The 141,984-nt window shown below is 37.8% G+C and overlaps 6 protein-coding genes across 7 annotated transcripts; 2 read left to right on the forward strand and 4 right to left on the reverse strand.

Moving 5' to 3' along the window:
* Positions 1-2,065: 2,065 nt before the first annotated feature.
* Positions 2,066-3,082, forward strand: LOC146735437 (uncharacterized). The gene has a single exon (XM_085506304.1). The coding sequence runs from the start codon at positions 2,066-2,068 to the stop codon at positions 3,080-3,082; it is 1,017 nt and encodes a 338-aa protein (XP_085362430.1).
* Positions 3,083-8,604: 5,522 nt separating this feature from the next.
* LOC144344187 (uncharacterized) lies at positions 8,605-34,907 on the reverse strand. 2 transcript variants are annotated; one of them, XM_078006262.2, is made up of 2 exons: positions 34,717-34,907; positions 8,605-11,983 (listed from the first exon to the last, which is right to left on the reverse strand). In XM_078006262.2, the coding sequence occupies exon 2, from the start codon at positions 11,547-11,549 to the stop codon at positions 10,416-10,418; it is 1,134 nt and encodes a 377-aa protein (XP_077862388.1). In that variant the 5' UTR covers positions 11,550-11,983; positions 34,717-34,907; the 3' UTR covers positions 8,605-10,415. The 2 variants fall into 2 exon arrangements, with proteins under 2 accessions (XP_077862388.1, XP_085362483.1); XM_085506357.1 differs by lacking the exon at positions 34,717-34,907 and adding an exon at positions 19,264-19,489.
* Positions 34,908-46,460: 11,553 nt separating this feature from the next.
* On the forward strand, positions 46,461-53,087 carry LOC146735438 (uncharacterized). The gene is made up of 2 exons (XM_085506358.1): positions 46,461-46,730; positions 48,390-53,087. The coding sequence occupies exon 2, from the start codon at positions 48,784-48,786 to the stop codon at positions 49,501-49,503; it is 720 nt and encodes a 239-aa protein (XP_085362484.1). The 5' UTR covers positions 46,461-46,730; positions 48,390-48,783; the 3' UTR covers positions 49,504-53,087.
* A 4,194-nt stretch (positions 53,088-57,281) lies between these two features.
* Positions 57,282-62,951, reverse strand: LOC144344186 (uncharacterized). Its single transcript, XM_078006261.2, has 2 exons — positions 62,838-62,951; positions 57,282-58,334 (listed from the first exon to the last, which is right to left on the reverse strand). The coding sequence occupies exon 2, from the start codon at positions 58,252-58,254 to the stop codon at positions 57,415-57,417; it is 840 nt and encodes a 279-aa protein (XP_077862387.1). The 5' UTR covers positions 58,255-58,334; positions 62,838-62,951; the 3' UTR covers positions 57,282-57,414.
* Positions 62,952-65,027: 2,076 nt separating this feature from the next.
* On the reverse strand, positions 65,028-65,570 carry LOC144344182 (uncharacterized). The gene has a single exon (XM_078006257.2). The coding sequence runs from the start codon at positions 65,568-65,570 to the stop codon at positions 65,028-65,030; it is 543 nt and encodes a 180-aa protein (XP_077862383.2).
* Positions 65,571-73,531: 7,961 nt separating this feature from the next.
* Positions 73,532-90,816, reverse strand: LOC102807309 (uncharacterized). The gene is made up of 2 exons (XM_006825663.3): positions 90,455-90,816; positions 73,532-78,097 (listed from the first exon to the last, which is right to left on the reverse strand). Exon 2 carries the CDS (start codon positions 78,060-78,062, stop codon positions 77,136-77,138), a length of 927 nt encoding a protein of 308 aa, XP_006825726.1. The 5' UTR covers positions 78,063-78,097; positions 90,455-90,816; the 3' UTR covers positions 73,532-77,135.
* Between the last annotated feature and the right edge of the window lie 51,168 nt (positions 90,817-141,984).

Genomic DNA, 141,984 nt, shown 5'->3' on the forward strand with positions numbered 1-141,984 from the left:
ATTTGTGTTTGTGACTTCTGAATGCCGCACTCCGACGTTAGGATCAGCAAATATTCACCGTGTACGACAGAGATCATTCACAAACTTGTCATATATATTTCAATTGTGACTATGCTGGAAATTAAATTACGTATTATAAAAACTACGATTGGTGATAAGTACCATCTACCCGGTAATTGCCGTCCCATTAATGTGGAGGTCAATGAAAGACACAGAAAGCAGTCAATGACCTGGGGTCTGAATACGGCGTTAGAACCAGGTCAGTCTCAGTAATCTCCGTGGCGTTATTTCTTAATTTACCCTCTCAATGGAGATGTGAATCTGGCACTCAGTACCTTTGTTTATTTACTATAACCGTTGATGGCGCTAGTCCAATTAATATCACTGAGATTTGAACGACTTTTTGGCATTAACTGGAAAAGAAACACCAGTTGTTGGGAAGCCGCACACAAAACGTTGCCTTAGGGGGCGTTATTTCAACATATAGTAGTAATCTATTATTTAGATGCATAGATTGGGACATCGCTTTAAATATACTTATATATTTATCATGTACTAGAGTTAAGCAAACATATCACATACGTTTTAAGGGCTGTTAATACGAGTTCCTTTTCATAAAACTTGCTGCAATTGAAACTGTCTGTAATTTTCTAAAATCGCTAGTTAGTATTTTCAGTTGCTTAACATTGAGCGGATAAAAGCTTCAAATCATACAATTATTTTGTTCGTATCCTCAAACGTTGTATTGTGCTCTCAATATTGTGGTAAAGTGTTGATCATATTCCTGAAAAATCAGAGTAACTTGGCCTTAGTAAACTGAAAGTTAGATTCGAACACGTTTACTACTCAGCAGTCGCGTTAGGGTTGACGTCGTGCACTGTTTTTGATATTTCACCTCGATATTACCTATTATGCGACTTGGAAATTCTACCACCATCTTAACGATATCGCAATTTTTCAAGGCAAAGAAATGATAACAGTTTTTTTATGACATTCGACAGATTTCTGTAAAGCACATCGCCCTCTAACAGGACTGTTTTGTCAGGATTCTGAGTCAAAATATAATCCCTAAATTCAAGTTGGGGTTGTTGCATGTGACAGTATAGGTAACTTGAGGCACGAATACGTTTCTAAACTTATTTTGTTTATAAAATGTGAATTTTATTTTACCAAATTTTAAATTTCATAACTAGATCCCAATAACGTGCCAGTGAATTACAAACATTAATTGCAATTCTGTGTACGTCACTAGCGCGTCATACCGACTTAGAGGGCACACTGTACCGGTCGCTTGCGACATATATAATGAAGTAAAACATTGCTTGTTTACACGAAATTCGAAGGCACCCTAAAAATATTTTACCGATCGATGATGGTGATTTTTGCCGTGCTTACATTTACAACTCCCCAATCACGAAAATGAATCACATCGAGTTTTACCCTACTAAAGTTGAAATAATTACCGAACTACGATTAATATTATTAAAATCACACTCACTTATAGATGAGCCCAATCTTAAAACACATCTGAGTTGCCATTGCATGTTTCACCATAGAACACCATTTTTTTTTCTTTACTCATTCGGACTTGTATAAAATGACATACATAACATAATATTAGCATAACACAGCTGGGAGGAGGACAGCAGGACACGAGGCTCTCTATTTACGCTGGATTAGGTGAGATTCAGATTATTTCATAACGTTTAGTCGGATGTGGATGCTCCATGAACACGCCAGGACGATTATTGTGGTGCAAAAAACGATTTCTATGATAAGCTGAACTGAGAAATAGCATTTGTTTTTGTAAACTTCTACTGGCAAAACATCGTCCAAAACATTACGTAATATGCAGCTGTTAGTTTCGTAACTGGAAGTTATCATCATGAATACCCTTAGATGTGAAGACTGTAGAGTGGTATCTGCGTCTGTCACCTGTTGCCAGGGTGACATTCTGTTATGTCATAGCTGCAATGGAAAACGTTTTGGAAGTGAAAGTGGTGATAAGAATACTGATGAATCATTGAGAATATCTAACACAGCTAGTGGCGTGATAATTAATTAGATGCTGTGCTTCATTGTAAATAAAATTGACATCCTTACGACCGATGTCATCGTCAAGCTTTGTACTGATTACTTTGTGGACGAAGAGGTTGAATCGTCCAAGAAAACCTTGTTCGAGTTATGTGGAAATGATCGCGCGCGATATATTAAACGACAAGGTCCAAATAAACGATCTAACAATATTCTAGATGTAGTAAAGTTGGTCCATGAGACGGATTTCGAGGATCTCCCTAGTTTTGTTGCGAAAGACTTATCGAAATTACCACCAATCGACATAACGCATGTAGATATCTCGGCAGTTATGAAGGAAATGACAGCCCTAAGGCGAGACATGACGGAACTGAAAGATCAAGGAATGTTCCGGTCGGCTTCAAGCTGTGAAATACTGCAAGATGTACAGAATTTGCGTCAAGAGATTGACGACCTTAAAAATGGACTTAAAGAGTCTCGCATGGAGTTGAACTGTATGACTGATACTGCAAATGCAGTTCCCATGGCTACTGATTGTTTACCATCGCCATCTGGTCATAAAACTAGTAAAGTAAGTTGCAATGCTGAACCTACTCTGCAACATTCCTCTCCATCGGTTACTTATGCAGGTATAGTTTCGTCGCATACGTCTCATGAAATGAATGAAAGAAAACCTGCCCATGGAAAATTTAATATGAAATTACGTGACAAAAACAGTGATGGTTTTACCACCGTGAACCGTAAACGTAAAAATCAACGAGGCCCCAGAGTGGGCACTGCTGATCCAGACAGAGACTGTGCCATTAAAGTTGTTCATTACAATCCACCATTTAGGGCGTTTATTACCAGGCTTTCACCTTTGACATCAACGGAAGATATTCAAAGCTTTGTTAAAAAGTCGCTTAACGTGCAAGTTAACTGCGAAAAACTCAAAACTAAGTTCGACACATACTCTTCATTTCTTATTGAAACCACGCGAGAGTTCTCTGGGCAGATTATGGACCCCACTGTTTGGCCAACTGGAATTCTTATTCGCAAGTATTACTAATAACAATGTCTGTACGAATAGTTTCATTCAACTGTCGTGGAGCAAAATCCTCTATTAACGATATTCACGCTCTCTGTGACTCTCATGACATAGTGTTAATCCAAGAGCACTGGCTTAGTAACTCCGAATTAACACTTCTAGGGAGTATACATAATGGCTTTAATGCATGTGGAGTTTCGGCAATGGATGAAGAGACGGGAATCCGCGTGGGACGGCCGTACGGAGGCGTTGCCATCTTGTGGCGCAAATCTCTTGGCAATAAAATTAAAATACGATATTTAAATGATAACAGACTTATTGGCGTGGAACTGCGTACTGAACATAGTCATATACTCATACTGTGTGCATATTTGCCCACTTGTTCAGATGATAATTTTGATGATTTTCTTAGCTATTTGGCTAAAATTTATTGTATTGTTCAGGATTGCAATGCTACGAATGCTATTATTCTAGGTGATTTTAATGCAAATCTTGGATCGCTATTTGGGCGCGAACTTGAACATTTTTGCTCAGAAAATAATATATATGTTTCGGATATATGTTTCCTTGGTCGTTCCACTGTAAACTTTACATATTACAGCGAGGCTCATGGTAGTACTGGGTGGTTAGATCACTGCCTTAGTACACCCTCTGCTCACAACGCAATTAAGAAAATACGTATTATGAATGATTTTATGTCGTCGGATCACTTTCCTCTCAGCGTTGAGATAGAGTGTGCGGATCTGACACAATTTGAGCGCCAGCATCGATTTGGAAATTACCATAGAATTGTGCCGAAATGGTCTAATGTGACCCAACATCAAATAAGAAGGTACCAATCTAGGACTGCTCAGCTTCTGTGTACCATTAATACACCAAATAACGTACTGAGTTGTCGTGATCCTAATTGTAAAAATCAAGACCATATGATCGCTCTTAACAGTTATTATGCTGACATTGTTCAATCATTGCGGATAGCGGCTGAGGATACTATACCAACTGTCAAACCTAAACGACATCATGAAATTCCAGGATGGAATGAACAAGTTCGTGACTTTCATAACATTGCTAGGGATGCATTCATGGTATGGGTAAGTAATGGAAGACCTCGTACTGGACCAATATATGAATTGATGCGTAAAACGCGGGCAAAATTTAAGCTAATGATTCGAATGTGTAGACGAAACGATGAACAAGCGAGAGCTGATGCGTTAGCTTATAAGTTATCACAGGGGAAATCTCGAGACTTTTGGAATTCAGTTAATAATATGACTAACAATGTTGGCCCTATACCATCTACTATAGAGGGTTGTGATGGGCAAACAAGCATTTGCAATATGTGGAAAAAACATTATGAATCGCTTCTTCAGTCTGTAACAAATTGTCAAAACAAAAATCATGTGATATCTGCTGTGAATGTCATGAATTACCACGAAGATATGATGGTCACCTGTAATGAAATCAATGTAGCCATTAATAAATTGGAAAAGGGAAAATGTATTGGAAAAGACAGACTGTGCTCGGAACATATCATATTTGCGGATCAAATACTGTGTGTTCTACTAGCCTTGTGCTTTACTGTATTCTTTGTTCATGGACACCTGCCAGACTATTTTATGGATACAATGATTGTCCCAATTGTTAAAGATAAGACTAAAGATATCACAAGAGTGAATAACTATAGACCTGTTGCTATAGTAACCGTTTTATCGAAATTATTTGAGTTGTGCATCTTAAATCGAATTGAAAAATTTATCGAGACTAGTGATTTTCAGTTTGGGTTTAAACGCAAGCATTCAACAGAAATGTGTATCTTCGTAGTGAAAAGGAAAAACTCGCCCGTTTTTGCTTGTTTTATGGACGCAACAAAAGCGTTTGACAGGGTAAACCATTGGAAGTTATTCAAAAAATTACTTGATAGGGGAATGCCTGTATTCATTGTGCGTTGTCTATTGCATTGGTATCGAGGTCAAACTTTTTGTATCCGATGGGCTTCAGAAATATCTGCGTCCTTTAGAGTGACCAATGGAGTTCGACAAGGAAGCATTCTTTCGCCGACGTTATTTTCAATTTATATTGATGATCTCAGTACTAGGCTGCAACAAGCGGGTGTTGGATGTCATTTAGCTGGTAAAATAATGAATCATCTTTTTTATGCTGACGATATTTTGTTAGCTTCACCTTCTGTCAAATCATTGAAAAAGCTCGCTGAGATCTGCGAGTGTTATGGTGAGGAGTTTGACATTCTTTTCCACAATACTAAGACAGAATGCATGTCATTTTTTCCAAAAACGTGGGGACAAACAAGGGTCCCAAGCGTGTACTTGTATGGTAAACCTCTGGTTTTCGTCTCAGTGAAAAAGTACCTGGGTTATATGGTGTCATCAGATGGCAAGGATGAAGCTGATATGAAGCGACAATTGCGGTGTATTTATGCTAGGGCAAATTTTATTTTACGAAAATTTATAAAAAGTTCAGAGTACGTTAAGTGTTTGTTATTTAGAACGTATTTATACAGTATATATTGTTTGAATGTTTGGTGTGATTATCGTACACAAATTGTGAATACTGTGCGAGTGGCTTATAATAACGCTATAAGATTGGTCTTTAGCCTTAAACGGGCTAGCAGCGCCAGTGGTAATTGCGTGAGTAGAAATATTTTCAACTTTGAATCTCTTCAGCGCAAGGCATTATATAACTTCAGTCAGCGTCTACTTACGAGCGATAATGCTTTAATTCGTACTTGTGTCAACTCTGACAGTTTTTTCTTATCCAAATTTTGGACTAATCTTAGACGTTGTATTTATTAGTGTTCGTGTTTGTTATGTATTTAATATGGGACTTTTTTGGCCTGAAATAAAGGATTAATAATAATAATAATATGTATTTTTTGGCTCACGTTTGTGTCACTCTTGAAATAAAAAAAACAACAAGAGTTTACGGTTTCGCGGTTTCAGCGTGAAATCCCATTTTCTATCCGTATATAGCGAATAAGGATAACGCGCCGTGAAATTTTTCTTTGATCTTGTGGAAAGTTTTTCTTCAGTTATTCCTCGTTATTATCATACCTTACTTCAATATATCACAGTTGCGCACATTTTGGACCTAACGCCAACAGCCAAGAGATATAATCAACAAAGACAAGACGGGCTCGGATGACATCTGTAAAGTGTCTACCTACCTTAATTTAAATTCAAATAACACGAAACGAACGAAACATTAATTATTTTTACCACACAAAATGTAATTTCACAGACTCGTGCATTGATTTGACGCCATGAATGTGTTGAAAGTGCAAACGAGTGTACCGGTGTTGATGGCGCCCTCACCGACACGAACGGAAAGTTATTATTATTTATTATTATTTAAGATTATTATTTATAGATTTGAGCACATTTTAACCTTTATTCTGTTGATGGGAATACATATACTTACACAATCATATCCATCATCAAATAGAATGTACATAATTTGGAAAATTCAGTCTATTTGTGGTCTTGTCGCGGCCGTGTATTATTTCAACACGTATCCACACCACCAGGAGTAAATTTGATTTAAAGTAGGACATGATTTAGAGACAAATATATTGAGCCCTGGAGAAAAAGTACGTAACGTTACTAAAAGCGCACAATAGACCTATCCTATGTTTCACGCCCTCTAGTGACGGAATGTCTTTGTAAGATAAATGAGTGACATTATGTTTTTAGAGATTTTACTAAATGGAGAAACGACTACACGGCAAAACAGATTAGACGATTTGGCATTGTTTTACGCATATACTTCATTCTGACGTCACAGAATCACCTCACCACTAGAGGCGAAAGGTGAAGTCATTTTATGTGGCCCAATGACAATTAAATGTAATTTTACTTCAGAAAAACTTGAATCGATCGCTACAATCGCTTGTTGACAGAACGTCAGAATCAATGTCTCTCAGTTTCACTATTTTATCTTTCTTCTACGCCCATTAATCGTTAATTTAATGTTCTTTTTACACTCAGAAAACATTTATCTAATCATTACTAGATTAAAAATGAAAAAGGCAAATGACTCACCAGAAACAAGGTTTTTTGTTGAGATGAAGTGCACATTTCAGGCCAATTAAAACCAAAACCAAAATGACACTATATGAATATCGTTACGTCAAATGACCATCTGGAAACAGATTGAGCCATGAATATGGTGTTTCAAATCACATGTACAAGTATTGCCGCTAGACTAGTAACTTAATCGATTCTCCCTGTACGCATTATTTGGTTGTTCAAGTCGAGAATAGGCGTCTTTACGCACAGTGACTTAAATAGTGATTCATTCAAGGATTCCTGGAATTCTAGAGGCTTGTTATTAAAATTATACTCGCCCGATGGTTTTCGAACGAAAAACTTGCCTACACGTCTTGAAGAAAGGCATTGAAAATGGCAAAAGTGTGAAATAATGGAATGGTAAAAAAAAACAAAAAAATATTCTGATTCTGTTAGCCAATCAGGAACTATATTTCCATGATAACATTTAACAGAAAGAAAACTTTTGGTCGGCTTCGTTATCATTATTATGTTCAACTTTCAGGGATTTGTTGTTTAGCATTGGAAATACTATGCTTAGTACACAAAACTACATCAGTGACGGGTTCTTGTCCAGTTAATCAGATCTACTGTTGAGTATTTATGTTACTAGTATGTCAGTATTTCGACATTCCCCATGCATGACTATATATGTGTATATTAATGGGTAATAAAAAAGTGATGTATTATTTGATCCGACTCTAAGGTGAAATAACCACCACTAAAAGGAATACTAGTAATTATTCAAATCATGTTCAGCATAATTGTTCACTACACAGTAGTGGTTATCAGTTTTATACAATTTTCAAATCAGCTTTGACTGAATAATTTATAAGCTTTACAAATCTTTTGATTGGTCATGGTCTATATCTTCTCGACTTTTGTTATTCGTCAATGCGTCTCGCGTTGATTCACATCATAATTATCTAACTGCTATGGGTTACATTTGGAACTTTCATCATCGTTTGTTGTCGACAGCTGTAACGTTTTTATCATATCTTGAATACATACGTTGGATAATTTTACTCAAAATAGAAAATAACTAGAATTTGTTCAAATTCATTATGCTGTAGTATAGACTCTATTATGTAGGGTGTGTGGTTGTACACAAAGTCCATGAAAGGTCTTGGCGTTGGGGAAATTTTACAAGAAAATGTTGGTTATACACGCAGCAATGGTGACCAAATTGTCAGTGTCAGATCCTTGTTATCATTCGGGTAAACGGTTACCACGGTGACTCCCACAACTCATTTTATTGAGTGGCGACATCAGAGTGTGCAACAATATATCGTGACAGAGTTCTTATTGTTGTCTTAGACTATATAACGTGTTATCGTAAACAAAGTAATTTACTTGCATAATGACACTATTGATGAAAATAGGCTTTTTGAGAACAAAACGAGCATAGTAGAATAAAACATCAACCTGTCTCAATCCAGTGTCATCTCCGATTCAATGAGTAATTAATATCTGAACAAAAAGTGCTTGAAATAAAATTTTATTTATAGTAACTCTCGGTGCCAAATAACGTTACACGTTGTTACAAAAAACATGGACGGAATACAATTTATGTTCAATGTGGCAATATTTTTTTTTTATAAACATGAAATGAAGGTAGTATTTATGTGAACAAAAATAGTTTACAGTGACAGTAATCCAGATAATTTACACTAGTATAACCTTTAATTTACTGACAATTGTGCAACTACTTAACGTATAGGGCGGACAGATATATACACGAGTTTGGGTGCTACTTACACAGAGCCGCCTTCCCTCAAACATCGTACATCAATATACTTTCGCCAGTACATAAACAGCTGCCCGGTTCATAAGAAATTTCATGGAAGTATTCGTCACTTCACAAATTATAAATAACTGTGGTTAGATGATTTCGTGGCGAACATTTAAAGCTCTTTCAATGCAATACCATAACAGAGGAAGACTGTTACCGGGCGGCTTTAGTGCGTCGTCACGTGACTTGATATCAACGACTACGCGGTTTATTTATTCCTGTAGTACAACCAATGATAACAGTTCAAAATTGTACGCGTGTACAAACATGTGTAGCGCCCCCATATTTATACTAGGTGGCCGGAATAGAATTAATGGCTATCAAACTTTTCATCAAATAATAACTGGTGATACAAATTATGCTACATAGCATACACCAAACGAACTAGCGTCAACCATCTTGATAATGACACCCGTACCTTTTCTTGCAAAAAAGACGACATACGCGACCATCGTGGACTATCCAACAAACAAAAGACCATTAAATTAACGATTAATGGGCGTAGAAGAAAGATAAAATAGTGAAACTGAAGGACAAATCATGATATTGATTCTGACGTTCTGTCAACAATCGATTGTAGCGATCGATTCACTTTTGATAAAATACAGATGTTTGCACTACAGGCTGCGAAATTTTCAAAAAATACTTTCACGGATCACGAATCATAAATTCATGACTTTTTTCGCTTTACATTCACGTGACTACGAAAATGCCCAAAAGAAACCAATATACAGCAGGTTGGGGGGCATATGTCATAAAAGTGTAAACAAACAAACCCAGAACGGTTTTCAGTAACACTTGTCTCGTATGATTGCAAACATCGTGCAGTTATTTGAGAAGAGACGCAACACAGGCTCTGAAAACGAGTTCACAAACAAAGAAATTCGACCACAAAATTCGTATCGTAAACAAGTTACTCAATGCAGCGGTTGTAGTTGTTCTTTTAATTATCATAAATTGGACTGTCGCCATTGTAGTTGACCTTTTAAATATCATGAATTTGAATGTCGCCTATAAAAAATTGTGCGGCCCACTCGACTAACGGGCAGAACAAAAGGTCGTAAAATTAATCCAGTTCAATAGAAGCGATCGATACACTAGGACATCGCAAAAAGTGTAGCTATAAATGTGATAAAGACTTTAACAAAAAAACTGATACCGCGATAAGAAAGAAATTTACACATCCATCATCTGCAGATGTAAAAATACATATTTTCTAATTTCCACGTCATTTTACAACTTGTTCAACTAATATTATAATAAAAAAATGGGTTGTATCATCTCTGTATGTGTGTTACAAAATATATCAGAATTCGAGATATATAACTTAATTCAACCTAAACTTGAAGACAGAAAAACTAATTGTCAGAACCAATGGTAAATTAACAAGCTCCTGGTATTGGAGCGAAAGAGTCAATCTGACATCGTCAATTCAAAGTGGAAAACTTGCTTTCCTTTCGACATAGCTGTCGTCTGTTTTGGTCCCATTACATCATCATTTTCAGACAGAGAATTTGACCTTTCTGGCTTTCTTCGTCTCCTCGTCAGAGCTTTGGGGAGAATGTGCGTGCTTGCTTCCACCTGCATCTGCTTTATCTGACTGGGCCCCGCTATTCCGGAGTTTCTCCGGCTGGAGAGCAACTTTAAAACAACAGTCACAGTCTGGTGGGCATATCCGCCTGGCGGGCGAGATCCAAGCTGAGCTGTCCTGTGGCCTCAAAAACATACCTCGCAGGCCGGGAGATTTCCGCACAATCCGAGACTGTGGTCTTTCCATGTATGGGTTAGTGATGCCTTCGGATTCCCACTGTTGATGTAGCGACTGGGCCGACCTGGGTTTACTTTGTTTTCTCACCGAATAAGGCCGCTTATGTGTACTATTCAGTTCGTCCGCTGTGCCAAGTTTCTTTTTCAGCGCTTTCAACATTTCTCCTTTAGAACGGAACCCGCCATCCACTGGGTTCTTCTTATCTCTACTTTTCAACATTGCGGGTTCAGCGCTTGTACTCCTCGTGGCGTTGCTGCTGCTCGTGGACAATTCGCCAAATGGCTGGGGCGCTAACTGTGAGATGTTCAAACCGGGAAGCGACGAGTGACTACCCGAGCGAGCGAGGTAAGTGTTCGACTTGACTCGTGTGTAGGTATGTCTTTCACTCTGGGCTGAAAAATGTGGTCTACCGCTCACATTCGGCAGCATACTCCTAGGGCTCGACGTGGCGTCATTATCATCGACGGCGTCATTTCTAACACTTTCTCCCTTAAGATGAATATTGTCCGATTTGTCCGGAGGTTGGTCAGCAATTGTCGCATCAACGATACCGTTTGGCAGACTTCGATGGCTAACACGACTCAAACTACTACTTCTCGTGCCTACAGTTTTTCGCACGCCTCGATGCCCACCTGTGTTATTTCTCGACCGACATGCTGGATCAAATTGCGGGGACTGCTTGACACCGACATATCCATTCCCCTGTGATTTCACGCGCCGTGGAAAATCCGCCTGACATGGCAACGACGGAGATGATGATACAACAGAATTACTGGACGGACGCGACGTGATGAAGGTAGATTTTAAGCTGGATTCCCAGTGAGGAACCCCTGGGCGCCCCATTCTTGTCACTTCAAAGGCTGCCATAACAGTTTCATACGTGCGATCAGCAGAACCCGTAATATGAACCTACTGAATGTTAACTTCCATGTAATGTAACAACTAACAAAATAACCCGATTTTCACAAAACCTTTTGTACAACAATACAACATCGACCGGTCTAATGTTACCGTAGTGCCAACCCGGGAATCCATGTTGGCACACAGTAGAAGTAAAACACTCGCTAGACACGCTTCACTGCGCACGCTGAATGCGCACCTTGGCGATGGAGCGATAATGTGTGGTTTCTTTTGTTTGCTTCGATTGTCAGCCGAGTAGAGAAGACATCTCTCAGCTGGTCAACCAGAAATGATCGCTACAGTGTTTATGGTGTCACCTATTCGCCTAGCTGCCTTTCTTCAATGGTCTCCTACAAAGAGAATCAATTCCCGGTGTTGAGTGGAATTAACTCAGATGATCACTGAAACGAAAAGAAGATAAAACGTCAATAATCAATACAAATCAGCCGTATGATGATGACATGTCCATGGACTGTCCATGGTGTTGTTGTCTACAATTGTCAAGCCACTGGTCGGTGACTTCTCTCAAAATATCGTGCATGGTGAACCAGACTAATTACCCTACTACACGATAACGCAAAGTGTGAAAAAAATTGCCAAGTAGATTGGAATATAATTCTAATTATATGTCGCCGTTGGTTGCAAAGAAAGGTTACCTGGCCAACCAAATTAGTGATTTAGATTGGAAATGTTTAGCTTTGAACTCGTTGTAGTCTGTAACGATTCACAAATCTACGTGAATTTAGAGATATTGTATGAATGTCTTGGTATTATTATGTCAAACCATAGAGGTATATGGTCAAACAGAGAGTCACGTGTACTATGGGGCTCACGTACACATGTGCAGTGTGATGTGACTACATACGCACAATCATCACGTGATTTCACCGGGAACACGGCAGTAAATCATGTTCTATGATGTGAATTTCGTCATACATGATCGCACGAATAAATTAGTTTGTTATGACCATTCCGTGTTGTGATAACATTTTATTATGAGAGGACATCCGAATTACGTGAAGCACTATACTGTAAAATGACTAATTTTCACTGGGTTTAAATTTCGATGATTTACCATTTCCGGCATATTAAGTGGGTTTTAAATTCACGGTTTTATCATTTAAATAATGTGTTCTATGCTAAATATTACATATTCACTGTGAATGATTAACCCCTTCACAGTATATGGTATAAACACCCTTACAATTACATTAAAATGCTGTACAAAGTACGGCAATTGCAATTCAATATCCAACACTGTGTTAAAATACACGTTGTGTATATTTTCGTAGTTCAAACGTTCAAGTTCAATGGCGAATGTTCTGAGAAAGGTTTTTCTCGAGTTTCTGATGTATGCATTTAGAATTTTGTTTACTGAATGAATTGAATACTTTGAATGATATGAGCAATATATGGTAAAATGAAGTCGCCGTATTGATATGGCTAATATGACGTCACCGTTTTGATATGGCCAATATGAAGTCACCGTATTTATATGGCTTATATAAAGTAACCGTCACGTTATTGATATGGCTAATATGAAGTCGCCATATTGATATGTCCAATATGACGTCACCGTTTTGATATGGCCATTATGATGTCATCGTATTTATATGGATAATATGGCGTCACCGTATTTATATGGCAAATATGAAGTTTCTGATGTATGCATTTAGAATTTTGTTTACTGAATGAATTGAATACTTTGAATGATATGAGCAATATATGGTAAAATGAAGTCCCCATATTGATATGGCTAATATGACATCACCGTTTTGATATGACCAATATGAAGTTGCAGTATTGATAAGGGAAATATGACGTCATCATATTGATATGGCTAATATGACGTCACTGTAATAATATGGCTAATATGACGTTACCGTATTGATATGGCTAATATGACATCACCGTATTGATATGGCCAATATGACATCACCGTATTGATATGGCCAATATGACATCACCGTATTGATATGGCTAATATGACATCACCATATTGATATGGCTTATATGATGTTACCGTATTGATATGGCTAATATGACGTTACGTATTGATATGGCTAATATGACGTCACCGTAGTGGTATGGCCAATATGTCATCACCGTATTGATATGGCCAATATGACATCACCGTATTAATATGGCCAATATGACATCATCGTATTGATATGGCCAATATGACATCATCATATTGATATGGCCAATATGACATCACCGTATTGATATGGCTAATATGATGTCACCGTATTGATATGGCCAATATGACATCATCGTATTGATATGGCTAATATGACATCACCGTATTGATATGGCTAATATGACGTCACCGTATTGATATGGCCAATATGACATCATCGTATTGATATGGCTAATATGACGTCACCGTATTGATATGGCTAATATGACGTCACCGTATTGATATGGCCAATATGACATCATCGTATTGATATGGCTAATATGACGCCACCGTATTGATATGGCCAATATGACATCACCATATTGATATGGCCAATATGACATCATCGTATTGATATGGCTAATTCGACATCACCGTATTGATATGGCTAATATGACGTCACCGTATTGATATGGCCAATATGACATCATCGTATTGATATGGCTAATATGACGTCACCGTATTGATATGGCTAATATGACGTCACCGTATTGATATGGCCAATATGACATCATCGTATTGATATGGCTAATATGACGCCACCGTATTGATATGGCCAATATGACATCACCATATTGATATGGCCAATATGACATCACCATATTGATATGGCTAATTCGACGTCATCATATTGATATGGCTAATATGACGTCACCATATTGATATGGCCAATATGACATCACCGTATTGATAAGGCTAATTCGACATCACCGTATTGATATGGCTAATATGACGTCACCGTATTGATATGGCCAATATGACATCACCGTATTGATATGGCTAATTCGACGTCATCATATTGATATGGCTAATATGACGTCACCATATTGATATGGCTAATATGACATCACCGTATTGATAAGGCTAATTCGACATCACCGTATTGATATGGCTAATATGACGTCACCATATTGATATGGCCAATATGACATCACCGTATTGATATGGCTTATATGACGTCACTGTAATAATATGGCTAATATGACGTTACCGTATTGATATGGCTAATATGACACCACCGTATTGATATGGCCAATATAACATCACCGTATTGATATGGCCAATATGACGTCACCGTATTGATATGGCCAATATGACATCACCGTATTGACATGGCTATTATGACATCACCATATTGATATGGCTTATATGACGTTACCGTATTGATATGGCTAATATGACGTCACCGTATTGATATGGCCAATATGACATCACCATCTTGATATGGCTAATATGTCATCACCGTATTGATATGGCCAATATGACATCACCGTATTAATATGGCCAATATGACATCATTGTATTGATATGGCTAATATGACGTCACCATATTGATATGGCTAATATGACGTTACTGTATTGATATGGCTAATATGACGTCACTGTATTGATATGGCTAATATGACGTCACCGTATTGATATGGCCAATATGACATCACCGTATTGATATGGCTAATATGACGTCACCGTATTGATATGGCTAATATGACGTCACAGTATTGATATGGCCAATATGACATCACCGTATTGATAAGGCTAATTCGACGTCACCGTATTGATATGGCTAATATGACGTCACTGTAATAATATGGCTAATATGACATTACCGTATTGATATGGCTAATATGACGTCACCGTATTGATATGGCTAATATGACATCACCGTATTGATATGGCTAATATGACACCACCGTATTGATATGGCCAATATAACAACACCGTATTGATATGGCCAATATGACATCACCATCTTGATATGGCTAATATGTCATCACCGTATTGATATGGCCAATATGACATCACCGTATTAATATGGCCAATATGACATCATTGTATTGATATGGCTAATATGACGTCACCATATTGATATGGCTAATATGACGTCACCGTATTGATATGGCTAATATGACGTCACCGTATTGATATGGCTAATATGACGTCACCATATTGATATGGCTAATATGACGTCACTGTATTGATATGGCCAATATAACATCACCGTATTGATATGGCCAATATGACGTCACTGTATTGGTATGGCCAATATGTCATCATCGTATTGATATGGCCAATATGACATCACCGTATTAATATGGCCAATATGACGTTACCGTATTGATATGGCTAATATGACATCACCGTATTGATATGGCTAATATGACGTTACCGTATTTATATTGCTAATATGACGCCACCGTATTGATATGGCCAATATGACATCACCGTATTGATAAGGCTAATTCGACGTCACCGTATTGATATGGCTAATATGACGTTACCGTATTGATATGGCTAATATGACGTTACCGTATTGATATGGCTAATATGATGTCACCGTATTGGTATGGCTAATATGACGTCACCGTATTGATATGGCTAATATGACGTCACTGTATTGATATGGCCAATATAACATCACTGTATTGATATGGCCAATATGACATCACTGTATTGGTATGGCTAATATGACGTCGCCGTATTGATATGGCTAATATGACGTCACCGTATTGATATGGCTAATATGACGTCACTGTAATAATATGGCTAATATGATGCCACCGTATTGATATGGCCAATATAACATCACCGTATTGATAAGGCTAATTCGACATCACCGTATTGATATGGCTAATATGACGTCACCGTATTGATATGGCTAATATGACGTTACCGTATTGATATAGCTAATATGACGTTACCGTATTGATATGGCTAATATGACGTTACCGTATTGATATGGCTAATATGATGTCACCGTATTGGTATGGCTAATATGACGTCACCGTATTGATATGGCTAATATGACGTCACTGTATTGATATGGCCAATATAACATCACTGTATTGATATGGCCAATATGACGTCACTGTATTGGTATGGCTAATATGACTTCGCCGTATTGATATGGCTAATATGACGTCACCGTATTGATATGGCTAATATGACGTCACTGTAATAATATGGCTAATATGACGCCACCGTATTGATATGGCCAATATAACATCACCGTATTGATAAGGCTAATTCGACATCACCGTATTGATATGGCTAATATGACGTCACCGTATTGATATGGCTAATATGACGTTACCGTATTGATATGGCTAATATGACGTCACCGTATTGGTATGGCTAATATGACGTACCCAAGCCACCTGTTAGAAGAGGCATACGAAGCAAGCTTGTACATGAATTAATTTGTAGTATAAATGTTTGAGAGTTCAAAGGTCAATATAAAAACAATCACAGGGATTAGGAGCAGATAGTCAAGTGTATACATAATTGCTATCGTCGCCTAAACTGGTGAGAGAGATTATTTTACTGTAAACAAAATAGTGTTTTTTTCCTATTATGGCATTTTCTTTTGTAGGTAGTTTGGCACGTACGACACTTTCCGAGACTCACTGATAAAAATAAGTATAAATTATTATCGGAGACATCTTTGAATGAACGAATAAAATGTATTTGATTAAAAGGAACATCATCTACGAGTTGTGTCCCGCTAACGAAGGTTGTGTATTGTCTTGTTTTATGAGTATATCATGCCCACCCAGGGAACAATTCTGGTCAGCCCCTGAAAACACGAAATTCTCAAAAGATAAAGTAGAGAATAAATAAACAGGTAAAGACCATAATTAATCAGGAACTAAATGTTAATGTCAAGAACTGGCATTTAGAGTAGGGATTGCGACGAATGTAAGATGAGAAAATATCGTGATAGCATTATCAGAGATACGTAGAGGGACGGACGGTCACGACGGACATGGAGAAAAAAGTACAGTGCATGTTTAATGTTGACTCTAATAACACATTCTCTGGACAAAATGGACGGAGAGGATCAACTACAAGCAAAACTAAAAATAGTGTTGTCACTAATTTTGAAATTTGAGTTGCACTTCAGTAAACTCATTTGGCGTTTATATGAATCGATATTATTTAATCAATTTTTATTGTACGCGAATGTATTTTGCCGGGGAAAAAATCCACCTCGAAGCTGAAAAAAAAATGTATGGCAAAGTTAAATTTCCTGTTTCAATGTGAATTAAATGTATATTATCGGTTCATATAAATAATAAAATAAACATCCTATTCTGAACATGGAATAATTTTCCGAAAATAGTCTGGACGTCGTTTGAAGTCTTTTTTTTATCAGCGATTCACCGTCGTCATGATCGTTGACTTACAACCACACAATTAACACGACAAGTACCTTGAATTAATCAAAATTCCAAAGGAGAATTTTGCGAGGTGTTAACCATTTATTCTTAATTAGTATCTAAGTCACGTTCTTTATTTAATAGTTCGTCAGACGCGTGCGTCATGACGACGTCTCGATTACATGACAGGTTCACAGCTTCGTTTGACATGCACGTTCACGGCCTGCATGGGACCACGTACTCTACCTGAAACCACATTCACAGGTAAAAAATAACCAAACAATTAGTTGTAAAGCGTGTTTGCCTGTACGTGGTACATGTACCACGCTAGGTATGTATTTTATATACTGACTCGGATTAATGCACGCCTCGTTTGATTCAATTATGGTAATAATTATTACACGTTTTCAAAATGGAATCAATATATAATTATGTTCATCATCGTAGGTTAACTGACAACTAACTTATTCATCAAGTTTTTTTCACCCCTCCACGCAAAACGATCATTACAAAGATCGTCTGCCAGCGTCTACTCAACAGATTACCAATCACTACATGAAAGCCCCTTAAGTTATTTGTAATTGACCAACAACCAGCACCGCGTGTAGTACAGCGCTGTGTGGAACCATACAACTTAGTTGAGACAGCCTTTGCATGTACACTGTACGTCCCTACTCTATGGCATTTAGTAGGTATTGTCATAAGATTGCTCTGTACAGGACAGTTATAATAGGTGCCACGTGACTAAACTACAACATCTATACATCAATGCTTAACCAATAATACAGAATCAAGTGACAAGCATCTCTCGATTTGACGAACGTAAACTGGCTACGTGTGTTTAAGTACGTCGTTTTACGTTGATGTATGCCACCAGATAACGTACAGAACATTACTCGACTCTATGGAAGATATATACACACCACACCACTGACCTGGGAAATAATTTGGCGGACTACAGGTCGATGCATCTTTATTATATACCCATAGGTTTGACAATAATGCTTCTAGACCACGCACGGTGTCACGTTTACCATGTGTCCTTTAAACTAGGTGTTTCACAAACCAAATTAAGAATAAAATGAATGTTTTCTTTTCTTCTAAACACCGCGAGATTTCAGGAAGGGTAATACCTTATTTAAATCACGTTCCACTGCCAGCATTCCAATTCGATAATGAATGATTTAACGAATGGTGTTGGACAGATTACAACGAAATTAGCATAGCATATGCCCTAAAAGTTTCGCTTTAACAACAGCGATGCTAAATCTGATACATTGCTAAATAGATAATGTTTAGTGTTGCGACACGACATATTTCTCGTTAGTACTTAGACTGTCCCTACCTTGGTGTCGGCTGATATTCGGGCGAAGGGGATCGCCGTACGGTTTGGTTGTCACAGCACTCTCCTTCGAAGCCACGGCCCGAGAGTTTATAATCCGTACGTCTAGGTGTTTAGCACCACTTCGCGATATTTCTAGTCGGCGTGCTGAGAGTTTAGTGGCGTATGCTATTGCATTTACGTTGGCTGACACGATTAAATAGCAACAGTCGACGGGAACTGTCATTCATGGGTCATTGAGAATAAACATTACTTTGTTGTCAAGAGAAATAAACAAACCACGCATGAAATGATGGACAGGAAGCTGCCTAACACATTGTTGAGTGTGGTTTCGCAGAGATCCACCACCGTTTTTATGATCGTATGCAGGCAAATTTAAATATGTAGGTATCTTTTAGTTGCAAATCCTGGCACTACATTTCACGAGGAGGTAGTGAAAATGTTTGCATGGAGGATGATTTGTTGTCCCGCGCTACCAAACTATGGTCTGAATCAAGTAGCATGCCACTCTTATAGTCAGCGTTGCCCAGATATGGACGTGACTCAAGTGTCTTTTTTTCAGATAAATAGAGTATCTACAAAATTGTCAATAATGAACTGTACTACTGACAACAAAACAGTTCATAAAGGTTGGCCCTGTGAGGCCAAACGACCGCACCTGTGGAGAAGTCTGACAGTAAAAGCCTTCAATTTATTGCCGTTACTTGTCCTTTAAAATATTATTGTTCGGTCGTTTTGTGCAGCGACCTTGTTATTGGGTCTATTATAATGGAGTACATTTGTCAGGGTGAGAAGTGCCAAGGAATCATCCGACATGTTTAAGGGAGGGGTTGTTTTCAAAAAGTCAAATGATCATTAGAAAACGTACGTATTTATTAAAGAAACATAAAAACGCAAATCTATGCAGTTCCGGACAAATAATAAATAGAAATTTTCGGATTGCAGAATACGCCTGTTGTTCGAGTCAGAATAGTGTGCAGCGTTGTGGAATTAATCGTCAATGCCAATGATTGTTACTCGGTAACAGCATTATTACAGATTTAGCGACAGAGTGTAATTTGTTCATTTACTTCGTGTCAATTATTGACACCTATAGCGGCGTCAGTCTCGCAGTCACGTGTCATGGTCACTTGGGATGGTCACATGGGCTGACAAGCTTCCGGCAAGCATGGAAGGTACTAACACATTTCACTGTATGTTTTGAGAGAGAAACATAGATAACAATCTAACAATTGGTAGGATGCATTCTGGGTAATAAGCGACAAATTTAAATTTACATTGGTACTCGAGTACACCCGGGTCGCTGAGCATGAAGATCAACGTCCGTATAGATATCAAGAACTACATATTGGAAATTGGAATTGAATAGCAAGTGTGATACCATGGCAACACTCATATTGGATACGCGTAAATTAGCGGCATAGTTATTGTATGGTTGTTGGCAATGGCAACGGTTATTTATGTAAGAAATCTATTTACAGACCGGAAGCTGACAGTTTGTGCAAAGTTACCATTCCGCAAATTTTGCGACAACACGTGATATTTGAGCTTTTGCAGTTTAGGAGAATTCGCATGAAAACAGTGCTTACAGGAAATTCTGTGTGATAACCGCGTCCATCCACATAACTCGCTGTTTGATTGGTGTCACTCCGCCTGTCGTGATCGCAATGCACTATGGGTAATACCATGATGTTAATCTGTTTTTATGAAGTACTGCCCTACAGTGGCATAAAGCATACTCCAAAAACCTCCTCTAACTCAATGAATAGAGTGCCAATCGATATGTTGCAAATATTGGCTTCCAGACTGCGTTTTAAAGACGTCGGTTATAGGACTTTTTTTGCGAAGGCTTCATAAACGGATAGTTTACAATCACCCTTAAATAACTCATTATTATGATAACTAAATTAGCATATAATTTAATTAATTAATTAATTAGATACACAGGCAATTAAGAGATGCGTTCGATTCTTGACAATCTTTTACTGAAATTTACTGCTTCATGATCAATTACAAAATCAATGTACAACTTCATATTTCATTTACTGATATTACGGCATTTATCTTTGTTCTAATTCTGACATCAACAATGATCTCTTATGAGTTGATCTAAAACAAATGGTTTAAATTCGGAACCAATAAAACTAAGACGTTCCTCTAGTATTGGGATTCTTCTGTGACGTTTATTTTCGTATTTTAAAGTAACATTAGATCCGTGCAGAAACTATTGAAATGCGACGTGTGTTTTAAAGAAATCAAAACATAAAACATAATGTCGTACGAGGTTGGGATTTGGATTGAACAAGTTGAAATAAGTTGGATATTCGACAAAATAAGCTAAATATGGCAAACGGATTTTCGGATGATCCTGTACTGACATTTCGCAGTGCTTGTACGGTGAATCCATTGCCAGGGTCAGCCATGTAATTGTGATGGGGGTGGGGGCGTCGTAGGGGCGATGAAATATATAAATCACGGAGTGAAGAAATGATAAATTGTTGTCCTAGTCAACATTTTTCTTATCTCATTTTGATTACAGAAACTAATTCAATTTGTCGTTATATAAAACAAAACGTGTTAACCTTTCACTGACAAGAATTTGAAGAATACAATGTTTGACATGGCAAGCTGTTTTCCCCGTCAACGCGTATCCTTAAAATGATGACAGGAAATGAATACTTGGCTGAAAACCTGAGCAATTCCAGTCGAATAACAGTCCTAGATGAATGCATCTGAATACCGTGAATGCACGTATTTAGTATAGCATTATAAATCAACTGTCACACGTGACCACGACTAACAGTGTACTCAGACGTCATCTAAGACAGCGCCCTCCTTCGCCATACACGGACATTTTACGAGTGCACACTGCGTTTAAATATAGCCAAACAAACGTTGAATCACCTTGTTCATGGAACGCTAGGCAATCAGCAGTTTGTTGACTAGTAATCACAATCAAAATAAAAGCGATAAACGACCATTAAAATGACGAATGTCGAACAGCATGACCTACTACTACAAATAATAAAAACCACGTATTATCATTATTCTTTCACGCTCTTCAGACCAAATAAATTTGCGGACTTTCTTTGCTAGTTTTCCCTCAGGATATATTGACTGGTCTGGTTAAATTGAAACTGACAACAACTACGCATTGAAAAGAATTCTGAATAGATATTGAATAATAGAAGACTAAGTGTAAAAACAAACATAGCGTGACTTTACTATTCGTGTTTTCTACTAATCAGGTGGCGTCATACGTGCTCAGTAGCGCTAGAACGATTCGAAATTTTCACGAAAATACGTTCAAACTATTATTTTACAGATCGATGCAGGATTCTTAGTTGGGATACACTTACAATGACGTCATTATCACAATATATTACGGTTGGTGCGTGTATAAGTAATAAATTATTTGGGGAGGGTTTGGCCCGGTCACCCCTAAACACGTCCAGCCAAAAGAAGCGATATGTTGTTCCACTTTTGGTTCCCGAGCCATCCGTTATTTGCTTTTATTGCGTCGACTTTATTAAGCTCGTCTCCGTGTTATTGAATTTAAATGATTGTTACTGGGTAATAAATCAGACAGTAATATTATAAACGACAGGAAATTACAGAACCGTTTCATTCAAATCAATTGCGTGTTGGCTCTGACTCACTGCTATGTAACAGCTGTGTGTTAATGGCGGCGAGGTGAATGAGTTCAAGCTCGACTAGATACAAAAAGCTGCATTTTGATGACGGCGAAATTGTATATTTCTCCGCAAAACAACCATACGCAGTGTTGTCCATGCATGCCTGGGATTTGTGTTTACGTCATGATAGTTTATGATGAATTTAATTCACACGAGATTGATCAAAATCTCGCGTTGCCGGGAAACCAAACAGTCGAAAACTGATGATAATGATATGGGTATATCGACGTTTCACTTCAAGACATTTGTCTAAGTCTATTTGCAATATTCGTTTTTCATACGTGTTAATTACTCACAATATAATTAAAACGTTTCAGTTTGAAAAATGTTAATATGAATGACTTTATTTTTTTTACAAAATACATACAAAAAAATAAAAATAAATATTTATTTTTTTCCAAATAAAATAAACGCATCAAGCAAAAACACGCACAAAAAAATAAAACTGAAAAATCGTGAGAGACCCTCAGAAAAATATTTCTGTCGGACTAAATATTAAAAAAAGATTTTCTAGATGGAATATATAAATTAAATTAACAATCAGCATACAACAACTTAATTAATAATAAAAAAATAAATTATAATATACTTGTGAATAAAAACCCCCCAAAAAGTAAAAATATTGTCATTTTCTTTATTTTTATATGATCATATTTAACAATACAAGGAGAAATTATATAAAAATTTGGTGTCACCGTATTCAGTTGGAAGCAAATTAATCCTCTGCTAAAATGGCATTTTAAGCGTATTATTTTTTGATAGTGAACCAAAACTATCACATATTGTTGGCTAAAACGAATAAACGCTCAAATATGCGCAAATGTCAAAAACACTTTAATTTAGTTCGAAAACTATGAGAGAAAAGGTCGCGTGAAAAATGGTCGTAAAAATACGTAAAATACGTCAATGTTTATCTAAAATGAGAGGAAATCGATTAAGGACCTGTTAGAAGCGTTAACTTTTTCTCATAATTGCCTGTTTGCTCAGATCGAGCGCAACGACGGAAATGGAACAGCTTTGTATTTTCTCAGGGGATGTTTCGCTTGATAATGGGCTTGTTATCGCGCACACATATGCTGGGGTTGTTATCGCACAGACATAGGCTGTGGTTGTTATCGCACACACATAGGCTGGGGTTGTTATCGTGCACACATAGGCTGGGGTTGTTATCGCACATACATAGGCTGTGGTTGTTATCGTGCACACAAAGGCTGGGGTTGTTATCGTGCACACATAGGCTGGGGTTGTGATCGTGCACACATAGGCTGGGGTTGTTATCGCACACATAGGCTGTGGTTGTTATCGCGCACACATAGGCTGGGGTTGTTATCGTGCACACATAGGCTATGGTTGTTATCGCACACACATAGGCTGTGGTTGTTATCGTGCATACATAGGCTGGGGTTGTTATCGCACACATAGGCTGTGGTTGTTATCGTGCACACATAGGCTGGGGTTGTTATCGTGCACACATAGGCTGGGGTTGTTATCGTGCACACATAGGCTGTGGTTGTTATCGTGCACACATAGGCTGTGGTTGTTATCGTGCACACATAGGCTGGGGTTGTTATCGCACACATAGGCTGTGGTTGTTATCGCGCACAAATAGGCTGGGGTTGTTATCGCGCACACATAAGCTGGGGTTGTTATCGTGCACACATAGGCTGGGGTTGTTATCGCGCACACGTAGGCTGTGGCTGTTATCGCACACACATAGGCTAGGGTTGTTATCGCGCACGAATAGACTGGGGTTGTTATCGTGCACACATAGGCCGTGGTTGTTATCGCACACACATAGGCTGGGGTTCTTATCGCGCACACATAGGCTGGGGTTGTTATCGTGCACACATAGGCTGGGGTTGTTATCGTGCACACATAGGCTGTGGTTGTTATCGCACACGCATAGGCTGGGGTTGTTATCGTGCACACATAGACTGCGGTTGTTATCGCACACACATAGGCTGCGATTGTTATCATGCACACATAGGCTGGGGTTGTTATCGCACACACATAGGCTGTGGTTGTTCTCGTGCACACATAGACTGTGGTTGTTATCGCACACACATAGGCTGCGATTGTTATCATGCACACATAGGCTGGGGTTGTTATCGCACACACATAGGCTGGGGTTGTTATCGTGCACATATAGGCTGTGGTTGTTATCGTGCACACATAGGCTGGGGTTGTTATTGTGCACACATAGGCTGTGGTTGTTATCGCACACACATAGGCTGGGGTTGTTATCGTGCACACATAGGCTGTGGTTGTTATCGCACACACATAGGCTGTGGTTGTCATCGCACACACATAGGCCGGGGTTGTTATCGCGCACACATAGGCTGGGGTTGTTATCATGCACACATAGGCTGTGGTTGTTATCGCACACACATAGGCTGTGGTTGTTATCGTGCACACATAGGCTGGGGTTGTTATCGCACACACATAGGCTGTGGTTGTTATCGCACACACAGGCTGTGGTTGTTATTGTGCACACATAGGCTGGGGTTGTTATCGCACACATAGACTGTGGTTGTTATCGCACACACATAGGCTGCGATTGTTATCATGCACACATAGGCTGGGGTTGTTATCGCACACACATAGACTATGGTTGTTCTCGTGCACACATAGACTGTGGTTGTTATCGCACACACATAGGCTGCGATTGTTATCATGCACACATAGGCTGGGGTTGTTATCGCACACACATAGGCTGGGGTTGTTATCGTGCACATATAGGCTGTGGTTGTTATCGTGCACACATAGGCTGGGGTTGTTATTGTGCACACATAGGCTGTGGTTGTTATCGCACACACATAGGCTGGGGTTGTTATCGTGCACACATAGGCTGTGGTTGTTATCGCACACACATAGGCTGTGGTTGTTATCGCACACACCAAGGCTGGGGTTGTTATCGCGCACACATAGGCTGGGGTTGTTATCGAGCACACATAGGCTGGGATTGTTATCGCACACACATAGACTGTGGTTGTTATCGTGCACACATAGGCTGGGGTTGTTTACGTGCACACATAGGCTGGGGTTGTTATCGTGCACACATAGGCTGGGGTTGTTATCGTGCACACATAGGCTGGGGTTGTTATCACACACATAGGCTGTGGTTGTTATCGCGCACACGTAGGCTGTGGTTGTTATCGCACACACATAGGCCGTGGTTGTTATCGCACACACATAGGCTGGGGTTGTTATCGCGCACACATAGGCTGGGGTTGTTATCGAGCACACATAGGCTGGGGTTGTTATCGTGCACACATAGGCTGTGGTTGTTATCGCACACACATAGGCTAGGGTTGTTATCGCGCACTCATAGGCTGGGGTTGTTATCGTGCACACATAGGCTGTGGTTGTTATCGCACACACACATAGGCCGTGGTTGTTATCGCGCACACATAGGCTGGGGTTCTTATCGCGCACACATAGGCTGGGGTTGTTATCGTGCACACATAGGCTGTGGTTGTTATTGCACACGCATAGGCTGGGGTTGTTATCGTGCACACATAGGCTGTGGTTGTTATCGCACACACATAGGCTGGGGTTGTTATCGTGCACACATAGGCTGTGGTTGTTATCGCACACACATAGGCTGGGGTTGTTATCGTGCACACATAGGCTGTGGTTGTTATCGCACACACATAGGCTAGGGTTGTTATCGCGCACTCATAGGCTGGGGTTGTTATCGTGCACACATAGGCTGTGGTTGTTATCGTGCACACATAGGCTGTGGTTGTTATCGTGCATACATAGGCTGGGGTTGTTATCGTGCACACATAGGCTGTGGTTGTTATCGCACACACATAGGCTGGGGTTGTTATCGTGCACACATAGGCTGTGGTTGTTATCGCACACACATAGGCCGTGGTTGTTATCGCGCACTCATAGGCTAGGGTTGTTATCGCGCACTCATAGGCTGTGGTTGTTATCGCACACACATAGGCTGGGGTTGTTATCGTGCACACATAGACTGTGGTTGTTATCGCGCACACATAGTCTGCGATTGTTATCATGCACACATAGGCTGTGGTTGTTATCGCACACACATAGGCTGTGGTTGTTATCGTGCACACATAGGCTGGGGTTGTTATCGCACACACATAGGCTGTGGTTGTTATCGCACACACAGGCTGTGGTTGTTATTGTGCACACATAGGCTGGGGTTGTTATCGCACACACATAGACTGTGGTTGTTATCGCACACACATAGGCTGCGATTGTTATCATGCACACATAGGCTGGGGTTGTTATCGCACACACATAGGCTGTGGTTGTTATCGTGCACACATAGACTGTGGTTGTTATCGCACACACATAGGCTACGATTGTTTTCATGCACACATAGGCTGGGGTTGTTATCGCACACACATAGGCTGGGGTTGTTATCGTGCACACATAGGCTGTGGTTGTTATCGCACACGCATAGGCTGGGATTGTTATCGTGCACACATAGGCTGTGGTTGTTATCGCACACACATAGGCTGTGGTTGTTATCGTGCACACATAGACTGTGGTTGTTATCGCGCACACATAGTCTGCGATTGTTATCATGCACACATAGGCTGTGGTTGTTATCGCACACACATAGGCTGTGGTTGTTATCGTGCACACATAGGCTGGGGTTGTTATCGCACACACATAGGCTGTGGTTGTTATCGCACACACAGGCTGTGGTTGTTATTGTGCACACATAGGCTGGGGTTGTTATCGCACACACATAGACTGTGGTTGTTATCGCACACACATAGGCTGCGATTGTTATCATGCACACATAGGCTGGGGTTGTTATCGCACACACATAGGCTGTGGTTGTTATCGTGCACACATAGACTGTGGTTGTTATCGCACACACATTGGCTACGATTGTTATCATGCACACATAGGCTGGGGTTGTTATCGCACACACATAGGCTGGGGTTGTTATCGTGCACATATAGGCTGTGGTTGTTATCGTGCACACATAGGCTGGGGTTGTTATTGTGCACACATAGGCTGTGGTTGTTATCGCACACACATAGGCTGGGGTTGTTATCGTGCACACATAGGCTGTGGTTGTTATCGCACACACATAGGCTGTGGTTGTTATCGCACACACATAGGCCGGGGTTGTTATCGCGCACACATAGGCTGGGGTTGTTATCGTGCACACATAGGCTGGGGTTGTTATCGCACACACATAGGCTGGGGTTGTTATCGTGCACACATAGGCTGTGGTTGTTATCGCACACACATAGGCTAGGGTTGTTATCGCGCACTCATAGGCTGGGGTTGTTATCGTGCACACATAGGCTGTGGTTGTTATCGCACACACATAGGCCGTGGTTGTTATCGCGCACACATAGGCTGGGGTTCTTATCGCGCACACATATGCTGGGGTTGTTATCGTGCACACATAGGCTGTGGTTGTTATCGCACACGCATAGGCTGGGATTGTTATCGTGCACACATAGGCTGTGGTTGTTATCGCACACACATAGGCTGTGGTTGTTATCGTGCACACATAGACTGTGGTTGTTATCGCGCACACATAGTCTGCGATTGTTATCATGCACACATAGGCTGTGGTTGTTATCGCACACACATAGGCTGTGGTTGTTATCGTGCACACATAGGCTGGGGTTGTTATCACACACACATAGGCTGTGGTTGTTATCGCACACACAGGCTGTGGTTGTTATTGTGCACACATAGGCTGGGGTTGTTATCGCACACACATAGACTGTGGTTGTTATCGCACACACATAGGCTGCGATTGTTATCATGCACACATAGGCTGGGGTTGTTATCGCACACACATAGGCTGTGGTTGTTATCGTGCACACATAGACTGTGGTTGTTATCGCACACACATAGGCTACGATTGTTATCATGCACACATAGGCTGGGGTTGTTATCGCACACACATAGGCTGGGGTTGTTATCGTGCACATATAGGCTGTGGTTGTTATCGTGCACACATAGGCTGGGGTTGTTATTGTGCACACATAGGCTGTGGTTGTTATCGCACACACATAGGCTGGGGTTGTTATCGTGCACACATAGGCTGTGGTTGTTATCGCACACACATAGGCTGTGGTTGTTATCGCACACACATAGGCCGGGGTTGTTATCGCGCACACATAGGCTGGGGTTGTTATCGAGCACACATAGGCTGGGGTTGTTATCGCACACACATAGACTGTGGTTGTTATCGTGCACACATAGGCTGGTGTTGTTATCGTGCACACATAGGCTGGGGTTGTTATCGTGCACACATAGGCTGTGGTTGTTATCGCACACATAGGCTGTGGTTGTTATCGCGCACACATAGGCTGGGGTTGTTATCGTGCACACATAGGCTGTGGTTGTTATCGCACACACATAGGCTGGGGTTGTTATCGTGCACACATAGGCTGTTGTTGTTATCGTGCACACATAGGCTGTGGTTGTTATCGTGCACACATAGGCTGGGGTTGTTATCGCACACACATAGGCCGGGGTTGTTATCGCGCACACATAGGCTGGGGTTGTTATCGAGCACACATAGGCTGGGGTTGTTATCACACACACATAGACTGTGGTTGTTATCGTGCACACATAGGCTGGTGTTGTTATCGTGCACACATAGGCTGGGGTTGTTATCGTGCACACATAGGCTGTGGTTGTTATCGCACACATAGGCTGTGGTTGTTATCGCGCACACATAGGCTGGGGTTGTTATCGTGCACACATAGGCTGTGGTTGTTATCGCACACACATAGGCTGGGGTTGTTATCGTGCACACATAGGCTGTTGTTGTTATCGTGCACACATAGGCTGTGGTTGTTATCGTGCACACATAGGCTGGGGTTGTTATCGCACACATAGGCTGTGGTTGTTATCGCGCACACATAGGCTGGTGTTGTTATCGCGCGCACATAAGCTGGGGTTGTTATCGTGCACCCATAGGGTGTGGTTGTGATGGCACACACACAACACGCGCTGGGGTTAGCCAACACGTACACACTGTCTAGACTAGAAGTTGTTATCAAGTACACAGCTTTGAGTACAGGCCTCCCGACATACTTAAAATGTTTACATCGTTTCATGCTCGTATCTGACCCCTGAAAACCTTTCGTTTTCATAATTATAGTGCGGTTCGGGTTGTACTTTTTCCCGTATGACTCGCATCGCAGTTACCATGTCAACTAATATTGCCCTTATTGGTTCCTTTGGCAACCGCACCAATTTATTCATACAAACAGTACAAATGATCCGCGCTCAGTATTGTTCAACAACCACTTTACGCGGGCGGTTCTTTCAACGTGCACTTATTCTGAAGTCACGAGACTTTTGAAAAGGTTGATGTCCTCAGTTTTGTTCGTGTTCCTAACATTATTCGCATCGCTAATTTGTTTGATTCTTAGTCTTGTTTTGATGGACCGGCGGTGAGAAAATACATAAACTTCCTTAACATTATTAAATAAGTAAACTAATCGTTCGAATTCCGGATCAACATGCCATTTTACGTGATCTCGTGAGATCTTAAATGTAGAACCAAACGATTTTCTCACCATATGGCTAGAATGAATAGATACGCCACATTCGCAACCAACAAGACTATCAATAAGTTTCTTCGCTTCATTTCCATTTCCTCGTACCAAAATATATTAGGTCACACGAACTCTATTTCGAGAAACAGGAATTAGAATTTTTTCAGCTGCTAAAGTAATTTAGTTTCGTGCTGAGAACAATTCGTATACACTAGTCATATTATAATTTCAACCATTAAAATAATGACATTTTAACTAAGCATGCACATGTTGAGCTGCAATAAAGGCAAATTAAATTAATCAGTCTTTTGTTGTCAAAACAATTTAGCAGTTGTGATGCATTACTTTTCCTATTACCAACACTAACACCTTTTATATTTTCACTGTGAATTTTAATATCATTTGTAATGGAAATCGAGCCGAACTACGATCACCTCAGCCTTCCGGTAAAAAGTGCTTGTATCCACTTTCGAACAGTTTTAACAGATATAATACGCGTTTCACAGGTTCTCCGCTGACATACATCACTGCTGCCATGACAACGCGTAATGATTCTTTTTGAAGTGGCGAGAAAATCATTACGCGTTCGCAAAGTGACGCAGGGAAAACACATACTTTTCCTAATATCAGTTAATGGACAGAGGTCACGTGTCATAAATAATTCATATTTCACGAGGGGTTTATATGCACAAGTGTTCGAATTAAAACGGTTGCCGTTGCCTGGGGTTACCAGGATTTAGTAACACGCACGATGGTGTGTATATAGAAAACTCACTGTTCCTGTCTTGAGTCCTCTTTTAGGCTAATTCTTTATTTGCAATGAATCGGCCACAGCTGAGGAAAACACTATTTTGTTTTCAGTGCGTATATTTTTTTTAAGTCGTTATAGTAGAGAAACTTTATTTTTGGCTAGGAAAACTGATTAAATCTCACATTAAAATGTCTATAATAAAATGGCTGCTCTTCCATCACCATTTATTGAGAAATTTGAATTGTTTAGTTTATGTACATCCGCTCTTTTCATTTTTATTACTTCTTAATGACTATACGTTCGTGCCGTGTTTTAAATTGACAAATTGAACATAATGAATTCGACCTCGCACTATCAAGATTAAGGCGATATTTTATCAGTGAGGGGCGGGGGGGGGGTACCTGTTGAGTGCAACAAAGCACGCAATAGCAATGCAATGAGATCACACAACATGAAATTGAAAAAAACTACGAATACGATGTGGATTTTCTCCTGCATTTTATGTTTGTTGTATTGTAACTTTTACAGACACCATCGACAGACCTTGAATTAGCTCATCCGTTAGCACTTCGTGTTGAAGAACACCTAGATCTATGGCAAACGTTACGTTAATTATTGGGATATCAAAACAAAAACGTTCTGTAAATTAAATATTGTCGGCGAAAGCTCAAAGTAATCACAAAATAGTTTGAGTTATTTAAAAAATAATGATAGAAAACTCCCAGCAAGGTACAGTAATTATTTGTGTTGTACGCGATTGCGTCGTGAGCCAAAGTAACTGGATACAACATTTGTTTTGATTTACATTCCACGCTCTTTCACCTCGTCTTTTATTCCATTCAGCTACCAAATACTTAGCAACAGTGAATACATCGTCGACTGGTATTGTGGACTACACTGTGTGTCACAGAGGGTAAATAATGCCAACTGAGAGAGGAAAAACATTTTAATATTTCCCAGTGTAACCTGTTGACCCATTGCTACGTACGTTTGGCAGTACAATTGATCCTGCAATCTTTACAAAGTACACTGACTTTGTTTTCTAATGAAACAGTTTACGCTTTGAAAACAGCGTGAATAAGCCGCATGTGGTCTAAAAAACAGAAAATCGTTTATTTGTTATCAATTATAACGGACCATACACGTGTGGCAGCACCATTTTACAACTGGGCCCCATTTCCTGCAAAATATTGTGAACATATTTATACGGAGTGTAGTCAGAATGTAAACAAATGTTGGATCTCATAGACATGACGTGACCTTGCATATTGATTTTGAATAAATAGTTTGTAATGTGTCTTGATTGAAACGCGCACGAAGCAAAAGTTGCAATGCCGAGTTTGTGAACGGCCATCTTGTTTTCAATAAGGCTGCCTGACAAGATCTACGCATACTTGGACATTTCTTGTAATATTAACAGCAGTTTTTACACAAATGCTTTACTGTATATGTTATTGTTGTTGTTCGAACGCAAACTTTTTTTCTTCAAAATTTGAACTAAGACCTGTATCCAATGGGATATTATTTTTATTTGATCCAAAATTGAAGAGAAAAAAAATCAACGAATTAACTGTAATCCCCCATAATGCACTGTAACCACGCGATATCGCCGACAACGAAGTATACAGTGTATGCACTAACACATATCGAGGTTCCATGTTTTAATTATATATTACAAATCGCAAAACTGAGACGATTCTTAGAATATGTATACATCAAACGGTCTTCCAGGACCCGGCTCGTTAAAAGCGCTTTGCTTGGAAGCACGAACACTATAGTTTACGTCAAATCTGAGCACACGTTTCTAGCCAACGGATACGATTGCGTATAAATTGAGTAATAAATTACTTTTCCTACTTCAGTTGTGACAAAAAAATCAACGTGAGGAGAACAAATACTTTTTTTTAGAATGTAATTATATTTTACATAAATCATAAAAAAGCAATAATGACCATATCGCTGTATTATCACCCCTTCAATATGATACTGATAAATACTCAGCTTTGTGTGCTCATTTGGGTTTTTTGACATTGAGTTAGCGTCGTTTATTCTTAGATATGTTAGTTTTATACAAATGTGTTAACAGCTTATATGATTCATCTAGTATTTTATAAGTGTTAAATTTTTATGTCCTAAATTGTAGTTTACGTTTCACCCCTCTGTTTTGTCTACCGCGCTGTCGTATTGATATTTTTAAATATTCTCCACTTGTGAGATGTATGAACAGTTTCAATAATTTATTGCGGACAGGTTCAGAACTAGATAGTTTTAGTAATTTGAGCCGTTTTAAATCTGAGGTACATCAATTAATTTTTGAAAGTTAAATTCAGATATTTCAAAAGTATATGTATTTTATTGTATATTTGTGTATGTTATATTTATTGTATTTCGATGTATGTGTGAATGAGGAGCCTGTAAATGGGCCTTGTGCCCGTATGTCTTTCAAATAATAAATGAATAAATAATAACAATTCAGAAGTTTTCAATTCAGGTGTAACGTGATACAAATTAAATAAACGCTACTTCACACACCCTGACACTTTAGATGTATCTGAATAACACACGTTCCAATTACCGTATTTTGAGGCGGGAAATGGACATGGTTAATAATAGCGTTAGTGTAATAAAACACAATACCCGTTTCTATTTACTTTACGAAATAATATAACCGCATTGGCGATCAAATAGATGTGTTTAAACCTTCACGTTCTGAGGATATGACCTGCTATTCCATTAGTGTTATGTATTACACACTGTTGCGTGGAGTCTATTGTCTACGCAGTCCTTTCCATAGTAACTACAACTAAACTCATGTTTTAATTTTGATTTGTTTGCCATAGCATTGATACAATAATCGTGATATATAATGCCAGCGCGTAACAGAACTCACGTGACTAATTGGTTGGCATGTTTTCATGGTAGTTCATTTCACTAGAAGTTCCAGAATTGTGCGAGCGTTAACACAGATGGCGAAACGGACACGTTCGCCGAAACTTATTGAATGTAAATTCACACTTACTATTTTAAATTGATTCAAAAGTGTAACAGCAGGAATACAAACATGTCACATTAGATATTGCACAAGACTTTTTATAAAATTGTGTTTTTAACGTTGAATCATGCGTTGTCATTGTACAACACGCTACAAATACAAGAGTGTTTAATATTATAAACGCAAGGCAGGTAATATGATTTACTGGTGAGAGACGTGAGACCACTGTCTGTTCGTACGTAGATATTAGATATTAAGTTGGTCACTAGAGCTATAAATACAGATGACTGAGATGAGGGACACAGGGAGATGATGAACACGATAGTAGGTCTTTTTTGATATACGCAATATGGATGCCCTGAAGTGACGTCACCTACTGTCATCAACACTTTGTATCATACTAAGCACAGATTATACGGTCTGCTGAGAGTCAAACGTCCACACTACAAATGCATTACTGCCATCGCTAAAGCATACATCAACATTTTCACTTACCCTGCTGTTTACCTGTGAAGCCGAAACACTTCCCAATGTGTCCGTTACGTAATGCAGTATGAGAGTCACGGTAGCCATCGATAGGCAGGTCTTACTGTTAAAACCACTACACTGGAAAAGAACAAGCGACTCGCGACTGATCGACAATCAATACACTGTCGCGCTTGCTACGGGCTGCGAATAAACGGCTTTGCGAGGACATCCCCTCTCATCGTCGTCTAGGCAACGATACAGAAAGTCGCCCGAATGTCTATGACGTCGGCAATTCATATGCATTGTCACTAATCATTCGGTAATAATGTACTATTAGACAGCAAGTTTTTCGGTGTATTTGTTCGTTCATTTTATACGTTTTCTTAACGTCAAGTTAACATGTTTGACTACTCAACACACACGTGGGGGTTCAAGTTGTTGCGAAGACGCATATAAAATATTCCATAAATCGACAATAAATAAATATTATTGAATTATGGAATAATTTGGTTTTCTTTGTATTGAATCACAGTTTCGATTGGTGAATTGTAAAGTAATGTCGCATCTCTATAGTTCTATAGTCAATTTGGGGTTTGGGGTAGGTACAACGAACAGATGTTTTAATAAAACACACGGATGACAGAATTATGTCGACAGCCAAATGAATATTCGGGATATTACTATTCTGGGCAAAATAACAATTTTACCAATTGACCTCGTTTTTCAGAAGGGCACAACGAAACTGCTTTGAACATACCTCATATATTGTTGTGTTTAGGGTTGCTATTAGCAACGATGATGTTGATTGTGATGGTCAGCATGTTCATCGTTATTCAACGTTGCACCAGTGATATGATATTATCTGAAAAACGATATTATTTTAATCAAATAATATTAAACGATTGAGTCGTCTTGTTGGTAGTTGCTAGGTTACGAAGGGTGTGCAGTAGCTTTAAATATCACCTACTGCTAGCAATGTATAGTAATAGAATAATAATGTTTTAAGTAAACACTACGATAATGACTTTCCGTTTTCGACATTGGGAAATTTTTTCGTTATTTAAAAAAAAACACACCTGAAAACAACTAATTTTGACAATTAAATATATTAAAAGAAATATATTAAGAATATTTCATAACATAATGCATTCCATATGCATACCAATAATAATTTCCATAATTACCGATTACACGTGAATATTGAAGACATCACTTAATTTGTTATATTCTCTATAGTTTTGCATTTCATTTGTTTTGAATCGTGACTGAATGAATCTGAATGAAAGTACAAACTAAGTAGCGTGTTCAAGATCGCATGTATGAACAATAATATTAATAAATATAATTTTACTTGGTAAAAATACTGTAAACTACTCTCATTTTCCTGCATAAAAATGACAGAATTTTATAATGTCGAAAACAAAGTTTTATCGTAGTGTTAGTTGTTCTGCTTTTGTATTTCATGTTTAAATGTAGTTTATGCAAATATGTATTAACAACATTATTGTTTTATTTTAGATTGAGAGCGTGTTGCTCTATTTTTAACAGCAGCAAATTATATATCGACCCTGGTGGCCGAGGCAGAAACGAGGAATTTCCAAGTTTTCTGAGTTTGACCCATGTAATCAACCCAGACAGAAACTGCAGTTAAAATTTTATTTGAAATTGCTCAACTGAAGTCGTTGTTCCCTGTTGACAACCGGCGTAAACAAACAACACCGTTTTAAACATATACACCACGCAGTCACGGTGTAAACATTCGTCAAGTGATTGGTTTATATATATAGATACCACACAAACTTTGGCCTGACATTTGATTGATTGACTTTTGACCGATTAGAATTGAACTTGTTTTCAATAACTGATGAAAACCATGGCACTCGTGGCGCCATTGCATGACGGGTTCCTAGCTACAGTAAAAGAATCATTGGAAGCCATTTTCCGTTCCAATATTAGTAGTCAAGTCTACACCTCAGACATCTAGTCTACATGTATGGTCCTTGTTAAAGGCTTATGCGTAATTGTCTTATGAAAGCCGATGTGTGAGGGCTCTCTTCAATTACACCAGCTTTGAGACAGCATGTGTTGGGTTGTTCATTTAGTTACCAATAGGACGTAAATCTTCACAACATTTTACATTAAATTTACATATTTCAGGAATGTACATACGAGAGAACGGATAACGCCAGTTGTTTCCGAAAGAAACTTCACTTATTACCGTTGATGGTGTTGGATGTATCGTTGAATCCATTGTATGTTTCCCGACAAAGTGTATGAGTCAACGATGAGTGTGACGGAAGATCTGAGGATGCAGTAATACTGAAGACTACGCCTGAATGAATATAATCCCTATTCAATTTTATTGCTAATGTGAAATTCAAAAATTACGGGTAATCAACGATGCGGCGTTGCCCGTAACTTGAAGTTTGGTTAAAGCGCGGTAGTCGTCGCGCTGCGCATGTTCGACATTTGTGTTGATAAACATTGATTTTCCCACAATACAATGCACTCTCCAAATGGAAATCACAAGTTTGAGGTTTGACCTGGGCGCGACTTGCACTGACTACCGCCGGTGACTTCTTCGATACCTTCCAATCACATGAAATTTACCCAATTAAAGCTTGGAAACATGTCAGTTCGTACTGATGAACTGCGCAACAGTCAAATTCGCCATCTTTGTTTATATGAGACCCATATATCTCGCACATGCGCAGCCCGACGTCTACCATGCTTTAACTGCTAATTGTTCATTGAACATCGAGTTATAATTTGGGCATGGACAACTCGGACAATTCAGCATCTTATTGTTATATGGTGGAAGAACGATTTTCGTAAAGTTGTACTCACTTTTTGGACATCTTGCCCAAACGCCGGCCACTTTTTATTTTTTGCTAGTTCAGCTGTTTTAAACAAGTGCCCGCTCAAATACAATTCCGAGACAGCGACTCACACGCAATTTGCAGCGAACCTCGTTCTAGGGCCCTAGTTTTCAAATATCAGGTTCAACTAACAATATGCATATTTATTTCTCTTATTTCAGTGTTAACGTAGTACTGTCAGTATCCTTCATTCTGTGTTTTGTGTCATATGACCTCAAACCCTGCAAATAGAAGTGTGCATGGAATCATGGGAAGAAACGGTGTGCATTGCCGTGCAATAACTGTCTTAAAGGTGATTGACAGGTCATACTTGTTTACAACGCTGAAGGACAATTGGAATCTACCAGATGTACTTGTGATTTACATAACAAATGATGTTTACAATCTACTAACTTGCAAGACCACATTCTGATTGGCTCATGTGGAAACCCAGGTGGTGTCCCTGAATCTGGGCCATTTATGCCTATAAATAGGCTGGACTGAGGACAGTTGTGAACCACCATTTCAACTGAGTACCAGTTTGTTGCTGGTGGAAGACAAGTGATACAGGCTTCGATGATCATTCTGTGAGACTTGTATGTATATTTGGCCTCCGTAATGAGTCTGTGACTTAGGACACAGTGGTTTTGGTTTCCACATTAAATCTGTGGCATACCCAGAATGGCGATTCAAGCGGTTTTTGGTGACAAGATATGAATACAATCAATGTGTATAATTAAATAATTTTAAGCAATCACAGTTTATTGCAAACAAGCATATAGGACACAAGTATTTTACAAATCAACATAATTCAATAGAATATCACATTATCAATATTGTCAATATAAGCAACTGAGTTCTGTAAAACATTTATTACAAATATATTAGCCCACTTTTATCATCCCAGGCAGTCTATAATACAGGTATCCTCAAGTTCAAGGTCTTCCTCATTATGTTTGGCAATAATGTCACACAGTTTTTCAAAATATTTCTAAAGATTACATCACTCAACTTGAAATAATGTTTGCAAAGAAATATTTGGAGAGAAAACTGGAACACATTATTATAATACAAGTTGTATCATTGTCATATTGTGAACTACAATTTGTAAATTATCCCACATATTCCACAACGTTTCAACTAAAGCAACAAGGGAATATAATCAATGAATTTATGCAACAAAATATAACTTTTTTCTTACAAAATAATTTTTTTTTTTGGGGTTGTAGTAAGATTCTGCAAAACATCAACATTAAAATTTTATGTAACAATATCCGGTACTTAAAATCAAATTAATATCACTGACTACATACATTTGAAATAGTAGTATTGAAACGCTGCATTTTTATCTTACAAGTCAAATGTATTTGTAGGAATGTGCAATGTTCAATAATCACCTTATTTCACTCAAACACATCCGAGATATAACTACAATGACACTGGTACTGATAATATGAGGTGCACCTGTTCTGGATTTTGTGCATACATTCATTGTGTAGATTTTACTTACTTTAAAACATTTCCAGTCAAATAAATATGGCATGAACATTTTATTGATGAAAAAATTGGATTTAGCCATGTTATGGATTTCAAAATTTAATTTTGAAAGACAATATTTAACAAATTTAACAATGCACAGTGTTTCATGTGACTATCATGTTACAAAGCAATTCTCATTGGTCGGTTTTTGCTGTCGAGAAGGTTACTCATTATATGTACAAATATATTGATTCACCTTTTAAAATAAAGTCAAGTAAAACAAATCTCAAGTAATATGCTGCTAATCACATACTGGGTAAGTAGTTTTTTTAGTTATTTTTTTTGTTTATACTTGCCAATACATTATTAGATTATTGCTAGAACATAATCATAGTTTAACTAAAGACATAAAATATGACATCTAAGTTATTTCTGATGATATATTTCTTGCATACAAATAAGTGCAAATCATTCATGAAAACGCAGTAAATGAAATAAAAAATTACATTTCTGGAGCAATAATGGCTAGTTTGCATAAAAATAATTAATTTTGGGCCCACAATAAATACACTTTTTGATTCCCCAAAAATATGGGAAGGTGTGTTTACCAAAAAAACTATTGAACTATTCTGTTGAATGGAATGATGTTGTCTGCAGTTTGGGCATTTAATCGTGTCACGTGGTCCCTTCAACTTCACCAAACACTGATTCTCACAGAAAGAATGGTAACATGGTAAAATCTTTGGATTCGTGTAACGTTCCAAACAAACAGAACATGTCAGTAGATCTTCATCAATCTTGTCGACAGATATTTTAGCTGCCATGGTTCAGTGATTCGTGGGTCAAGGACGAGTTGAAACCTGATTAAACGCGGAAACAATCTGAGGTCAACGAGGTCAATTAAATATCAACATATTTCCTCATTTCCCAACACAAACTAAGAGAGCGTTTCACAACTCGAACAATGATTGAGGCGTTTTCCTGTTTACTGTGAGATTCCGCGTATTGCGAATGTCTGCCGCAAAATCGAAAGATTTGACTTTGAATTTAACATTTTTTTTATATAGCTCACTGTCGAAATGCTGATCTTCGAGGGGTATTATCGCATTAAGATACCCTTACTTCATTAAAATTGATTCTCATTAAATGTGTATAGCACATTAACAAGCGTTAAAATATTCCTTCTTTCCCGTTTGTCGAATTCCACGCGATGTTTTGACGTTACGTCACGACATTTATCCATTTTTCAAGTTCAATGTTATGCATGAGATCTCACGGTGAACGCAAAATGGTCTATTGAGATATGACCCATTTTGTATATATGTGATGAAAATATTTTGAAGTCAAACGAAATCTTTTCTGTATCATCAACTTTCTTTACGATATACAGTTATACACAGCTATGGGTGTCCTGAAGTGTACAAGTCTGCTGTTGACATGTGTGATTGAACATAGTCCATTATTATAATAATGGTGCAACAGTGCAAAGACATGTTACGATTGCATGGTGTTGGTCGCTGTCGATCGCAGTCCGGTATTGCGATGTATATTAATGGTCCCGTCTGTAAAAAAACAAAGTCAACGTTGTGTTCAGCCGAATGTATGGCCAATTGTCGGGACAACTGGTATTTAACCAACTCATATTTTTCCTGTTTTCTGTGGTAAATTGTAATTTAAGTCAAAATAATTTAGTCTTAACCACATTCATGAGCAGATACTATGTTTTAAGTGTGTTTACACGTTTGTAGAAATAACGAACGCTCTACCTGATCAAAATAGGTTCCCATCTTTTTATATAAATATTTGGAAATTTCCATTCAAACTGAAACGAGTGTTTTTATTGGTCCATGTAATAACTCTAACCCGTTCGCATGATTCAAGTCTGATGTCCACTTAACCTGGCCATCCAGAATCAGTTAAGACGCGTTAAACATAAAACAATACCCGTCGCTCACAGGTGTGTCGTAATTGAACACTTGCGCTCGCTGATTGCATGCTTGAAATTTATTCCTATTGACAATATAAATAATTATAAAAAAAAGAACGGATTTGTGAGAGCAAAAAATAGATATGTATCTTTCATTTACCGATACGCTTTAAAGTCCAGGTAATACGAGGTAAGTAATACAAGAAAATAAAAGAAATGATGTGAAAGTGGTATCCAAGTTACACACTGCGACCCAAAATAATCCTTGCGCCATCAGCGTCATCGTTGTGGTATGATAACAGACCGGAAGGGAAGCATGTCTTAGGAGATATGACAAGAAGGAAACATAACTTTCGAAACGCTATATATATACAAACAATTCGCTACGCGTTACGGTAATCTCATTTCTCACTAGATGAAAATGGCTTAGATCGTGTGAAATGAATCAATCGGTCAGTGAATATGCCTGTTACCTGCCACTGAGTTGGAAGATGGGACTTTCTGAAATATTCAAATACTGCACTCTGTGAACGACGACCAGAAAGATGTCTAAATAAATGTGTCTTTCTCCAAATTCGACTCTCTAGTTAATTTCTTGAATTTAATACTTAGTTCTTCAATACAGAATTACAACACTTGGTATGGTACTGTCTGTGACTGTGTTGTTTGTTTTGAACAAAGGCAGTTTTAATGTAAATTTGTGGAAACCTGTGCAATGAATTAATTTAAATTGCGTTTGAAAAACAAACCTATACAATATGAATATTTGTCTCATCAAGGAAACGAATCTTTATAAACCCTAATTGGAATAAATAATTGTTTATTATTATACATATGTCACCGAAACGCCATAAGTTACAGCGTGTCGTAATTTCAAATATGGAATGATTATGCGCGTAATCGTTCTCTGATAATAAAAATAAACATGTCTGCCACCAGGGTTTGACCTGACTCCACACAAAGAAGTTTGCTGATTTTGTTTTAAACTTTTGGATCTCGGCATTCCCATGATGTATCATTGGGAGGAAAAGATGTATAATATATAATAGGGTTATTACGAGGATAGCGCAAAGTATGCACTCAGACAGTACGCCATCGCATCGATACTCCCGTTGTATTGTCTTCGTGCACAATATTATATTATGTTATAATTATAGATAAATTTACAATACATGCATAATTGACAATGTTGCATTCTGGGAAACAGTTGAGGTATATTCGTAATCCGTAATATTTCAACACAAAATAAAGATTTATATTTTAATTCGCGTTTCGTTTTTTTTTATAAGTAAAATGTTAATCCACCAAACATGTGACGTATTTGGTTGGCTCTGGGTGACTTACAATATTTGTTATGCAAAGGAAGATTATAATTTTAGTTTTCAATCAATAGTGAATTATTCAGACCCAAGCACTGATTATAAACATTTGTCGCCTGTACATTTTTATTGTTTGTTGTACGTATAATTGATGTCGATTTTTCTAGTACATTGATATAATGTCGGAAAAATCGTTTTTCAGATTAGTCATCAGCTCGCCCCCTAACTTTGAATATAAATACTTGTATAACAAACAAACAATACTATATTGTTAAGATAATCAGTATCAGTTCACACGAGACGCAAAATCTCGGTAGGTATAAATAGATAAAGAGATGTCAAACGCTAGCTTGACAAGATTCCCAAAACCAACTCCAATCTTCCAGGTGCCACAGAATAATTGTTAATCTTACTAAACTTATTTATATGTTTATACCAACCGCTACATATTATCCATCTGCATCATGACAATTGATTGTATCTTTTCAAAATAACCCCCCCCCCCTCATCAGTGTTTATAAAATAATTATTTTGTATCACTGCTTGCGTATGGCTTTCATATTTTTTTGTTGTGTTCATGATTTCCTCGGTTATATATATTCATAAAAGACGTAAGTCAAAAAGTGCGTTCCGAACATTTTTCCATATATTCCGCCACTGCACAGCGCCATCTGTTGATGAATTGGTCACGCCTGCAAAATGTGTGCGCCATCTAGTTTACCATATACGAAAACAAATCGCATTACTGAGTCATTTTTTTAAACAAAAAAAAAAACGTTGCAGCTATCAACCGGTTACCATTACAAATTCTAATGAGTATACATTTGTAACACACGATGTTGATGTTGATGTAATGTAGCAAGACTTGCATACAGTCTCTTGTTTATTTTTTGGTGTTTTTCAATAAAATAAAATTTTATGGAGTATCATGTATCATTTATACACTCCCATATAAGCAAAAAATAAACAAGAGACTGTATGTAAGTCTATAATACAGACTACGATTATTTATGCACGATTGACATTGATGCAATGACAGAATAGCGTTGAATCCAATGAACAGTGAAACCAACAAGTACATTTAAATAAAACACGGGTCCGGCATGTGTGTTTTTTGCAGTGTGTATAGTAGTCATAGCGTATACTTAACTGTACGTAACGATGTGGAAATTAATAGGAATAATAGAAGGCATAAAGAAAAAAAAGGTCACTAGTGTCACATGATCGTTATATCGATTGTACACAACATGTGACTGACAAGAGTAGAACAGTGAATCATTATACGTCTTTTCCCGACCTGTACAGAGTGTATCCTACTAATCGAATCACTGCAGTGCATTATTTGAAGTTCTGTGTTCTCCGAGATTGAAACAAATCTAAATGTTTCTCCACGGTTCATTGTAGTAGCCTGGCATGTTGTTTTCATGGAACTGGAGGGGTTTGTATGATCAGAACAATCCAAAACATCGCTGTCGCAATAGCGTCAACGGACCACGTGAATTTATTTGGGGTAACATGTTGGGCACGTCGAGTGTAAAATGTGTTCGCCCAATATTAACTAGGCGCCTATAAGTGAATATATATTTCGTCTACTTCCGTCTAGTGTGTTACTTACTTCAAGAATGTGAAATGTACAAATGTAGAATTCTCGGGAACGAACATCATGGCATTTTCACCGCCTGGCACTACAACGGTCGAAAACATTTACAAAACTATGCTTTGGTCTAATTGTTGGGGCTCTTCACGAACTGTGTAACAAGATTATACATACATGTACAGCATATATATATATTTGTTTTGGATTTTCATATAGTTGAGTTTGTGCTGTTTTCTTGGCTTTTTTTCGACTTCATCTGTTTTCACCGTCTCTTCGAATCCATAGTAACACATGGTACAGTGGTGCGTGTGTTAGAACATAGATCGTTCTGTGACGTAGTTCCGTTCCCAAGATTTATTCAAAATTTCCAGCCACTCCAAGAAATAAAAGCAAACATGTTGGATTAGTGGATATACGTGACGCAATAATCTCAAATACACTTGACTAGGTTTATCACTTAATCTATCAAAGTAGATATCTAAATCTAGCAACGTGGGTGTATAGAAGTGGGTATAGTTCCCAATTCCGAGGGCGTCATTCTCCTGACAATTTAACAGGTGAGACCCATTTCAAGGGAGGATCAGCATTCATCTCGTGAGATATATCATATGAAACGGAAATATGTCAATATAGTATCGGGTACAGGTGTGGAAGATGGAGATGCGAGTACGGAAAGCGGAACAATGAGAGAAGGCATTGTAAAAGGTAATTCTTTGTTTTGAACTATTAGAAATTAAATCACACATGTCTCAAAAACTATATTTTGGGTTGAGAAGGCAATGAAACATGTCAGCAGATTTTAAAATGATGCAAAGAACTAGGAGCAAATATAATTACTAGGGAGTTGAAAGGAGAAAACAAATCATTTTTTTAGGATTTGTAATAGTAGAGGGGTATCAATATACATGGGGAATAATTTCGGAGGAACTTTTCGGAGCGTAACACACAGTGAAAATGACAGAAAGCTGCTTTTAAACTTTGAGGTAGATAACTTTCACATCATATTCGAAGATTTTGTGGTTTACTCGTTATTAACTGTCGGTGGGTTAATCATAAAAAAGACTTGATTTGATTACCATTTGACGAGTAAGTGGTTTACGAATGAGTGTCATTCTATAGAAATCGGAATGTAAGTTGATAGATGTTAGTTACGATGGAAGGAGTTCAGTCACAAGAAATGTCGTTTGTATGTCGGTTCAATTTTGGCTAAAAACATAGAAAAACATGCAGTGTAAGAAACAGAAGAGAAGCAACAGGTCTCCGTCTTCGCTCTAACTGGGTTAAAAATGGCAGTCAGCCAAGGTTATCTCATTAAAATAATTTTAGGGTTTTAACCACATTTAATGGCATGAAAAATTATTAATATTTATCAAGGAATCCGGTAAAAATATGGACTCGGCTCCGCCTCAGCGCAGCGACATACCCATACTTCAATCTGTCTGACATTATATATCATTCAAGGTGCAATCAACAAATCGCTGTTTTTTTTCAATTTCCCCATTTTAACAAGTAAAATCCGCTAAGTTAAATCCACGTGAACATGGGGTCTAACAATAGAACTTATTATTTCCCCGCCAAGTATGTGACTTAAAACCCGGTGAAATTGCTCAATTGCTTAACATCAAAAAAGTGAAATCAAATCCAGTGAAAATAAATGTTTTTTCAGAAGTGCTCCTTAAACACTATTCCAAGAATATTTTTATAAATTTTCCATAGTGAGAGGAGGATTTTATTAGCAACATATTGAGGACATGATCTCGTTTTTTTATTATTTCCGAGAAATATTTCGCCCAATGAAGTATCAATTCGCGTAAATTAACGTGGGCATTTTTTACAAAATGTATCATTGTCTTCTTCTGACATTTCACAAATTAACAGTTGATATGTTGTTAAAGAGGAAAGGGTCGTCACCTGCGCATGCGCGGGAATTGAGTTCCAGGCGACGATCATAACAACGCACGCTAAAAACGCAAATACTACTAGTACCTTGTTTGTAAACAACAGCACGCATGCGCAGGTGATGGCTCTATCGCTTTATTAAATTCAGTGTACGTGTATACATGCCAACAGTTGTCGGGAACTTATTTATTGGTATAATAGCCAGATTTCACTCGGCATGCCTTGTAATGAATACAGGAACATGATCCCCACTTAAAGTAATCAAAGCCTCACAATCAAGTCTCGTGAGATGAAGTCACTTGTTTAGATCTACAAAGAATGCATAGACCCATCGCGGCTAACGGACTCAATTCTGCATGCACGACGTCGTCTTACTTTCAGTAGCGTGTAGCAGTGCCTGTCCCCAAGTCAAATTCGACCTATACTTAGGTCAGCCGTATATCGCCTGCCACCGGATCAGTAACAATTTCGTTACATTCGCATAGCGTGAACTACACGCATTCAGTCAATGTGAGTTGGGATAAACTCGAACTCAAATATCAGGCGTTGCCATAGTCACCGTAACAAAATCACTTCGTAACTGTGTGATAGCGTTACTCGCACTGTATTAGATTCGTTGATGTTTATTGCTTTTTGTTACCTAAGAAACGTCAACAAATTTGGTCACGACCGCCGATACCCAGTCTGTTTACGCCAACATTGTGCCGAGACTTTTAAATTGCGCCGGAAGATTGTGTATTTTCCTCGGACCCAGGCAGAGGTATTGGCACTTAACCGTCGATAATTTATGAAAGATTGTCACGCCGGATGAGCGGCACGCCGTGCTTCGTTCCGGAACGCTTCCAATGCACCTGTTTGCACTAGCTGAAAACGGTTCCGTAAACTGTCTGCTTTCTGAGTGTGATCACTTCACGAAGAGAGCGTACACAGCCGGCCGATGACTGAAGATATCGCTAACTGAGGTGGGTTGAAGTTTTCAATCACACACTTTTAAGTTTGATTCTATTTGTCAAAATAGGTTAGTATTTCTCATTATTAAACTATAATGACCACTCAGAACGCTTCTAGGTCCCCAATTTATCAGAAAGAAAGAAATTCAGGTTAAAATCGAAAACATCCACGCCGAGTATAAGCCTGACAACATGACTGCGCTTCGAAAGTAGTCGAAGTCCTAATTTAAAAAAATTCCATGCTATAATTGGACGCATACTTATTAATGGATAATCTGCCTCTACTTGAACTCTCACGGAGTCGATGAACATGCAGACAATTCTAGCCAAAGTGCATTCAAACGGAAAGATCGGTTCATCTTAATTAATTTACCATGATCGCTTCGAATCATGAAAAACATGACCGCCCCAGCACAGTGGAAAAGAACAAATGGGTATCATAGATATCGACTTGCAGTAATAGTAGAAGTAATACAAGACCGGACGTCATAATGAATTATTTGATATATCGTGAAATGAAAGGGAATTGTGACATTGTGACAGAAAACCAGAATACTTAATGAAGTATATTGGGGGTTGATTTCCTTCGATGCGTGCTTTTTTAAGTCTGTTGAAGAAGGATAAGTATGACAAACAATAGCACTTGAGCCTGAGTGCATGTCGCTAAGTCTGTATTTCTTCTTAGGTACAATTATTTTTGTCTTAAAGTCTAAAGTATATTTGTAGTGGTCGTTGTCGTTATTCCTATTTTCGAAAACATTGTAGTTTCCTCGTGGAATTCGAAGGCGGCACAGCGTGACGGAATTCAGTGTCACATGGTACGTTTTTTGGTCGGGTATTTTACACTGGCCTTTAATGGGTTGCCGTTTTCAGCAAGTAAGGAGTAAGTTCGGTTATTAAAGTTGAGGTCCATCTTCGCAAATCTAGATCTGTGGCTAATATGTGCACCAACAAGTTTTGGGATTGCGGATGAGTAGTGAGAAATCAGTGGCGGATCCAGAGGGGGGGGCAGGGGGGCATTAATACCATCTGGGTTACGCATAGCTTCTCTGCGATTTTCGCTCCGTATATCTTAAGCGAAGCTTGCCCCCCCCCCCCAATACATTTTGCTGGATCCGCCACTGTGAGAAATTAAATGCAGAATAGAAAATGTAGCTAAAACAGTATAATTTTATATTACCTTTTATATGTTTACCTTGTTCTGGGAGTGATGTTTCACATATTTACATTGTGGGAATGCAACGTTCAGCATTTCCAAGGATGCGCTGGCGACTGTGGTCCTGATTACAAGTTCGAATCACAATTGTAATATGTTGTATAAAAATATTAGCGTTTACTTTATTTCGTTATATATTTCACTAAATCCGCTTTCTCGTTGGTAGCTACTAAGTTAGCCGAAATTGTCCTTTAAATAACTATTAATTCGAATCAACGCAAAATCATGAAAAGGTTGCTGTGTGCACAAGGCAGTATCTGTGTTTGTTATAAGCAATTGCGAACGAGCCTAGTGAGTCAAGTTTCTGACCTACTCGGACAGAAAAATTCATGCACACCTTAACAAAACATCGAAAAACCTTCGCTGAAAACTTAACTTGAAGTTCAGAATCAAAGAATGTTTATGACAATTTATGATAATTAAGTAATTATGTATTGATTTTATTTTATTTACAGTCATATTCAACCACGTAACGTGGTTTAGAATACCCGGATATACCGGAATGTACAATATTGTGCCTGATTGGCTACCGAACTCTAGCACCTAATAGTCAGACCAATCAGAGAGCAGCCTGTTTGTTGAGGTTTTTCTTCAACGTATCAAATACTTCCTTGTATATATGCTTCGATTCAACTGACACTTTGCATCGTTCTTAATGAATATCGAGTCAGTACTTACAAGACTACTCCTTGAGAGAGTTTTGTTATAGTTTACCATTTAGTCACGCCACCGTGACGCCTGTTTGTGTTCAAATTGACCAGCGCCCTCTACAGATCATCTAGAATTTTTCACATCTGGAATTGGTCTATTGCTGTTCATTACGGGAATTGATGATCAAAGCCACCAAACATGAACACCAAGTATCTTCGCAGAGAAGGCGAACTGGAAGGCGAAATAACATTGCCACCCCTTTCCTGTTCCAAATACGTCATAATTGGTAACCCTAGGAAACGAAGGCAGCGAAAAGAGAAAACTCCGATGTGGGAGCCGTACGGAGGCAAGCCCATCTTTATGCTTCCGAAAAATAAGATTGATAAATATACAATATATGGCGATAAATATTTCGAAAAACCGGACGAAGAGGACCCGGATATCGGACAAGGAAAGATTACTCATTACGAAGAAGGATACGCAGACGATACAGTAGAAATGAGTCTTTTGCCACGACTATCCGGAATCCATATCTCGTCAAAAGCGAAAACAAAACCACGGACGTCTTCGCGTCGGAAACGACGCAGGAGGAGAAAGGTTCGTGAGCGTTCGCCGTTTATGCGATTCACCGACAAACACTTGTTAAAATCCGGTCATTACTGTGACGTGCTGGGACCAAACTGCTGCGGGCTTTGCAACTCTAAAAGAGCGCGAAACTTAGCGGCGGCGAAGAGTTATGAAAGTTTGCCGGTGGTGGAGCTGACGGCAGCCAGTCTCGTTGCACCGACTCTAGCATCACAATTGATGAAAGCCGCCAAGTGGAAGAGATCGAGTCAAAGTAGGAAAAAGAACCGTGATGCTTTTAGGAAAGGAACAAGGGGACTGGAACGATTGCCGAAGATTGCTTCTCAGTATTAAATACTTGGTAAATTGGCAGTGAACGTCGTCTCGAGCTTGTGCATCAGTTTCTGACGCATGCAAATAACTTGGATATAGACATTGTCCATGACGATTATAACGTCCTTGTGTGTCAATGTTATTCAGAACAAGATCTATTGCCGCACAGTGAGGAAATGGCCGAACAAATAAACCCTGGCTGACAAAGTAGCAGTGTGAAATCATGAACATGGAAACATTTTCATAAGGTTCCAAAATATACAGTATATAAACTTATTTCCATAATTACATGAAATATGAGAATCACCATTTATGGACATGCTGTTTGTGAATGCCAATGCAGGGGGCAAATAAACATTATTGACACCTTTTCACCACCAAACTTTATCTCCTAAATTATTCTGCACTTTTTTCTTATATTCTTCAAATTTTCTGGAAATAAATCCCACTTTTAGAGCCAATAGGCCAATATATAGAAATATTCGACTATTTTTGTCCCATTCTTCTGAAGGAAAGTGCAGACTATAAACGGGACTATTTTGTGAACTTGTGGTGAGAAGAAGAAACTGGTGGTAAAAAGGTTAACGTTCAAGGGTTTATAACTTTTCAAAAGATTTTGTTTATCACAAGTTACATACAATTACCGCGATTTACAAACTGTTGAATTGTTGATGGTATGTGCGTCATGGACAACAAGCATCATTAGATAAGATAAGTATGGATTACCTTTTTTGAGGTTTTTTTTTTAGTTCGATATTCAATGTTTACACTGTAATGGCTATGATTTAACGAAAACTGAGAATTGTTTTGTTCACACACAAAATTGCTGAAACTGTTAAGCGCATGCTTGTTGGTAGACAGGCGCAGTCGGGGCGATTAATTTGTTTTTGTAGTTTATTCTGCAGGAAATTCATTGCTATTAAATATTCATGATGCACATATTATAATGAGGTGGGGGCGTAAATACGTGCATAATGAGGTCAACATGGTAAAGGTCACACTGCAGACCCAATATGGCGGCACGTTGAAATTAGAGTTTGTCGTAGTCGTCGTTTCTAATTCATCACAATGTGTAAAAAAGTAACTCGTACTAGTCGTAGAATTAAAAAAATCGGCTGCTACAATCAGCCGACGTCTTCTCGGTCAGAGGTCAGTTGAAGAGACGTTGTGATTGGCTTAGATGATTGTCAATTAGAACACTCATTAACATAATTACTCGTTGAAAAATCGACAGGTTCCTGCAGTGTCGATAGAGGGCCATGCAGAATAAACCAGTCAGGGTGATTTCGCAGTTACAGGGGATTTCGCGCTAACACATCCATTTCACGATTTTTTTTTATTTTAATTAAACTACAAAAACAAGTTAATCGCCCCGAATGCGCCAGTCTAGCTTGTTGGGTAAGTGGCACGTAATGTTTAAGCCAAAATGCACGTGCAAAAACAACGTTTGAGTTTACAAGAATTCATAACAAATTGTATGATGTCAGCCTGCAGCATCGAGCAAACATCCACTACAAATTCGTGTTACAGGAACTACCCGATGCCGTTACTCACTGTGGTGTTCTTGGCTGGTAGAATAACTTCAAAATGTCTGTGCATCGTAGTGCGCGCATGCGCAAAATGACTCAGTAAGGTACTTTCTATATTAAGCCCAAAATACGAACATATCACTGTTTGTCATACGATTCTTAAAAATTAAAAATTATTTCGAGATACAAATAGATGATGGAACTTCTATTTCCGTTCTGTTGACGATTACTAAGTGTGTTTGTATTTTTTTGTGTGATGTCGCGTGGCCTTTGGCTTACCCTCGTGAGCTACGTATCATACAAGTCATGAGATTAAGTTCCGACATTGCATTTGACTTTCTATCATCGATAAGAAGAGAAATTGTACTTTTGTCATTAATTTTACGACACTATATATTTGTTTCATTACTACATACCACGGTTACTAGAAGAACCGTTAGGAAACTCTCTCGGTTCTTTTGATAGGATGCCAGCCTGAGTGCGTGTCACGGTAAACATTTAAAACAAAGGGAATTAGCATACTGCCACCGTTGCGGCGATCGTAATTTGCGTAAAATTGCATATTCGTTCGAAGACGATTCCATAGATTGAGGTTTTCTGCAATGTTTTTGTTCTTCCCGATTAATTCAGCATTGTCAGGATTTGGTATGAATATGAACACAGAAATAAAAAAAATATAATTAGATGAAAACTGCACTATGAAACCATACAACTTCCTGTGATACTTCGGTCAGGAAAAAAAAGATGGTCGACATTGCTATTTGGGAGAAAAATGTCTGCAAACTTCGAGAAAATGAAACTAACATTGTTTAAACTATCGTAGTTCTCTTATAAAGAACTCTCAGACGCCAATTCAATGCACAAATTAGACTTTTGAAATGTTTCGAGATGCATTTTTGGATTACAAAATTTGCGTTGTACTAAAATATAAATCCTTCCGATATTTCAGCACTTTTCCCAAAACGCAGACAAAATGGCTGACTTCCGTCGCTAACCTCAAAAAACACGTTTTTTTCTAAAGTTACTACTGAAATTTGTTATGATTATCACAGATCCCAATTAAAATACCCAGTCATTAACGTAGTAGCGAATTCTAACATTTTAGAACATTCGCAGACAGAGTTGTTGGGGTACAAAATGCCGATTCACAGATGGCAAATATGTCAACATGAACAAAATATTGATATTTTTTATATACAACATTCGCACAGAAGTCGGTGATGTTTCTACGTCGATCTTTCGGCCTAATGAGCTCTAGTTCTCAAATTTAGTGGACACACGTGGAAAACGAATGGAGATAGCAATATATGCGATGACGGCATAGTGGTTGAACACGCATCAAAGTGAAGTCAATGGATAATTAGCATATCTAACAATAGAGTTTCCTAACTGTACTTCTAGTAACCACGTAGTACTACATACATACTAATTGTATACGAGTAGCAGCGAAGACAATAGAATTCACTAGTCCGTGAAAACGCCGAATCTATTACTTCATTAAAAAGTGTGCGTCATTTACGTTGATTTCAAATACTTTTTGTGTTTACATTGGAGGGTCGAGCAGACACGAACAGTTTGCGCTGTCGTTTACATTGGAGGGTCGAGCAGACACGAACAGTTTGCGCTGTCGTTTACATTGGAGGGTCGAGCAGACACGAACAGTTTGCGCTGTCGTTTCAGATTTTATATCCTGCTAATTTAAGTATAAACGGTTAAACGGATGATAATTAAGGTTATTACGGTAATACCAAAAAGTGTGAAATAATGCAGTACGGAGCCACGCTATGCGTTGTTCGATATGATCAATGTATTCGTGCATATTTGACGGTATTCTCGTAATTACCTCATAATATGATGCTATTTTCGACAGACGAGAAGTTCACAACGCTTGTTTGATCCACCCTTGAAAACACACGTGTTAGGAGCCATGTTTCTGCCTAATCTATAACACCGTGGTGTGAATACCTTGACCCGTTTACTATTGGTGCTACAATATTTACTGAGACATATATTTTTATAATAATCTGCATTGCTTTGTTTAAAAAAATACTATTCGAAATAAATTGATTAAACATATACTGTTGTGTTTTTTGTGTTTTGTGTCATGCTGTGTTACACATATTATCGTGTATATTGGAATGAAGAGTCGTTTTGAAAATAACAAATTACATGTAATGTCACTGTACTGTGTATTAGACAGACTATGAATTCACAAATAAATATACTAGTAATTAGACTTCGTATACTAGTATTTGATATTTATTTATTTAACACTTTAGGAACAAAAAACACAATATACACACTATAGGCTTGAGCCATTTACAACACATTTTTCACTAAGATATATTTTGTATGTTTTCTTAAAAATGCCTAATGAGGCTGAATTTCTGATATGGAATGGCAAGTTATTCCATAGGGTTACCCTCTATACTGAAACGTCCTCTGATCTATGGATGTTTTCCATTTAGTAATGCATAAATTATTTTTAAAGGGGAACCGCTCAATCCCTTGGATTGCACCAAGTGCTCATGGGTAATTAACTCCGCCTCTGTCCACTGAGTAAATGAATGCTTATCTTTCCCCCTGTACCGCTAATTCCACAAAACAACAACTGATATACAATGTAAACATCCTAAGAACGGATTACAATTTGCTTGTTTAAATATAACATAGCAATTGAATTTCAAACAAATACAGAGCAGTCTTCATCATATGATGTGCCATGATTTGAAACATCGCGCGCTCGGTAATTTATACATCGTCGGAAAAATATGACGCGGAACTAATTTAAGTTGATGATGGCCAACAAGAAAAGGCGGCAGTCCACCGGATACACACGGCCAGAGTGTTGCTAAACGGTCGCGAAGAAAATACGCCGACTCAAGTCTATTTGCCTGTTTCCGTTGCGTCGGTCTATTGACGGTACTGGTCTCGTATACAGTAAACCTGAGAACGAAACTTCCTATGCACATTCTGTATACATACTACTCCTCCAGACTGCTAATATAACAAGTGTGAAAACACGAAGTCAATGACTTCGGTTTTCATATTTCCGTCACAAATCGGTAAACAGTTCTGTATTTACTATTGCCCTCAAATTTCCATATAATATTGACTAATTGGTAGAGGCGACAATGAAAAAGTTTACTGTATATTATAAGTACAGGTTATTACACGGAAATTCCCGTGATAAAATATCAAAATCATTAGTAAAGAAAAGTCGCCGCGACATCACGGGCTTATCTTGTAACCTGTTTACGACACTCGTGTGGAAAATCAAAATCATGGGTGGTACCGGCTTGTATCTCGTGTGAGATTTGAGTTCTTGTGATCTGGTGGGTGAACGTCGGGTTGACTTTATAGTCAAAATCAAATGAGCGGTGAGGGAGAGAAGAGCGTTCTGTCAAAACAATTTTACCCGCCGTAGACTCAATTTTAACGACCAATCTGCAGCGTTGTATTTATTATGAATAAGAATCCAAAAATAGAATATAAATACACACATACACTCGATTAAATTTTCTGGACATATATGCGACGCATGAACGAAAACGATCTATTGTAAAAGATATGAATTGGAACTGCCTGTGACGTGTTGTCTGGGCGCCGTTTCGTCCTACAGTCAAATACAGAAACAAAAACTGATTTATTTTCTTATGCCAAGACCTGGTTGTTCATGCATTTCAAGCATGGCATATTTACTTCTTGTACTCTGTGGTGTGTGCTGTGGAAACATCTGATTTCGCTGTTTTGAGCTGTCGAAGTATTTCGCGAAAAATAAAACAAAGGGTAACACCATACGAAGCAGTCAGGCCAATGTCTTGTTGATATCCGAAACTTGGAACCTCTAACAGACCGGTTATTTCCTGCACGCCTACCAGTATTACACAACTACCATTTGCAGCTCATTGCAATCTGACACTTATTCATTGTACCCCTTCCTTTTTCCAGACTGTCTAGAAAGTTATGCAAAAAGTTTCATCCCTTAGAAAACACAAGTCTTTGCCGTACGATCAAAAGAAAAATGTTCACATAGTAGTAACCAACATCGTTCTGGCGTTCATAAAAAACACTGCATTGCTTAGTAGCAAATAATCACGGTAGTGCAATCCGACCATGCTACGTTTCACAATTATTATTATTACTTGGTAGTGATTATTAATAAAGTACAAAAAGTAAACTCGTTGAATTGTTCTGAAATGCAAGTAAATTTCAATTTAGTTTCATCGATTCCGGTCGCATGCAAATGCTCGACACCTTATAGGTCAAATCGCTAATCAGCCAGTCAAAATACTCGGTGATGCCAACGTGTTCAAATTACCAAAACGGAGGAGATTTGCCGATGTTCCAGCTCGATCTTTTACCTCTGGTTTTGATGGGAAGACGGCACGTTTTTTTTTTTTTTTGAAATCAAAACATTAGTTGTTTTCGGTGATAGATTGGCCATTTGAAGATTATTTTGACGATGATAACAGCTCGTTGTCGAATCGAAGCTTTACCCATTCATGCTAACCACAATAAACGTCGTACTCTTGAATAGGCGTCAATGACTACGGTAAAATTTGTAAGATTGTGGGTCAGGAGTGAGTGTTGTTTTGACTTGGGTATTGTGTTTTACATTCCAACATTATTTTCGCGCGTTTGGACTCACCGCGAAATTTAAACCACGCGAATGATTTCTACTTCTACATTTAATTTATTGCAATGGATATCCGAAAGCCCGTAACCTAATGTTATTGACATTGTGTACTGTCTTACATCGTCATGTCCCAGTGTTACCGATGGTTAGACCATGGAGGTGGTTAGACATAGACAAACTACGTAACGATAATGCTGTTTGTAAACCAACAAGCTTTGTAGATTGAATAAACATCTAGGGGATTTTCATTTTCGTTTACTCAAACTGTGATTGACAGAAATTTTGCATACATTAGCCACCATTTTAAACTCGTGATTTTCACTAGTCGCGGCACGTTTCGACCGAAAATAACAACATGTATACATCAAAAGCTCAACCAGACGAGTGTAATCGCTAGCGTGCATATTCATGCCCCCGTGGATATGTATTTGGAACCACAGCCTGATCTCCAAACATCGTAAATGGCATATTTCACGGAGCTCCCGTCAAGATGGTAGCTGCTTGGTTCGGATTAGCATACTCATACGGCGGCCATCTTGACTCTTATTTATAGTATCGGTTATATTTATAGGAACGTGTACTACACTTATGGGTTTGGGAGATAGTACCGCCGCCTACGGCGACATTGTATAAACGATTCTCTATTCTATTCTACAAATAGAGGGCGCACTCAGCTTGACTTGAGCTGCAATTTTCACTGTCAATATCTATAATCACAAAGCGGATATGAGTAAGATTTATTGCATTTAATATAAATTCCTCATAATTAATGGATAATGTACATGGAAGATAATCAAATCTTAAAAAAATCTCACACAGTTCATGGCACACACAATGCTGTTTGAGGTGCAGCTGGTGTGTCTGTCAAGTTGTTACGCCAAGAACCCACCCCTTCCCCTCCATCGGGGATACGTCAACATTCACAGTGGCGTTATCAATTTAAGACATGTGTAGCATGTTGGGGTAGAGGGCGAACCTTCACAATGATTTGAATGGGTCACAGTGCGAGTCCTTGTTGATCTATGTTCTCCAATGCAATATTGTAACCGTCACCCCCGCACTCCACCACCGTACTTACTTTAATTTCAGTTTGTAATCTTGTTTTATTTAATGATATATAGAAAAGATTACAATACTGATTAAATTTTATTATATGAAAAGAAGTTTACAATAATTCTTTCTTGGCGATTGAGAAATCAGAATAATGCGTAAAGCCATTTATTACGACCGTCATTCAATCTAACTATTGCAGTAATTTTAGTACATACTCTCAGGTTATACAATTTACGAACACGCCGGCTACGCAACGATTTCCACTGGTATTTCACATACTCACGTCCATCCAACTTGAATTTAGCGGTCACCACTAACTGAATCAGCGGAAAGGAGAAGTTGCGAAGTCCAGCGAATAGTTCACAGAAGTACTAGTAGTTATTTTTAAGTTTGTGTTCATAACTACAAGTTCGATACTAAGTTATTGGGGGCGACTATTGAAATGGTTGGGGTAATTCGCGTATAATTATTTTAGCTCAGTTTAATGAGGTCTCTTATTAAGTTCTGCATCCGAGACTCGAAGGATGACGTGGAGACATTTGAATAATTTAAACGGTACTTGATACGTAGATTTGATACAATACAAGAACACTTTCGCGCGTATGGGAGACGAAACATATTAAAATAAACAACCTCTGATGAGATACGTGGCGATTGTCTAAAGTGTGTCTAATTTATCGTATAATATCGTCAAATATCAGACAAATACGGTTAATAACCAATGGTCGTTGGTGGCGATATTGTCTCCCACTCTACCGGTGTGTTTGATGGTGCGGGACTCTCGGGTATCTCCTGCTTGAACCTCACCTTAACCATCGACATTCTTCGTGGTGACTTCATCAGTCGCTGATGGATTTCGTTGTCTGTAACGCACTGTTCAGTTCTATATCTCTTTCTGGCAATACTACCGGCGTGAGAATGGTCGGACGGAGTCGGTGACGCCGCAGTGCTGGGCGTGGACGTCCTCCGAGTTTTGCCGATGCTGCCAGTCTGAGACAGCGTCGCATGCGCAGATGCTCGTAATTTCTTCTCTGCACACAAAGTTCGCGGATTGATTTCCCTTACAGGAGGGAATGTCCGGATGTAATCAAACTCATTCTCCAGTCGTTTCTTCTCTCGCATGCAATCTCGACAGGAATATAGTCCCAGGACCTCGCAAAATTCCTTCGCCGATTGGGCCCGGGAGAGATATGATATACGAGGGGTTAATCCGGTACGTCCGCATAGCTGACCCCTTCGCTGGAGCTGACACAGACAGCAATCACCTCGACGCCGAAACCCGCTCTGGACCCTCTCACTCGGAAATTGAACCATTCGATTCCAGGCATTGTTGATAGTTGGTAATTTCTCCGGTATTGGGATCCCCTCGGGTCCGTATTGAACGTGACGTGATCGCTCAATATAATGCCTTAGAGAATGCCGCATTTGTTTTATCTCATACTTAATTTGTGGATCTGAGCGAGACTGCTTCGGTTCCCCAAGTTCCAGAAAACCAAACGGGTGGATCGGGTATTGCGGCGGCGGTTTCCATCGGGGCGTTGCTTGCGTCATGTTGCCCTCAACGTTGCAGCAATTGGTAGTTAAATGCGTTCACTACGCATGCACACAGCGCATTTGATTCCAGTCAAAATCTGAAAGACGAAGAGAGGAAGTAACGTTACACATTTACAAAGAGGACCACCAATGATGCGCATCGCCCAACAACAAACAATTACATTTATTCGTATCAATTATATGTGGCGTTGTACAGATGACAAATCGACAAGAAATATTGGCTGGATTCTCCAATATATTCTCGTATATACTGTACCATTGTGACGTATATTTTTTACATTATAAAATACAACTGGTATGCGAATGTCTTACAGAAAAAATGTCGCTCACTAATTAACACTAGCTTCGCGATCTGCCATAATAACGTTGTCCAAATGTTACCTTTTAATAGGTACGCACACACTCTATTCTACCTCCAGGTGCAAAAATTCGGTTCTTGCAAACCTGTCACAACACACTCACACGCGCGCATAACGTAAACAAATATTTTGTGAAGAACGATAATCATACATAATAATAATAATTCTTTATGAAGAAAATATTTTATTTTACGTAACATGTGTCTTGTAAATGCACCTATTAAAAACAAATACCCCCAAATCACATCTTAAACAAAAATAATCCAATGTTTTATTACGTTACTTGCGGTGTTCAGCATCATTAATACGTATATCTTTAATGTACAGGCGAAGTATCGTGAACGTAGTTCTAAAAAAATGTTTTTTTTTTATTCTTATATGTAGACTGTCTTGTTTTCATACTGTGAAAATGCAAACATTCAATATTTCGAATGATTTACACAGTTTTAAAGGATGATTTGGCCAAAAAAGGCCTCGCCAAATTCTTCATATAATTTACTGTTCATTTTTTATTACAAAACAGTGATCGATCTGTTTATGTGAGAGTTACAACGAATATAAAAGCGTCTGGCAAATATGCACTGGGTGAAAGGTTGTGCAAACTATCCAGTCTCTCATTACTGGTTTTACAGTTGAACACGAAAGTTCAAACCGAAATAGCTGCCAGGCCATAACTTTGTTTTCTGTGAAACTTTCAATTTATGTTGGTGTCTAAACGTAACGTCGGGGATTGTTGAAGCTCTGTTTTGTTATTTTGTTGCCATGTTGCCATGTGTCAAACCAAAGACAAATCTCTTCCTATTGTCGTTGATTTCACAATTGAAACATGGGATCATTGTTTGAGAACACAGTATACAAAACCCGGCATGTTCTATTCTTGAGAATATCACACCGTGACTACCTACAGCGCCCCCATACGCCAGACAGTTATGATAGCATCCACACAGTACACACGCCATCCTTGGAATAAAGTATTTGTCAAACCATTATTAGGAAAATAAGACTTTATCTAGTACGTTGACCTCTGACCTAACAAATATTTAAATACATATAAAACAAAAAAAGTTCATAAAGTTCGATAAATACAAACTTCGAAATCTAAATTATTTTGAACACTTTCATCATTTGAAGAGTACAATTCTACGTTTTTTGTAACAATCTTATTTATTCATTATGAACTATAACACAGAATCAAATCATATTTACAGTTATTTTTATTACTTTTGACAATGTTTTGTTTTATTTCGAGTTACGAGATACTATTTATACAATTAACGATAAGTAAAACCCTGAAATAACAAAAACAAAAAACAAAAAACAGTAAATAAAATATGAAAACTTAAAGAAATACCCTATACAAATAAACAGACAAATTTAGTGGTGCAATTGTTCGTAATTTATAGCAACACTAAATCTTACATTGAGGAAAACAGGGGTCGCAGTGAAGCCTAGTCAAAGTATGTCCATCTCTAATTATAAACTAGCATCTCATTGTACCGTCCGTCCTAATTGAAATTTGTTTCAGTTAGTGTTGTACTGTGGTGCAAATAAGCTTCATGGTTAGACACTCACAAAACTGTAAATATGATGTTGATTCGCTGCCGAGCCACTAGTGTTGGGTTTATGAGGAGTCATCGCAACTATCCACATGTTGTTGACCAGAGTCCACATATTTGTAACGTCAGGTAGGTGTGTTGTGTAAAATTTAAGGGAGCGCTCTTGAGATCGTCTAGTTTACGATGGAATAAAGATATTGTAGCAATAACAATAACGACAATGGCGTGACAACGCTTCTTTTATTGGTCACTCGCATCAAAGGTCATTTGTTCTAAGTTTAAAGGTCACATTGGTTTTGTTAGACAACGTATTTTCCACTAATCTTAGCATTAACAACGATCTGCGATAATCCCCATGTATTCAACATGACGGTTTTACACGTACCGTAAACTGACTTGTTTAGTCGCGTATACTATCGTGGAGGTCGCACTGTATTCTGCAAGCCCGTTGTAATTAGTTGAACTGTTAGTTCTTTGGAAATACCTCAACGCCATTCTTTGATTGTCAATCATGATCGATTTTTAATTTGTACATTGCTGGGTGGTGAACTCGACGGAAGTCTTTTTTTGTGTACAATGTGTCAAATGTGACAATAATTCACCTTTTGCCGTACGGAATATTTACTGCTCTTGCCCTATTATGATTAGATAATTGAAAATAATGCTAAGATGGCATGTTTTTATTTAATCTGGCCTTGAAGTTTAATTTCTATCATTTGTTCTATCCATTGTTGTACCTTTTGTTGACTATTTTGGCTCACTGTCTGACCCCCCCCCCCCCCCGGATGATGAGGAATATAATACCATGTGATCTGTGTTGGATTGTTGAACACATATTAAATGATAATTTAACCCATAAAAATACCACAATAAATAACATGTTAACGTTCTGTTCTGTCATTTGATTGGTTAGCCATTCTTATCGACTGAAACAAAATAAAGTACTAGCAACCGTCATGGTTCAATATAATCAGGCAGGAATATTGAAATATACATTTCATATTTTGATGAATTAATTTGTTTGGCAAAATAATATTCCCTCGGAGGACTAAGACACGTGTATGGCGGTTCACAGAGCGGTGTTCGGATGCATCGATGGCAGCCCTTTCCCCGTAAATCGACAGTTATAGTCCGGTCATTTGTAACAATCGGAGATTAAGGTCACTGGCAAGTTGTTACTTTATACATAAATGGATACATACAATATGAACGTCACTTTGCTGGGAAACAATCAATGCACTGAAAACCATGCCTTGTGATACCGGGTGAAATGTGTTACTCTAAAACACCTGGCTCTGCTTAACTGGTCGTTTTCAGTTAACTTTAATCATTGACATACTAGACCCATGCTATAATTAGTGTTGACACAACAATTTGAAATGATTCTCCGATATAGGATAACATACTAGTATATGTTCAACTAACAATTGAATGAACATGACAATTCATTATATAAAGATGTACCTACCTCGCGACTCTCTTGGATGCGCCGGGAAGCTAGTACCGTGGCGATAAAGGGGAAACCAGCACAGGCCGACACCCTGTGACCGCGTGAAGGTTTAGCCTCAATAGTAAATTGAATAAACAACTTCATCACCGATCAGACAACACGATCGATATTGTACCTGTGTAAACACAGTAATGGCGATAATCTCCGAGCAATACCGTGGTTTCAATCGGTATTTCTTTTGTCATGAAACTGTAGTTAGCGCAATTTTATTTCAACCGTTAAATTGTATTTCAGTGAAGTAAGACACAAGTTTTAACAAAATAAATAAAAACACGCCACATTCCCATCTTGAAAATTTGATTTTCAAGTTACCAGCTTAAGACAAGTCCGTGACACGTTCTGTATATGCGTCAATTTGTATACACCTCGGTTACAGTTGAACGATTCAAAATTGTCAACCAGAATGACTGGAATACCACTGGACTATAAAAGCCTATTGTTCTTCGCTCAGACCATGTGATTATACTGTGTTATTGGTTCTTACGATGTCATCATTGTGACATGCCGTGATAGACAGCATAATGCAAACCCCTCTCGGCTCTACAAATACCAGATTCATACGCTAAGCACGTATAGCTTGGTGACAACTGTCAATACCAACATCGAACACCGTTTGAACTCTGAAATGACTGGCAAAAACCGCCCTAAGTCTAAAAAGATTTATTCACTTTTCTATCTCCGATTGAATTCTAGCGTTTTTTTGTTTGTGTTCAATATGTTCGACATAAACTACTCGCTGGAAATGTCGGATTTGCGATTACTATATTTCACTCAAGGTGAACAAGTATTATTCTGTTTAGTTCTAACGCTTTTAACAACTCACAGTGTGTAGAGCTACACAGTTTTCTAAACCCCAGAGCCGTACTGCCCATGTTGCCACGTTGCTGGCTCTAGTGCCTCTGGGTAGAATGACCAACATACGACGTAGTCCGTTGGGACAATATCTAGTCTCCAAGCCCTCGGTAACCAGTGTTGCCAACACTGCATGTATACGGAACAGGAAACGTTTCGTGGATTTACTTTGAGCGAACTGTGTAAATGGACTGCCGTTCGTAACATTGGCAGTGGGGTATCATACCTTTATATGTACATGTAAATGGCTATATATAGTAGACGCTTCAACTAGACACAGACAAGTAAAGTACTAGTACTTACCAACACCATGTAGCAAACACCGCAAGTACACTATAAACTAGAGGTCCCAGGAACGGTTATTTCACACGTATCAGCCAATCGCCCGCGCCTGATTAATTAAGAAGCTTGTCGTGGTGACACCAGCAAATAAACCCCTTCAGGTTAGTCAGCTAGATGCGCACACTGAACTTAAAATAAACATCGGTATTGTATGTTGACGGCTGTTAAAATTAAATAGCGCAGCACTGCTCAGCAAATAAAATGCATTGAATGGGTGGAATACCAGTCGGTATTCATGTGCGCTACCGTGGCTACGCAGTCATAGGACGTTACTAGTGTAATAATACAATGAAGGATTCTTTTCACGATGGTGATCCACTGATCCTATTCTAGTTGTTATTGAAGACATGCATTAACTTTTTGTGGAAATGAAACGCCACTGGGTACAATAAACAGACTCGAATAATACACGGATCTGATGGAAAAAGTATAAAATTCATCGGTCCATTACGCAAATGAGTGTGGATGATTTTGGACAATTGACCAATCTAAATGAGTTTGAAAATAAATTAAGCGTACCGGAGATCGTCTTCCTCTACACTGAATGATCTTAGTATTGTAATTGTGATCGGTCAATGAACTTTATATTGAGTGTGATATCCAAAACCAACATAAATAGCCCCTTTATTAGTAATTCGAAAACTGATAAGGTATACAGTTCGTGCCGACAATGAGATCGAAGTGTCGGTATAACTGTGAGGAAAAGAAAACACTGCTTTATATCGATAGACACTGTGACTGTGGCAGCGGAGAAGCTGAATTGTTCGATTTTCTAACATCGAGTTATGGAAACATCAAGTTACAAAAATGACCACACCCATATTTTAGAAACGACGCTCAAATTGTAACTCGATGTTCAATTAACAGTTAACCGAACTTCGATTTACGGGAAACATATATTTTACATATATGTTTCCCATAACTTGAAGTCACTTTAACTGTTAATTCAGTGATATTCGAGTTAGTAAGTTAGAACGTTTAACTAAACAAACGATCTTTGTTGTCCGTACCTCGATGTTCTGACTGTTAATTGAACATTGAGTTACATTTGGATGAGGTCTCGCAAAAGACGACGTGGTCATGTCTGTAACTCAATGTTGTCGTAAATTAATGCTCGTAACTCGATGTCCGTAACTCGATCAATTCAGCATCTCATGACAGTACATGCATTAACATGGCATAACAATACGAGTGTGGTTGACTCTGGACAAAAATGTCAATTGTGTTAACTAAATACAAATTAATCATTTTCTCTTTTTAACGTGTAAGTTTTGTATTAAGATTAATTTCTTAAACCATAGAGAGCGCATACCAATATCTCTCTCCGAATTCCTGATGTCAGACAATCGTGAATAGAGAGGCTACACGTTTTACGTGTAAGTATACGCGCAACGTCGTCATGCGTTTATGTGGTGACGTCATCAAATCCTGGGAACGTCCACGCATACGGGTGAACAGATCCGCGGAATTTACGTCTAGAGAGCTGATCGAGTGCATTTACTTCATTTTGGGACGGGAAGTGTAAACACTCCATGATTTAGTCATGTCAGCTGCTGGTTGGATTACATTGTTACATACTCAGACAATATTCAATGCATAAGTCATAATTATATATACGTACCACCACGTCGGTTGTTTAGGAACTATGGCTACCCTACCTGCATGGGCACTGAAATTGGCTTTAACTTGATCATCAGTCATCTGTCAAAAAGGCAATGGCTACGTAACCCGAAGTTGACGATTTGAACGTCATTTTGATATCACTAGAGGGCGTACTCGTTGAAAAGGTGCACTGCGTAACTTAGGAACACAGCTTTATATGGAAAGCAAACAAGTGTATTACTTGAGCATTAGAGAATAAACACAAACATATCACGCTATTTTGGAGTAAATATTAGTTAAAACTCCGAGATTGTGGTTATTCAAAATTACCGGAGCAGTGAAGCGGATTGTTGTGTAAAAATGTAGCTATTGATTGTAAACATATTTCTTTCTTTTATAGTTTTGATATAGTGTTTCATTGTTAAAAATATCTACGATCTACAATGTACAATATGCATGTAAGTACGGCATGGACGCGTTAATCGCTCTGATAAATCCCAGAATGCAATTGTATTGTGTAGTATTATGGGACATAAAATTAGATTCCAGTCAAATGTTCAAACGTTGACATATGCTAGGTATACAATGTTTTGTATTTTGTCTTAAAAACCAATGTCCCCATTGGGTGGCTCTTGTTACTTTGTTAGCGTTACCGATGATATAATTGTTTTGCAACACAATTGGAATGGTTTTGTTCTGCATGTCTTTACTACTGTACCATTGGCCACTGACGAACCTGTCCCTGTGTAGATAATCCAATCTAATTGGGTCTTCGTAATTTGCTATTTTGGATAACATAACTTGCTCAGCGAAAATTTCGCTAATGTTCCATTGCGCATTGTCTTTGAACGTTTCAATACGATGTCCTAGTCGGCGACCTAATGTTTTCCATACTCGTTGTGCTGCGCTAGATGCGTTTAGATACAAAAATCCAGCACGGAATTCTGGTCCTCCATAATAGTTGACGACGCTGACGCGCATATCAGAAGGATGTTCCCACGTACTCAAAACAGGCACCGGGTTGCTGAACCAGACATCATCCGATTCGGTTATCAGTAAATTTATTCCATTTTCCAACAACCTACCAATCATTTTGACATGAAACAGTCCGAATTGGTAGTAACTGACGCGCCCGTATGACATGTGATTCTCTGTACCGAACCGACGAAGTACGACGTTCAGACCAAGTACGCAGAGTTCAGAAACTGTACAATTACAAAACCATACACTTTCTGTATAGAAGAACATAACTGGATTACACTTAGGTTCGCAGCAATAGTTGTATTTATTCTAGGTTGTTCCGATAACTGCACTGGTATTGCGGTTTTCATGATCGAATCCACAAAACGTGAAGTCTCTCCCCTGGTTACCAATGGAATATACTTGTCCGCTGCTGCGTTATCTGCACCAGATTCTCCGTCGCTAATAATAGACGTACCAGGTTCTATGTTCTCCCATCTAAATAAATAGTTTTTCCCGCTGTACGTAGCCAACATCAGGATGGCTATTGCACACACACTTAAGCGACATCGTGTTATTATCTTTAACGTGTTTAGGGACGCCATTTTGCTCGCACGTTACCGTTGCATGGTAACTACCCGATGATCTCTTTGCAAGACAGTTATTAAATTCTCCCCATGTCGCAGTAGATTAAAAATTAACAGACTTTTGACTCAGCGTGAGACAAAGTCGTAAATTACAGGTTTAATTCACCGAGACGTGTGTCTATACGCCTCTATGGTACTCCACTATGGTATTGCCTCTCATCGGTATATAATACGGTAATACGGTAATAATTTCTTTCCTGCTGTCTCGCCTCAAAACTGCTTATACATCGTTATTCATGCCATATAATGCAGACGATTGTGGCGAACCATATTACATAAATAAACTATATTTACATTGGCACACGTGCTGGATTCAAACGGGGACTTACAAAAATACAGGGAGAATATTGACAGAATGAATTAAGTATTAAAAGTAACAGCTGGTATCGGGTATCGGTATAGGTCCCATATATATATATACATACATATATATGTTTAATTCTTTTAAAAGATTATTTTTCATGATTAAAGGCGCCCTCACTCAACAATAATTAGAATGAGTGGTTGGTCAAAAGTTTGATGAGTCAGGTGCATCTATTGGCTAAGCTTGTTGTTCATACATTCAAATGAGTAATGAACCATTGGCTCTGTGGGGTGTATTGGGAGGGGTGGAGGATTTCATGTTTGCAATGACTGGTTGTAATGTGCTATATTCACGATGCAGCCTGATATTTGTTGCTTTCTAAGAGATGGGTGGCAGATATGTTGATTGGTTGTTGGGTCATTGTTTAGACACCATGTAGCTTGACATGTTATGTTATGACATGGCGTTGTCTTCTAAAATCACGGCATCAAAATGATTTTGGTTTATTTATTTATTACTATTGTAGATTCTGAGAACTTGCCACGGAATATGATGTCGGGAATAAAATTTATAAAATGTTGCTGGAAATTTCAATTCCAATATGAAACTGTGACGCAAAATCTAGTCGTTGTATTGTTATGCTTCTAAAATAAATTCTTAAAATGTCTTGACACTAATTCAAATATAAGGATATGGATTTTAAAATATGAAGTTGAAATAGTGTCCAACAAATTAATTTGTATATGGTAACAGTCAAGTATTATTGACACTCACGATCTTAGTTAGGATGGACATTTTAATGTAATAGCAAGGGCTTGTGAGATGGTGCGTTTTAATGTATTTTGTGGCCATTTGTTCATTTTCAATTTTCAAAATTTCAAAATCAGAATTTATTGCAATATTTCATTAATACCATAAAACATGTCTTTTTTGCTAGAATGTTATTTTAGCTAATCAAGCCATCAATTAAAATAAATTATATTCTCACAATGGTATTTCAGGCACTTCAGCTAAATTGAAAAATTTGTTAATTAATGTCTTCGCAAATTCGCTAAAAATGGCGTGTAACTATTTCATCATGTTTTACAGTGTAACGGGTTGTTAATTTCCCTCAAAAACAGCTGGTGTAAAGCTGTTTCTACTCTAGCTGAACAAACGGATAAAGCTTTAATCATAGTGTTGTCATGCATTCGAAATCAGACAGGACTGTTCTTTCACTACACATGTTATGCTGTTTGTTACTCAAATTTTGCCATTCTTAGTTAACGTGTCAGGAATAATAATATCGGCATTAATGTACGTGAATCTACACTGCCCTCAACGGGTGATCCATGTGAGTACGGCAATTATCTGCAGACGTCTTCACCAGACTGCACCAACACGCAGCACACTAAACACGATAGGTATAAGGTTAGGTTGCAGGATGTAGCCACGTGGAACAGTTCAACCATCCATCTATTTACTAATTTCACAAACGCCATTCCAAAACAGTCATACGATTTAAAATCGGCAAAACTAAAATTCACATCACTAAAGTAATAACGATAACATAACTAAGAACAAGCAGGTTTAATGCAACGAAACTCAAAAAAAAAATGATACACAAATATAAACTAATTTATATCCCCCCTTTTTAGCACACATACCGCCCAGAAAAAAAAAACAGAGATAAAAAACCCGCTTTGGGGAATGTATATAATGTAACTTTTTATATGAAATGTCGACGGCATTGTATGTCAGTCAATCGACTGGCACAATGTATTACACATTACTGCGCCATCCGTCACGGTATTAATGCCGATATACCGATATGCCGATATATATATTTTGAATGCGAACAAGTGTTTACATGACGTTTCTGCAGCTTCAGATATATCTCTTTTTGGCGAGAGTTCCATCAAAATTAGCAACCATTAATTCGGTAACACACGCTGATATGATTCATTTTGAGCCTCTCTATCTTAATAAAGTGATGAACCACATTTGGCAGTTCTCCCCTATACACGCAGTTGAGCGGAAGCGTGTAAACAAGGCAAGGTTACGTACCATGGTTGGGTAGTCAATCAATCATGCACAATATTATAAGTAGCTTTGTACTGAATTTATATACATTTTAATGCCTGTACCCGAAAATGACTATACCGTCATGCAGAAAATCTGAGGCTTTTAATTTTGTCCACCCGTGTACGTCACCTCAAACTACATCTGTCTTACATGATTTACTGTCTCAGTTCTGCATACTTTTTTTTAAGCTTTGAAATGATGGCGCTATTAAAATGAATTGTTATATCACAAATCTCGTTCAGATCTCGCGAGAATAGCAGAACTCCGAGTCGTCCTTCAGGTCTCATGCCACAAATTAACCAATGGCTGCTCGTAGCTCGTAGCCTTGCAAGAACCAATGAAATTTTTTAAATATTTTTTTTTCGCAGGTGCTCCCTGTTTGAGGGCGTAATCACCTGGGTCAAAGGTGACACCAACATGTGGTCTTTTGTTTACAACTTAGCGGCTGTGTACCGGTGGGTTTATTCTGTGTGTATTTAGATGTTCTAATCTTGGTGTTTTTCCAGTGATTTCTCTAGGTGCAATCAAAATACAGTAGGTGTGTCTTGTTTACCTGAGATTTGTAAGAGTTTGAGCTGGCCAACATGTTAGTTTTTTTTCATATGGTTGATTACTGGCATGTTGATTTCCCATTTTTGAGCCATGTTTTCAACTTTCTTCATCATTTTCATATAGCAATCTTGTCATATGTTAACATTGTCGTCTATGGAAATTCAATTAGTGGTATGAGCCCTACAAGACATTTTCTAGTCATACGCCCTCTAGAGCCATGATCAGATTCTAATCAGATATGCACTAATACTTCTAGACTAAACGTAGTAGACCAGCATTTCTATGCATATCCACGGAAGTCAAGATGGAAGTTTCATAATTAAACGTGTGCCCTCAGCGGCCGAATATCTGCTAAAGTAACCTGAGATCGCATGACCACTAACAATTGACGTTACATAATTCAGAGACAGTTTACGTGAAAATTATTACAACGTATGCGCTGACAAAATGATTTATTTCATAGCACGTCACATCCATATTACCTATCATGATTGGTCAGTACGTAGTCACGTGAAATTATATATATCATGCACGGGACGAACTATTTATAAAGATGACGTCACTTTGAGAACAGTTAATGAAATAAACGAAATGACAGTGTGTGTAACGAGCTGAATTATTGGTTTGCATGATGTCGGCTTTGTCGACTGCTACTCAAAACAGACAATAACATTACACGATGTGCGCTCTAATAATTGTGCGAGCAATGGTACTCATAAATGAATGAAATATTGGTTTTTGATAAAAATAGATTAGGTAAATACATAATTTGCACTCCGTAACGATAGATCCAAAGTACAGTCTCAGTTCTGCATACTTTATTAAGCTTTAAAATAATGGCGTTATTAAAATGAATTGTAATTTCGTCGTATAATTGCATTTTTATAATCTTTTGTTCACCAGACATTCTCTACAAATAATTCTTGACAACATAAATGTATCTAATCTTGGCATGTGATTTCGGAGAATTTCTCTTTCTCTCAAAATATAAAAATAATCGCATATGTACACATTTTAATCACATGTTTGGAACGAACCCGAGGTTATGCGTTAAAAAAAGCAAATGTGGGTAGCAACCACTAGACTGTTTATTTATAAGCATTTCTTTCCACACACTATTAATCTTTTACGGTAACGCATGTTGGGAAATTCAGACACATTGCAGTCTGTTCTATTGTGTCAATTATTCGATTTAGACTAATAATAATACTAATCCATTATACATAGTATAGTATTAATATAATGCGCGTATCTGCATAGTTACTAAATTTAACAAATCATGCTCGTTTTTTCCTAGTGCACAGTATACATCTCGGGAAACATGGTATTTAGGGATAACTCACATTACCCCGGGGAATAGATGCATGCATTGACATTGCTAGTAAATATATGTTTTAATCATGGCATGGGTAGTGCGAAACAGGTGCACGCCATCAGAAGTCACCACATTTTATAAAATGTGACGTGAAGTCAATGGTGGAATAATAAGAATGTCGACAGTTACGTTTAAACTGCTCCACTGAGTGTTTATATCTTTTTCAAGTCAGACGTAACCACTTCGCGTCTTTCAAGTGTTCCCTCTACATAATGATGCCGTTCCGTTTCAACGCCAATCGATACAAATAATCGAAATAATGCACTGTGCAACGTTTTCTACTCGTCATTATTCTTTTGATTGGTTACTATGGCAATAGTCACAAGAGAAGTAATCTAGTAAAAGACAAATCCGTTTTCAAAAATACATTTCTTCCGTTCGTGATACAATTTACGAAACATTTATTGAAATCGTTTCTTTTCCATCAAAACCTTAATAGATTCATGCTGTATGTGAACTCATTTGTGAAACATGTAAAAAATGGTAAAAAATTAAGGTTTAAGAAAGCATATATTGTTACAGATTTATCTTGCGCTCATTATCAGTTATTACTGTAAAAAGCGCAATACTATAGTATATGAATTATCATTTTAATTATTATTCTTGAAAATACCGAATAATGAGCTGTATTTTAAGAGAATTTTAGTTAGAAAAATATTATGGAAACTCTGGGAAGTTCACTCGATTGTACCTGTCAGAGAATATTTCATATACATATGATACATATATCACTTTTTTCAATATATTTGTAAGCGCTGTAGAAATTGTTTCACTGTTATTTATGCTGGGCATTATTCTATCGGTCGCACTAAACCTAACAACTAATACGTTAGTTATGGCAATATTAAGTTTTTGTGTCTCAGTTTTCGAGGTATGAGTGTATTGCATATGCCCGACATAACAGGTATTTTTACATTATAATACGTATGGAATCGACATTTTCAGAAACTTTGTCATAAATCTCAGGGATTGACTTCAAATAACGGAAAATGAATTGTGTTAATAATATTAATAACGTGAAAGACATCGCTTGTTTTTTTTTCTCGTTTACTCTCTTATTGTGTCGGTATATTGTGAAATGAAATGTGATGAGGTTTTAATTTTCATACGAGAATATCATTTTTGTCAACAGCAGTAACATTACAGCGGCGATCGATATTTGACATATTTTGTCGCAACTAATTAGAAATCAACAATGCAGACGACAATGAATAAAATGTAAAATGTGCACGACAGGCTTAAATTGGACTAGATTTGCATATATTGTATATACACAGTCATGAATTCAAAGCTAGAAGAGGGAAGTATTACATCAGTCTGGGATGGAATTCAACATGTGACACTCAGCAAATAACGTATTCTCGTATTTTTTCATTGTATTCATCACACTGTGAAAGAAGGACACAAAACACTTGACATCAATATCAATATTATTCCAATCAATATCATTCATGAATATAAAAAATGCTACGTGTGAAGTACATATGTTTAATATATGGAATATGAGCACGGTATATAGCATGTGTACACTGTCTATGGCATATGCGTACCATATGGAATGTGTAGGCTGTACATGGGCATTTATGTTTTGTATGAGGGCATGTGCACTTCGCATATAGGCGTATGTGCGCCGTATATGAGCATGTATTCACCATATATGAAAATATGTGCATCGTATATGAGCATGTGTGCAGCATATATGAGAATGTGTGCATCGTATATGGCATGTGTGCATCGTATATGGGCATTTATGTTCCGTATGTGGGCATGTGTACTACGCATATGGGCGTATATGGACATGTGAGCACAGTATGTGGTCATGTGTGCATTGTATAAGAGCATGGGTACATCGTATATCAGAATGTGCGCATCGTATATGGCATGTGTGCATCGTATATGGGCATTTATGTTCCATATGTGGGCATGTGTACTCCGCATATGGGCGTATGTGTACTCCGCATATGGGCGTTTGTGCACCGTATATGAGCATATGTGAATCGTATATTTACATGTGTGCACCATATATGAGAATGTGTGCATCGTTTATAAGCATGTGTGTATCGTATATGGGCATTCATAATCCGTATGTGAGCATGTGTACTCCGCAGTTGGGCGTATATGCGTCTTATATGAGTATGTGAGCACCGTATGTGGGCATGTGTGCATCGTATATGGACATTTATGTTCCGTATGTGGGCATGCGTACTCCGCATATGAGCGTATGAGCACCGTATATGGGCATGTGTGCATCGTATATGAGCGTGTATGCACTATATATGAGAATGTGTGCATTGTGTATAGCATGTGTGCATCGTATATGGACATTTATGTTCCGTATATGGGCATGTGTGCATCATATATGAGAATGTGTGCATTGTGTATGGCATGTGTGCATCGTATATGGACATTTATGTTCCGTATATGGGCATGTGTGCATCATATATGAGAATGTGTGCATTGTGTATGGCATGTGTGCATCGTATATGGTCATTTATGTTCCGTATATGGGCATGTGTGCATCATATATGAGAATGTGTGCATTGTGTATGGCATGTGTGCATCGTATATGGACATTTATGTTCCGTATATGGGCATGTGTGCATCATATATGAGAATGTGTGCATTGTGTATGGCATGTGTGCATCGTATATGGACATTTATGTTCCGTATATGGGCATGTGTGCATCATATATGAGAATGTGTGCATTGTGTATGGCATGTGTGCATCGTATATGGACATTTATGTTCCGTATATGGGCATGTGTGCATCATATATGAGAATGTGTGCATTGTGTATGGCATGTGTGCATCGTATATGGACATTTATGTTCCGTATATGGGCATGTGTGCATCATATATGAGAATGTGTGCATTGTGTATGGCATGTGTGCATCGTATATGGACATTTATGTTCCGTATATGGGCATGTGTGCATCATATATGAGAATGTGTGCATTGTGTATGGCATGTCTGCATCGTATATGGGCATGTGTGCCTCGTATATGGGCATCAATGTTCCGTATGTGGGCATGTGCTCTACGAATATGAGCGTATGTGCACCGTACATGAACATGTGTGCTCTGTGAGTAGTATGTGTATTTCGTTGCCGATAATTCATGGTTCTATTTTAACAACAATAAACGCATCTCCATAGAAGAAATTTGTTTTATCTCTGTGATCACGGTTCATGCGGTTACTAAAAAAGAATGTAACCGTGCTGTGATGACATGTCTCAAAATGGCGAACATCTATACAAATAAAGTGAATGCTGGTTTTTAATAAAGGGGCCATGACGACCCTTAATATATTGCAAGTATTAAAATATTAATAAAACACATAAAAGGAGAAATAACAGAAATATATCAAACTTTCATTTCTTGCAACCACACACCTATAACATAAATACTAACATAAAAATGGCAATATAACCTCTATAGAGTCCGTAATATATGACTGCTGCTTGGCAGAAATGTGCGGATTGTTTAGTTAATTCGTACCCGTAATACAATTCCTTGCGACTAACAGTTGTCCTACTGCGCATGTGCAAGCTGAGTTTATTGCTCAAATCGATGTCTTACACTGTATGTATTTTTATAAGAGTTCGTCTCCGGTATGAGCAAGGGCATCCATATACTCTGGACGAGGGTGTCCCGGGGCTGGGCAAAGGGCTTTTGGTCTGACAAAAGAAATCATGGTCTTTCCAATATAGCCACACCTCAGAACGTATATCGGGACGGCGAATTCAATGAATATAATTTCAATTTGTCGACATAAAAATCATTGATTGATAAAATAAGGTTATTGTGCTCCTTTCTTTTCTTTTCCGTATCTGACGTTATACTTTCACGACAATTTACCCGAGCACGATAATACGAGGCATGACGCGCTACCATGACAACGTACAATTGATCATAGCTACCACCGTCGAGAAATTAAGCTTATCTGTATTGTACATCCAGTTTTTGAATAATTCCAACAGTTTGCCGATCCGAGAGCTTGTACTCAAGTCGCGGGAAATCATATCGTGTTAGGAAGGTCAGTGGATAGCGGCGTCGTTAAAGTGTTCGACATAAAGCACTGCATGTCGTAAGAATAGTTACCACGGACCTATAAAACACGAGTAGGTGTTGTGGTTATGAGTACCTCATTAAGATCAAGCCTCAAACGATGGGCAATTGATATTATGCATGTACTTTAACGATAGTTCGTTAATTCAATTAATTAAATTGGCAGACTTTTTAAATCTTCAGACAAGAATTCACACGAAAATTCATTTATGTGCTTCATAACTCATACAGTAGTTTTACTATTAACAAAATACACGTTTTTGCGTGTGTGTATTGCTAGCACATCGCAGGTTATATTTTGCATTTTCCAGTTGTCACAACGTTTCTCTAAAACTTCTACCTGCATGGTAAGATTAAAAATGTGTGAGACTAAAGTACACCAACATTCGATTCATTGAAAATATATATTTTTTAATGACCACAATTTCTTTCAATCCAAATCTGCTGTTTTACGATGGCACGTTTATCGTTTTATTCACAATTCAATTAGTTTTTATAAATTAAGCAACGAATCACGATAAATTCACTGAAGGACGTTTAACTTGTTTGCGTTTGAATTACCAAGGTAATATTCTCGCGTCGATAGGTCACGTGACTGTTAAATAAACACTAAAACACGCAATTAAACACGGCATCAGTGACTCGCGACTCAGAACAGTATTATCGATTGTTTTGCACTTATTAAGCAACGTGTAGACATGACGCTAACATGATGGATAGTCGTTTACAGCAACAATGACTGTGGTTATTTGAGCTCACTGATGACGTCATTTATTTATAAATACTGATAAGAGCTTCTCGCGAGCACAGAGATGATCAATGCGCACTTATCGTGAAGCACGTTTCTCGTATTTAAACTGCCACTCAACAGAATTGAAAAAAAAACTACAGAATTATTGATCAAAAGGCCCCAGTATGGATTCCAATTATCAACGTCCGAAATTAAAATGGCTATCTCAATGACACAGAACTACAGAAGCTGATTACTTTTCTTTGTAATAAGCAGATTATTTATGTCCACACGCTCAAAATCCAGAACAAATTAAATACTGTATAACGACTAATTTTCACTGGGTTTAAATCTCGCTGATTTACCATTTCAGGCATATTCAGTTGGTTTTAAATTCACAGTTTTATCATTTAGACAATGTGTTCTATGCTAAATTTTAGCGCATTTTCCAGTCAACGAAATAAGCAAAATTAAAACCTAGTGAATAATTAACCTTTTACAGTAAGCACAAATGTCTCCGTATCTCAAACATTCATTAATATAACGGTAACGATCGTAATTTGCCTGTCCCAATCTCAGCTAAATAGATGAGAAAACTACGACCACTATCACCCTGGTTACTCCCGTTACGACAGTACCCATAATACACCAGGCAGTATGTAGTAAGTCAGCTCGAAAATCCTTGGAAACAGTTTCCTGTACAACGGCATTTGATATTTTTGCATTTAGGTGGAATCCCAGCGTGGAGTAAAACGGTTTACGAAAACATACACATAACGTGTCATTAATAAGAGCTTGAATCCTTCGTTTAGTAAATTGTTTGGTTTCTATATTCATTGCTTTTGTCCAGTGTTCCAGTGTTTGCCGCTAGTCACACACATATCGAAGAAAGCGATGATTATTACAATCTTAAAGAATTAAATCATTGCGTCTCGAACAGATTATCCCTCCCGAATTGCAATTTCCTTAATCCGCAGTTCCATTCATATGCTTAGTGAAAAATAAATCTTTTGGTTTCTAGATTGGAACGTGCATTCACTGCGGTCATTGCTTTTGTATTCACATCCATATTGCGACCCTTTGAGCTATTAAATCCCCTAGGTTACGTATTAAATGTGACTGGGTGGATTTGTTTAATTCCCTGTTAAGCACCTGTATTTGTACTCAGGGGCTTGCACCATGTACGACTTCGAATCTTAAAAACTATTATCCGGCAATAAATTGTTCAGTAATTCGCGCTATTATTGTCACTAATCCAGCCAATGGCAGACTCAGTCGGTTGTCATGGTGACGCCACAGAAATCCATGACTGCTGTCTCACAATCACATTGGTTATAAATCCATGTGTGGAAATAAGGTGGGGGTCAACAATGGGTTGTCTTGCAATACTTTAGCACAACAACATAGACGTTCTGCTTCACTGTTTAGTAAAACACGAATAGTACATGGACCGAATGACCGCAATAATGACAACTGGTATTGTCTGTGTGCTGTGCAGTGTCGCTAAATAATCTTAATGTTATCCCAACTGTAGGCCTTAACCCGTTGTAGACGCAAACCACCTGCTATGTACAGTCATTTGCCGGGCATGGAAAACCCTTTACTATACTGACTTGCTCCGACAAATATTTACATTCAATCAGCTGACATCAGGTGGCAAAACAAAATAATCACAATTGGGCGAGAAAGCACCGACCTCCTCGACCAAATGGTGATATTTTTTTACAATTGTAGGTCAAATTAATGAGCTGCGAAAAAGACGTGTATCGCACGGCGAAAGAATGTTACACGGGCACAGCTTTTCATAAAGCAAACATAATTATTTGTTAACAATGTCGCACACCGTGAAAAGCAAAATATAATTAAAAAACCGTATTTATAGACGAATAAATGTTGCCTTTTCCAAAGGAGTGTCGAAATACTGATTAACAGTGAGTTTTACTAGCCACCTTCGCTGTCTAGCCAGCTGTGCTACCTTTTCCGAGCATGCCGGTCAGACTGGGGAGTTTTGAACACATACACGTCGTCGATATTTCTTTGCTCTTTTTTCGTGATCGCCTTTTATTGTAAGCACCTTTCTGCATGGCTCGTGATAGATTGGTCGATGTGACATTCTTCGGCGAGGAGACTCGTAATATTGGCAGCATAAGTCTTTCGTATTTCTTACGATTGTGATAGGCAAGGCAGCAAGAACAGTATTTATGTCCCAGTACATCGCAGAATTCCCTGGCCTCCCCTTCGCACACGGGGGAGCCTTTGCATATCTTCTTGTGGTCGGGGCTCTGGCACGTGGATTTGTGTCGGTGTTTCTCGTTACCACTACCGTTGCCATCAGCTTCTTGGACAGTTTTATTACTAGTAACCTCATTTTCTTCGACTTCTATTTGTTTTTCCTCGATCGGAGGCAGTTTGAACGACACTCGAGTTTTTTCCCGCTTACTCGTCTTCCGCGGTAAAGGCAGTTTTCGACCCATCGTGTCAGTCCGTGTCTTTTCCCGGTTACAGATCTCGATTAATTTTTTCTCTTGTAAAATTTCCACATTCTTTGGCTTAGCGTCCTCGTGGATAATCGGTGGCATGATTTTCATATCTTCGTCGTCGTATCGGCGGTCGGAGTAGAGAGTATCCCTGTCAAACTCATTACTATCAGACCCATTCATCGAACGAAATACAATCCGTTTACGCCTGCTTCGTGCGTGCGTTCGAGGAACCTTCCACACAACCTGTTGTCGTCTGCTGCGCTTGCGTGCAACTCGCATCTTCGGGTTGCCAATGACGAGGTATTTAGAACAGGGAATCATGGGTAGTTTCGTCATTGGCACGTCAATTCCGTGATCAACAATGCTGCGATATGGCTCCGAAACTCCGGCACTTTTCACTTCCATTTTGCTTTTTATAAACTGCGAAATATATATTTCGGCTGAAAAATGAAAAAAAAAAAAAAAACATATCAGCAATTGAATTCAAGTTATGAATGCAAGTGTGCTTGTAATTCGCTTTCGTTTAAGAACTTTTAATATATATATATATACTTTTTAATATACTTAGTACTAAGAAAGAAACACACTACTAAGTTACATTACAGCACACGCAAAACGACACGTTTGTGACTGTATTTTCGTCGAAACGGAATGTGGAACTGAAAAAAAAAATGCCAGCCAGACTTAAGTTTTTCACAATTCATTCAAATGGTTCCTCTTACCATACCAACGTGTTATTTTGGGATGAATCCGCGTGACTTTTGTATAGTAATTAGCATACAGTGATAACGGCACAATTTTTTAACAGTTATTAACGATATATTTGAATTATTTGACTGCACCTGAAGTTCGATGACAGTTATTTGAAGCGTTTGGGTGTGAAGTGTTTGTAAGTGATGATGGCAGTCTGAGACGAAACAAACAAACAAACAAAAAACACTGTGTGTAATTTAGAGGTAACATCCATCCCTCCATCAAATACGTAGGTTCCCCTGACAACCAAATAGTTTTCCGTGCCACGTACGTATCTATGGAAGCATTAGCGGTACAATATAATAACAAATATATACTTTAAACAGGTGTGTCGCTTCGAAGCTGACAATAAATAGGTTTCACATGCAATCTACCTGTTTATAAACGCGGGAATGGAAGCGGCCATTTTAAATTGACTTTAATATTGACTGATAACAGCGAGCTGTTGAAAAGTGACCAAGTCATGCGTACACTCTAACTAAGCATCACTGATTAGACACATATTTATCCAGAGGTTCACGCGTCTTGGTGACAAACAATGGCGCACCTGTATCATTACATTTCGATAACCGTCTATGTTTACTGGCTTCGCTCACGGACAGCGCTCTGAAATAATGACATAATTGGTTGCAGTTCAAATGAAAGTGAAATTACCATTCCTCAAATATTGGTTATTTAGAAATTACGCTGTGGTGTTGTCATGGGGATGAAAAAAAACTCTTCCTAATTGGGTCCGTGGCGTCACACTAAATTCAATAATAATTTTAATTAATGTTATCACTGTATACCCTTTGTGTAAAACAGCACATAATAAGAGCAGCCGCAAATAATATCGATAGTTTATATTCTCTATGTATCAATGTATACCCCACCAATTAGGTCGGAATGCTCATTTAAAAGACAGCCCTCGTGTTTGAATCGTTGTATCCAACGAAAATCCATTTAGACTTGTATGCTGTGTAGCTGTTGAGTTTTCCGGAATGAAATCTGAGTTCAATAACTGGATAATGCACACAATACAGTTTCCATTGCGAGGTCGTTTTGAAGCGGTTTCGTAAATTCAGCAAGGTTGGTCTGGCTACATTGAGTTCATTAACATTTCAATGAGAACTCATTATTATCGCCGAAAGATATTCACAATTGCATTGGCACTAAGAATTGGAGTTGGTAACAAAATCATTGGACCGAAGCTACTACTGCCTGTAGGAGGACCCTTGGGTAAACACTGACGCTACCTTCAAGGAACAATGAGTTCTACTTTTAGGGATACTGTGAATTTCGTGAAGGCATATATGTTTTTCATGCAACATATTTATAGAAGATTATCAACTGACCGTTGAAACCAACTTAACCACCAAGATACAACGCCATAAGGCATGGCGGAAAATTGGGTTATTGGCGTTACTTCTTTTGCCAATGAAAGCATATACTACAGAGTTAAAGAAGCGCAAGTATGCGGGGTAGATGTTTTATAAATAATTAAAAAAAGAATTCTTGAAAACATTCACGAATTTATGAAATTCACAGTATAATCTGCAAACAACAACTTTTAGTGAGACCCATTCCCGAAAAGTGAAACCAGAGATAATGAAGATTACTTTAAAGGCGTTCCAAGAAAGCAATGTTTCAGGGTGTAATTTGCGGCTCATTTATATAAGATAAAATTGTTATTACACATCACATCACATGTATAGTGGTGAACTTGAAATACTCATTGTCAAGGTTGGGCTCACATGTTTCACCTAAGTGAACCACTCGGGCCATTTTGTTCATACGAATTAGGGATGCACGTATAAACTTTGGTGGAAAAAAACATTTATTCACGATCTGCTGAAAAACAGTGTTTTTAGATCGATATTAGATCGATATTAAACAGGCCCAGGACCCGGGCCATTGTTCAGACTACTGAGATCGGAAATTCTCAAACAATTATTGGATAACTGTTGAGTTTTTAGATCAATATTTCCAAAGTCCAAAATATGATTCAAACTCACGGACACGCCCCACCGAGTACCTACTCTTAATGTTTCACACCGTCATTTTAAAACACTAGATTTTGCAGAATTTCATCTAAAGATTTCAGACTTGGTCATTTTTGTACCATATTACATAAAACAGTTTGTGATGCTACCACAACAGAGTGAATTACATTTGTAACAATTCTAATAGTGGCGTGGAACCTTTAATTATTTTAATAATATTATTATTCACGTGTATGGAACGCAGTGCACACATATGACAAAGATGCCAAGTTATATATTCACCACAGTCCACATAGGAGTTCATTTTGGTAGGATTGTATTATCATGGGAATACAGCCACCAAACATCCCAACGAAAAGATAAGTATGCAATTATAAATAGTCGGTCCCCAGACGAACATACATCAATGAATACAGGGCAAGTAATTTATCAACGATATAAAGTCCTGTGTGTTGGCCATGTATTCACGAGACGTCACGAAGCCACGCCAATTATTTCCGCTTCAGTGATAAAGCCACTAATGCATTCCCACCGGACATTATCTACCAGTTGACGCCCTCTTGCCGTGTATCATTCTAATTTCAATGTCTTGGTTAATTCGTCGGTATTATTTTGAGGACGACTTAAAATGTGTTAATTGGCTGACCTCGCGCCTTGTCCGGGGTAATCTGAGTTTAAATAAACCCGCCTTTCCCATTCAAGTAGTTGTCGTACTGGGATCCCGAGATCAAATCTAGTATGGGGCTAAAAACTAATGGGATCAACTTGATCCGCCCACTAGTCCGCATGTTAAGTGCACGGAGGTGCTGTGCGGTCTAAGTCATTGTCAGTTAGATGTTTAATAATTGACGTGAAAATACGATAGGGGCGCCGTTCACTTTTGATCCCTTAGACTAGTCTTTCATCTATAAAATACTTAATTTTGATAACGAATTAGAAACGAATGACGCCACAAGGCCCAGAAACTAACGACATTGTTTACACCCATCTACTTCGAGTGCGTGAATTTGTATTTAGGTCAAGTTCTTGGATTTCTGATTTCTCTGTCATTGCCATATTTTACGGTCACCCAACTCTCATTTTACCCCTCCACGGTATATGTACGAAATCCCCCTGACCACAACTAGGACTAGGACATGTCACTTTATATAATCCTAAAGACGGAATTTTGAGCTACCATGTAGTAATTGTGTATGTGATTTGCGCATATGAATGCCAAAGAAGACAACAAGAACTTATATTGTTCAGAGCTTACGCTATGTCATTTGAATTTATGTGATATTGACTGACAGAGTCAGGGAATCGAATACCTATCTGTCTTTAGTAAAATCGGGACACTAGCAGGAATCCTCATGTTTATTAAAATTGGTGCTTCTCTCACATACACGTAACAGCATCGTGTAGTAGTTGGTTACACATAGTCGGCCAATCGTATCCTTTGTTGAAATTCTGAGTACGGGGTATTATTAGTCTGACGGTGCGCCCTCCACGGTGCTCCAAACCCAACACAGTTCAATGTTAGTGAAGTCTGATGCCGTTCGGCTGGCGAGGGCGCCACTCACGCCTACATGTCAGGCAAGGGGTATTTCACGCCTGTAAAAGCACGATTGTGATTGGTTGAGAAGTAGATATAATTTATGCAAAAGCCGGTCTAAAATACCATTAATTTTTATTATGTAGCATACATTATTTTGTGGTAGGTACATAACGCGTAATAAAGAACATTGAAGCATCGGGTATTTGGGGTTCAAAGGAGAGCCGTGAGAAATGTCATCAGAATTACGCAAATTACGCCCTCGTGGAGGGAGGGGCTCCCAAGCATACCAACAGAAAGATGCAGCGTTAACATCTTGTCCATGAGCTGCCCATTTTTGCTAACAAGAATCTACTCGAATAATCCAAGCAACGCCCAAATACGAGTGCGAATTTGTGAAACCGCTCTATGTATCTATAATCGCTGCAAACTGGTTTGAGGCCAATTTCATTTAGAACATTTCAAGAGCTGTATATCGTTGGAGCAAGGTTTCGAATGTTTTAAAATGTCTCAGAATTTTCTTAAAAATGAAGTAGTTATAATGTAATAAAAATAAACTCCCCAAGAGGCGAGTATACCGCTCAATTTTCAGTTGTTTATTGTGAAATTGACACTAGTTTTTTTTTTTTTTATTTCACAACTAGAAGTAGTTGATTCCAAGTTAACCGCAGTTTATTCCAAGCTAAGTGTAGTTGATTTTAAACTAACCGTAGTTGAATCACGACTAGTCTAGCCGTAGTTGATTTGTAACTAATTGTAGTTGTTTCGTGAACAGTCATAGTTAATTTGAAGCTTGCCCTTCTGAATTCGACACTAGCAGTAGTTGATTCGAGAATAGCCGTAGTTGATATGTAACTAGCCGTAGCTGATTCTGATTCGCTACTAGCCGACCGGTCACTGGTAGCATAGTTGTTTTTATATCAGACTCATGATCGGTAGACCCAAGTTCAAATCCTACATTAGGCTGAACACTATAAAGAGTCGACCCCTACCCTGGGTGAGTGTGCCACAGACTCAATAGGAAGGCCAATTCCACTGGCCGAGATTCATTCACTAATGAATGCGACTTGGGAATCTTGGTTAACCGTGCTTGATTTCGACCGAGCCTGGTTGACGCCAGGATAGCGCATTAATTTGCCATTTGATAGAGAGATGGTCTTACAGCCCTGACATGTGTATAGTTCCAAAACATGAATATGGCTTCTGTGACAAAAATGCACTATATGTCAGCACTTGAAACTTGCACATATAAAAACTTGAATAAGACACACAAGGCACAAAAAAAAACATTAAAAAAAATCCGCAGCTCGCCGTAGTTGATTCTGATTCGCCACTAACCGTAGTTGATCCGTCACGGTAGCTAGCCGTAGTTGATTTAAAGCCTACCATGAGGAGGGGGGGGGGGGCAAGGGTTATTTTCGTTCAACGTAATTGCAATATTTTTTGGTTCGTACAACGTAAATTGAAAAAAACAATTCCGTAATTCTGTAATCACAGGCTAGACGTACAACGTAATCAATCAAATATTTTTTTCGTACACTGTAAAAATGTGTCATTTTTCTCGGTATGTACAAGAATTTACATCCAAATAAAAAAAATCGTAAAAAATAATCCAGGGAAATTACATTTTAGAAACTGTAAAACGACTAGACGCAATGATCCCGGGACCCGCCGTAGGCGGCAGTATTTTCATGCGAGGTCAATTTTGGATCACCAGGTCATTCCTAAACGCGAAATTAGGACTGAGACGAGAATCAATTTTGGGTGCCAGAAATCAACCAAAGACGCTTATTTGGGTATAATTTTCTCTGTCAATACAAAGATCAGGTTAATAAAATAAGATTGACGACGTTTTCCCAGGAGAAAAAAGTGAATTATTTGTTGAAAATAGAGGAGAAAAATTGATACGCACAAATCGTGACGTCGACTCTACGCATGCAATGCAGCGTCATGGAAATTGTCTACAGTACACGTACACGCATCTTTTGATGACGTAGGTTATTTTTCTTGCTAGCCCAGGACGCCGTACAAACATTGTACTAATAGAAGGAAAGAGCTCTTGCCTTCTTCCACAAATTTTAATATATTCTTAACAATTGCTTTACCTATAAAACTCTGCACACCATGCTATGATCATTCAGTGTTTTGAACTAAACTACTCATCGCTTAGCAAAGCCGATTTTCAGGATTTATTGGCACATGATGTCATGAATCAGGGAATCTAATGGCCAAAAATAAATCGCCAAGTATTGCATCGTATATAAATGATGACAGCGATTTACTAGGCCTATGGCCTGTGAACTCATATGATGTGTGTGCACGGTACGACTAGTAACAATTACCTAACCTAGCGGTCCTTCACGCCACAGTTGTCACGATGCATCTCAATAAAATAACATCTAAAATCAAAATAAGGCCGATATGTGTAAATACTCGTACATTAGTCTGGTCTATGCAGCCAACAATAATGAAATTGCATGAATGGCATTGGCAAAATGATGACCTCGGATGTAGCCATGTCTAGGGCATGGATATGATTTATAGTCTACTAATGTAATGTTATAGTGTCTATGAAGTATGTGATCATGATTAATCATTTGTGACCACGCCATTGATTATATAGGCTACCACACACTGTATAATATTGAGCAGAAAGCCATGCAAAAAACTGCATTTCATTCACCATATTGGCATGGCTGGCTGTACTTATTCTTACTTTCTCATGACCATTGTTTGGCCCACTACAATTTTCTTGTGATTTAGGCGGATTTTTGTCACATGCAAGAAACAGCAAGAGCTGCAATGTATACATCAAAAATGCTCTTATCATGCTTGTAAAGTTGCTATTGTAGGTAAATGCCCACAGCAGGAATGTACATAACTGTCATTTATTAGGCAGAAACTGATAGGGGCCAATTCCTTGTGTTGATGTCATACACATGTACATCAGTGAAAGTTTTGCTGTCACCAGCTAGCTGTCATTCTTGAAATGGTGCTATCGATCAACAGTTCATGCCACTCATCTCAACCTTAAACAATGACATGTGTTGTCATTTGTTAACAAGGTCAAATTTTATTTTTATGGAAATGAGTTACCTTTTTCTAAAATGAACAAAAGTTTATACTAATATCATCATTTAAAAAAACAATTGTTTAAAATGATTGTATTTGATGTAGATTGAACATGTTGGGGAAAAAATAAATCTAAAATAATAAAATCCCTGCCAACTACCCAATATTTTTTTACCCGAATACTAGAAACACCAAATTTGTTTTTCATTTGCCTTATAATGGTTTGAGATCTTTTCAACATCGTCCACATAAATAATGAGGGATAAACTGGTATTCTGTACAAACAGGTCTATGCATTTACATTCTATGTTTCTGGTTTGATGTTGACTCATTTACAGCCCTGTCATTGGTGATACCAGGATTTTACTCCTTATAGCATGTGTGTGGGCTGTCTTATGCAAACCAACAATGCTGTCTTTACACATGGTCAATTCACTTGGGTTATATGTCAGATGGCACATTGCCATTGCCATGCGTTAAATTCATTACTTTTACGAGTTATATCAGTCTGATGGGATTGATATCATCAATGATATTCCTATGAAGTACAATTACATTTGATATAGTCGCTTTGCACCTACTTTATTTTCGATTCATTCTGAATGGACAGTTGCATGAACATACAATACCCTAAAAGTAAGGGAGTATATTTGTACGACACCCTGTAATTTTGCATGATATGGGTCTATAATACTGTCTTGTACAATGTTGTAAACAGTTAACTACTGGTTTTGTACAGTTTATTGTTGCTGCATATATACAGACAACAAGATATAATATTTTCGGCAATATGACTACTACCAAATTGGTTGTTGGTGGTAATACCTATCATTTTGGTCTTCCGTCAACACTTGTGTGCTTTTGCACCATGAGTCGTTTCATGCACATCATACCACTCTGTTGACAATACTAATTTACCTTATTATAATGTTAATGTGCATAACCTGTGTTTATTTTCAATGAGAGGATGCTTGAATGCACGGTAGTGCTTTCAGCATCCTCTCGCCAGTTATTTACAATGTGCCTCAAGATTTAATTATGGAAAGTCCAATCATTTCCAAAGCATTATCTATTTCAACAATGTTCTTCCTATTGAACATTTCTCTACTCAACACCTTACTCAAATCATTCATTACCTTTATATAATCCTTACCACTTACTTGTTTTTTTACTTTCTTCCAGGCCAAATAATTCAACCAGCACCTGTACCTCCTACTGGTTAAACTTGACAATTATTTTTACTTTATTTTTACTCGAATGTTTTTCTTAAACTTGTTGTTTATTGTTGGTTTAAATAACAAATAAAAACTTTATTATTTCCTTGTTCATTACAGACGATTATTTTATTCACAATATTTTTTCATGGTTGTCTTACAACTAGTCATGCTAGTGGTGTCTAATAGCAACTGGCAAAATTACAATCGAGTGGTGGGTGGGTCACCAGTTGAGCAAGGCTAACCGAGTCGTGACCTCGATGTGGTTCGTAACCAGTCTTGTGATTGGTTGTTGACAAATGCTGAACAGGCCACGCCTCCAACTGTGCCGTGCGTTCGGGCAAACCGTTAGGAATTCCTAAATGGAGTCAATTTGTGTAGTTTTCTTGATTTATTCTGCAGATATCGGTAAAATGTAGGTAAGGCTTTGGCAAAATTCGAAGGAGCAACTAATATTCTACAACCTGGTATTTTTTTTAGATTTTATTTTTTATTTTTTTCGTCTGTTTTTTCGAGTTTAACAAATGTGAGCTGGCTGGAGCCTTCATCCCTTGTCTATTTCTTACACTAGATACCAGCCGATACAACCCCCCTCACAGAGACTGCGTATTACAGTTGATTATAGTTCCTGGGCTCCCTGTGCATAGAGTGACTGTTCTCATTCCAGTGATCCGATTACTTATTTTGCTATGTAGCTTAACGCGCCAGAAACTGAACATTCAGACAATCCACCCCCCCGGATAAGTGAGATTACTTTAAACTTAAAGTATTATGTTTCATATTGGTAACAGAACAAGTTGTTTGAGATTGTCAAGTGAATATATATGACTTCTTTCGAGTGCGCCACCAACGGTAAATAATGAATGTGCTTTCAAGAAAGTTAGTTACTTGGCGAGCATGAACGCCTCGAGTCAGTATCCCAGTACAGCGGTGACTCGTCTTCAGCCCGTATGAGTTGCACTGTACGTGACGTGTTGCCGTCGGTAATTGTGATGGCAGTATCAAGGCATGCGTGTTTCTGACAGAATGTTCGCATAGCTGTATGGGTCAATATAGTCGAAGGAATTTCGACATGGAAACCCAGTTTCGCCAGAAGTTTGTCTGGCTGTTAAGTTGTCCTGGAAATCATGTAGACATTCCTATTTTATAGGTGGTAAGAATCCTAATTTTTCGAGCTTTTTCTAGAGTTGACGGGAATTAATTTTAATTTGAACTTCAAGATTTGGGCGACTTATAGTGTTTGAAGAGAACTTAATTTATTTATTTATTCATGGTAAAAGTGGTATTCTTAATGCAACAAAGATATTCCTTACATTTTCATAAATATTTATAAATTTCCAAGTCCAAACTGAAACGAATGGTTTCTATTGGCTGATTGAATAATATTGAAACGTTTTTAAGTGACGTCACTGCGCACTGTTCTTGTTGATTGGCTGGTTGGCTTTAACTTTCATTGAAATTTATAAATGTTTCTAAAGATGTAGAGAACGCTTTTGTTTTGCCGAGAGAGTGTTATTGGTTACGTCACAGACTTCATATCATATGCCGTATGCCGAACATACGGTCAACACAACGAGTATAATATATCACAGACACCGCCAACCACTAACATTGCGGCCGCTACTCTTCTATGTGTATGCTTCGTGTGGTGGCAAATTCGAACTAAGTTGTCTGCGTATAAATATGTCAACTTGAAATAGGGATATTATTTATGTAGTTGTTGACCCAAAGAAATGAATAATGACTCTCAACCTAAATGGCCTAAATGCGTCTATTTTGAATACGAGTCCGATTACAATCAAATACTTTTTCTGAGACGGTAGAGGTGAAATTGAAAATAGTCTGTAAACTGGTTTCCAAATACTAGGAGCCGTAGTAACCACGCACACCACCACGCATGCGCATATTATTATTATAGTCTGCGAATTACCGTGTATGTGTTATAGTTTTGTTTATGTCTTGTGCATTTAAGAGTTAGGGTTGGGTGGTATTTTGTAATTGATATCAAAACACAATTACAAATGTAAATATAACTTCAAAAGCATGACGTCATAGTCACCGATATTGTGCCCGGATGTAATGCCGTCCCGTGACCAGTCGTGATAGGTACCTTGTTTTGTGATACATTTTTTTTTAAATAAAGTGTACCCATTTTGCTAAACTTGAAACTTATATAAGCAATTCATCCACGTAGAACCTTTTTTTCAATTCTTCAATTCAGACTTTAGGAATTACAAATGTATGCTTTGGAAAACGTTCTAAAAACAAACATTGAGGGCGATCCACTATAGTTGTTTTGACGCAGCAATTATGGCTTGTCTTGATGTTGGCAGATACACTGGGATATCATTCGTAGAGGGGGTACTAGTATATGTGATTAGTCAGACCTCCTGAGATGAACATTATAATTGTACAAATAAAAAAATAAATGTTTGGAAATATTTTTGAATTTAAGAAAAATAACTTTTAGTACCTGACCTTATTCGGTTTGATTGGAGTTTAATATTGTGAATATTTGTGTTAGCACGTCATGATACTGCCATACACGAAGGAGAGGTGTTGATAGTTTATAAACACGGATATCCTATTCATTATGTATTTCAATGGTGTTGTTAATATAGCTGTCGAGTGAACATGCCGTTAACATGCCCACAGTGCGAGTGCATAATTTATGGTCGTTATGACATTGTATCGATTTTTAGAACGAACACAGGCGTCGCGATGTTTTATTACACGCGATAACATTGCCTACCATCAGAGTTGATGTCGAAGAAATAATTATGTACTTTTCCACGTAGATTTTGTCCCCTGTTTTTAAATGGTCTAGCCCAGTTCAAATGTCACGGTGACGTTGTTTCCAAATATCTGACTGATTGATTAAATATACCAATATACTAATCGATAAAATAAACATCTCCCGGTATCCGAATTTCACAAATAATATTGACATTTGTATCACAACACTGTAAAACCGTGTATATTTCGTCTGTGTCTGGAATAATAAATAACGCGAAATGATTGCGATTTGACGACATTAAAGCGAAACATACTTGCTTCAATTTTCGGGTAACATAATGGAAATGAGATCAAGCCCTCAATGTGTATGTATAAGTGTACATGGCACATAAATTCTCTATAAAGCAGCGTATTACGACAGATACTTAAAGTTGAGTTGACATCATTAGCAAGGCGCTGGGTTATACATCAAGCGAACAAAGTTTATTTATATCACCAATATACACACCCGCCTACCTTACTTTACAGTCACAAATAGCTCCGTTGTTACTGCTGTTGTCTAAAATGAAACATGATCTGTACAAACAATTCTCGTCTGTCGCTGTGTTATACCGGTGGCCAGCCAAGCGGCACCGTGAATCCCAGTAATGGCCATAGGGCTTGTTACAATTTATATAGGATATCTCCCTTTATCGCCTGACATGGACGTTGTAACTACAACAATTTTATACGTACGACATAATTATGCCATGTCAACACATAAATCAATGCTGATTATTAACGCGGTGTGGCACGCAGGGAGCTCTGATCGCCTTTACTCGGTAAACATGTTTTCACACCCTATATTTGAGTTGATGTAGAACTTAATGAGGTTTCAGGCTTCGCTAAGTAGACAGATGTAGCTTCCGTATTCAAGCACACCGTTTTGTACAAACTATATATACAGACGACAAATGCTATGACTAGGGACCAACGCGTGACGACTACATGCTTCACCGTCACTGCCCCCCCCCCCCGATAACAATCTGGCACATTTGTTCAATACCAATTGTTCAAATATTTCGACTAAAATTCCAAGATTATTTTTTTCGAAAAACCAGCAATACTTGTGATTGAAAATTACTGTGATTGAAAATTACTGCGCCATGTAGGCCACGCACTGTGCATCAGAAAATATTTATTATATATCTAGTACTCGTGACAGGGGTCGACTTTCGTAGCCATGGCATTATGGATTGCGTTTCTATGTGACGAATATGTCGATGTCTCTGAAAGGCTGACTTTCAAGATTTCACAGATGACGTCATAGTAACTACAAACCACATGATACTTGTTGTTGGAGGGTTATTGTTTGTGCTACAATTACTGTATCGGCAAATGCAATAGTCTAAATGCAGTGTTGGGGGGGGGGGGGGTAAAGGGCAGTCCATCAGATTACAGTTCGACGAATGCTTTGCTGACGAGAACGTGATGTTTCTAACAATGATACTAAAAACAATACGATACCTTCAGTATAGTTCTAGTCAAGTGTCTCGTCAGCCTGTAAATATACCATACAATGATACTGGAGACAGCATGCTTTTTAAGTAAGTGCCATGTTCAGTCTGCCTTCGTCAGTTTTCCCTCTGTTGTAACGATCGCCTGGCAATTCAGCTTGTGTCCGTCACGCTGGGAACGGTGGTATGTAGTGGCAGTCTATTATGACCTAATGTCATTGGTAACTACCCAAATTTACGATGCTTCGAACCATTGATTTCAACCCTGGTTCTTGAACAAAAGACGTAACAATATCAACTCATAGAAAGGCGGCTCACTTAGAAGCTGATTTTACAGACGCGTGTAAAGTCCTCAACCTGTCAGAAGTTGGGTGTCAAAGTTCACAGCAGACCAACGGTGCGTGAACATTTCACAGGCGCAAAGCAGTCAGTGAAGAACAAAATTCCTTCACAATTCAACACGGTTTAAATGACAGCCTCCCTTGTCAGCGTACGCAGCGTTGTAGGTTCTGGCGTCGTAAAAAGGCTGCAAAAACTAATCAAACACGTTTTGTAGATGAGGACATTTTAATTGCTTCACCTGTAAAGTAACACTCTATTGTTCAATGCGTGCCCGCGAGGAAGTCTATTGTTGTTAACCACCAAATAATGTACGTATTGTACTTGACTCGTATTTGTCAACTTGTAACTTTAACTCAATTAAGACATACACACTTGCTGTATTGCAGTGATTTTCAAAAAAATATATGTAGGTAAAATGACATTAATTTTAATTAAAGCAAATATTTTTTATATCATAATAAATCTCGATCTTCATCTCGAGATTTATTTATGATTTATGTAACATGGTAATTTAATTGTCATTCTTTTGAGATATATTGTCAACATTTTGGCAAGCCGTAAAACAAAACAAAAGTTAATTAATCGTAACGATGTATCTCGCGAGTTCTTTTTAAAAATTCAAATAGGTAACTCTCTTAATTGCCAGCACACAGCTTAGTGTGCTTTTCAGAACAAATAGCAATGCTGGTTCGAATGACTGAACTATCGAGTTGAAGAAAATGACTTTGTGCTCCGGGATACTGTGACGTGTTACAGAATGAGAATTCAAAAACACACGTCAAATAAAGTTTTCAACGTAGGTCTCTTGGAATGTGTACATTACTCAAATTTCCCGAACAGTAGAGCGATTATATGGGATATGAATAGCTACACTCTGCAGGGAGGCCGGGGTATGGTGTTGGTGTTTAAAATAAGTCAATTGTGCATTGTTTCAAATTACATGTAGTTATTTTTCAATCGCGTTTAGTGTATTTATTTTTTAATCAATCCATCATACCACTTTGATGTATCAACTTAAGAATGCTTTAGACGAGGGAGAGATAGGAAGCTCACTGTAGCCTGGCGTCGTGTCGGAACCGGGACAATCTCAGAAAAAAGTTCCTTCCTCGGATGAAGAATATTTCTCAATACTGGCACAGTGGTAGTGAAGATTCTAAACTCGGGTTTTTTGCTTCTACTCATTCAGAAGAGTCGAGTTGTTCACATCTGTGGTTGTTTGAGGCATGCGCACAACTCTTCGTACTACCGTCGGTAATTGAACTGTTTCCATTACCAGGCCTGTTCTGAGGAGTACGAACGCAGGGTCGGAAACCCAATCTGTTTTGTTTAATATTAGATTTTTAATAAAATGGGCAATATCTATGAATCATAATAATGTGTCTTTTGCTGATGAGTAAATATGCAATAACCTTGTATAATTGGCTTCCTCCAAAACGCCCATACACCAAATCTGAAACATTTGGATAACTATTATCAGCTCCGTCGATCTAGCGGTACAATGGAACCATATCTGCGAACAATGGATGCAAGTTTATCTGAATTTAAGGCATACCGGAAAATCTGAGAATATATTATGAAATCGTGCACGTCATAATACAGTTTCCAAGGGAACTTTCAAAACAAGTCACTCTTTTTTTATATAAATTTTGTTTTTCATTTTTCCGGTGATTATTTTGGGAACTATAACTCTACTTTATTCGTAAGTGAATCTCGGTGGTTCCTATAGTTACACCATACCTCCATGGTTACACGTATTTTAGTGACAGGACCGTAACTGCGCTGTGTTAAAATAGCATGAACGACATTCGGGAATTTATTTAAGACATACATTCAATATTCAACGTTAAATCATGACGAGAGACGGTGACATATAATCAATTACAAATTCGCCGCTGATAAATTTGAAAATTTTGCTGTGATGGTGTTTCGGTCGTCCTAACGCCGTATGAAAAAAGGAATGATATCGTAGAGGGCGGTGTATTCTATTAATGACTGATCGGCGTTTGAATTTATATTTATCATTGCATAACAAATGCAGTAGAACAAACGCTAGCATAAAGTATGGAGACCAGGAGAGATATACTGAACACAGAATTATAAGCAATTGAATACAGCTATACAAATATAATAGCCGCACGTTACGAATTAGATTGAAAAATGTTCTACTATTTTGAAGTGTAGAATCTTAAACCATTCACCACATGGTTTCCCTGAACAAATGAATATTCATGAGATCCCATGGAACAGGTTATCATTGAATGGAATATGAACACACATATATCAGTAGCTACAGGGTCTAACCATATATTGTCCAACTTACATGTAGACCTTTCGTCTAAATAAATGAGGTGACTCTGTATTTAATACGTTCTAGTCACAATTCTAGATGTTTACTACATTGTATTCTACACACGTAGTCAACATCCGCGTCAGCTTTTGGTATTTATGGAGCCACACATTTTGTTTAAGCACGTATACCTCTATGCAGTATCGATGAAATTGTCGCTAGTTTAACAATCAATAGAAAGACACGAAGGAAAGCCGGCCACTCGTATTGGTCCAATCACACACATTGGATGACGTGCACGAGTATTTCGCATAATTTATAAACCCAACAATAACGTGTCTACGACTCACGTAGTGCAAGGACCGACGGGAATACAGACATGCCCACTTAATCATCAGTCATAGTTACTAGAAAGACAAACGGTCGTCGAACTCGTCATCGAATACGATGACGACCTCATATATTAAACACTATATAATCAATAATTATATTCTTTCCTACCGGTTTATTTTTTTTAATTTCACCGGTTTTAAATTGATCTTTAAAAATATGCTCATTATATTATTACTATAATTATCAAAGCAGCAGGTTAAATTTTGAAACATCGTGTGGGCGTTATTCGAACACGTTCTTAACTTTTTATCTTCAAAAATTGTCACAATTCTGGACCTGTTGTGTTTGGGTTGGTATGACGACAGTGTGCGCGAGGGTAACTGGACTATGACGTGTAGATTTGTGGTGACGGTGGTTTCCATGACATTTAGCTCAGAAGTTGAATTACACAGGTCGTTGACATTGAATTAATATTACAAAAACACAGAAAAGATAAGCACACGGCGTAGTAAGGCGATTTGCAAAGTTTAAATGACAGGCAAACCATCAAGACACAGTCAATACATCAAGAATTGTAAGGCTTCCCAATAGAAAATATATGCAAGGCACTGACAATGTAACCAGTCTGTAAGTAGAAATTAAGAAAACCATCAGATTTATATCTACGAAGCAAGCTACATTCCTGGCTATAACGCTCACATAACTGACACGTTATTGGTTTGTAATGCTTCCAAATTGTAATAATGAGAAGCCAAAGTTGTCTAAATATAAACCAAATTCACACTAATCAACGATGTTACGATAAAGGCAATCGTCTACCATTTCCTTTCTTTGTATCAAATTGGGATGCTACGAGATGTAGTCGTGTCGTTTTTTTTAATATTGGTATTGATGAATTGTTTGATGAGCTTGATATGCCCGGCACGTCTTTGAACAATAAATTGCTTATTTCACAGCTGAATGATTACGTCATGAAATAGTGTAATGAAATAAAATAACTTGGTCATCTATGTTCTCTTTCAAGGAAACTGTTTTAGAGAGAAGAATTGTGAAAACATTATTCTGAAAAATATTGAAAGTATATTTTTAAAAAATCGGTTACCTAGCAACTATCAGCATTCATGTGAGAGAGCATGGTGGATGAATAATAGATGTGTCTCCCTGAAAGTAGATGTAATTATTATTTTTTATTGCGTTCCCAATATTTCATTTAATTATAATATTAGAACCAGTTTACCGTAAACTGGTTCATAAACATAACATTACTACCACAACAATAAAGTTTTAATCTGAATAATAAAAAAAGCTATCTCTGTGATTGTATATATACAAGCAGTGGAATGTGTAGACTGTAACCTAGGCAACATATGATACATTCTCCGTCTTCAACTAGCTAAGCACCCTTTTTGACTACATCTCGGTACAGTATTAAATCATTTAATTTGAACAAACAATCATTGATTGCATACACATTCTCATTTATCTGTCTATCACGTTTTTTTGTATGTTTTTCCATCTGTCTTTAGTAGGCGGTCACGAAATTAGTATGCATATATAATGAGTTTACTGTTGTAGTTATCGTAGTAGATGTAGTATACACGACAATCGGATGGCATTGATATTAATAAAGAAACATTAAAATTATACTCAATTATACTCAATTATACTCAATCAATTATCTATTTTGAACTTGTTAGTTACCTCAAAATAAACTAATGAACCCATCATGCATAATTAGTAATTTGATGTAATTATTAATTGGTGTTTTAACTCAATAAAACATCTCGCAGACTCTTCACTGCCACAATAGACCAATCAGCGGCTATGTATCTTCAAATCCGTTATAGTAGACCAATCAGCGGCAATGCAATTTAAAATATGTTTTAGTAGACCAATCAGTGGCACTGTAATTTCAAATATGTTATGGTAGACCAATCAGTGGCAATGCAACTCCAAATCTGTTATGGTAGACCAATCAGCGGCAATGTAACTTCAGATCCGTTATAGTAGACCGATCAGCCGCAATGTAACTTCAAATCCGTTATAGTAGTCCAATCAGTGGCAATGTAACTTCAAATCCGTTATAGTAGACCAATCAGTGGCAATGTAATTCCAAATTCGTTACAGTAGACCAATCAGTGGCAATGTAACTTCAAACCGTTATAGTAGACCAATCAGCGGCATTGTAACTTCAAATCCGATATAGTAGACCAATCAGTGGCAATGTAACTTCAAATCAGTTATAGTAGACCAATTAGCGGCAATGTAACTTCAAATCCGTTATAGTAGTCCAATCAGTGGCAATGTAACTTCAAATCCGTTATAGTAGACCAATCAGTGGCAATGTAATTCCAAATTCGTTATAGTAGACCAATCAGTGGCAATGTAACTTCAAACCTATATAGTAGACCAATCAGCGGCAATGTAACTTCAAATCCGTTATAGTAGTCCAATCAGTGGCAATGTAACTTCAAATCCGTTATAGTAGACCAATCAGCGTCAATGTAACTTCAAATCCGTTGTAGTAGAACAATCAGCGGCAATGTAACAAATCAGTTATAGTAGACCAATCAGGGGCAATGTAACTTCAAATCCGTTATAGTAGATCAATCAGCAGCAATGTAACAAATCAGTTATAGTAGACCAATCAGCGGCAATGTAACTTGAAATCCGTTATTGTAGTCCAATCAGTAGCAATGCAACTTCAAATCCGTTATAGTAGACCAATCAGCGTCAATGCAACTTCAAATCCGTTGTAGTAGAACAATCAGCGGCAATGTAACAAATCAGTTATAGTAGACCAATCAGGGGCAATGTAACTTCAAATCCGTTATAGTAGATCAATCAGCGGCAATGTAACAAATCAGTTATAGTAGACCAATCAGCGGCAATGTAACTTCAAACCGTTATAGTAGACCAATCAGCGGCAATGTAACATCAAATCCGTTATAGTAGTCCAATCAGTGGCAATGTAACTTCAAATCCGTTACAGTAGACCAATCAGTGGCAATGTAATTCCAAATTCGTTATAGTAGACCAATCAGTGGCAATGCAACTTCAAACCGTTATAGTAGACCAATCAGCGGCAATGTAACTTCAAATCCGTTATAGTAGTCCAATCAGTGGCAATGTAACTTCAAATCCGTTATAGTAGATCAATCAGCGGCAATGTAACAAATCAGTTATAGTAGACCAATCAGGGGCAATGTAACTTCAAATCCGTTATAGTAGATCAATCAGCAGCAATGTAACAAATCAGTTATAGTAGACCAATCAGCGGCAATGTAACTTGAAATCCGTTATTGTAGTCCAATCAGTAGCAATGCAACTTCAAATCCGTTATAGTAGACCAATCAGCGTCAATGTAACTTCAAATCCGTTGTAGTAGAACGATCAGCGGCAATGTAACAAATCAGTTATAGTAGACCAATCAGGGGCAATGTAACTTCAAATCCGTTATAGTAGATCAATCAGCGGCAATGTAACAAATCAGTTATAGTAGACCAATCAGCGGCAATGTAACTTCAAACCGTTATAGTAGACCAATCAGCGGCAATGTAACATCAAATCCGTTATAGTAGTCCAATCAGTGACAATGTAACTTCAAATCCGTTACAGTGGACCAATCAGTGGCAATGTAATTCCAAATTCGTTATAGTAGACCAATCAGTGGCAATGCAACTTCAAACCGTTATAGTAGACCAATCAGCGGCAATGTAACTTCAAATCCGTTATAGTAGTCCAATCAGTGGCAATGTAACTTCAAATCCGTTATAGTAGACCAATTAGCGGCAATGTAACTTCAAATCCGTTATAGTAGTCCAATCAGTGGCAATGTAACTTCAAATCCGTTATAGTAGACCAATCAGTGGCAATGTAATTCCAAATTCGTTATAGTAGACCAATCAGTGGCAATGTAACTTCAAACCTATATAGTAGACCAATCAGCGGCAATGTAACTTCAAATCCGTTATAGTAGTCCAATCAGTGGCAATGTAACTTCAAATCCGTTATAGTAGACCAATCAGCGTCAATGTAACATCAAATCCGTTGTAGTAGAACAATCAGCGGCAATGTAACAAATCAGTTATAGTAGACCAATCAGGGGCAATGTAACTTCAAATCCGTTATAGTAGATCAATCAGCAGCAATGTAACAAATCAGTTATAGTAGACCAATCAGGGGCAATGTAACTTCAAATCCGTTATAGTAGATCAATCAGCGGCAATGTAACAAATCAGTTATAGTAGACCAATCAGCGGCAATGTAACTTCAAACCGTTATAGTAGACCAATCAGCGGCAATGTAACATCAAATCCGTTATAGTAGTCCAATCAGTGGCAATGTAACTTCAAATCCGTTACAGTAGACCAATCAGTGGCAATGTAATTCCAAATTCGTTATAGTAGACCAATCAGTGGCAATGCAACTTCAAACCGTTATAGTAGACCAATCAGCGGCAATGTAACTTCAAATCCGTTATAGTAGTCCAATCAGTGGCAATGTAATTTCAAATCCGTTATAGTAGATCAATCAGCGGCAATGTAACAAATCAGTTATAGTAGACCAATCAGGGGCAATGTAACTTCAAATCCGTTATAGTAGATCAATCAGCGGCAATGTAACAAATCAGTTATAGTAGACCAATCAGCGGCAATGTAACTTCAAACCGTTATAGTAGACCAATCAGCGGCAATGTAACATCAAATCCGTTATAGTAGTCCAATCAGTGACAATGTAACTTCAAATCCGTTACAGTGGACCAATCAGTGGCAATGTAATTCCAAATTCGTTATAGTAGACCAATCAGTGGCAATGCAACTTCAAACCGTTATAGTAGACCAATCAGCGGCAATGTAACTTCAAATCCGTTATAGTAGTCCAATCAGTGGCAATGTAACTTCAAATCCGTTATAGTAGACCAATTAGCGGCAATGTAACTTCAAATCCGTTATAGTAGTCCAATCAGTGGCAATGTAACTTCAAATCCGTTATAGTAGACCAATCAGTGGCAATGTAATTCCAAATTCGTTATAGTAGACCAATCAGTGGCAATGTAACTTCAAACCTATATAGTAGACCAATCAGCGGCAATGTAACTTCAAATCCGTTATAGTAGTCCAATCAGTGGCAATGTAACTTCAAATCCGTTATAGTAGACCAATCAGCGTCAATGTAACTTCAAATCCGTTGTAGTAGAACAATCAGCGGCAATGTAACAAATCAGTTATAGTAGACCAATCAGGGGCAATGTAACTTCAAATCCGTTATAGTAGATCAATCAGCAGCAATGTAACAAATCAGTTATAGTAGACCAATCAGCGGCAATGTAACTTGAAATCCGTTATTGTAGTCCAATCAGTAGCAATGCAACTTCAAATCCGTTATAGTAGACCAATCAGCGTCAATGTAACTTCAAATCCGTTGTAGTAGAACAATCAGCGGCAATGTAACAAATCAGTTATAGTAGACCAATCAGGGGCAATGTAACTTCAAATCCGTTATAGTAGATCAATCAGCGGCAATGTAACAAATCAGTTATAGTAGACCAATCAGCGGCAATGTAACTTCAAACCGTTATAGTAGACCAATCAGCGGCAATGTAACATCAAATCCGTTATAGTAGTCCAATCAGTGGCAATGTAACTTCAAATCCGTTACAGTAGACCAATCAGTGGCAATGTAATTCCAAATTCGTTATAGTAGACCAATCAGTGGCAATGCAACTTCAAACCGTTATAGTAGACCAATCAGCGGCAATGTAACTTCAAATCCGTTATAGTAGTCCAATCAGTGGCAATGTAACTTCAAATCCGTTATAGTAGATCAATCAGCGGCAATGTAACAAATCAGTTATAGTAGACCAATCAGGGGCAATGTAACTTCAAATCCGTTATAGTAGATCAATCAGCAGCAATGTAACAAATCAGTTATAGTAGACCAATCAGAGGCAATGTAACTTGAAATCCGTTATTGTAGTCCAATCAGTAGCAATGCAACTTCAAATCCGTTATAGTAGACCAATCAGCGTCAATGTAACTTCAAATCCGTTGTAGTAGAACGATCAGCGGCAATGTAACAAATCAGTTATAGTAGACCAATCAGGGGCAATGTAACTTCAAATCCGTTATAGTAGATCAATCAGCGGCAATGTAACAAATCAGTTATAGTAGACCAATCAGCGGCAATGTAACTTCAAACCGTTATAGTAGACCAATCAGCGGCAATGTAACATCAAATCCGTTATAGTAGTCCAATCAGTGGCAATGTAACTTCAAATCCGTTACAGTAGACCAATCAGCGGCAATGTAATTCCAAATTCGTTATAGTAGACCAATCAGTGGCAATGCAACTTCAAACCGTTATAGTAGACCAATCAGCGGCAATGTAACTTCAAATCCGTTATAGTAGTCCAATCAGTGGCAATGTAACTTCAAATCCGTTATAGTAGATCAATCAGCGGCAATGTAACAAATCAGTTATAGTAGACCAATCAGCGGCAATGTAACTTCAAACCGTTATAGTAGACCAATCAGCGGCAATGTAACTTCAAATCCGTTATAGTAGACCAATCACTGGCAATGTAATTCCAAATTCGTTATAGTAGACCAATCAGTGGCAATGCAACTTCAAACCGTTATAGTAGACCAATCAGCGGCAATGTAACTTCAAATCCGTTATAGTAGTCCAATCAGTGGCAATGTAACTTCAAATCCGTTATAGTAGATCAATCAATGGCAATGTAATTCCAAATTCGTTATAGTAGACCAATCAGTGGCAATGTAACTTTAAATCCGTTACAGTAGACCGATCAGTGGGAATGTAACTTCAAATTCGGGATAGTAGACCGATCAGCGGCAATGTAACTTCAAATCCGTTATAATAGACCAATCAGCGGCAATGTAACTTCAAATCTGTTATACTAGACCAATCAGCGGCAATGTAATTTCAAATCTGTTATAGTAGACCAATCAGTGGCAATGTAACTTCAAATCCGTTATAGTAGATCAATCAGCGGCAATGTAACAAATCACTTATAGTAGACCAATCAGGGGCAATGTAACTTCAAATCCGTTATAGTAGATCAATCAGCAGCAATGTAACAAATCAGTTATAGTAGACCAATCAGCGGCAATGTAACTTGAAATCCGTTATTGTAGTCCAATCAGTAGCAATGCAACTTCAAATCCGTTATAGTAGACCAATCAGCGTCAATGTAACTTCAAATCCATTGTAGTAGAACAATCAGCGGCAATGTAACAAATCAGTTATAGTAGACCAATCAGGGGCAATGTAACTTCAAATCCGTTATAGTAGATCAATCAGCGGCAATGTAACAAATCAGTTATAGTAGACCAATCAGCGGCAATGTAACTTCAAACCGTTATAGTAGACCAATCAGCGGCAATGTAACATCAAATCCGTTATAGTAGTCCAATCAGTGGCAATGTAACTTCAAATCCGTTACAGTAGACCAATCAGTGGCAATGTAATTCCAAATTCGTTATAGTAGACCAATCAGTGGCAATGCAACTTCAAACCGTTATAGTAGACCAATCAGCGGCAATGTAACTTCAAATCCGTTATAGTAGTCCAATCAGTGGCAATGTAACTTCAAATCCGTTATAGTAGATCAATCAGTGGCAATGTAATTCCAAATTCGTTATAGTAGACCAATCAGTGGCAATGTAACTTTAAATCCGTTACAGTAGACCGATCAGTGGGAATGTAACTTCAAATTCGGGATAGTAGACCGATCAGCGGCAATGTAACTTCAAATCCGTTATAATAGACCAATCAGCGGCAATGTAACTTCAAATCTGTTATACTAGATCAATCAGCGGCAATGTAATTTCAAATCCGTTATTGTAGACCAATCAGTGGCAATGTAACTTCAAATCCGTTATAATAGACCAATCAGCGGCAATGTAACAACAAATCAGTTATAGTAGACCAATCAGCGGCAATGTAACTTCAAATCCGTTATAGTAGACCAATCAGCGGCAATGTAACTTCAAATCCGTTATAGTAAAACAATCAGTGGCAATGTAACTTCAAATCCGTTATAATAGACCAATCGGCGGCAATGTAATTTCAAATCCGTTATAGTAGACCAATCAGCGGCAATGTAACAACAAATCAGTTATAGTAGATCAATCAGCGGCAATGTAATTTCAAATCCGTTATTGTAGACCAATCAGTGGCAATGTAACTTCAAATCCGTTATAATAGACCAATCAGCGGCAATGTAACAACAAATCAGTTATAGTAGACCAATCAGCGGCAATGTAACTTCAAATCCGTTATAGTAGACCAATCAGCGGCAATGTAACTTCAAATCCGTTATAGTAAAACAATCAGTGGCAATGTAACTTCAAATCCGTTATAATAGACCAATCGGCGGCAATGTAATTTCAAATCCGTTATAGTAGACCAATCAGCGGCAATGTAACAACAAATCAGTTATAGTAGATCAATCAGCGGCAAAGTAACTTGAAATCCGTTACAGTAGACCAATCAGCGGCAATGTAACAAATCAGTTATAGTAGACCAATCAGCGGCAATGTAACAAATCAGTTATAGTAGAACAATCAGTGGCAATGTAACTTCAAAATCCGTTATAGTAGACCAATCAGCGGCAGTGTAACAAATCCGTTATAGTAGACCAATTAGCGGCAATGTAACTTCAAATCTGTTATAGTAGACCAATCAGTGGCAATGTAATTTCAAATCTGTTATAGTAGACCAATCAGTGGCAATGTAACTTCAAATTCGGGATAGTAGTCCGATCAGCGGCAATGTAACTTCAAATCCGTTATAGTAGTCAAATCAGTGGCAATGTACCTTCAAATCCGTTATAGTCGACCAATTAGCGGCAATGTAACATCAAATCAATTATAGTCGACCAATAGGTGGCAATGCAACTTCAAATATGTTATCGTAGACTAATCAGAGGCAATGTAACTTCAAATCCGTTATAGTAGACCAATCAGCAGCAATGTAACTTCAAATCCGTTATAAAATACCAATCAGTGGCAATGTAACTTCAAATCAATTATAGTAGACCATTCAGCGGCAATGTAACAACAAATCATTTATAGTAGACCAATCAGCGGTAATGAAACTTCAGATCCGTTATAGTAGACCAATCAGCGGCAATGTAACTTGAAATCCGTTATAGTAGACCAATCAGCGGCAATGTAACAACAAATCAGTTATAGTAGATCAATCAGCGGCAATGTAACTTGAAATCCGTTATAGTAGACCAATCAGCGGCAATGTAACTTGAAATCCGTTATAGTAGACCAATCAGCGGCAATGTAACAACAAATCAGTTATACAAGACCAATCATCGGCAATGTAACTTTAAATCAGTTATAGTACACCAATCAGCGTCAATGTAACTTCAAATCAGTTATAGTAGACCAATCAGTGGCAATGTAACTTTAAGTACATTATAGTAGACCAATAAGCGTCAATGTAACTTCAAATCCGTTATAGTAGACCAATTAGCGGCAATGTGATTTCAAATCCGTTATAGTAGACCAATTAGCGGCAATGTAACTTCAAATCAGTCATAGTAGACCATTCAGCGGCAATGTAACAACAAATCAGTTATAAAAGACCAATCAGTGGCAATGTAACTTCAAATCAGTTATAGTAGACCAATCAGTGGCAATGTAACTTTAAGTACATTATAGTAGACCAATAAGCGTCAATGTAACTTCAAATCCGTTATAGTAGACCAATTAGCGGCAATGTGATTTCAAATCCGTTATAGTAGACCAATTAGCGGCAATGTAACTTCAAATACGTCTTAGTAGACCAATCAGTGGCAATGCAACTTCAAATCCGTTATAGTAGACCAATCAGCGGCAATGTAACAACAAATCAGTTATAGTAGACCAATCAACGGCAATGTAACTTCAAATCCGTTATAGTAGACCAATCAGCGGCAATGTAACTTCAAATCTGTTATACTAGACCAATCAGCGGCAATGTAATTTCAAATCCGTTATAGTAGACCAATCAGTGGCAATGTAACTTCAAATCCGTTATAATAGTCCAATCAGTGGCAATGTACCTTCAAATCTGTTATAGTCGACCAATTAGCTGCAATGTACCATCAAATCAATTGTAGTCGACCAATAGGTGGCAATGCAACTTCAAATATGTTATCGTAGACTAATCAGAGGCAATGTAACTTCAAATCCCTTATAGTAGACCAATCAGCGGCAATGTAACTTCAAATCCGTTATAGTAGACCGATCAGCGGCAATGTAACTTCAAATCCGTTACAATAGACCGATCAGTGGGAATGTAACTTCAAATTCGGTATAGTAGACCGATCAGCGGCAATGTAACTTCATATCCGTTATACTAGACCAATCAGCGGCAATGTAATCTCAAATCCGTTATAGTAGACCAATCAGCGGCAATGTAACAAATCAGTTATAGTAGACCAATCAGCGGCAATGTAACAAATCAGTTATAGTAGAACAATCAGTGGCAATGTAACTTCAAATCAGTTATAGTAGACCAATAAGCAGCAATGTAACTTCAAATCCGTTATAAAAGACCAATCAGTGGCAATGTAACTTCAAATCAATTATAGATGACCATTCAGCGGCAATGTAACAACAAATCTGTTATACTAGACCAACCACCGGCAATGTAATTTCAAATGTGGTATAGTAGACCAATCAGAGGCATTGTAACTTCAACTACGTTATATTAGAGCAGTCAGCGTTAATGTAACTTTAAATCCGTTACAGTAGACCGATCAGTGGGAATGTAACTTCAAATTCGGGATAGTAGATCGATCAGCGGCAATGTAACTTCAAATCCGCTATAATAGACCAATCAGCGGCAATGTAACTTCAAATCTGTAATACTAGACCAATCAGCGGCAATGTAACTTCAAATCAATTATAGTAGACCAATCAGCGGCAATGTACCTTCAAATATGTTATCGTAGACTAATCAGCGGCAATGTAACTTCAAATACGTCTTAGTAGACCAATCAGTGGCAATGCAACTTCAAATCCGTTATAGTAGACCAATCAGCAGCAATGTAACAACAAATCAGTTATAGTAGACCAATCAGCGGCAATGTAACTTCAAATCCGCTATAATAGACCAATCAGCGGCAATGTAACTTCAAATCCGTTACAGTAGAACAATCAGTGGCAATGGAACTTGAAATCCGTTATAGTAGACCAATCAGCGGCAATGTAACAACAAATCAGTTATAGTAGACCAATCAGCGGCAATGTAACTTCAAATGTGTTATACTAGACCAATCAACGGCAATGTAACTTTAAATCAGTTATAGTAGACCAATCAGCGGTAATGTAACTACAGATCCGTTATAGTAGACCAATTAGCGGCAATGTAACTTCAAATCTGTTATACTAGACCAATCAGTGGCAATGTAATTTTAAATCCGTTATAGTAGACCAATCAGTGGCAATGTAACTTTAAATTAGTTATAGTAGACTAATCAGCGTCAATGTAACTTCAAATCCGTTGTAGTAGAACAATTAGCGGCAATGTAACAACAAATCAGTTATAGTAGACCAATCATCGGCAATGTAACTTCAACTACGTTATATTAGAGCAGTCACCGTTAATGTAACTTTAAATCCGTTACGGTAGACCGATTAGTGGGAATGTAACTTCAAATTCGGGATAGTAGACCGATCAGCGGCAATGTAACTTCAATTACGTTATAATAGACCAATCAGCAGTAATGTAACTTCAAATCTGTTATACTAGACTAATCAGCGGCAATGTAATTTCAAATCCGTTATAGTAGACCAATCAGTGGCAATGTAACTTCAAATCCGTTATAGTAGTCCAATCAGTGGCAATGTACCTTCAAATCCGTTATAGTCGACCAATTAGCGGCAATGTAACATCAAATCAATTATAGTCGACCAATAGGTGGCAATGCAACTTCAAATATGTTATCGTAGACTAATCAGAGGCAATGTAACTTCAAATCCGTTATAGTAGACCAATCAGCGGCAATGTAACAACAAATCAGTTATAGTAGACCAATCAGCGGCAATGTAACTTCAAATCCGTTATAGTAGACCAATCAGCGACAATGTAACTTCAAATCCGTTATAGTAGAACAATCAGTGGCAATGTAACTTCAAATCCGTTATAATATACCAATCAGCGGCAATGTAACTTCAAATCTGTTATACTAGACCAATCAGCGGCAATGTAATTTCAAATCCGTTATAGTAGACCAATCAGTGGCAATGTAACATCAAATCCGTTATAGTAGTCCAATCAGTGGCAATGTACCTTCAAATCCGTTATAGTCGACCAATTAGCGGCAATGTAACATCAAATCAATTATAGTCGACCAATAGGTGGCAATGCATCTTCAAATATGTTATCGTAGACTAATCAGAGGCAATGTAACTTCAAATCCGTTATAGTAGACCAATCAGCGGCAATGTAACAACAAATCAGTTATAGTAGACCAATCAGCGACAATGTAACTTCATATCCGTTATAGTAGACCAATCAGCGGCAATGTAACTTCAAATCCGTTATAGTAGAACAATCAGTGGCAATGTAACTTCAAATCCGTTATAATAGACCAATCAACGGCAATGTAACTTCAAATCTGTTATGTTAGACCAATCACCGGCAATGTAATTTCAAATCCATTATAGTAGACCAATCAGTGGCAATGTAATTTCAAATCCGTTATAGTATAACAATTAGCGGCAATGTAATTTCAAATCCGTTATAGTAGACCAATCAGTGGCAATGTAACTTCAAATCCGTTATAGTCGAACAATTAGCGGCAATGTAACATCAAATCAATTATAGTCGACCAATAGGTGGCAATGCAACTTCAAATATGTTATCGTAGACTAATCAGAGGCAATGTAACTTCAAACCGTTATACTAGACCAATCAGCGGCAATGTAACTTCAAACCGTTATACTAGACCAATCAGCGGCAATGTAATTTCAAATGTGGTATAGTGGACCAATCAGAGGCATTGTAACTTCAACTACGTTATATTAGAGCAGTCAGCGTTAATGTAACTTTAAATCCGTTACATTAGACCGATCAGTGGGAATGTAACTTCAAATTCCGGATTGTAGACCGATCAGCGGCAATGTAACTTCAAATCCGTTATAGTAGTCAAATCAGTGGCAATGTACCTTCAAATCCGTTATAGTCGACCAATTAGCGGCAATGTAACATCAAATCAATTATAGTCGACCAATAGGTGGCAATGCAACTTCAAATATGTTATCGTAGACTAATCAGAGGCAATGTAACTTCAAATCCGTTATAGTAGACCAATCAGCAGCAATGTAACTTCAAATCCGTTATAAAATACCAATCAGTGGCAATGTAACTTCAAATCAATTATAGTAGACCATTCAGCGGCAATGTAACAACAAATCATTTATAGTAGACCAATCAGCGGTAATGAAACTTCAGATCCGTTATAGTAGACCAATCAGCGGCAATGTAACTTGAAATCCGTTATAGTAGACCAATCAGCGGCAATGTAACAACAAATCAGTTATAGTAGATCAATCAGCGGCAATGTAACTTGAAATCCGTTATAGTAGACCAATCAGCGGCAATGTAACTTGAAATCCGTTATAGTAGACCAATCAGCGGCAATGTAACAACAAATCAGTTATACAAGACCAATCATCGGCAATGTAACTTTAAATCAGTTATAGTACACCAATCAGCGTCAATGTAACTTCAAATCAGTTATAGTAGACCAATCAGTGGCAATGTAACTTTAAGTACATTATAGTAGACCAATAAGCGTCAATGTAACTTCAAATCCGTTATAGTAGACCAATTAGCGGCAATGTGATTTCAAATCCGTTATAGTAGACCAATTAGCGGCAATGTAACTTCAAATCAGTCATAGTAGACCATTCAGCGGCAATGTAACAACAAATCAGTTATAAAAGACCAATCAGTGGCAATGTAACTTCAAATCAGTTATAGTAGACCAATCAGTGGCAATGTAACTTTAAGTACATTATAGTAGACCAATAAGCGTCAATGTAACTTCAAATCCGTTATAGTAGACCAATTAGCGGCAATGTGATTTCAAATCCGTTATAGTAGACCAATTAGCGGCAATGTAACTTCAAATACGTCTTAGTAGACCAATCAGTGGCAATGCAACTTCAAATCCGTTATAGTAGACCAATCAGCGGCAATGTAACAACAAATCAGTTATAGTAGACCAATCAACGGCAATGTAACTTCAAATCCGTTATAGTAGACCAATCAGCGGCAATGTAACTTCAAATCTGTTATACTAGACCAATCAGCGGCAATGTAATTTCAAATCCGTTATAGTAGACCAATCAGTGGCAATGTAACTTCAAATCCGTTATAATAGTCCAATCAGTGGCAATGTACCTTCAAATCTGTTATAGTCGACCAATTAGCTGCAATGTACCATCAAATCAATTGTAGTCGACCAATAGGTGGCAATGCAACTTCAAATATGTTATCGTAGACTAATCAGAGGCAATGTAACTTCAAATCCCTTATAGTAGACCAATCAGCGGCAATGTAACTTCAAATCCGTTATAGTAGACCGATCAGCGGCAATGTAACTTCAAATCCGTTACAATAGACCGATCAGTGGGAATGTAACTTCAAATTCGGTATAGTAGACCGATCAGCGGCAATGTAACTTCATATCCGTTATACTAGACCAATCAGCGGCAATGTAATCTCAAATCCGTTATAGTAGACCAATCAGCGGCAATGTAACAAATCAGTTATAGTAGACCAATCAGCGGCAATGTAACAAATCAGTTATAGTAGAACAATCAGTGGCAATGTAACTTCAAATCAGTTATAGTAGACCAATAAGCAGCAATGTAACTTCAAATCCGTTATAAAAGACCAATCAGTGGCAATGTAACTTCAAATCAATTATAGATGACCATTCAGCGGCAATGTAACAACAAATCTGTTATACTAGACCAACCACCGGCAATGTAATTTCAAATGTGGTATAGTAGACCAATCAGAGGCATTGTAACTTCAACTACGTTATATTAGAGCAGTCAGCGTTAATGTAACTTTAAATCCGTTACAGTAGACCGATCAGTGGGAATGTAACTTCAAATTCGGGATAGTAGATCGATCAGCGGCAATGTAACTTCAAATCCGCTATAATAGACCAATCAGCGGCAATGTAACTTCAAATCTGTAATACTAGACCAATCAGCGGCAATGTAACTTCAAATCAATTATAGTAGACCAATCAGCGGCAATGTACCTTCAAATATGTTATCGTAGACTAATCAGCGGCAATGTAACTTCAAATACGTCTTAGTAGACCAATCAGTGGCAATGCAACTTCAAATCCGTTATAGTAGACCAATCAGCAGCAATGTAACAACAAATCAGTTATAGTAGACCAATCAGCGGCAATGTAACTTCAAATCCGCTATAATAGACCAATCAGCGGCAATGTAACTTCAAATCCGTTACAGTAGAACAATCAGTGGCAATGGAACTTGAAATCCGTTATAGTAGACCAATCAGCGGCAATGTAACAACAAATCAGTTATAGTAGACCAATCAGCGGCAATGTAACTTCAAATGTGTTATACTAGACCAATCAACGGCAATGTAACTTTAAATCAGTTATAGTAGACCAATCAGCGGTAATGTAACTACAGATCCGTTATAGTAGACCAATTAGCGGCAATGTAACTTCAAATCTGTTATACTAGACCAATCAGTGGCAATGTAATTTTAAATCCGTTATAGTAGACCAATCAGTGGCAATGTAACTTTAAATTAGTTATAGTAGACTAATCAGCGTCAATGTAACTTCAAATCCGTTGTAGTAGAACAATTAGCGGCAATGTAACAACAAATCAGTTATAGTAGACCAATCATCGGCAATGTAACTTCAACTACGTTATATTAGAGCAGTCACCGTTAATGTAACTTTAAATCCGTTACGGTAGACCGATTAGTGGGAATGTAACTTCAAATTCGGGATAGTAGACCGATCAGCGGCAATGTAACTTCAATTACGTTATAATAGACCAATCAGCAGTAATGTAACTTCAAATCTGTTATACTAGACTAATCAGCGGCAATGTAATTTCAAATCCGTTATAGTAGACCAATCAGTGGCAATGTAACTTCAAATCCGTTATAGTAGTCCAATCAGTGGCAATGTACCTTCAAATCCGTTATAGTCGACCAATTAGCGGCAATGTAACATCAAATCAATTATAGTCGACCAATAGGTGGCAATGCAACTTCAAATATGTTATCGTAGACTAATCAGAGGCAATGTAACTTCAAATCCGTTATAGTAGACCAATCAGCGGCAATGTAACAACAAATCAGTTATAGTAGACCAATCAGCGGCAATGTAACTTCAAATCCGTTATAGTAGACCAATCAGCGACAATGTAACTTCAAATCCGTTATAGTAGAACAATCAGTGGCAATGTAACTTCAAATCCGTTATAATATACCAATCAGCGGCAATGTAACTTCAAATCTGTTATACTAGACCAATCAGCGGCAATGTAATTTCAAATCCGTTATAGTAGACCAATCAGTGGCAATGTAACATCAAATCCGTTATAGTAGTCCAATCAGTGGCAATGTACCTTCAAATCCGTTATAGTCGACCAATTAGCGGCAATGTAACATCAAATCAATTATAGTCGACCAATAGGTGGCAATGCATCTTCAAATATGTTATCGTAGACTAATCAGAGGCAATGTAACTTCAAATCCGTTATAGTAGACCAATCAGCGGCAATGTAACAACAAATCAGTTATAGTAGACCAATCAGCGACAATGTAACTTCATATCCGTTATAGTAGACCAATCAGCGGCAATGTAACTTCAAATCCGTTATAGTAGAACAATCAGTGGCAATGTAACTTCAAATCCGTTATAATAGACCAATCAACGGCAATGTAACTTCAAATCTGTTATGTTAGACCAATCACCGGCAATGTAATTTCAAATCCATTATAGTAGACCAATCAGTGGCAATGTAATTTCAAATCCGTTATAGTATAACAATTAGCGGCAATGTAATTTCAAATCCGTTATAGTAGACCAATCAGTGGCAATGTAACTTCAAATCCGTTATAGTCGAACAATTAGCGGCAATGTAACATCAAATCAATTATAGTCGACCAATAGGTGGCAATGCAACTTCAAATATGTTATCGTAGACTAATCAGAGGCAATGTAACTTCAAACCGTTATACTAGACCAATCAGCGGCAATGTAACTTCAAACCGTTATACTAGACCAATCAGCGGCAATGTAATTTCAAATGTGGTATAGTGGACCAATCAGAGGCATTGTAACTTCAACTACGTTATATTAGAGCAGTCAGCGTTAATGTAACTTTAAATCCGTTACATTAGACCGATCAGTGGGAATGTAACTTCAAATTCCGGATTGTAGACCGATCAGTGGCAATGTAACTTCAAATCTGTTATACTAGACCAGTCAGCGGCAATGTAATTTCAAATCCGTTATAGTAGACCAATCAGTGGCAATGTAACTTCAAATCCGTTATAATAGTCCAATCAGTGGCAATGTACCTTCAAATCCGTTATAGTCGACCAATTAGCTGCAATGTAACTTCAAATATGTTATCGTAGACTAATCAGAGGCAATGTAACTTCAAATCCGTTATAGTAGACCAATCAGCGGCAATGTAACTTCAAATCCGTTATAGTAGACCGATCAGCGGCAATGTAACTTCAAATCCGTTACAGTAGACCGATCAGTGGGAATGTAACTTTAAATTCGGTATAGTAGACCGATCAGCGGCAATGTAACTTCATATCCGTTATACTTGACCAATCAGCGGCAATGTAATCTCAAATCCGTTATAGTAGACCAATCAGCGGCAATGTAACAAATCAGTTATAGTAGACCAATCAGCGGCAATGTAACAAATCAGTTATAGTAGAACAATCAGTGGCAATGTAACTTCAAATCAGTTATAGTAGACCAATAAGCAGCAATGTAACTTCAAATCCGTTATAAAAGACCAATCAGTGGCAATGTAACTTCAAATCAATTATAGATGACCAATCAGCGGCAATGTAACAACAAATCTGTTATACTAGACCAATCAGCGGCAATGTAATTTCAAATGTGGTATAGTAGACCAATCAGAGGCATTGTAACTTCAACTACGTTATATTAGAGCAGTCAGCGTTAATGTAACTTTAAATCCGTTACAGTAGACCGATCAGTGGGAATGTAACTTCAAATTCGGGATAGTAGACCGATCAGCGGCAATGTAACTTCAAATCCGTTATAATAGACCATTCAGCGGCAATGTAACTTCAAATCTGTTATACTAGACCAATCAGCGGCAATGTAATTTCAAATCCGTTATAGTAGACCAATCAGTGGCAATGTAACTTCAAATCCGTTATAATAGACCAATCAGCGGCAATGTAACAACAAATCAGTTATAGTAGACCAATCAGCGGCAATGTAACTTCAAATCCGTTATAGTAGACCAATCAGCGGCAATGTAACTTCAAATCCGTTATAGTAAAACAATCAGTGGCAATGTAACTTCAAATCCGTTATAATAGACCAATCGGCGGCAATGTAATTTCAAATCCGTTATAGTAGACCAATCAGTGGCAATGTAACTTCAAATCCGTTATAGTAGAACAATCAGTGGCAATGTAACTTCAAATCCGTTATAATAGTAACTTCAACTACGTTATATTAGAGCAGTCAGCGTTAATGTAACTTTAAATCCGTTACATTAGACCGATCAGTGGGAATGTAACTTCAAATCTGTTATACTAGACCAATCAGCGGCAATGTAATTTCAAATCCGTTATAGTAGACCAATCAGTGGCAATGTAACTTCAAATCCGTTATAATAGTCCAATCAGTGGCAATGTACCTTCAAATCTGTTATAGTCGACCAATTAGCTGCAATGTACCATCAAATCAATTGTAGTCGACCAATAGGTGGCAATGCAACTTCAAATATGTTATCGTAGACTAATCAGAGGCAATGTAACTTCAAATCCCTTATAGTAGACCAATCAGCGGCAATGTAACTTCAAATCCGTTATAGTAGACCGATCAGCGGCAATGTAACTTCAAATCCGTTACAATAGACCGATCAGTGGGAATGTAACTTCAAATTCGGTATAGTAGACCGATCAGCGGCAATGTAACTTCATATCCGTTATACTAGACCAATCAGCGGCAATGTAATCTCAAATCCGTTATAGTAGACCAATCAGCGGCAATGTAACAAATCAGTTATAGTAGACCAATCAGCGGCAATGTAACAAATCAGTTATAGTAGAACAATCAGTGGCAATGTAACTTCAAATCAGTTATAGTAGACCAATAAGCAGCAATGTAACTTCAAATCCGTTATAAAAGACCAATCAGTGGCAATGTAACTTCAAATCAATTATAGATGACCATTCAGCGGCAATGTAACAACAAATCTGTTATACTAGACCAACCACCGGCAATGTAATTTCAAATGTGGTATAGTAGACCAATCAGAGGCATTGTAACTTCAACTACGTTATATTAGAGCAGTCAGCGTTAATGTAACTTTAAATCCGTTACAGTAGACCGATCAGTGGGAATGTAACTTCAAATTCGGGATAGTAGATCGATCAGCGGCAATGTAACTTCAAATCCGCTATAATAGACCAATCAGCGGCAATGTAACTTCAAATCTGTAATACTAGACCAATCAGCGGCAATGTAACTTCAAATCAATTATAGTAGACCAATCAGCGGCAATGTACCTTCAAATATGTTATCGTAGACTAATCAGCGGCAATGTAACTTCAAATACGTCTTAGTAGACCAATCAGTGGCAATGCAACTTCAAATCCGTTATAGTAGACCAATCAGCAGCAATGTAACAACAAATCAGTTATAGTAGACCAATCAGCGGCAATGTAACTTCAAATCCGCTATAATAGACCAATCAGCGGCAATGTAACTTCAAATCCGTTACAGTAGAACAATCAGTGGCAATGGAACTTGAAATCCGTTATAGTAGACCAATCAGCGGCAATGTAACAACAAATCAGTTATAGTAGACCAATCAGCGGCAATGTAACTTCAAATGTGTTATACTAGACCAATCAACGGCAATGTAACTTTAAATCAGTTATAGTAGACCAATCAGCGGTAATGTAACTACAGATCCGTTATAGTAGACCAATTAGCGGCAATGTAACTTCAAATCTGTTATACTAGACCAATCAGTGGCAATGTAATTTTAAATCCGTTATAGTAGACCAATCAGTGGCAATGTAACTTTAAATTAGTTATAGTAGACTAATCAGCGTCAATGTAACTTCAAATCCGTTGTAGTAGAACAATTAGCGGCAATGTAACAACAAATCAGTTATAGTAGACCAATCATCGGCAATGTAACTTCAACTACGTTATATTAGAGCAGTCACCGTTAATGTAACTTTAAATCCGTTACGGTAGACCGATTAGTGGGAATGTAACTTCAAATTCGGGATAGTAGACCGATCAGCGGCAATGTAACTTCAATTACGTTATAATAGACCAATCAGCAGTAATGTAACTTCAAATCTGTTATACTAGACTAATCAGCGGCAATGTAATTTCAAATCCGTTATAGTAGACCAATCAGTGGCAATGTAACTTCAAATCCGTTATAGTAGTCCAATCAGTGGCAATGTACCTTCAAATCCGTTATAGTCGACCAATTAGCGGCAATGTAACATCAAATCAATTATAGTCGACCAATAGGTGGCAATGCAACTTCAAATATGTTATCGTAGACTAATCAGAGGCAATGTAACTTCAAATCCGTTATAGTAGACCAATCAGCGGCAATGTAACAACAAATCAGTTATAGTAGACCAATCAGCGGCAATGTAACTTCAAATCCGTTATAGTAGACCAATCAGCGACAATGTAACTTCAAATCCGTTATAGTAGAACAATCAGTGGCAATGTAACTTCAAATCCGTTATAATATACCAATCAGCGGCAATGTAACTTCAAATCTGTTATACTAGACCAATCAGCGGCAATGTAATTTCAAATCCGTTATAGTAGACCAATCAGTGGCAATGTAACATCAAATCCGTTATAGTAGTCCAATCAGTGGCAATGTACCTTCAAATCCGTTATAGTCGACCAATTAGCGGCAATGTAACATCAAATCAATTATAGTCGACCAATAGGTGGCAATGCATCTTCAAATATGTTATCGTAGACTAATCAGAGGCAATGTAACTTCAAATCCGTTATAGTAGACCAATCAGCGGCAATGTAACAACAAATCAGTTATAGTAGACCAATCAGCGACAATGTAACTTCATATCCGTTATAGTAGACCAATCAGCGGCAATGTAACTTCAAATCCGTTATAGTAGAACAATCAGTGGCAATGTAACTTCAAATCCGTTATAATAGACCAATCAACGGCAATGTAACTTCAAATCTGTTATGTTAGACCAATCACCGGCAATGTAATTTCAAATCCATTATAGTAGACCAATCAGTGGCAATGTAATTTCAAATCCGTTATAGTATAACAATTAGCGGCAATGTAATTTCAAATCCGTTATAGTAGACCAATCAGTGGCAATGTAACTTCAAATCCGTTATAGTCGAACAATTAGCGGCAATGTAACATCAAATCAATTATAGTCGACCAATAGGTGGCAATGCAACTTCAAATATGTTATCGTAGACTAATCAGAGGCAATGTAACTTCAAACCGTTATACTAGACCAATCAGCGGCAATGTAACTTCAAACCGTTATACTAGACCAATCAGCGGCAATGTAATTTCAAATGTGGTATAGTGGACCAATCAGAGGCATTGTAACTTCAACTACGTTATATTAGAGCAGTCAGCGTTAATGTAACTTTAAATCCGTTACATTAGACCGATCAGTGGGAATGTAACTTCAAATTCCGGATTGTAGACCGATCAGTGGCAATGTAACTTCAAATCTGTTATACTAGACCAGTCAGCGGCAATGTAATTTCAAATCCGTTATAGTAGACCAATCAGTGGCAATGTAACTTCAAATCCGTTATAATAGTCCAATCAGTGGCAATGTACCTTCAAATCCGTTATAGTCGACCAATTAGCTGCAATGTAACTTCAAATATGTTATCGTAGACTAATCAGAGGCAATGTAACTTCAAATCCGTTATAGTAGACCAATCAGCGGCAATGTAACTTCAAATCCGTTATAGTAGACCGATCAGCGGCAATGTAACTTCAAATCCGTTACAGTAGACCGATCAGTGGGAATGTAACTTCAAATTCGGTATAGTAGACCGATCAGCGGCAATGTAACTTCATATCCGTTATACTTGACCAATCAGCGGCAATGTAATCTCAAATCCGTTATAGTAGACCAATCAGCGGCAATGTAACAAATCAGTTATAGTAGACCAATCAGCGGCAATGTAACAAATCAGTTATAGTAGAACAATCAGTGGCAATGTAACTTCAAATCAGTTATAGTAGACCAATAAGCAGCAATGTAACTTCAAATCCGTTATAAAAGACCAATCAGTGGCAATGTAACTTCAAATCAATTATAGATGACCAATCAGCGGCAATGTAACAACAAATCTGTTATACTAGACCAATCAGCGGCAATGTAATTTCAAATGTGGTATAGTAGACCAATCAGAGGCATTGTAACTTCAACTACGTTATATTAGAGCAGTCAGCGTTAATGTAACTTTAAATCCGTTACAGTAGACCGATCAGTGGGAATGTAACTTCAAATTCGGGATAGTAGACCGATCAGCGGCAATGTAACTTCAAATCCGTTATAATAGACCATTCAGCGGCAATGTAACTTCAAATCTGTTATACTAGACCAATCAGCGGCAATGTAATTTCAAATCCGTTATAGTAGACCAATCAGTGGCAATGTAACTTCAAATCCGTTATAATAGACCAATCAGCGGCAATGTAACAACAAATCAGTTATAGTAGACCAATCAGCGGCAATGTAACTTCAAATCCGTTATAGTAGACCAATCAGCGGCAATGTAACTTCAAATCCGTTATAGTAAAACAATCAGTGGCAATGTAACTTCAAATCCGTTATAATAGACCAATCGGCGGCAATGTAATTTCAAATCCGTTATAGTAGACCAATCAGTGGCAATGTAACTTCAAATCCGTTATAGTAGAACAATCAGTGGCAATGTAACTTCAAATCCGTTATAATAGTAACTTCAACTACGTTATATTAGAGCAGTCAGCGTTAATGTAACTTTAAATCCGTTACATTAGACCGATCAGTGGGAATGTAACTTCAAATCTGTTATACTAGACCAATCAGCGGCAATGTAATTTCAAATCCGTTATAGTAGAACAATCAGTGGCAATGTAACTTCAAATCCGTTATAGTAGAACAATCAGTGGCAATGTAACTTCAAATCCGTTATAATAGACCAATCAGCGGCAATGTAACTTCAAATCTGTTATACTAGACCAACCAGCGGCAATGTAATTTCAAATCCGTTATAGTAGACCAATCAGTGGCAATGTAACTTCAAATCCGTTATAGTAGTCCAATCAGTGGCAATGTACCTTCAAATCCGTTATAGTCGACCAATTAGCGGCAATGTAACATCAAATCAATTATAGTCGACCAATAGGTGGCAGTGCAACTTCAAATATGTTATCGTAGACTAATCAGAGGCAATGTAACTTCAAATCCGTTATAGTAGACCAATCAGCGGCAATGTAACAACAAATCAGTTATAGTAGACCAATCAGCGGCAATGTAACTTCAAATCCGTTATAGTAGACCAATCAGCGGCAATGTAACTTCAAATCCGTTATAGTAGAACAATGAGTGGCAATGTAATTTCAAATCCGTTATAATAGACCAATCAGTGGCCATGTAACTTCAAATCCGTTATAGTAAAACAATTAGCGGCAATGTAATTTCAAATCGGTTATAGTAGACCAATCATTAGCAATGTAACTTCAAATCCGTTATAGTCGACAATTAGCGGCAATGTCACATCAAATCAATTATAGTCGACCAATAGGTGGCAATGCAAATTCAAATATGTTATCGTAGACTAATCAGTGGCAATGTAATTCCAAATTCGTTATAGTAGACCAATCAGTGGCAATGTAACTTCAAACCGTTATACTAGACCAATCAGCGGCAGTGTAATTTCAAATGTGGTATAGTAGACCAATCAGAGGCATTGTAACTTCAACTACGTTATATTAGAGCAGTCAGCGTTAATGTAACTTTAAATCCGTTACAGTAGACCGATCAGTGGGAATGTAACTTCAAATTCGGGATAGTAGACCGATCAGCGGCAATGTAACTTCAAATCCGCTATAATAGACCAATCAGCGGCAATGTAACTTCAAATCTGTAATACTAGACCAATCAGCGGCAATGTAATTTCAAATCCGTTATAGTAGACCAATCAGTGGCCATGTAACTTCAAATCCGTTATAGTAGTCCAATCAGTGGCAATGTACCTTCAAATCCGTTATAGTCGACCAATTAGCGGCAATGTAACATCAAATCAATTATAGTCGACCAATAGGTGGCAATGCAACTTCAAATATGTTATCGTAGACTAATCAGAGGCAATGTAACTTCTAATCCGTTATAGTAGACCAATCAGCGGCAATGTAACAACAAATCATTTATAGTAGACCAATCAGCGGCAATGTAACTTCAAATCCGTTATAGTAGACCAATCAGCGGCAATGTAACTTCAAATCCGTTATAGTAGAGCAAGCAGTGGCATTGTAACTTCAAATCCGTTATAATAGACCAATCAGCGGCAATGTAACTTCAAATCTGTTATACTAGACCAATCAGCGGCAATGTATTTTCAAATCCGTTATAGTAGACCAATCAGTGGCAATGTAACTTCAAATCCGTTATAGTAGTCCAATCAATGGCAATGTACCTTCAAATCCGTTATAGTCGACCAATTAGCGGCAATGTAACATCAAATCAATTATGGTCGACCAATAGGTGGCAATGCAACTTCAAATATGTTATCGTAGACTAATCAGAGGCAATGTAACTTCAAATCCGTTATAATAGACAGATCAGCGGCAATGTAACTGCAAATCTGTTATACTAGACCAATCAGCGGCAATGTAATTTCAATCCGTTATAGTACTCCAATCAGTGGCAATGTAACTTCAAATCCGTTATAGTAGTCGTATCAGTGGCAATGTACCTTCAAATCCGTTATAGTCGACCAATTAGCGGCAATGTAACATCAAATCAATTATAGTCGACCAATAGGTTGCAATGCAACTTCAAATATGTTATCGTAGACTAATCAGAGGCAATGTAACTTCAAATCCGTTATAGTAGACCAATCAGCGGCAATGTAACAACAAATCAGTTATAGTAGACCAATCAGCGGAAATGTAACTTCAAATCCGTTATAGTAGACCAATCAGCGGCAATGTAACTTCAAATCCGTTATAGTAAAACAATCAGTGGCAATGTAACTTCAAATCCGTTATAATAGACCAATCGGCGGCAATGTAATTTCAAATCCGTTATAGTAGACCAATCAGTGGCAATGTAACTTCAAATCCGTTATAGTAGAACAATCAGTGGCAATGTAACTTCAAATCCGTTATAATAGTAACTTCAACTACGTTATATTAGAGCAGTCAGCGTTAATGTAACTTTAAATCCGTTACATTAGACCGATCAGTGGGAATGTAACTTCAAATCTGTTATACTAGACCAATCAGCGGCAATGTAATTTCAAATCCGTTATAGTAGACCAATCAGTGGCAATGTAACTTCAAATCCGTTATAGTAGAACAATCAGTGGCAATGTAACTTCAAATCTGTTATACTAGACCAATCAGCGGCAATGTAATTTCAAATCCGTTATAGTAGACCAATCAGTGGCAATGTAACTTCAAATCCGTTATAGTAGTCCAATCAGTGGCAATGTACCTTCAAATCCGTTATAGTCGACCAATTAGCGGCAATGTAACATCAAATCAATTATAGTCGACCAATAGGTGGCAATGCAAATTCAAATATGTTATCGTAGACTAATCAGAGGCAAAGTAACTTCAAATCCGTTATAGTAGACCAATCAGCGGCAATGTAACAACAAATCAGTTATAGTAGACCAATCAGCGGCAATGTAACTTCAAATCCGTTATAGTAGAACAATGAGTGGCAATGTAATTTCAAATCCGTTATAGTCGACCAATTAGCGGCAATGTAACATCAAATCAATTATAGTCGACCAATCAGTGGCAATGTAACTTCAAATCCGGTATAGTAGTCCAATCAGTGGCAATGTACCTTCAAATCCGTTATAGTAGACCAATCAGCGGCAATGTAACATCAAATCAATTATAGTCGACCAATAGGTGGCAATGCAAATTCAAATATGTTATCGTAGACTAATCAGTGGCAATGTAATTCCAAATTCGTTATAGTAGACCAATCAGTGGCAATGTAATTTCAAATGTGGTATAGTAGACCAATCAGAGGCATTGTAACTTCAACTACGTTATATTAGAGCAGTCAGCGTTAATATAACTTTAAATCCGTTACAGTAGACCGATCAGTGGGAATGTAACTTCAAATTCGGGATAGTAGATCGATCAGCGGCAATGTAACTTCAAATCCGCTATAATAGACCAATCAGCGGCAATGTAACTTCAAATCTGTAATACTAGACCAATCAGCGGCAATGTAACTTCAAATCAATTATAGTAGACCAATCAGCGGCAATGTACCTTCAAATATGTTATCGTAGACTAATCAGCGGCAATGTAACTTCAAATACGTCTTAGTAGACCAATCAGTGGCAATGCAACTTCAAATCCGTTATAGTAGACCAATCAGCAGCAATGTAACAACAAATCAGTTATAGTAGACCAATCAGCGGCAATGTAACTTCAAATCCGCTATAATAGACCAATCAGCGGCAATGTAACTTCAAATCCGTTACAGTAGAACAATCAGTGGCAATGGAACTTCAAATCCGTTATAGTAGACCAATCAGCGGCAATGTAACAACAAATCAGTTATAGTAGACCAATCAGCGGCAATGTAACTTCAAATGTGTTATACTAGACCAATCAACGGCAATGTAACTTTAAATCAGTTATAGTAGACCAATCAGCGGTAATGTAACTACAGATCCGTTATAGTAGACCAATTAGCGGCAATGTAACTTCAAATCTGTTATACTAGACCAATCAGTGGCAATGTAATTTCAAATCCGTTATAGTAGACCAATCAGTGGCAATGTAACTTTAAATTAGTTATAGTAGACTAATCAGCGTCAATGTAACTTCAAATCCGTTGTAGTAGAACAATTAGCGGCAATGTAACAACAAATCAGTTATAGTAGACCAATCATCGGCAATGTAACTTCAACTACGTTATATTAGAGCAGTCACCGTTAATGTAACTTTAAATCCGTTACGGTAGACCGATCAGTGGGAATGTAACTTCAAATTCGGGATAGTAGACCGATCAGCGGCAATGTAACTTCAAATACGTTATAATAGACCAATCAGCAGTAATGTAACTTCAAATCTGTTATACTAGACTAATCAGCGGCAATGTAATTTCAAATCCGTTATAGTAGACCAATCAGTGGCAATGTAACTTCAAATCCGTTATAGTAGTCCAATCAGTGGCAATGTACCTTCAAATCCGTTATAGTCGACCAATTAGCGGCAATGTAACATCAAATCAATTATAGTCGACCAATAGGTGGCAATGCAACTTCAAATATGTTATCGTAGACTAATCAGAGGCAATGTAACTTCAAATCCGTTATAGTAGACCAATCAGCGGCAATGTAACAACAAATCAGTTATAGTAGACCAATCAGCGGCAATGTAACTTCAAATCCGTTATAGTAGACCAATCAGCGGCAATGTAACTTCAAATCCGTTATAGTAGAACAATCAGTGGCAATGTAACTTCAAATCCGTTATAATATACCAATCAGCGGCAATGTAACTTCAAATCTGTTATACTAGACCAATCAGCGGCAATGTAATTTCAAATCCGTTATAGTAGACCAATCAGTGGCAATGTAACATCAAATCCGTTATAGTAGTCCAATCAGTGGCAATGTACCTTCAAATCCGTTATAGTCGACCAATTAGCGGCAATGTAACATCAAATCAATTATAGTCGACCAATAGGTGGCAATGCATCTTCAAATATGTTATCGTAGACTAATCAGAGGCAATGTAACTTCAAATCCGTTATAGTAGACCAATCAGCGGCAATGTAACAACAAATCAGTTATAGTAGACCAATCAGCGACAATGTAACTTCATATCCGTTATAGTAGACCAATCAGCGGCAATGTAACTTCAAATCCGTTATAGTAGAACAATCAGTGGCAATGTAACTTCAAATCCGTTATAATAGACCAATCAACGGCAATGTAACTTCAAATCTGTTATGCTAGACCAATCACCGGCAATGTAATTTCAAATCCATTATAGTAGACCAATCAGTGGCAATGTAATTTCAAATCCGTTATAGTATAACAATTAGCGGCAATGTAATTTCAAATCCGTTATAGTAGACCAATCAGTGGCAATGTAACTTCAAATCCGTTATAGTCGAACAATTAGCGGCAATGTAACATCAAATCAATTATAGTCGACCAATAGGTGGCAATGCAACTTCAAATATGTTATCGTAGACTAATCAGAGGCAATGTAACTTCAAACCGTTATACTAGACCAATCAGCGGCAATGTAACTTCAAATCCGTTATAGTAGACCGATCAGCGGCAATGTAACTTCAAATCCGTTACAGTAGACCGATCAGTGGGAATGTAACTTCAAATTCGGTATAGTAGACCGATCAGCGGCAATGTAACTTCATATCCGTTATACTTGACCAATCAGCGGCAATGTAATCTCAAATCCGTTATAGTAGACCAATCAGTGGCAATGTAACAAATCAGTTATAGTAGACCAATCAGCGGCAATGTAACAAATCAGTTATAGTAGAACAATCAGTGGCAATGTAACTTCAAATCAGTTATAGTAGACCAACAAGCAGCAATGTAACTTCAAATCCGTTATAAAAGACCAATCAGTGGCAATGTAACTTCAAATCAATTATAGATGACCAATCAGCGGCAATGTAACAACAAATCTGTTATACTAGACCAATCAGCGGCAATGTAATTTCAAATGTGGTATAGTAGACCAATCAGAGGCATTGTAACTTCAACTACGTTATATTAGAGCAGTCAGCGTTAATGTAACTTTAAATCCGTTACAGTAGACCGATCAGTGGGAATGTAACTTCAAATTCGGGATAGTAGACCGATCAGCGGCAATGTAACTTCAAATCCGTTATAATAGACCATTCAGCGGCAATGTAACTTCAAATCTGTTATACTAGACCAATCAGCGGCAATGTAATTTCAAATCCGTTATAGTAGACCAATCAGTGGCAATGTAACTTCAAATCCGTTATAATAGACCAATCAGCGGCAATGTAACAACAAATCAGTTATAGTAGACCAATCAGCGGCAATGTAACTTCAAATCCGTTATAGTAGACCAATCAGCGGCAATGTAACTTCAAATCCGTTATAGTAAAACAATCAGTGGCAATGTAACTTCAAATCCGTTATAATAGACCAATCGGCGGCAATGTAATTTCAAATCCGTTATAGTAGACCAATCAGTGGCAATGTAACTTCAAATCCGTTATAGTAGAACAATCAGTGGCAATGTAACTTCAAATCCGTTATAATAGTAACTTCAACTACGTTATATTAGAGCAGTCAGCGTTAATGTAACTTTAAATCCGTTACATTAGACCGATCAGTGGGAATGTAACTTCAAATCTGTTATACTAGACCAATCAGCGGCAATGTAATTTCAAATCCGTTATAGTAGACCAATCAGTGGCAATGTAACTTCAAATCCGTTATAGTAGAACAATCAGTGGCAATGTAACTTCAAATCCGTTATAATAGACCAATCAGCGGCAATGTAACTTCAAATCTGTTATACTAGACCAACCAGCGGCAATGTAATTTCAAATCCGTTATAGTAGACCAATCAGTGGCAATGTAACTTCAAATCCGTTATAGTAGTCCAATCAGTGGCAATGTACCTTCAAATCAATTATAGTCGACCAATAGGTGGCAATGCAACTTCAAATATGTTATCGTAGACTAATCAGAGGCAATGTAATTTCAAACCGTTATACTAGACCAATCAGCGGCAATGTAACTTCAAACCGTTATACTAGACCAATCAGCGGCAATGTAATTTCAAATGTGGTATAGTGGACCAATCAGAGGCATTGTAACTTCAACTACGTTATATTAGAGCAGTCAGCGTTAATGTAACTTTAAATCCGTTACATTAGACCGATCAGTGGGAATGTAACTTCAAATTCGGGATTGTAGACCGATCAGTGGCAATGTAACTTCAAATCTGTTATACTAGACCAGTCAGCGGCAATGTAATTTCAAATCCGTTATAGTAGACCAATCAGTGGCAATGTAACTTCAAATCCGTTATAATAGTCCAATCAGTGGCAATGTACCTTCAAATCCGTTATAGTCGACCAATTAGCTGCAATGTAACTTCAAATATGTTATCGTAGACTAATCAGAGGCAATGTAACTTCAAATCCGTTATAGTAGACCAATCAGCGGCAATGTAACTTCAAATCTGTTATAGTAGACCGATCAGCGGCAATGTAACTTCAAATCCGTTACAGTAGACCGATCAGTGGGAATGTAACTTCAAATTCGGTATAGTAGACCGATCAGCGGCAATGTAACTTCATATCCGTTATACTTGACCAATCAGCGGCAATGTAATCTCAAATCCGTTATAGTAGACCAATCAGTGGCAATGTAACAAATCAGTTATAGTAGACCAATCAGCGGCAATGTAACAAATCAGTTATAGTAGAACAATCAGTGGCAATGTAACTTCAAATCCGTTATAGTAGTCCAATCAGTGGCAATGTACCTTCAAATCCGTTATAGTCGACCAATTAGCGGCAATGTAACATCAAATCAATTATAGTCGACCAATAGGTGGCAATGTACCTTCAAATCCGTTATAGTCGACCAATTAGCGGCAATGTAACATCAAATCAATTATAGTCGACCAATAGGTGGCAATGCATCTTCAAATATGTTATCGTAGACTAATCAGAGGCAATGTAACTTCAAATCCGTTATAGTAGACCAATCAGCGGCAATGTAACAACAAATCAGTTATAGTAGACCAATCAGCGACAATGTAACTTCATATCCGTTATAGTAGACCAATCAGCGGCAATGTAACTTCAAATCCGTTATAGTAGAACAATCAGTGGCAATGTAACTTCAAATCCGTTATAATAGACCAATCAACGGCAATGTAACTTCAAATCTGTTATGCTAGACCAATCACCGGCAATGTAATTTCAAATCCATTATAGTAGACCAATCAGTGGCAATGTAATTTCAAATCCGTTATAGTATATCAATTAGCGGCAATGTAATTTCAAATCCGTTATAGTAGACCAATCAGTGGCAATGTAACTTCAAATCCGTTATAGTCGAACAATTAGCGGCAATGTAACATCAAATCAATTATAGTCGACCAATAGGTGGCAATGCAACTTCAAATATGTTATCGTAGACTAATCAGAGGCAATGTAACTTCAAACCGTTATACTAGACCAATCAGCGGCAATGTAACTTCAAATCCGTTATAGTAGACCGATCAGCGGCAATGTAACTTCAAATCCGTTACAGTAGACCGATCAGTGGGAATGTAACTTCAAATTCGGTATAGTAGACCGATCAGCGGCAATGTAACTTCATATCCGTTATACTTGACCAATCAGCGGCAATGTAATCTCAAATCCGTTATAGTAGACCAATCAGTGGCAATGTAACAAATCAGTTATAGTAGACCAATCAGCGGCAATGTAACAAATCAGTTATAGTAGAACAATCAGTGGCAATGTAACTTCAAATCAGTTATAGTAGACCAATAAGCAGCAATGTAACTTCAAATCCGTTATAAAAGACCAATCAGTGGCAATGTAACTTCAAATCAATTATAGATGACCAATCAGCGGCAATGTAACAACAAATCTGTTATACTAGACCAATCAGCGGCAATGTAATTTCAAATGTGGTATAGTAGACCAATCAGAGGCATTGTAACTTCAACTACGTTATATTAGAGCAGTCAGCGTTAATGTAACTTTAAATCCGTTACAGTAGACCGATCAGTGGGAATGTAACTTCAAATTCGGGATAGTAGACCGATCAGCGGCAATGTAACTTCAAATCCGTTATAATAGACCATTCAGCGGCAATGTAACAACAAATCAGTTATAGTAGACCAATCAGCGACAATGTAACTTCATATCCGTTATAGTAGACCAATCAGCGGCAATGTAACTTCAAATCCGTTATAGTAGAACAATCAGTGGCAATGTAACTTCAAATCCGTTATAGTCGACCAATTAGCGGCAATGTAACATCAAATCAATTATAGTCGACCAATAGGTGGCAATGCATCTTCAAATATGTTATCGTAGACTAATCAGAGGCAATGTAACTTCAAATCCGTTATAGTAGACCAATCAGCGGCAATGTAACTTCAAATCCGTTATAGTAGAACAATCAGTGGCAATGTAACTTCAAATCCGTTATAATAGACCAATCAACGGCAATGTAACTTCAAATCTGTTATGCTAGACCAATCACCGGCAATGTAATTTCAAATCCATTATAGTAGACCAATCAGTGGCAATGTAATTTCAAATCCGTTATAGTATAACAATTAGCGGCAATGTAATTTCAAATCCGTTATAGTAGACCAATCAGTGGCAATGTAACTTCAAATCCGTTATAGTAGAACAATCAGTGGCAATGTAACTTCAAATCCGTTATAATAGACCAATCAACGGCAATGTAACTTCAAATCTGTTATTCTAGACCAATCACCGGCAATGTAATTTCAAATCCATTATAGTAGACCAATCAGTGGCAATGTAATTTCAAATCCGTTATAGTATAACAATTAGCGGCAATGTAATTTCAAATCCGTTATAGTAGACCAATCAGTGGCAATGTAACTTCAAATCCGTTATAGTCGAACAATTAGCGGCAATGTAACATCAAATCAATTATAGTCGACCAATAGGTGGCAATGCAACTTCAAATATGTTATCGTAGACTAATCAGAGGCAATGTAACTTCAAACCGTTATACTAGACCAATCAGCGGCAATGTAACTTCAAATCCGTTATAGTAGACCGATCAGCGGCAATGTAACTTCAAATCCGTTACAGTAGACCGATCAGTGGGAATGTAACTTCAAATTCGGTATAGTAGACCGATCAGCGGCAATGTAACTTCATATCCGTTATACTTGACCAATCAGCGGCAATGTAATCTCAAATCCGTTATAGTAGACCAATCAGTGGCAATGTAACAAATCAGTTATAGTAGACCAATCAGCGGCAATGTAACAAATCAGTTATAGTAGAACAATCAGTGGCAATGTAACTTCAAATCAGTTATAGTAGACCAATAAGCAGCAATGTAACTTCAAATCCGTTATAAAAGACCGATCAGTGGGAATGTAACTTCAAATTCGGGATAGTAGACCGATCAGCGGCAATGTAACTTCAAATCCGTTATAATAGATCATTCAGCGGCAATGTAACTTCAAATCTGTTATACTAGACCAATCAGCAGCAATGTAATTTCAAATCCGTTATAGTAGACCAATCAGTGGCAATGTAACTTCAAATCCGTTATAATAGACCAATCAGCGGCAATGTAACAACAAATCAGTTATAGTAGACCAATCAGCGGCAATGTAACTTCAAATCCGTTATAGTAGACCAATCAGCGGCAATGTAACTTCAAATCCGTTATAGTAAAACAATCAGTGGCAATGTAACTTCAAATCCGTTATAATAGACCAATCGGCGGCAATGTAATTTCAAATCCGTTATAGTAGACCAATCAGTGGCAATGTAACTTCAAATCCGTTATAGTAGAACAATCAGTGGCAATGTAACTTCAAATCCGTTATAATAGTAACTTCAACTACGTTATATTAGAGCAGTCAGCGTTAATGTAACTTTAAATCCGTTACATTAGACCGATCAGTGGGAATGTAACTTCAAATCTGTTATACTAGACCAATCAGCGGCAATGTAATTTCAAATCCGTTATAGTAGACCAATCAGTGGCAATGTAACTTCAAATCCGTTATAGTAGAACAATCAGTGGCAATGTAACTTCAAATCCGTTATAATAGACCAATCAGCGGCAATGTAACTTCAAACCGTTATACTAGACCAACCAGCGGCAATGTAATTTCAAATCCGTTATAGTAGACCAATCAGTGGCAATGTAACTTCAAATCCGTTATAGTAGTCCAATCAGTGGCAATATACCTTCAAATCAATTATAGTCGACCAATAGGTGGCAATGCAACTTCAAATATGTTATCGTAGACTAATCAGAGGCAATGTAACTTCAAACCGTTATACTAGACCAATCAGCGGCAATGTAACTTCAAACCGTTATACTAGACCAATCAGCGGCAATGTAATTTCAAATGTGGTATAGTGGACCAATCAGAGGCATTGTAACTTCAACTACGTTATATTAGAGCAGTCAGCGTTAATGTAACTTTAAATCCGTTACATTAGACCGATCAGTGGGAATGTAACTTCAAATTCGGGATTGTAGACCGATCAGTGGCAATGTAACTTCAAATCTGTTATACTAGACCAGTCAGCGGCAATGTAATTTCAAATCCGTTATAGTAGACCAATCAGTGGCAATGTAACTTCAAATCCGTTATAATAGTCCAATCAGTGGCAATGTACCTTCAAATCCGTTATAGTCGACCAATTAGCTGCAATGTAACTTCAAATATGTTATCGTAGACTAATCAGAGGCAATGTAACTTCAAATCCGTTATAGTAGACCAATCAGTGGCAATGTAACAAATCAGTTACAGTAGACCGATCAGTGGGAATGTAACTTCAAATTCGGTATAGTAGACCGATCAGCGGCAATGTAACTTCATATCCGTTATACTTGACCAATCAGCGGCAATGTAATCTCAAATCCGTTATAGTAGACCAATCAGTGGCAATGTAACAAATCAGTTATAGTAGACCAATCAGCGGCAATGTAACAAATCAGTTATAGTAGAACAATCAGTGGCAATGTAACTTCAAATCCGTTATAGTAGTCCAATCAGTGGCAATGTACCTTCAAATCCGTTATAGTCGACCAATTAGCGGCAATGTAACATCAAATCAATTATAGTCGACCAATAGGTGGCAATGCAACTTCAAATATGTTATCGTAGACTAATCAGAGGCAAAGTAACTTCAAATCCGTTATAGTAGACCAATCAGCGGCAATGTAACAACAAATCAGTTATAGTAGACCAATCAGCGGCAATGTAACTTCAAATCCGTTATAGTAGAACAATGAGTGGCAATGTAATTTCAAATCCGTTATAGTCGACCAATTAGCGGCAATGTAACATCAAATCAATTATAGTCGACCAATCAGTGGCAATGTAACTTCAAATCCGGTATAGTAGTCCAATCAGTGGCAATGTACCTTCAAATCCGTTATAGTAGACCAATCAGCGGCAATGTAACATCAAATCAATTATAGTAGACCAATCAGCGGCAATGTAACTTCAAATCCGTTATAGTAAAACAATCAGTGGCAATGTAACTTCAAATCCGTTATAATAGACCAATCGGCGGCAATGTAATTTCAAATCCGTTATAGTAGACCAATCAGTGGCAATGTAACTTCAAATCCGTTATAGTAGAACAATCAGTGGCAATGTAACTTCAAATCCGTTATAATAGTAACTTCAACTACGTTATATTAGAGCAGTCAGCGTTAATGTAACTTTAAATCCGTTACATTAGACCGATCAGTGGGAATGTAACTTCAAATCTGTTATACTAGACCAATCAGCGGCAATGTAATTTCAAATCCGTTATAGTAGACCAATCAGTGGCAATGTAACTTCAAATCCGTTATAGTAGAACAATCAGTGGCAATGTAACTTCAAATCCGTTATAATAGACCAATCAGCGGCAATGTAACTTCAAATCTGTTATACTAGACCAACCAGCGGCAATGTAATTTCAAATCCGTTATAGTAGACCAATCAGTGGCAATGTAACTTCAAATCCGTTATAGTAGTCCAATCAGTGGCAATGTACCTTCAAATCAATTATAGTCGACCAATAGGTGGCAATGCAACTTCAAATATGTTATCGTAGACTAATCAGAGGCAATGTAACTTCAAACCGTTATACTAGACCAATCAGCGGCAATGTAACTTCAAACCGTTATACTAGACCAATCAGCGGCAATGTAATTTCAAATGTGGTATAGTGGACCAATCAGAGGCATTGTAACTTCAACTACGTTATATTAGAGCAGTCAGCGTTAATGTAACTTTAAATCCGTTACATTAGACCGATCAGTGGGAATGTAACTTCAAATTCGGGATTGTAGACCGATCAGTGGCAATGTAACTTCAAATCTGTTATACTAGACCAGTCAGCGGCAATGTAATTTCAAATCCGTTATAGTAGACCAATCAGTGGCAATGTAACTTCAAATCCGTTATAATAGTCCAATCAGTGGCAATGTACCTTCAAATCCGTTATAGTCGACCAATTAGCTGCAATGTAACTTCAAATATGTTATCGTAGACTAATCAGAGGCAATGTAACTTCAAATCCGTTATAGTAGACCAATCAGCGGCAATGTAACTTCAAATCCGTTATAGTAGACCGATCAGCGGCAATGTAACTTCAAATCCGTTACAGTAGACCGATCAGTGGGAATGTAACTTCAAATTCGGTATAGTAGACCGATCAGCGGCAATGTAACTTCATATCCGTTATACTTGACCAATCAGCGGCAATGTAATCTCAAATCCGTTATAGTAGACCAATCAGTGGCAATGTAACAAATCAGTTATAGTAGACCAATCAGCGGCAATGTAACAAATCAGTTATAGTAGAACAATCAGTGGCAATGTAACTTCAAATCAGTTATAGTAGACCAATAAGCAGCAATGTAACTTCAAATCCGTTATAAAAGACCAATCAGTGGCAATGTAACTTCAAATCAATTATAGATGACCAATCAGCGGCAATGTAACAACAAATCTGTTATACTAGACCAATCAGCGGCAATGTAATTTCAAATGTGGTATAGTAGACCAATCAGAGGCATTGTAACTTCAACTACGTTATATTAGAGCAGTCAGCGTTAATGTAACTTTAAATCCGTTACAGTAGACCGATCAGTGGGAATGTAACTTCAAATTCGGGATAGTAGACCGATCAGCGGCAATGTAACTTCAAATCCGTTATAATAGACCATTCAGCGGCAATGTAACTTCAAATCTGTTATACTAGACCAATCAGCGGCAATGTAATTTCAAATCCGTTATAGTAGACCAATCAGTGGCAATGTAACTTCAAATCCGTTATAATAGACCAATCAGCGGCAATGTAACAACAAATCAGTTATAGTAGACCAATCAGCGGCAATGTAACTTCAAATCCGTTATAGTAGACCAATCAGCGGCAATGTAACTTCAAATCCGTTATAGTAAAACAATCAGTGGCAATGTAACTTCAAATCCGTTATAATAGACCAATCGGCGGCAATGTAATTTCAAATCCGTTATAGTAGACCAATCAGTGGCAATGTAACTTCAAATCCGTTATAGTAGAACAATCAGTGGCAATGTAACTTCAAATCCGTTATAATAGTAACTTCAACTACGTTATATTAGAGCAGTCAGCGTTAATGTAACTTTAAATCCGTTACATTAGACCGATCAGTGGGAATGTAACTTCAAATCTGTTATACTAGACCAATCAGCGGCAATGTAATTTCAAATCCGTTATAGTAGACCAATCAGTGGCAATGTAACTTCAAATCCGTTATAGTAGAACAATCAGTGGCAATGTAACTTCAAATCCGTTATAATAGACCAATCAGCGGCAATGTAACTTCAAATCTGTTATACTAGACCAACCAGCGGCAATGTAATTTCAAATCCGTTATAGTAGACCAATCAGTGGCAATGTAACTTCAAATCCGTTATAGTAGTCCAATCAGTGGCAAAGTACCTTCAAATCCGTTATAGTCGACCAATTAGCGGCAATGTAACATCAAATCAATTATAGTCGACCAATAGGTGGCAATGCAACTTCAAATATGTTATCGTAGACTAATCAGAGGCAATGTAACTTCAAATCCGTTATAGTAGACCAATCAGCGGCAATGTAACAACAAATCAGTTATAGTAGACCAATCAGCGGCAATGTAACAACAAATCAGTTATAGTAGACCAATCAGCGGCAATGTAACTTCAAATCCGTTATAGTAGACCAATCAGCGGCAATGTAACTTCAAATCCGTTATAGTAGAACAATGAGTGGCAATGTAATTTCAAATCCGTTATAATAGACCAATCAGTGGCCATGTAACTTCAAATCCGTTATAGTAAAACAATTAGCGGCAATGTAATTTCAAATCGGTTATAGTAGACCAATCATTAGCAATGTAACTTCAAATCCGTTATAGTCGACAATTAGCGGCAATGTCACATCAAATCAATTATAGTCGACCAATAGGTGGCAATGCAAATTCAAATATGTTATCGTAGACTAATCAGTGGCAATGTAATTCCAAATTCGTTATAGTAGACCAATCAGTGGCAATGTAACTTCAAACCGTTATACTAGACCAATCAGCGGCAGTGTAATTTCAAATGTGGTATAGTAGACCAATCAGAGGCATTGTAACTTCAACTACGTTATATTAGAGCAGTCAGCGTTAATGTAACTTTAAATCCGTTACAGTAGACCGATCAGTGGGAATGTAACTTCAAATTCGGGATAGTAGACCGATCAGCGGCAATGTAACTTCAAATCCGCTATAATAGACCAATCAGCGGCAATGTAACTTCAAATCTGTTATACTAGACCAATCAGCGGCAATGTAATTTCAATCCGTTATAGTAGTCCAATCAGTGGCAATGTAACTTCAAATCCGTTATAGTAGTCGAATCAGTGGCAATGTACCTTCAAATCCGTTATAGTCGACCAATTAGCGGCAATGTAACATCAAATCAATTATAGTCGACCAATAGGTTGCAATGCAACTTCAAATATGTTATCGTAGACTAATCAGAGGCAATGTAACTTCAAATCCGTTATAGTAGACCAATCAGCGGCAATGTAACTTCAAATCTGTTATACTAGACCAATCAGCGGCAATATATTTTCAAATCCGATATAGTAGAACAATCAGTGGCAATGTAACTTCATATCCGTTATTGTTGTCCAATCAATGGCAATGTACCTTCAAATCCGTTATAGTCGACCAATTAGCGGCAATGTAACATCAAATCAATTATAGTCGACCAATAGGTGGCAATGCAACTTCAAATATGTTATCGTAGACTAATCAGAGGCAATGTAACTTCTAATCCGTTATAGTAGACCAATCAGCGGCAATGTAACAACAAATCAGTTATAGTAGACCAATCAGCGGCAATGTAACTTCAAATCCGTTACAGTAGACCAATCAGCGGCAATGTAACTTCAAATCCGTTATAGTAGAGCAAGCAGTGGCAATGTAACTTCAAATCCGTTATAATAGACCAATCAGCGGCAATGTAACTTCAAATCTGTTATACTAGACCAATCAGCGGCAATATATTTTCAAATCCGATATAGTAGAACAATCAGTGGCAATGTAACTTCATATCCGTTATTGTTGTCCAATCAATGGCAATGTACCTTCAAATCTGTTATAGTCGACCAATTAGCGGCAATGTAACATCAAATCAATTATAGTCGACCAATAGGTGGCAATGCAACTTCAAATCCGTTATTGTAGACCAATCAGTATCAATGTAACTTCAAATCCGTTATAGTAGTCCAATCAGTGGCAATGTACCTTCAAATCCGTTATAGTCGACCAATTAGCGGCAATGTAACATCAAATCAATTATAGTCGACCAATAGGTGGCAATGCAACTTCAAATATGTTATCGTAGACTAATCAGAGGCAAAGTAACTTCAAATCCGTTATAGTAGACCAATCAGCGGCAATGTAACAACAAATCAGTTATAGTAGACCAATCAGCGGCAATGTAACTTCAAATCCGTTATAGTAGAACATTGAGTGGCAATGTAATTTCAAATCCGTTATAGTAGACCAATCAGTGGCCATGTAACTTCAAATCCGTTATAGTAAAACAATTAGCGGCAATGTAATTTCAAATCGGTTATAGTAGACCAATCAGTAGTAATGTAACTTCAAATCCGTTATAGTCGACCAATTAGCGGCAATGTAACAACAAATCAGTTATAGTAGACCAATCAGCGGAAATGTAACTTCAAATCCGTTATAGTAGACCAATCAGCGGCAATGTAACTTCAAATCCGTTATAGTAAAACAATCAGTGGCAATGTAACTTCAAATCCGTTATACTAGTAATAGACCAATCGGCGGCAATGTAATTTCAAATCCGTTATAGTAGACCAATCAGTGGCAATGTAACTTCAAATCCGTTATAGTAGAACAATCAGTGGCAATGTAACTTCAAATCCGTTATAATAGTAACTTCAACTACGTTATATTAGAGCAGTCAGCGTTAATGTAACTTTAAATCCGTTACATAAGACCGATCAGTGGGAATGTAACTTCAAATCTGTTATACTAGACCAATCAGCGGCAATGTAATTTCAAATCCGTTATAGTAGACCAATCAGTGGCAATGTAACTTCAAATCCGTTATAGTAGAACAATCAGTGGCAATGTAACTTCAAATCCGTTATAATAGACCAATCAGCGGCAATGTAACTTCAAATCTGTTATACTAGACCAATCAGCGGCAATGTAATTTCAAATCCGTTATAGTAGACCAATCAGTGGCAATGTAACTTCAAATCCGTTATAGTAGTCCAATCAGTGGCAATGTACCTTCAAATCCGTTATAGTCGACCAATTAGCGGCAATGTAACATCAAATCAATTATAGTCGACCAATAGGTGGCAATACAACTTCAAATATGTTATCGTAGACTAATCAGAGGCAAAGTAACTTCAAATCCGTTATAGTAGACCAATCAGCGGCAATGTAACAACAAATCAGTTATAGTAGACCAATCAGCGGCAATGTAACTTCAAATCCGTTATAGTAGAACAATGAGTGGCAATGTAATTTCAAATCCGTTATAGTAGACCAATCAGTGGCCATGTAACTTCAAATCCGTTATAGTAAAACAATTAGCGGCAATGTAATTTCAAATCGGTTATAGTAGACCAATCAGTAGCAATGTAACTTCAAATCCGTTATAGTCGACCAATTAGCGGCAATGTAACATCAAATCAATTATAGTCGACCAATAGGTGGCAATGCAACTTCAAATATGTTATCGTAGACTAATCAGAGGCAATGTAATTCCAAATTCGTTATAGTAGACCAATCAGTGGCAATGTAACTTCAAACCGTTATACTAGACCAATCAGCGGCAATGTAATTTCAAATGTGGTATAGTAGACCAATCAGAGGCATTGTAACTTCAACTACGTTATATTAGAGCAGTCAGCGTTAATGTAACTTTAAATCCGTTACAGTAGACCGATCAGTGGGAATGTAACTTCAAATTGGGGATAGTAGACCGATCAGCGGCAATGTAACTTCAAATCCGCTATAATAGACCAATCAGCGGCAATGTAACTTCAAATCTGTAATACTAGACCAATCAGCGGCAATGTAATTTCAAATCCGTTATAGTAGACCAATCAGTGGCAATGTAACTTCAAATCCGTTATAGTAGTCCAATCAGTGGCAATGTACCTTCAAATCCGTTATAGTCGACCAATTAGCGGCAATGTAACATCAAATCAATTATAGTCGACCAATAGGTGGCAATGCAACTTCAAATATGTTATCGTAGACTAATCAGAGGCAATGTAACTTCTAATCCGTTATAGTAGACCAATCAGCGGCAATGTAACAACAAATCAGTTATAGTAGACCAATCAGCGGCAATGTAACTTCAAATCCGTTACAGTAGACCAATCAGCGGCAATGTAACTTCAAATCCGTTATAGTAGAGCAAGCAGTGGCAATGTAACTTCAAATCCGTTATAATAGACCAATCAGCGGCAATGTAACTTCAAATCTGTTATACTAGACCAATCAGCGGCAATATATTTTCAAATCCGATATAGTAGAACAATCAGTGGCAATGTAACTTCATATCCGTTATTGTTGTCCAATCAATGGCAATGTACCTTCAAATCTGTTATAGTCGACCAATTAGCGGCAATGTAACATCAAATCAATTATAGTCGACCAATAGGTGGCAATGCAACTTCAAATATGTTATCGTAGACTAATCAGAGGCAATGTAATTCCAAATTCGTTATAGTAGACCAATCAGTGGCAATGTAACTTCAAACCGTTATACTAGACCAATCAGCGGCAATGTAATTTCAAATGTGGTATAGTAGACCAATCAGAGGCATTGTAACTTCAACTATGTTATATTAGAGCAGTCAGCGTTAATGTAACTTTAAATCCGTTACAGTAGACCGATCAGTGGCAATGTAACTTCAAATCCGTTATAGTAGTCCAATCAGTGGCAATGTACCTTCAAATCCGTTATAGTCGACCAATTAGCGGCAATGTAACATCAAATCAATTATAGTCGACCAATAGGTGGCAATGCAACTTCAAATATGTTATCGTAGACTAATCAGAGGCAATGTAACTTCTAATCCGTTATAGTAGACCAATCAGCGGCAATGTAACAACAAATCAGTTATAGTAGACCAATCAGCGGCAATGTAACTTCAAATCCGTTACAGTAGACCAATCAGCGGCAATGTAACTTCAAATCCGTTATAGTAGAGCAAGCAGTGGCAATGTAACTTCAAATCCGTTATAATAGACCAATCAGCGGCAATGTAACTTCAAATCTGTTATACTAGACCAATCAGCGGCAATATATTTTCAAATCCGATATAGTAGAACAATCAGTGGCAATGTAACTTCATATCCGTTATTGTTGTCCAATCAATGGCAATGTACCTTCAAATCTGTTATAGTCGACCAATTAGCGGCAATGTAACATCAAATCAATTATAGTCGACCAATAGGTGGCAATGCAACTTCAAATCCGTTATAGTAGACCAATCAGTATCAATGTAACTTCAAATCCGTTATAGTAGTCCAATCAGTGGCAATGTACCTTCAAATCCGTTATAGTCGACCAATTAGCGGCAATGTAACATCAAATCAATTATAGTCGACCAATAGGTGGCAATGCAACTTCAAATATGTTATCGTAGACTAATCAGAGGCAAAGTAACTTCAAATCCGTTATAGTAGACCAATCAGCGGCAATGTAACAACAAATCAGTTATAGTAGACCAATCAGCGGCAATGTAACTTCAAATCCGTTATAGTAGAACATTGAGTGGCAATGTAATTTCAAATCCGTTATAGTAGACCAATCAGTGGCCATGTAACTTCAAATCCGTTATAGTAAAACAATTAGCGGCAATGTAATTTCAAATCGGTTATAGTAGACCAATCAGTAGCAATGTAACTTCAAATCCGTTATAGTCGACCAATTAGCGGCAATGTAACAACAAATCAGTTATAGTAGACCAATCAGCGGAAATGTAACTTCAAATCCGTTATAGTAGACCAATCAGCGGCAATGTAACTTCAAATCCGTTATAGTAAAACAATCAGTGGCAATGTAACTTCAAATCCGTTATACTAGTAATAGACCAATCGGCGGCAATGTAATTTCAAATCCGTTATAGTAGACCAATCAGTGGCAATGTAACTTCAAATCCGTTATAGTAGAACAATCAGTGGCAATGTAACTTCAAATCCGTTATAATAGTAACTTCAACTACGTTATATTAGAGCAGTCAGCGTTAATGTAACTTTAAATCCGTTACATTAGACCGATCAGTGGGAATGTAACTTCAAATCTGTTATACTAGACCAATCAGCGGCAATGTAATTTCAAATCCGTTATAGTAGACCAATCAGTGGCAATGTAACTTCAAATCCGTTATAGTAGAACAATCAGTGGCAATGTAACTTCAAATCCGTTATAATAGACCAATCAGCGGCAATGTAACTTCAAATCTGTTATACTAGACCAATCAGCGGCAATGTAATTTCAAATCCGTTATAGTAGACCAATCAGTGGCAATGTAACTTCAAATCCGTTATAGTAGTCCAATCAGTGGCAATGTACCTTCAAATCCGTTATAGTCGACCAATTAGCGGCAATGTAACATCAAATCAATTATAGTCGACCAATAGGTGGCAATGCAACTTCAAATATGTTATCGTAGACTAATCAGAGGCAAAGTAACTTCAAATCCGTTATAGTAGACCAATCAGCGGCAATGTAACAACAAATCAGTTATAGTAGACCAATCAGCGGCAATGTAACTTCAAATCCGTTATAGTAGAACAATGAGTGGCAATGTAATTTCAAATCCGTTATAGTAGACCAATCAGTGGCCATGTAACTTCAAATCCGTTATAGTAAAACAATTAGCGGCAATGTAATTTCAAATCGGTTATAGTAGACCAATCAGTAGCAATGTAACTTCAAATCCGTTATAGTCGACCAATTAGCGGCAATGTAACATCAAATCAATTATAGTCGACCAATAGGTGGCAATGCAACTTCAAATATGTTATCGTAGACTAATCAGAGGCAATGTAATTCCAAATTCGTTATAGTAGACCAATCAGTGGCAATGTAACTTCAAACCGTTATACTAGACCAATCAGCGGCAATGTAATTTCAAATGTGGTATAGTAGACCAATCAGAGGCATTGTAACTTCAACTACGTTATATTAGAGCAGTCAGCGTTAATGTAACTTTAAATCCGTTACAGTAGACCGATCAGTGGGAATGTAACTTCAAATTGGGGATAGTAGACCGATCAGCGGCAATGTAACTTCAAATCCGCTATAATAGACCAATCAGCGGCAATGTAACTTCAAATCTGTAATACTAGACCAATCAGCGGCAATGTAATTTCAAATCCGTTATAGTAGACCAATCAGTGGCAATGTAACTTCAAATCCGTTATAGTAGTCCAATCAGTGGCAATGTACCTTCAAATCCGTTATAGTCGACCAATTAGCGGCAATGTAACATCAAATCAATTATAGTCGACCAATAGGTGGCAATGCAACTTCAAATATGTTATCGTAGACTAATCAGAGGCAATGTAACTTCTAATCCGTTATAGTAGACCAATCAGCGGCAATGTAACAACAAATCAGTTATAGTAGACCAATCAGCGGCAATGTAACATCAAATCCGTTACAGTAGACCAATCAGCGGCAATGTAACTTCAAATCCGTTATAGTAGAGCAAGCAGTGGCAATGTAACTTCAAATCCGTTATAATAGACCAATCAGCGGCAATGTAACTTCAAATCTGTTATACTAGACCAATCAGCGGCAATATATTTTCAAATCCGATATAGTAGAACAATCAGTGGCAATGTAACTTCATATCCGTTATTGTTGTCCAATCAATGGCAATGTACCTTCAAATCTGTTATAGTCGACCAATTAGCGGCAATGTAACATCAAATCAATTATAGTCGACCAATAGGTGGCAATGCAACTTCAAATCCGTTATAGTAGACCAATCAGTATCAATGTAACTTCAAATCCGTTATAGTAGTCCAATCAGTGGCAATGTACCTTCAAATCCGTTATAGTCGACCAATTAGCGGCAATGTAACATCAAATCAATTATAGTCGACCAATAGGTGGCAATGCAACTTCAAATATGTTATCGTAGACTAATCAGAGGCAAAGTAACTTCAAATCCGTTATAGTAGACCAATCAGCGGCAATGTAACAACAAATCAGTTATAGTAGACCAATCAGCGGCAATGTAACTTCAAATCCGTTATAGTAGAACATTGAGTGGCAATGTAATTTCAAATCCGTTATAGTAGACCAATCAGTGGCCATGTAACTTCAAATCCGTTATAGTAAAACAATTAGCGGCAATGTAATTTCAAATCGGTTATAGTAGACCAATCAGTAGCAATGTAACTTCAAATCCGTTATAGTCGACCAATTAGCGGCAATGTAACATCAAATCAATTATAGTCGACCAATAGGTGGCAATGCAACTTCAAATATGTTATCGTAGACTAATCAGTGGCAATGTAATTCCAAATTCGTTATAGTAGACCAATCAGTGGCAATGTAACTTCAAACCGTTATACTAGACCAATCAGCGGTAATGTAATTTCAAATGTGGTATAGTAGACCAATCAGAGGCATTGTAACTTCAACTACGTTATATTAGAGCAGTCAGCGTTAATGTAACTTTAAATCCGTTACAGTAGACCGATCAGTGGGAATGTAACTTCAAATTCGGGATAGTAGACCGATCAGCGGCAATGTAACTTCAAATCCGCTATAATAGACCAATCAGCGGCAATGTAACTTCAAATCTGTAATACTAGACCAATCAGCGGCAATGTAATTTCAAATCCGTTATAGTAGACCAATCAGTGGCAATGTAACTTCAAATCCGTTATAGTAGTCCAATCAGTGGCAATGTACCTTCAAATCCGTTATAGTCGACCAATTAGCGGCAATGTAACATCAAATCAATTATAGTCGACCAATAGGTGGCAATGCAACTTCAAATATGTTATCGTAGACTAATCAGCGGCAATGTAACTTCAAATCCGTTATAGTAGACCAATCAGCGGCAATGTAACTTCAAATCCGTTATAGTAGAGCAAGCAGTGGCAATGTAACTTCAAATCCGTTATAATAGACCAATCAGCGGCAATGTAACTTCAAATCTGTTATACTAGACCAATCAGCGGCAATATATTTTCAAATCCGATATAGTAGACCAATCAGTGGCAATGTAACTTCATATCCGTTATAGTTGTCCAATCAATGGCAATGTACCTTCAAATCTGTTATAGTCGTCCAATTAGCGGCAATGTAACATCAAATCAATTATAGTCGACCAATAGGTGGCAATGCAACTTCAAATCCGTTATAGTAGACCAATCAGCGGCAATGTAACTTCAAATCCGTTATAGTAGACCGATCAGCGGCAATGTAACTGCAAATCCGTTACAGTAGACCGATCAGTGGGAATGTAACTTCAAATTCGGTATAGTAGACCAATCAGCGGCAGTGTAACAAATCAGTTATAGTAGACCAATCACCGGCAATGTAACAAATCAGTTATAGTAGACCAATCAGCGGCCATGTAACTCAAATCCGTCATAGTAGACCAATCAGTGGCAATGTAACTTCAAATCCGTTATAGTAGTCCAATCAGTGGCAATGTAACTTCAAATCCGTTATAGTAAACCAGTCAGTGGCAATGTAATTTCAAATTCGTTATAGTAAACCAATCAGTGGCAATGTAACTTCAAGTCCGTTATAGTAGACCGATCAGTGGCAGTGTAACTTCAAATCTGTCATAGTAGACCAATCAGCGGCAATCTAACTTCAAATCCGTTATACTAGATCAATCAGTGGCGATGTAACTTAAAATCCGTTATAGTAGACCAATCAGCGGCAATGTAACAACAAATCAGTTATAGTAGACCAATCAGCGGCAATGTAACTTCAAATCCGTTATAGTAAAAGAATCAGAGGCAATGTAACTTCAAATCCGTTATAGTAGACCAATCAGCGGCAATGTAACTTCAAATCCGTTATAGTAAAAGAATCAGAGGCAATGTAACTTCAAATCTGTTATAGTAGACCAATCATTGGCAATGTGATTTCAAATCCGTTATAGTAGACCAATTAGCAGCAATGTAACTTCAAATCAATTATAGTAGACCATTCAGCGACAATGTAACAACAAATCAGTTATAGTAGACCAATCAGTGGCAATGTAACTTAAATCAATTATAGTAGACCAATCAGTGGCAATGTAATTTCAAATTTGTTATAGTAGACCAATCAGTGGCAATGTAACTTCAAATCCGTTACAGTAGACCGATCAGTGGGAATGTAACTTCAAATTCGGTATAGTAGACCGATCAGCGGCAATGTAACTTCAAATCCGTTATAATAGACCAATTAGCGGCAATGTAACTTCAAATCTGTTATACTAGACCAATCAGCGGCAATGTAATTTCAAATCCGTTATAATAGACCAATTAGTGGCAATGTAACTTCAAATCCGTTATAGTAGTCCAATCAGTGGCAATGTACCTTCAAATCCGTTATAGTCGACCAATTAGCGGCAGTGTAACATCAAATCAATTATAGTCGACCAATAGGTGGCAATGCAACTTCAAATATGTTATCGTAGACTAATCAGGGGCAATGTAACTTCAAATCCGTTATAGT

Source organism: Saccoglossus kowalevskii, chromosome 12, assembly GCF_978046115.1.
Source record: "Saccoglossus kowalevskii chromosome 12, keSacKowa6.1, whole genome shotgun sequence".
Classification (NCBI taxonomy): Eukaryota; Metazoa; Hemichordata; class Enteropneusta; family Harrimaniidae; genus Saccoglossus; species Saccoglossus kowalevskii.

What these genes read in the sequence shown, in the direction of transcription:
- LOC146735437 (XM_085506304.1), top strand. Translation starts at nt 2,066, where the DNA reads ATGCTGTGCTTCATTGTAAATAAAATTGACATCCTTACGACCGATGTC.
- LOC144344187 (XM_078006262.2), bottom strand. Translation starts at nt 11,549, where the DNA reads ATGGCAGCCTTTGAAGTGACAAGAATGGGGCGCCCAGGGGTTCCTCAC.
- LOC146735438 (XM_085506358.1), top strand. Translation starts at nt 48,784, where the DNA reads ATGAACACCAAGTATCTTCGCAGAGAAGGCGAACTGGAAGGCGAAATA.
- LOC144344186 (XM_078006261.2), bottom strand. Translation starts at nt 58,254, where the DNA reads ATGACGCAAGCAACGCCCCGATGGAAACCGCCGCCGCAATACCCGATC.
- LOC144344182 (XM_078006257.2), bottom strand. Translation starts at nt 65,570, where the DNA reads ATGATTGGTAGGTTGTTGGAAAATGGAATAAATTTACTGATAACCGAA.
- LOC102807309 (XM_006825663.3), bottom strand. Translation starts at nt 78,062, where the DNA reads ATGGAAGTGAAAAGTGCCGGAGTTTCGGAGCCATATCGCAGCATTGTT.